Source organism: Epargyreus clarus, unplaced genomic scaffold (assembly GCF_041222505.1).
Source record: "Epargyreus clarus isolate Ecla_fem2 unplaced genomic scaffold, WU_Ecla_fem_2.2 ptg000014l, whole genome shotgun sequence".
Taxonomy (NCBI): domain Eukaryota; kingdom Metazoa; phylum Arthropoda; class Insecta; order Lepidoptera; family Hesperiidae; genus Epargyreus; species Epargyreus clarus.
Window position 1 is genome coordinate 6,887,762 of NW_027332222.1, and position 121,896 is coordinate 7,009,657.

General features: G+C 34.7%; 9 protein-coding genes across 11 annotated transcripts; 3 read left to right on the forward strand and 6 right to left on the reverse strand.

Annotated features, from left to right (window-relative positions):
* Positions 1-59,109: 59,109 nt before the first annotated feature.
* Fcp3C (Follicle cell protein 3C) lies at positions 59,110-62,851 on the reverse strand. Its single transcript, XM_073079867.1, has 3 exons — positions 62,701-62,851; positions 61,077-61,253; positions 59,110-59,428 (listed from the first exon to the last, which is right to left on the reverse strand). The coding sequence occupies exons 1-3, from the start codon at positions 62,842-62,844 to the stop codon at positions 59,255-59,257; spliced, it is 495 nt and encodes a 164-aa protein (XP_072935968.1). The 5' UTR covers positions 62,845-62,851; the 3' UTR covers positions 59,110-59,254.
* Positions 62,852-65,764: 2,913 nt separating this feature from the next.
* Positions 65,765-68,875, reverse strand: LOC140747336 (hydroxyacyl-thioester dehydratase type 2, mitochondrial-like). The gene has a single exon (XM_073079727.1). It carries the CDS (start codon positions 68,873-68,875, stop codon positions 68,399-68,401), a length of 477 nt encoding a protein of 158 aa, XP_072935828.1. The 3' UTR covers positions 65,765-68,398.
* Positions 68,876-68,917: 42 nt separating this feature from the next.
* Positions 68,918-71,481, reverse strand: LOC140747335 (armadillo repeat-containing protein 7). The gene is made up of 3 exons (XM_073079726.1): positions 71,239-71,481; positions 70,902-71,072; positions 68,918-69,168 (listed from the first exon to the last, which is right to left on the reverse strand). Exons 1-3 carry the CDS (start codon positions 71,345-71,347, stop codon positions 68,918-68,920), a joined length of 531 nt encoding a protein of 176 aa, XP_072935827.1. The 5' UTR covers positions 71,348-71,481.
* A 216-nt stretch (positions 71,482-71,697) lies between these two features.
* On the forward strand, positions 71,698-78,848 carry eIF2A (eukaryotic translation initiation factor 2A). Its single transcript, XM_073079719.1, has 12 exons — positions 71,698-71,857; positions 71,950-72,091; positions 72,315-72,450; positions 72,741-72,820; positions 73,173-73,351; positions 73,671-73,825; positions 74,147-74,231; positions 74,643-74,816; positions 75,242-75,419; positions 75,873-76,126; positions 76,714-76,886; positions 77,316-78,848. The coding sequence occupies exons 1-12, from the start codon at positions 71,833-71,835 to the stop codon at positions 77,439-77,441; spliced, it is 1,707 nt and encodes a 568-aa protein (XP_072935820.1). The 5' UTR covers positions 71,698-71,832; the 3' UTR covers positions 77,442-78,848.
* A 5,229-nt stretch (positions 78,849-84,077) lies between these two features.
* LOC140747337 (MFS-type transporter SLC18B1) lies at positions 84,078-95,060 on the forward strand. Its single transcript, XM_073079728.1, has 12 exons — positions 84,078-84,582; positions 86,283-86,523; positions 88,281-88,354; positions 88,768-88,984; positions 89,439-89,529; positions 90,405-90,639; positions 90,912-91,010; positions 91,374-91,469; positions 92,524-92,695; positions 93,400-93,598; positions 93,772-94,334; positions 94,928-95,060. The coding sequence occupies exons 1-12, from the start codon at positions 84,299-84,301 to the stop codon at positions 95,006-95,008; spliced, it is 2,352 nt and encodes a 783-aa protein (XP_072935829.1). The 5' UTR covers positions 84,078-84,298; the 3' UTR covers positions 95,009-95,060.
* Positions 95,061-96,691: 1,631 nt separating this feature from the next.
* LOC140747338 (ommochrome-binding protein-like) lies at positions 96,692-97,851 on the forward strand. Its single transcript, XM_073079729.1, has one exon. It carries the CDS (start codon positions 96,799-96,801, stop codon positions 97,639-97,641), a length of 843 nt encoding a protein of 280 aa, XP_072935830.1. The 5' UTR covers positions 96,692-96,798; the 3' UTR covers positions 97,642-97,851.
* A 1,520-nt stretch (positions 97,852-99,371) lies between these two features.
* Positions 99,372-112,191, reverse strand: LOC140747341 (uncharacterized). 2 transcript variants are annotated; one of them, XM_073079733.1, is made up of 3 exons: positions 111,572-112,191; positions 102,330-102,498; positions 99,372-101,151 (listed from the first exon to the last, which is right to left on the reverse strand). In XM_073079733.1, the coding sequence occupies exons 1-3, from the start codon at positions 112,133-112,135 to the stop codon at positions 100,832-100,834; spliced, it is 1,053 nt and encodes a 350-aa protein (XP_072935834.1). In that variant the 5' UTR covers positions 112,136-112,191; the 3' UTR covers positions 99,372-100,831. The 2 variants fall into 2 exon arrangements, with proteins under 2 accessions (XP_072935834.1, XP_072935835.1); XM_073079734.1 differs by lacking the exon at positions 111,572-112,191 and adding an exon at positions 107,051-107,520.
* A 1,671-nt stretch (positions 112,192-113,862) lies between these two features.
* On the reverse strand, positions 113,863-115,688 carry LOC140747124 (uncharacterized). The gene is made up of 3 exons (XM_073079377.1): positions 115,292-115,688; positions 114,952-115,219; positions 113,863-114,331 (listed from the first exon to the last, which is right to left on the reverse strand). The coding sequence occupies exons 1-3, from the start codon at positions 115,538-115,540 to the stop codon at positions 114,024-114,026; spliced, it is 825 nt and encodes a 274-aa protein (XP_072935478.1). The 5' UTR covers positions 115,541-115,688; the 3' UTR covers positions 113,863-114,023.
* Positions 115,689-116,808: 1,120 nt separating this feature from the next.
* Positions 116,809-120,522, reverse strand: LOC140747091 (uncharacterized). Of its 2 annotated transcripts, none has more exons than XM_073079339.1 (3): positions 120,105-120,522; positions 118,110-118,299; positions 116,809-117,188 (listed from the first exon to the last, which is right to left on the reverse strand). In XM_073079339.1, exons 1-3 carry the CDS (start codon positions 120,345-120,347, stop codon positions 116,893-116,895), a joined length of 729 nt encoding a protein of 242 aa, XP_072935440.1. In that variant the 5' UTR covers positions 120,348-120,522; the 3' UTR covers positions 116,809-116,892. The 2 variants fall into 2 exon arrangements, with proteins under 2 accessions (XP_072935440.1, XP_072935439.1); XM_073079338.1 differs by lacking the exon at positions 120,105-120,522 and adding an exon at positions 118,772-119,223.
* Between the last annotated feature and the right edge of the window lie 1,374 nt (positions 120,523-121,896).

A 121,896-nucleotide genomic window follows, 5' to 3' on the forward strand; every position in this document is an offset into this window, starting at 1 on the left:
TTTAAAATACTTTATTAACTATTTTTGAAGCTACACGACTCTACTGTTATCAAAATGTCCTCAAAATTATTGTTAACGCAACGTAGAGTTACTCAGTATAAACTTTATCTTAACAAAATGTTGCTATTTTGTGACGAACACGTGTTTGATAAGGTAGAGTTAAAATGTATGGAATGAATAATCCTTAACGATGTGAAGTAAATAATCCTTAACGCTATGTCATTAAAATCTATTTGAATGTAGTTCTAGACATATGAATTTCCTTGTTGGATAATATATTAATATAATAATAAATGTGTAACTGTAATAATATAGGCAGTATAAACATATACATTAATAGCCGAGTTGAAACCCAGCCTCTTAATCGAGGGGTCCGAGGTTCGAATCTTAGGCACACAACTCTAATGTTTTAAAGTTATGAGCACATAAGATATTCATCATTACGACTTGCTTGAACAGTGAAGGAAATCGTGAGACAATCTGCGTACCTGACGTATCTTTAAAAAACATTCTCAAAAGGTGTGTGAAGTCTACCAACATGCACATAGCCAGCCCCTGGACCATGGCCTAGTTCTTCTCATTCTAAGAAGAGAACCGTGCCCAATAGTGGGACTGTGATCACAAATCAATATCAACCCAAAAAATTAGAGCATGTGTAAAGTTTCTTAAGCCTTATTATTTGTTTTGCAGTTACAAAAGAACATGAAAAATGAAAATGTATATTACATTGAATAAAATATACCCATTCATTCATAGTCTAAACAGTAAAATATATGCGATATATCGCCGTTTTTGTTAAAAAAATAAATGAATGCTACTGGAGTATGCATTAAGAAAGGAAATACCCGGCGTAATGTCGTCTTGCCGAGTTTCCATTTACTCTCTTTACATACTTAGACATAAAACCGTTAGCTTATATTGATTATAAAATAAATCATAAGAGACATCCCGTAGGTATAAGAAATCTCCGGGGTTTGACAATATCTGCCTACGACGGTGAGGTGAGGTACCGCTATTTTAAGCGTATGGTTAAAGGCTCTTCAACTTAAGACCCAGACCCGTAACAAAATCTCCGTAATCTATATTTGAGTATTGGTCATAAACTGCAGTTATTGATTACTAAGTAAAGCTATATTTATTATTTAAGAAGAAGTAAGCTATTGGGCAAGGAAACTAAGGGAACTCTGTCCCTGCACGACTATTTATTGAAGACTCGGAGGAAACTTCTACGCGGTCCAAGGTAGATACCGATCAATCATTCAAAAACGGTCCGCTCTACTCAATGTTAAAAGTCGATTTCGATGGTGTCACTGATATTATTATTGTAATTTTTATATAAGTATCAAACGGTCAAGAAATCCAAATGATGGCCTCTGCGGCTCATGAATATCAAACCCCAAATAAAAATAGAGTTCCAGTTAAACTCAATAAATGCATTGTTATCCTTGACTGCAATCAATCATATTTTTGAAAATCCTACATTTGGTATCTATTTGTTATGAGGGCATTGAAAGGGTTATCTCGCACTCTCGAAGCGACTAAAACAGCATGGTATTCGTCTGAACATCTTTCGCTGGGGCCAAGGGTATGCTTTCAGGCTTTCACATTCTAGCGTTAGAACTACCTTGATGAAGACATGATGTGTCTTGATGATAATATGATGATTGATATGATGATGATACTTTTGATGTGTGATTTTAAAGTCTTCAATCCAGAACACATTTGTGCTATACTGCTGCTATAACGTATACCGTAACCAATATTAAATAATTATGACAATTGACATTTCGTTAACATTCCATTGTTCAGCGTACATCTCGTTACTCGTTTCTTGTCAGCGATTAAACAAGTCCTTAATCAAAATCGGTAAGTTCATTAGGGTATCGCAGGGACCTAGCGAGACACGCGATGCCAAATATTTAACTTTTAAATCATTATCAATTAATTATGTATATTATTTAGCGATTCGTGTGATACTGAACTTCAAGACAAAGTGTCATAGTCTAGTCCTGCGATAACAGCTAAGGTTTTAATCAACTGCTTTATGTTTAGAATTAGATATATCAATCTAATTCTAAACATAAAGCAACAGAAGAATCAACAATATAGGGATTTGTAGTGCAATAAGGTCACCTTCTTTCATTTAATTGAAGAAAAAAACTTTTTGAATCTGAAAATTAGTAGGTTATAGATTTACGAACACTGTCAGCCTACAATGATCAATTTTTGAAACAATTTTTGAATCTATCTCTCCTAGACTAAATTTAGCCTAAATTTCCCTAATTAAATTTAGCTTCATTGTTATTTTTAAAAGCTAAATAATGTTTTAGTTTTAGTTTAGAATTATAATTAAGTCGATCTGTTACGACACTTAATTCACAAAAAAATGACAAATATTTATGTTTTGTAACAGTTCTACCAACTTTTAGTATTATCTTTATTAGGTACATCATACATATTTCATGACTCCTATAGATTGTTCAAATTATCAGAACAATACTACGTTCCTTCATAGGATTGTATAGTACAGTTCATAGGGTATCGGGGGGCAACATGGCGGCGGAGGTGCAGTGGCTGTTGCGTAAGCACGGCCGATTTCTAGCTCCCACGCACAAGGTCAGCTTGGGAGGACTGTTGACGGTTAACTTTGTTTTTTCTGTAGCTAGCTATATGCAGTAGTATAGTAGATATCTGTATATGCATATGCATGCCGCGCGGTTTCCCCGCTTGACAACGACCCTACGTCGATTTAAACGCTTGAAAAATGTTATGCCACCACATAATGTACTTTGGTAAGTTTATAGATAAATAACAAAACATATGATTGTAAAGTATATAAAAAATTTATATGGTTGTAAAGTATAATTCAATTTCGTTGTTATCTTTAAAATTTATGTGTTTATTGGTCCTTGCTAATCTTAGAAACTTCGAATTGGATTTTTATGATACTTTTTTGCAAAAGGGGCTTACGGGGAGTGACATAAGCTACTTACCCTTATTAATTAAAAATACTTGAATGAAATAGGTATACAAATTAATTAATTATTGTTGTGCAGTTAGGACTGGGAAAAATATCTGCTATCTATGGGATAGACACGTCCCAATCCTATAATTATGCTATAGAAACAAAAAGTAAAAGTTCCTAGGTAGAGTTAATTTAATATAATGTAAGAAAAATAATTAATTATATATTTATTGTACAATACCTTTTTAATATAACAATATTTTTTACCAATTTCTAACAGAATAAAAATAATTTCTAATATAAAAAAGATTACAGAAAATTCTTACACACAAAATATTGAACTTCCTTTTTGAACACGATGGAACAGTTTCCTTTATTTTCGTGTTGCCCCGAGGGCTTTGACCTTTACCTTTACGTGGTTGGTAACAATCATTGTTTTCTAACGTAAATTCGAATTATGGCGTTAATATGTATAATTCATTCGAGATACGTACGTACAGGGCTGAATAACCTTCAACACACTATAATCCTAGTTATTCTCGTTTAATTATGTGCCTTACGACCTTGATACACACGGAAACCTACGGCTATAGATAATATAGTCACAAAGGAATTCTTCAGAGGATAAACTGATAATAATAAGTCATATCCTTTAACGTTATCAATCCTTATCGATGATAAGTATAATATCCTTTTTGTTTGCCAAATACATTCACTAAACATTTAATTATGCTAATATCCATAAATGTTAATACGATTCATTACATCACTAATACCTACATCTCACTACATACGCGGAGCTTTTACTCCAAAGTAGGTACTTAGGTGTACCTCATTACATTCCCTGCACTCAAATCTCGCTACAACCATCATTGTCATACTCATGTACAAAGTTGTAAGCTGTAAAATAATATGACAAGAGTTTGCCTTCATCAAAATTTTATACGACTTTCTCATTGGAACTTTCTTAGCGTCATTTCAGTAACTAACCCGTAGACATGCGGTACCTATGTTTTACTGTCGTTTTATAGCTGTTTTATGATTCGGCGAGTCGATCAAAGGGATAAATCATATCGTACGCGGAGCGATGCACAAATGATGTGTTGCGTACATAGCTTAGTACTTGTATGTACGAGTACATAAATAGAGATAATCCACCACCATCACGACGAGACCTTGAGAGGTGCCGCCTACCTACCGCGTGTCCGTAGCCACCTTCGCACGCCATCGGCACTATTTGAACAACCGTAGAAAAATATTGAAACTCTACATACAATGTTAGGTGTAAAATATGTGTAGTAGTCGATTTAAACGTGGTTTACTGATTATTAACACTTGTAGCACGTGTTCTGTGTAACAACGCGCCTACGCCATAGCGCTCGAGCATCTAGACCGTATTGTTAAAATTACATGTTTTCCTTACTATTTATATTTAGTGAAAATCGCAATCGCAATCGCAAACGCAAAATATTTTTTATTGAATTATTGTATTATACTATTTGTTACCTTTTATATGGCTTAATCTAGATCTGCGTCATTCTTCACAACTTGGTTTTAGAATACCCTACCTAATAGAGCCTATCAGCTTGCTCTATCGCGAATTAAAACAAATGTTATTATTATTGCAAACCTGCAAAACCAAATTTGATGCAGAAATTTTACGTACTTTATAAAAGCCCCATTTACACCCTATCATTACCTGAAAATCAATTTAGTAATCCCAAGAGAGAAGTTTAGTAATCCACAAAATCACAAAAAAAAATAGACGAACAAGTTCGGCATCGTGTAAAGCATAAGTACTTATATGTCTTGAACTTTATTCATTTGCAGATAAACTGTGATTCTAATAATCTCGCATCAGATTGAATGCATTTGTCGCTACGAGGCGGAGTGAACAGGAAATTAAAAGTAAGCTTCGGAGTAGCGGTAACACTGTTCTCAGAGCCTCGAGCGTGCAAACAAATGGAAGAGGTGACGCAGGTGTGCAAAAAATAGAAAAAGTGTTCCTTTTCTACTGCTTTTCCACGAGTGAAAGAAGCCTTCGTGAATACGTAAACGGTCGTGGATATCATTAGATGTGTGATGTACTCTGCTAGTACTTATGATATGCAAGGTGGCATGAGTAAGTGATACTTGGTGCATTTTTTCCCAGTCATATACATAGTTAATTCTAAAAATCTTTGAGAGACATAACATCCTAAATCCTAAGGGCGGGCGTATAGAAGGATGTCATACACTCAATAAAATAAACTTAACCACTAAAGCTACAAAATTTCATAATTTAATAAATTCTACATTAGATGGACTGAATATTTTTTTTAATAAAAATATATACTGTACATAACAGGAGTGGACGAGTTTGCATAAATCTGACCCTGTTTTTACCACTATATAATCGGACCTTCAGTACTATCAGTTTATCTATAAACACACCATTCTGTAATAACGGCTGTGGATTAGAAAATACATGGTAGATTACAAGGTCGTAAAAGTCATGGTAAGCAAAATTGAAATCACGGATGCATATCAAAGGGAATCTTTGTAGCTCGAGAATTGAGGGTACAGGGCTCATTTTGCTTTATGTTGTTTCGTTGATTAATTTTACATACCCATACGTTTTATAAGTAACATGATTTCTACGAAACTATACTTCTCTCTTTCATCAATATTTACCATTATGACTTATAAAAAGAGGAATCATTTTTACGAATTATTAATTCACGCAGTTTTTCATGATTAACCCATTATTTTCCCACTGGTGGGTATGGGTCTCTCCCCAAAACCAAGGGGAACGTACAACAACAGTGCTTTAATAAATACGCACAAAACTTCAAAAAATCTTTATTAGGATCCCAATAATAGAAATCATGCTAGCCTATCATTGCTTCATTATTCTTTCAGGAATTAAGTACCTTATGTAAGAGTAAGTAGTACCTATTATATTGTGTGTATATCGTAGATCATTATCTTTAGGGTTTAAAACCGCATGTTAGTGTATTTTAAGCGAAATGTCAAGTTTAGCAACAACGCGGTAGGTATCCGAGGTCCTTGTCCTTTGGAGGGCACGCTAAGCTGGCAGTCCTAGTTAAACTAGGCTATATAGGCTATGAACTCTTGTGAAACGGACTTTCCGAGGTTTTCCGACTTCTGACAAAATTCAATATCGTTAATTATCTATCTATATCTTTTTTCTATATTGCATTGGAGCATGGAGTTTTCCCAAGGATTCCCCCTATTTCTGGTAGAGCCATGGTGAGTAGAGATACGTAGAGACATAAACCCTTGTTTTTTCTCTTCCATGCAAAAACCCAATTAAACACTTTTGAATTAAATTTAAAATAAACTTAATATAAAATATTCATTGCACATAAAAGAGGACAGATTCCTTTATTATATTGACTACTTAGGAAGATTTCTCCTATATTTATGATTGAAAAGAAAAATAAATATTTTATTAGAATTTTAACCCTCAATTTACTAAAAAAATTATTTACTAAGTAAAATTACAAAAACATACACACTTATAATCAATTAATAAAAAAATCACGTTAATCATAAAGTCTTCAAGTGTATACATGAATGAAAATAAACCTCGCATTTTATTCGAATAAATTAACAAAACGTGGGTACTTATTCGGTAACTTTATTAATAGTGAATAATCATAGAAACGATTTGGTAGGCGCCTATCGTAGTGCGCGGGCGCACGTGAGAACGCGATGTGTGAGCAGTGTGACGAATGATTTAGTACGACGCTAGACAGAGAGGTCGAATGTGAAATTAGGGTGGTTCCGTGAGGTCAACGACTCTCCGCGACGTTCGTGTCAGTGATTTTTATAATTTAGATTTTTGGATAAAATGCCCATTTCACGTAACGCTTCAAAACCTTCCGCCAACGCCGAATACCGTAACATTATTTTTTATATGACCTTGATCGCTTAATTTATTTGGCGCCTAGTAACAAGTGTATCCGCTTATTGTAATGTACGAGTACATTATATCTATTAACTATTTGTTATTACAATGAAGAGCAATTATAATAAATGTTGTTCACTATAAACAATAATACACGTCCCATCAACAACCCATTACTGTCCCACTGCTGGGCACGGGACTCCTCTTAGAATGTTAAGTGCAGCTGTGTTCTGGTTTTAAGGGCGTGATGGGTAAGGGAGAGATTTTTTTCTGAGGCATTCCAGCTTGGTCCTACACCGCCGCTACACGTGAGTGTAGCGGCGCATCTTCGGCCAACCTCAGGTAAGAATCTATCTATTCCTACCTATGGTTGATTATAGATGTCATTGGGCGGTAGAAGCCACTAGCCATCAGGTTGACTGCATGATCGTCTGCTAATCTTATATTATAAAACGAAGTCTGCTCTATGACTCTATGTCTTTTATTTATTTGGTCATAGGCCTTATTTTCCTGGAATACACGTCACTTTCAACAGAAAACTATTAAATCAGCTTAGATTAATGGATGGACGATTAGGTACAAAACATTAAATTTAATTAATCAATAATACTATCAATGCCAGATATGAATGCAGTTATAAACGTGGAAAGCTAAAATCTGTTAATAAATGGTTAATTACTCTATACGTAAAATATAATATCTTAGGCGTAATTTCTTACATTTGCAAACACAGATATATAAATAAATAATACAATCAAATGCAAACCAAATGCAACATATCCATTCCCTTAGTACAACCACGCTATCAATGTCATCTGTTTACCTAATATGCTGCATTAATATATCAGCTTATTTGTCATGGCACATTGCCGTAGCATTAAAGAAATCACAGAGAAATACATTTTTCTTAGATACTAATAATTTTTTGTGACACTTGTGTAAATAAACTTGGAAACTAAAATTCCTATAAAAAATCGTATAAATTGTCATAACTACTTCTTTTAGAAAATGTATTCTTACATGAATAGGTCGTTCAAAGTTATGTTACATAACATTTTATACGTAAAGTGTCGAGTGTCGACATATAACTTCAATATTGCACAATAGCCGTAACCTTGAAAAGTATAATTATCACCCCTAAAGTGCTCCTTGACCACCGTCACAGATAATATATCAATATTATTATTATAGATAAACAATGTTATTCATGCTACACAGAATATTAATAATAAAACCAATTTTTTTCCTTGAAATTTATATTTTACGAATCTATTATTTTTTAAAGTGGAGAGAACCAAAGAAATGATGAAAAAAATCTGTAATTTTACGAGTGTGTAATAAATATGAGTGTATACGAGTACGTAATAAAATTTTGTTGATTAATATTTTAAATATGACTAAAGGTCAAACATAATAATTTATGAAATTATTTTTGAACTTAACTAAGTTCTAATCTTTTTTACACGATACCTAACTAAATCAAAAATTATATGAAATATATATGTTGGTATACGAATATATGAGTGTGCATATTTGCATACCTACACTTATGTATTAACATATAAATGTATATTTAGTCCAGGAGGAATTGGCGCATGAGTACCGAAAACTATTCCACCTCATTTTTTTTATGCGATCCTCTTTAAATTGTCCTACTGGTGATATAAATGCATGTTGCCATGGGGCAACCCCGTGCCATATTGTTTAAACTGAAATTGTTTAAACAATTGCAAGGAATTGTTATTTTTCAACCGGACAAATTTTTTTTATATTCTTTATTGAAATACGAATAAAAAAAGTCCTATGACTTTTCACGATAAAGTTAATATTTTTAGAGATATGAATTTTTAAAGGTTCGAAAAATCTCAAATTTGGGTACTTTTGACCCATGAAAAATATATTAAAAAAAAAATATATATAAATAATTTTTTTTTTTTTAATTCTTTATACAATAGTTAATAATATTCTTAATAGAGACTTTTAAAAATTTTATTGTTTATACCTGTTTTATAATTGTTAATTTCACGCGCTCACAAGTATGCGCCGCTTACCTTTAAGTATCGCCGTCTCTCTCTGACTCATGCGCTGCATCGGCCTCTCTATGTCCTGAATCATTATTTATCATTTATCTTAAAAACTATTAACTTTATCAAGATTGTTAAAGAGAGCATTGTTATTAATAATTAAATTGTCTACAATTTGTTTCTCGTAATTTTTTTTCTGAAATCAATTTTACGAAAGTTATTTAAGCATGAATCGGAACATGTAAATAAAATTACTTTTTTATCAGTTTATATTATTTTTTTGTTATTATCATAGTTATTATCATAGAGAGAGACGGCGATACTTAAAGGTAAGCGGCGCATACTTGTGAGCGCGTGAAATTAACAATTATAAAACAGGTATAAACAATAAATTTTTTAAAAGTCTCTATTAAGAATATTATTAACTATTGTATAAAGAATTAAAAAAAAAATATTATTTATATTTTTTTTTTTTTTAATATATTTTTCATGGGTCAAAAGTACCCAAATTTGAGATTTTTCGAACCTTTAAAAATTCATATCTCTAAAAATATTAACTTTATCGTGAAAAGTCATAGGACTTTTTTTATTCGTATTTCAATAAAGAATATAAAAAAAAATTGTCCGGTTGAAAAATAACAATTCCTTGCAATTGTTTAAACAATTTCAGTTTAAACAATATGGCACGGGGTTGCCCCATGGCAACATGCATTTATTTCACCAGTAGGACAATTTAAAGAGGATCGCATAAAAAAATTGAGGTGGAATAGTTTTCGGTACTCATGCGCCAATTCCTCCTGGACTAATTAGCATGGGCACAATACACGATAGCACAAACGACATCTACATAAATTATATAATAAGTAATTAGATAAATAAAATCAGTGGGTCTGTTTTTAATTTCAAAACAATTGCAGCTACTCTTTGAGTTGCTCATGTACACCGCATAATTTTTTTTAAACAAATTTTCAAATATTTGTCTGATTCTTTGTTCCAAACTTATCCATTATAAAGAAGACTTTTAGTAAAGATTTTATACGACGAACTTCGTAACGTAATTATGTTTTACCCCAAAAATAATTAGAATCCCTGCGTAAAAATCCCAACTCTGTGCGCGACGGTGCATGCGAGCGGATCCGTGAGGGGAAGCTCGTTGTTATAAAATAGTTTTACAACCTTTAGTATTGACACACCCTGCTGAATCCGGGTTTGATTCATAAGAAAACAATGTTATGTTTGTCTCTCTCGTAGGGCGTACCAAGGAGGTATATCCTGGCCAAACCTTTTCCGACTTAATATGACTGTGAGCGGACGATAATGCAATCCATCTGATGGTACGTGGTCACTGCCGCCCGTGAACATTTACAACGAACTGTATATAGAACAGGATTTCCATATATACGTAATGAAGCCTCTCGAGAACTAAGAATGGTCACCTTAGTGTGTTTTTGGCAGTCTCGTCTAGTTTTAAATCCCAACATCGTTCCTCATCCATATAATTTGAAATCTAGCTCCAGCTTTTTACAAAATAATTTAAAATACCTGACGACCTCTCGCAAAATTTCGACCGACACCTTCTAATAAACATTCGAAAATGTTGACAAACCCTGTAGTGATTGTAGTCTCTATAATACTGATATTTGTCATAATCAAGGGAACAAATAAGACTCATCGTGCCAAAAAAGTATTACTCTAAAATAGGTATATTTTAACGTCATTTTGTGATAATGAAGATCTTTAGAATTAATAAAACACCTGTTGGATTTTTGGTATTCGCGGTCTAGTATTGTTTAATATATAAACAAGCAGGTATAACGTTACGTAATTGTATATTATTTAAATAATAAGTATATAAATTAGGTAAGAAAAGTGCTAAGTATTTACATTCATAAAGTACCTTTTACCATTGATGAGGACTTTTTTATTTTGTTGGTATTAAAGTGCTACGAAACCTTTCTACAGCGATTCGTAGTACCATTGAGGAAAATGATGATCACGATTATTCTATTAACCATATTTTATTAAGATTATACCAAGAACAGGGCTGGCAGTAGGTACCTATTAAGAGTAAATATAAACATGCAATTGTGTTCGTTATATAAGACGAGGACGATTTATTAGGACGTATTTACGTTCATTCGCAAGCCGCATAAAACGGAAATGATCAAAATTTTGGGTTCATACAGCGAGCCGCCTTTCTCCACCACTCGACGGTCCAGTGCCACGGGACGGAGCAGCCTTGCGCAAACGCTTCCCACACGTGCATCAGAGGCGCACTCATCATTCTTTGTACCGTTACCTTTCCTACTTCACAACAAGTTACAGCGTCATTCATATCGTAAAAGTAGGAATGTTTAATTAGAGAAAGGGCCGCGCTCAAAAACGCAGCATCGTCGTGATGCTAATAGATTGCAATCGAAGTCCTCGAGTGAGCTAGCCCTCTATGTGACGGGGTACAGTGCGCGGGCGGAGCACGAGAGGCCCGGCGGGTGACCAGCGCGCCGCCGCCGCGCCCTCTGCCTCGCCCCCCGCTACCCTCCTCGCCCTCACGTTGCCCCACGCGCGGGAAAATTTACACCGCGATAGATGACACTCGCTCTCAGTTATGTCATGTAGGATCAAGAAAATTACAACGCCGTTCGTGCCAGTGCGCATGATTAACACGGTACATTTCTCATGCACATTGTTTTAGTTTTTGCTTGCAATTTCTACATGTCATAGATACGGTATAAAAATGAGTGGGTAAACTATTACTTTTAGAAGTGTAGATAAAAATATTCTTGCTAACGAATAAAATATTTTTGAATATATCTCGTCTTAAAAATGGTATGGCAAACAGCAAAATTTAGGATTGTCAATTAGGTACGTAGGTAGGTGCTAACAATACGGACCGGTTAGCCTTGACTCCCGACATTGTATTAAACTATTTTGGTCGGGTGCAGGCAAATCTAAAATGTCATTCTCGCTCTTATTTTGATTAAAGGTGAATCGACTGGGTCCCTCCGTATCTTTTGAAATAGATAAAAAACAGAAGGATTTTTCCTCAAGAGAATTGAGATGGTATACTTACAATTTATTAAAAAGCAAGTTTTTAATTTTCGTTGTATATTTGGAGAAATTTTGTAATACAATTGTCTAAACTCTAAAGTATTGTTTTATGCAAATTCAATGAATGTATGCTGATTAATGATAACCTAAGTAGATATTATTTTTACAGAACAGCCTTATCTTAATGATAAATCATTACGTGACGAGCAGTGACGTGCCTAATTGCGAATAGTAACGTAGGCGGCAGAAAGATAATTAGTTTAATAATTAATTAATAAGCAGGACCTAATTATTAATAGACATAGATAAAGACCTCCATTAATAAATTGCATAAAATTGAAGGCACTGTAATTATAGTATAGTATAGGTAATTTGAAAAAATGTAGAGCCAAAAAGAAGTGACAAATCATTTTTTTGTTGTTGTGTGAACATTACTATTTTACTTTTATATTACTTATGTAGAATTTGAGCCAAGCTTAATAAAATGTATGGATTTACAATTACTATAAAATAAATAAATTATATTACCTATCTTAATCGCGTAGATCCAATTCATTTAAAGTGTATCTTTTACGACTATTAGTTTCCTTCTTGTAAGTAATCTAAGTACTACCTTAGACCTAATTTCTTAACTTTATTGCATTCACTCATCATTCACTATTCTGTATCATAGATAAAGAAGCATAATCATTTGTGATTTACATTTAAAAAAGGTATGACTGCCATTTATTCTTATATCTTTTAAAATAATAACATAAAAAATTAATAATTTTCAGATATCATTTTGTAGTATTATTAACACGAATTGTTTCAAATAAATTCGATTAAAAAAATAAAAAATGACAATCAGTTTTAAGGCCAATGACTCAAGCCATAGAGCCGAAATATTAATAATGAAAAGTGTGATTAATAAAGTAATAAAAATATTTTTTTAATTTTATTAGCGACCTTAAGACAATGTTTATATTTAATTTTATCGTTGTTTAGAGTTATTTTTATAAGCAAGATACAAAATGTTTGTGCATGAATCAGTGTGTACTGTCGCAGGACGTGAGGTGCGCGTAATCAGAAGGTCGTAGGGTCTCCCACACGACGCCCTCCACTGACCTTAGGGTGGGTCCACATTCTCTCTTATATTATTATTGTTTGCCGGAATATTTCAACGGTGGTTTGTATCAGTTTCGTAATATTATCACGTCGAAAATAATGTAATAATTCGGTTCATAATAAACTAACTCCTAATATTATTTTTCAACCCCCTTAGATCAAAATGTAATCTCGGAAAGGTTATTTTATAATAAGTGGGATATAAATCGCAGTTAAGAGACATTAATGTGTACTTTTACCATTTTTTTTTATTTCTTTTAAGTTAATTAAATTAAAATCCTCAAGACTCTAACGTGCCACGTAAAAATGTGCCAAAATATTATGAAATTACACTTATAAGATATACGATATCTAATTGCCTATTAGAAGTATTAGAACGAATGGAAGTTCTTTATATATTTAGCAGAAATGAAACATGATTTAAATAGATATAATAATAGCTAAATATTTTTATTTATAATACAAAAATAAACATATTTTTATTTATAATACGCATAGTTGTTTATTATTTAGGTAAGTAAATAAGTTCTAAGTCAATATTATTACGATTGTCTAGCCTCAGTTAATTCTAGCGTCGAGTGACTAGGACAGCACAAAGCCGTTCTACTATTATAGGATCACAACCACAGAAGCGCATCATAGACGTCTTATTCTAAGAAAAAAGTCAGCGAAGACTACGGTCGTCAAGTGGAACGCGAAGAATGTAATCTGTTACTTACTGCTATGTAAACTTTTTGTAAACTCATTTCACTGCTCATGATTTGCAAGGCTTTCTTCGTAGAGACTTAAAATCATATTTATTATATTTCTAGACAATCGTAATGTTTTGTTGACCAAAATTATTCGATTTATCACAGAAGATTATATAATCTGTCAAAGTAAAAAAGTGGTCATAAACATAAATACAGATTAAAATCAGTTAAATAAGTACTCGTATATCAAAACTTGAATAAAGAAGACCTTAAAATATATCCATATAAGAAAATAACTTGTGAGAAGAATATCTGTAATGACATGGGTAGGATGATAGGAATATTTTTTATATTTTAAGGACATAATGAAAACAGTAGGAATTTTATTTTGACGTTTCGATACATAGTGAAAAGTTTAAGATTAGACTAAAGTCTGGTCTACTTTCTATATTTTAGTTTAAAATAAGTATAATTGTAGAATTAGAGGTAGTTTTGTAATACCTATGATTACAACGGTAACATTGTATGTGCGTGTGTTAGGTGTAGGCGTGTATATCGTGTCTTCTTCGTCGTTTTACGCACAATTTTAATTCAACTTTATTATTAAGTATAGTCCGCGCCAAACTGCTAGTCAGCTCTGAAGTTGTTGCGAGCAGGTGTAGTCATACAATTTGCTATGGCGATGCGATTCATTTCTATATTCAGAATGGACTAGCAATTTTACGCGGACTATAACTGCACACGTCAGTTACACCATTATCCAATAAGGATTTATTTGCACATCAATCAGACCACTTTGTATGAGGTAGGATGCATCTACAATGCGGTCAGGTTGTCCTACTAAGATCTGCTCTATTTTCTAGATTGAACAGAATATGTACCTATTACATTTATATTTATTTTGTAATAGTAGTTAGTTTCGTTACTTACTAACGAAGAATTGTGCAATCTACTTAATACGAGTACGAAATTCCAATTTAAATGTAAGTGATCTTAAGTAAGATAGAAATCATAACTCAGATTGATCGTAGATGTTGCTATGTGTAAGGTCTAAGTTAGGTTGCTTTATGTATGTATTCAATGTAATTATAGTATGTAATATTTATGCGTAGCTAAACCCTACAACCCTACTGATACTAGAAACTGACGCGCAGAAATTGGTACTTTACGTAATCCAACTCTACATAGAGTCTTATTGGCTTGTATCTACACTTTTAAACCAACTAGTAATATAATAAAAAATGATAAATAGTTCATACATAAGTCACATACATACAAACGCGCAATACCATCAAATATATTACCCTCCCTAGTCGTGTAAAAATGTATATTATTATCAATAAATAAAATGGGATTTCCATCGGTAAAATCCACATAGCCAAAAAAGTGTGAATCATGTATCAATATTGGTTATTTCGATTATATCAAACCAAAAACCCCATTTTAAAATTTGAGTGCATGGAAACAGCTGAATCAGCTATGACGTGATTTTAATGTATGTATTATATATGAGGACTAAGTTAGAACGTCTCGTGTCTGTCCCTTGCAACACTCATCAAACCAAAACATAGAACTTTGTTGGTACCAAGATGATGTGGCAGAGGTGCCTCTAAAATCGAACGATAAAAGGTTCTACCACATTTAATAGACCAAATTGCTACGAAAATTCATCTAGAATATTCCGTAAAAAAATGTAATTATGCGTGGTTGCGATCAAACTATAGATCGTTTTAAAGACATTTGTAATCCGCGCCAAAATGCTAGTCCGCTCTGAAGTTGTTGCGAGCAGGTGTAGTCATACAATTTACTATGGCGCCGCGATTCATTTCTATATTCAGAGCGGACTAGCAGTTTTACGCGGAATATACCTTTTATTATTATTATAACTTGCCAAGGCTGCATTCGTTAAACATAACCCATCAAATGAATACGTGGCTAAGATGAGAGATCTGGATTTAAGGTTAACCAACTATGTAAGGAAGTGGATTTGGGTCAGGTCAACTTCGCTCGAGTAATAGCTTGCAATTGAAATAGTAAGCGATAAGTGGAGTTAAAAGTTTAGTTTCAGTTCTATGTACTGAAAAAATACTAAATGTTTTTTTATACCCTTAAATTCTAACTGGGTTTAAATTTTAACTTAATATTTTAAAAATTGTAGAGAGAATGAAGTGTTGCGTTTAAATAATTGTGTTCTGGTTTGGTAAGGGAGGTAAGGTGTGTCCCGGAGATCTCCACCAAGCGTTGAGGACGGCCACCAGGGGGGTTTTAGTGCGGTAAAAATCCCACATAACCCGGCGTCGCCGTCGTCGGGTACCTTTTCAAGGTTTCCCTCTCGTAAACAAAAAAAAAGGTGTGGTAAGGGAAACATACTTTACCGAGGCGTTCCAGCTCGGTCCTCAGTGGTACCGGAGCATCTATGAACGACCTCAGGTAGGAATATCTTATCTTATCAGGGGTTCTTACCATCAGGTGGACTTCCTGGTCATCTGCTACTCCTATAGTATGAAAAAATCCAAAGATCAGTATGGTTCCAGGAGGTTTCCACCACAACCATTTCTAACGTGACAATTCTTGCATTTCAGTGGAAGAGTATGGAAGCTGGCTGACTAACGTATGAGATGATCGTCTTAGGGAATTAAATGTGTAAGAGGACTCCAAGCGAGAAAGGAAACCTGAATTTAAAAAAATCAAATAAATCCAAAGTTCTTGATCAAAAGTAGGTTTATAGAAATTAGGATACGTAGCGCAAAAATCGATTCAATTGTTTCATTTAGAATCTTAAAATTATTTTTGAATTTTATTGACCTACCCGAGTTCCATAAGGTTTTTCGGTCACGGAGAAAAACCGGCGAGAGAAACTCCATATCATTCATAATATGTCTGATGGGAAATCGAATCCGGAACCTTTGCATATCAGACCAGTATGGCAACCACAGTGCCGCGTGAGTCGTTACTAGGTTCAAAGGTTGTAGAACTCCTCGTGTTATGTACGGCTGGAACCTCACTAGCAGCGCTTTGTATATCTGAAAAGTAGCGACATGACGTGAACTGATTTAAAAGTTGCGATAAAGGTTTCAATTATTTTAAGTCATATAGCAATAGCAAGGCCTCTGTGGTAGAGTTCTTCTATTTGGAGTTGGTTATAGATATCAGCCTGAAACAGGCTGCGGAAACTGAAACAGGGTTGCGGATTTTAGGTAGGCTTTTATAAGATAATTTCACATTTATGTGATATATATGGTGATAATGAAAAAGTGATAATATATATGTATTTAAAGATGGTATAACCATTATGGTTCGGCGGCGACACAACTGCAATATCTATTTCTGCCTAATAGTATGTTAAGCGCTGCTATGTTCTAGATTGAAGGGTGTGGTAAGGGAGACATATTTTCCGAGATATTCCAGCTCAGCTCTCAGCAGCGCGACTGTGGCTGACCTCAGGTGGGAATCCGGTCTTGTCTTGAGTTGATTGCAGATGTTTAAAGGTAGCAGTAGCTACCTAACATAAAGTGGACTATATGCTCGTCGGCTAAAAAAATTAGTGTTAAGGAAGCATTAGTTCAAGGGTTTGGCGACAGTCGTCAGTGACCATTCAAGTTCAAGTATAAACTATATCACAGAGCAACTGTGTCCATGGGTCTGTTAATTTTCTCCATGGGTATAGTGTGTATAAGGAGGTGTAAACAAATAGTGGTTTACTTGGCATAAGTTAGTTAAGTAATACCAAGGATGGTCTGTCTTTAGACGGGTGTCCCGTTTGGCAAATTGTCAAAAGCATTTACGTAAATAAGCAACTTATTGTAACATTTGGAACGACACTTTTGCATTTAAACATTCTAGTACTACAAGACTAGGTTTCCAACATTTAGTTTTCTATCTGCCTGAGAATTAAACTTTAGACCGTGCACGTGAGACAATTATGCTTACCTACCATTGAGCTACATGCTCAACTAAGCTAATGAAACCTCAATAGGGTTTTATCTACAATTGTCATCTATATTTCTCTGACCAGGACTCGAACCTAGAACCATTACTTGTTCACACAATGGTTTCGTTGTATTGATTATTCATTATATAATTGAAATTCATTAATGTCTTTATTGCTACTTGGCCATCGTTCATCCGCTGGACAAATACGGATTCGTAAAATTTACAAACCCTTGAGATTTTTTTAAAAGCTCTAAATACAGGTTTCAGTAAATGATAATTAATTCTTAATACGCGCATAACTGAAAAATCGGAAGAGCATGTCTGGGATTCGACCCTCAAACAACAGATTGAAAAGTTGAAGTTCTAACCATTAAGCTATCACTGCTATTCATTACCATTCATGCCATTCAACGTCACGGAACCCCTCTAGGGGTTTATCAATCAAAATTTTCCAAACATGAAAACACGGATGTTCGCATTTACACGATCACAATCTGGCTCCGAGGGGCTCTGCTCACCGGAAACGACTAGCGAGGGTTCTATTTGATTGTGATGCAAATTCCCCGCTTCCGGCCCGCTCAGGTGGGGGTCGTGGACAATCAACGTGGTTAACTCGTTTAGTATCCACGGTGTCGATGGCTTTATAGTTTTGTTACTGCGACCATCTTCAATTGCTGAAGACCTAGTACATTGTTTAGTATCCACGATGTCGATTGTTTTACTTTTGTTAGTGCGACCGTCTTCAATTGCTGAAGTCCTAGTCATTGTCTGCACTCAATAGGAGATTTATATTAAAATTATCGATTCAATCAATTTGTAGTGAATATGTTTTTAATACGTATCTCTCGTATGAAAACTTTTCACATAATAAATTCAAACATATTGAACAGAAGGGAACGGTTGTATAGTTCTGAATAGTACCATTGCAGCAGCTTTGTCGCCGCATCTGTTTCTATCTTAGAACAGCAAATTCCCCGCTTCCGACCCGCTCCATCCACGGTGTCGATGGCTTTATATTTTTGTTATTGCGACCATCTTCAATTGCAGTAGGCCTGGTACTTCATCAATTGAAGATGGTCGCTATACTGGTCTCGGAAAAATCTTGATACATTTAATTTGTAGCGAATGTATTTTTCTTGTTTTAGTGTATTCCGTGTCGGAACTTTTAACATTATATAAGCATATTTTAGTAGGGTACAGTTTTTAATTAAAAGTTCTATAGTCCTTAATCATTCAATGTGACATTTTCGACACACTGATTTCTATCTAAGAACAGTAGCGTCGCTGTGTTCTGGATGGATGAGGTGAGGAGTAACACAAAGTGAAGTAACGTACTTACAGATATTTATAAGAGGCATTTTAACTTAATTTACAGCAAAGCAATGCTTCTATGACTAGCCTTAGAAGTATAATCCTATTCAAGGTAAGTACAAAACATATGTTGTGTTTTAGTCATCATCATCAACCCATTACTGTCCCACTGCTGGGCACGGGTCTCCTCTCAGAATGAGGATTAGGCCATAGTCCACTAGGCCATAAATTTGAAAATCAGAGATCTTGGATTTGAACCTCGGACCCCTCGATTGAGAGGCCGCGTTTCTTAACCACTAGGCTATCACTGCTATGCTGTGTTTTAGTACAACACAGTATAATTTAGAGAATTTAATAAGACATATAAGACCCCGATACAATATCCTGTGGAAACTTTCACGGGATATTTTATCAGGGTCTTAAAGCGTAGCAATTAAATTGTAACTGCCGATTACTTCAGTAGCAGCACATTTAAAGTTATAATTTAACATCTAACAATAATGTAGATAATTCTGTATACACTTACACAGCTATCCTTTAAAGAGTCGTAGCTGGATATAGGCATCCTCTAAATGACTTCACGTGCGCTGATTAAATTATTAATCTAAAGGTTTCTTCAGTCTTTTCCAAGTCGTCGGTACAGATGTAGCGACCAAAAAGCGAAAAGTTTAAGTACGTAGGGTTTCACGTACACCACCTCAAGTAAGTTGACGCTTAACATTTATTATATTTCAGCACTTATCTATTACCAATCGGTAATAAGTAGAAGATGACACTTTTTCTCCCCATGTCAGGTCTATTACTTACTGCTATATATTTTTACCCCTTTAGGTGGAGGTTGTATTCTGTACAAAATATAAAATTACCCTATCGTGTGTCATTACCGTCATTTTACTTTTCCAAATAGTTAAGTTGGTGGTTTAAGTTTAACCGTGAGTTTAACAGCGCACACGTGCTATCACAAATGCAAACCGCAATAATGGTGTAATGACGCACACGTTTTCCGATTTTTACGCTTGCCTGACCAAAAAGCCATTAAACGTACATATTTGTTTATGGTGTTAACGATTTTATAAGGATTCAAGTTATGGATAAGAATAATTCTTATGCAAGAAATTGTAGAGGAAAAATTTTAGTATAGACTTTAAAAACAGCATTCGCAAGTTAAATAAAGTAAGTAAAATTATTCTTTTAAAATGATGCTTAGGGAAAGAAAGAAAAAGGAAAAAAAATAGAATGTACTTAATGGTTTAGAAAAAATAGTAGAAAGTGGGTTCCTACGGAGTTTCCCTGGTTTAGATACCTATAAGAAGGAATACAAGTAATGAAAAATGATTATCATTAAAACAACAAAAATCATTTTTATTTATCAGCCCCTTTTATTATTGATATCGAATTAAACCTTAAGGATCTTAGGAAAAAATCTTAACATGAACTTGATTACAATGTTATTGACCGAATCCAGATGGTAACTCAAGATACTGTTTCCTCCACAGTAAATGGGACACGGAGTCATAATCGTAAAGGAGTTTGTGGTACTATTAACAACCCAAATAGAACTTGTCACGTACTAACGCAGTTTTAAAAGGGTTTATTGGTATGATTTATTTTTACATAGACACGAAAGTTTCTTTAATAATCAAAATGCATTTTTGAGAATAATAAGCATCATAATTCGCGTATTATTAGCATACTTCCGTAGGTGTCTCCTCTCGACATGAGTTTAATTAGACAGAAAAGAAAGAAAGAAAAGTTGGTATGTTTATTGCCGTAAATTGCAATACGCAATACAAAACTAAAGTATCAAGATAAAAATAAAATAAATACATTTTTTGCAAAAAAATACACCACGTTTGTTCAGTGCGGGTGGATACGCATAATGTTTATCAATGGAGAATACATGTCATATGCATGCATTTCCACGTGATGTTTTCATCCAGCACTAAAATAAATGACAACAAATATATGGAACAATGATAAACAAAACAAATCAGAGTTTTAGCATTGGAAACGACGTCACCTGCATTGGGAGCCAAAATCCTTACCGTGCTTCAGTAACGATTACGTATATGAAATCAATTTGGGACATGTAACTAAACTGACGTTTTATTAATCTTGCACAGGTGTATAGCGCGGGTATGTGTGCACCTTCAATTATATTTCGGCATAATGTACACAACGTTTAGAGAGCGAAATTCCTATTCAAATTAATGTCCTATCAACACCAAATTACCGGATTACGCAAGTACATAAATCTTCTGCGCGTTATTAAGCACGTGTTCTGAAACCTAGCACGCAAGTGTCCGTTTTCGGTACCCCATTGCATACAAAGTGGACGAGTTTTTGTGTTTTATTGTGTCTTTTCACGGACGTCGCGTCTCGCCGGGGCGAAATTTTAGATCTTTACAATAATATACTAGGGACGTCACAGACCGTCGCCCAAGCGTGCGCAGACGCAGGGGGCGGCCACCCCGGCCGCGGGTCATTCACCCTGCCCTCCCGACCCCCTCCCCCTCACGTCCCTTGCAATCACAGCCCTTTGTGCGCTCGCGCCGAGGGCTACTCGGAGGGCAAGGACTTCGTTATTTCTTTGTTTTGAAATGCCTTCTAACTGAGGACTTTGGAACCGGAGGGGCCACTTTATTTTTACCTTTTACAGCCAATATTTGCTGCAAATCTGCGACTAAGTGGATCTAATGCGATGTAGCAATAAACTGCATTTTATTGTGCAATTTTTGTCAGAAAAGTTAATAAAATAAGATATCTTAAAGATGACTTCGATTTTGCCATAATATCTGGCTATACTGTAATGCAAGATACAAACGATACAATACTATCTCGCCGAACGTTCAGGTTGAAATTAAAGTAGATTTTCCACGCATACATGTACGTGGTCCTTCTGTATGTATGCGTGGACATTACGTTCGACATAATTGAAGATCCACGCACATGTCAATTACAAATTACCATAAAATTTCCTGCCAATAATAAAAGGATTTCTTCCCACGAGTTTCCTCACTTCCTTGGGTCGGTAGTACGTTACGTTTCTGCTACAGTAAGTGGCCTGTGTACCGGAGCGAAGACACCACTCGCGCGTACACCCCCTACATAGCCGCTCTACTTAGCCAACGAACCCATATTGGAGCACTTGACTTGCGCTCGCGCAGACAAGTGCAAAGTACACTTCACTGGCAAAGTCGATTTATGATACGATGTGAAGTGTTCTTACACCCTTTGTTTTCAACTTTTTTATAAAAACTTTAAGTAGTAAACGAGCATACAGTTTACTACCACCACCACTGCCACCCATAGACATCATATCCTTGTTTTTTTTTCAAGAAAAGAGTTTTAGGGGTAGGTACGGTAATCAGGGATTCGAAATCTTTGTCAAATCTCTTGCGAAATCTTATCAAAGCGTGATAATTATAGACCTAGAGATTGTGTTTTGTGTGTTTATACCTCCTCTGAATTCACTTTATATTTATCTGATTGATGAAAAAAATCAATTGTGAATATGGCGAATATATGTAGTCTTGATCATTGAAAAACGGTCCGGAAAACTAAATTTCGTCAAGATTTTCCAACTAAATCCTGAGAAAGAAGCCATTCATGAGGAAGACCACAATATGTGACTATACTAACTTACTAAATAATAAAACACTTCATTTAAGGCTTACTGTGTCCATCAAACCAGAAAATAACAGTGAAGTAACTCTCTTATAGCAGAAATAAGTGTTCTGATGACACTATAGTCAAACCACGAATGCATTAATACTCTTGTTTGATACTTACACCCATCAAGAATATTTTCTCTAAACAAAAAGCTTTTCAAGGTACTTTCTTTCGTCTTCATATTGATGACCAGACAGAGATAGGAGCAAACTATTCAATGGCATCATAAGTTCGTGATCCATGGTTATGGTTTCCAATGCATCACAGGTAAACATAATCAACAACCACTGAGTCATAAAAACGAATTTGTCCTCCGATTCTTACAGCCATAACTTAAAATCAACAAGTTTACTACTATGAAATCGAATTTTAGTACTTTTAATTAGTATTTCAACACCAATTACCATAACATAACTTCATTGCGACTGTACTTCGCCCACGTCCTATAAATACGAGGGCAATGGAGCATCCTTAAAAAAATAAAAATTCACCCTTCGTTTAAATGATCGGGTAGCAGCACACGAACAAAAAAATAAGCACCCTACCCGCATACCGGCGGACGGACTCGGTCGTGTCAAATTGAACTGAATTTAGTACATTACTGTACAATCACAATAAATGTACGCGGTGGGAGAAACTCTGCTCGATTACCAACCATATACACGTGAAAGAGAGTTTACATTCGATGCTTATTTGTAAACTACAATAATTTAAATGTTGATGCGTTCGAGGGTGGATTTCATAGGGGTGGCTTGTTTCTATTAATGGCATTATAGCAATTTGTGCAATTGCCCGCTTTTTATAGTTTTAAACGTCCTGTTCATTACGTGTGTCGGGGGAGCCGTTGAACGGTTACTGATATTTGTTTAATTTTACAACTTAGTTTACAGTGCGTGCGGATATAGTCATTAAGTTTACTTTTAATAGAATCTCGGGTAAAGTTCGTTATAAAATTTACACACGCTGGAAACTTCTGTTTTTATATTTATGGATTGTAAGTTTTGCATCTATAATGATTTGGCAATTTTAAGAAAATTATTGTGACTTAAAATTATAAAAAGATGATAGCGCGCGTCCATTGAAATTCTTTTTTAAATGATTGGCCTCGCTGTTTCGAATAATATATAGTTAACCAATTTTCACGCAACGATAGAGATTACAGATGATTTTATTGGTTACTATTAATTCTAGAATTAGGGAACCTCTAATGTTCGCAAAGATTTTTATCGGTTACTAATTTAATAAATTAATCCTAAAATGCCTATCAAGGTTTCCATGTAAAACTTAAGACTCTTTCACATAGAGTCATTAACGACCTACGTAACATAAATGTTCTACATACCTATGTAAGCTAAGTAGAGTTGACAAAATAAAGAAAAGTAAACAAAAACATGTACCCAATTATTATTCAAACACTACATTTGCACGACAACGGCAAAATCAAATTCACGGCTGTTTATAAAAATAAGCAGACTTATTGGATTGTAATGGGTGAAAGTAAACTCATTTACAAGAAGTAATGATTTTCAATTGAAATTGCGCGTTCATCGATCCAAGTGTGGAGCTACATTTTGCTTTGAGTCTATGAGAAAATCTCCTAATTTTACTTTCGAATTTGGAGGAAAAAATAGTAGAAGTTTTATTAAAACTTATTAAACTTTATTAAACTTTTATTAAGTTTTATTAAACTTATTAGATTCGTCATAAAAGTTTTGTTTTAAACGAACTTTGTTTTCGTGAATTTCAGAAAATAACAATACCTTTTGGTAGACTTTATTCATTTTAATGAAATAAAGACAAAATTTTACCCAAAAATTAGATTATGAATATGTTTTCAAATAAAGACCAAATTATACTAAAATATGGATTATGATTTTCGGCTCCCTGTATTCTATCCAGTAGTTTTTGATGTGATCCGATTACAAACATAAAAAATTTGTAAAAATATAATAATTATTTTTTTCCGGTCCCCAAAATGCTTTTTGTAAAAACATTCGATGTATTGACATGTACGTCGCACACCTTTCATTTGTATTATATGTGTAGATTAAATATAGAAACTTATTCTAGACCGACAAGACTAGATGAGGTGACTACGCAAAACATTTCAGGTTTACTCCGTACCTCTCTGTGTCTCGAAATATCAAAGTCATTTAAGATCTAAACTAATCTATGGAAAATATTTGTGATATTTATTGAAACAACAATCTAAATGTATTATTCGGAGTCTCAAAACTATACAGGGGGCATGGACCATAGGCGGCAGTGATCACTTATGGTGGACTGTGGCTCATTTTCAACTTTAATCCTATAAAAACCTTACATAAGGCTGTAAAATAACTTATAATATTTGTTTATCAACCCTACCCAAAAACAGAACAAGTAATGGTCAAACACGATAAATTCGTATTGTGCATAAATCCGCTACATAAATAAACAGATGTGCGCTCTCATACACTAAATGTTCCACCTGAAATATGGACGAGGTTTTAAACAAACACTAAATAATAAATGGGTCCCTCCCCCGCATGTGGGCAGAGTAATAACCTGCAAACTGTATCCCCTCGCTTATCGGACGCGGCGTGCGACAAGTGTGAGTGGGCTCTGTAGAGATGTAGAGCCACTGGAAGGGCCCTATGTTCGCATTTCCATGACGTAATTGAGCGTAGCCATTCGTAATATTACGAACAAATGTTTTGTGTTTGTTCACGTGTAATTATTTTTGTGTATCACTATTTCTTGTAAGTTGTTCAATAAAAAGCAGAATAGCAATGTGGTTTGACACAAGACCGTCTGAAATCGACGGTTCAAGGTCTCAGGCACACACCGGTTTACTACGAAAGAAAACACCCTGAAGAAACCATAGATTCTTAAAAAGGTTCCTTGAGATTTCTTTAAAAAAAAGTTTGGGAAAAAATATATATCATTTCTACCAGTGCGTAGTTGGTAAGCCCATCGCAATCATAAGAAGAGACCCGTGCCCAGAGAAACATAAATAGAATCCATTCAATGGCGTTAAAATTCACAATGGCATAAAAATATGAAATAATTGCAATTTGTTGATTGTACTGTTTAAGGCTATAACGCTGAGGAGACAGTTTTATTTCTGAGAATTTACCTGTTTGTGTAAGAGGAGAATGGTTCTGTCATGTTACGATTCCCGATATAGACCGTTGTTAAATAATTTAATAAAATACTTACTTTGAATATTTGCTTGGAGATAATGTTATATGAGTAATTTAATAATAATAATGTATAATTTTTGTAATTATCCGCCTTTGATAATTCATATTGGTTTAAGGTCGCTTCTGGAAAGTTTTGTGTAAGGAAAATTAGTTTAAAGGTTTATGTTGTTATGCATAATGCTTATTTAGTAAATCAAACATAAAAATGTAAACAAATAAAAGTATGTACAAAAATATACTAAGTACTTATTCTGTGTATTCTTTTATAACTGTCATTTTGTAGAGACATACAATTTTACCAAAAAACATATTTTTTATTGATCATACCAAATTACCGTAGAATGATATGTAATAACATATCTACGGTTCTTTATATTTAAAGCACGAACAAACAAAATCTGACCTTCTATTCTAGTTGCTCTATAGGTCTTACAATACAAAAGATCATACTGTGTAGGAGTTTTAAATGTTCGCGTGCTCTGTATTATCAAAAGCCACATCTAGTTCCCGGTAATAGTGGCAAATATCCTGACATGTCACGTGACGGCACCGACATGGGGAGTGCGTTCATTCATACCCGCTCCGGTCTAATGCGCGCCGAGAATTACTTTACTCCCGGAAGACTTCTACTTTTGTATTATTAGAATTGTGTGAATGAGGCTTTATAGGTTTGAACTATTTTTCATTTGTTGCGAAATATGTGTTATTTAGAAAAATAAAGCATTGATAATCAAGTTGTTTTAAGTTCGGTCTCCGAGATCGGGATCGTTGGTACCAATCATTCGATTTGGCGAGTTATAACTAATTATCACATACTTTAACGGCAAAGGAAAATAATATTCATAAATGTTCTCAAAGCTGTGTGATTTCCACTTAGGCTACTTATACATGGCCAGTGGATTAAACCCTCTTAATTCTAAGAGGAGAGCCTAAGAGTGGATTCGATTCTTTAAAAAACAAAGATCTTGTTATTTTAATTCACAGTATAACCTAAATTTTGATAAACGATTACTACAAACGTTATATAGAAAAGGGAGAACACAATATCACACTTTTAAATTACTTTAACTAGTTACTCGAAAATTGACCAACATAATGAAATCTTAACCTACTCACGTACTTTTCGGACACAATAATAATTCTACGATACGCCGGACGAGTGATTCTACGGTATTGAAAAGAGGTCGCTATGCCAGGTATACTAAAAAGCACCCTAATTACAAGTTCACAAAAAAATCAAATTCGTGAGGGACTCTCCCACGAGACGTCCTCAGAGGGGACGAAATCTGGCCTGGGAACGGCGGGAGGCATATTTTTGTACTTTTTACCACACGACCAGAGGGGGATGACCGGGCGCGCTTTTTCCTTTTTTTCGCAGCTCCTTTCTCGTTCATTTTATTTCGAATTTTCGATTTTTCGGACGCCGGTTCGCTAGCCCGTGTCGAATTTATGTAGGTAGGCTGCGGGGCGCGTTTTAATTAACGTTAATAAAATTCTTAAGTTACTCGCCCATTCAACATGTAGACGTAAGGTAAGAAATCGATTAAAAATCTGGATTGCAGGAGCTAAGTTATATTCCGAGCTTCAGCTCGGAATATAACTTAGCTTAACTTATAAAAAATACCTTCTTTAATTTGTAACCTTCAGGTTACAAATTAAAGAAGGTATTTTTTATGCTTTCGTTAAAAAGCGATGTAGGTAAATTTTAAGAATCGAAATTATTGATCCATTGTTTTAAATATGAAATGTTAAAACTTTAACAAAATATAAATGAGCTAAATTGTAACAAATTCATTATAAAGTTACTTTAAACTGAGTGACATAATTATTTTTAATTGACTGCAGAGGTATCACGGCTAAGCTTTTTTCTACTAAGGTCACCAACACCATCATCAACATCATCATCATCAACAACAACATCATCATCACCAACATCGAGTGACATACATACTTATAATTGGGTTTTATTTAGTTCTAATCTGGAGGCACGGCAGTGCCTCCGCCAAGTCGAGCCAAAATTTATTTGTCAAAACATAACTAGTTCGTCAGATGAACGCTTACTACTTCTACGAGTATTAAGCAAAGCAAGAAACAAAATAACGTATTGTTTCGTCAACGAAAATCGAAAATATCAGTATAAATATAAGTAATACCAAAGGAACATATCAGATAATGAGGTTATTATAATTGGAGTTATTTAACGTCTGTGGTTGCCTTGTTTAAAATATTTTCGTTATAGAGTAATTATGTTATTCTCACAGGCGTAACAACGTGAAATTGAATGTCACAAGGCTTCAACGCGTCGACGCGTTCGTGGTTTCGCGCCCTATTATTAACTTCAGAATTTTTATTTATAAGAAGAGGTTTGCTTATGGCTTTATCCGTCGAGAAGATCGGTTTCCGTTTTAATCAGGAATGACCTTAAGTGTTTCGGAATTCGACCGCGGAATATGGGTGATATAGGCCTGAAATATACTTCAAGCATTCGTAAAAGCTTAACTTTCACCATGTAATTTACCCCAAGGAAGATTGAAGTCCACCTGAGGATGGCCATAGATGCGTAGCTAGTTCTACCCCTGCACTAAGTAAAAATACTCCCTGTAGATATTTGCCTTCGCTTTTCTACCAGAACAAATTTTATAACATTGAAATAGCGACCGAGCTTGTAGCCCACCAAGATGGTAAGAAGTCACAGCCTCCATTTCCACTCGAAACCTAAAATAAACCATAGGTGCATTGCCAATCTTGAATACTAAGTTCAAAACCTCATGAGCCATCCACACACGCTCAGAACGCAATATGTTTCACGTTAGATATAGATGTGGCAGCATTACCCCGTCGATCTTTACTAATTCTACTACCCTTCAACAAGTAACAGTTTACAAGAAATAGATATGCCATTATTGCTTTAGCAGTTGAACCTGCACACAAGTCCCACGTATAAGCTCCCGAGTTCCATACCCGATTCCTACTTGACTGTGGAAACTAAAGTGAAACTATAGTAAGTATGTAGAAAGCGTTATTATAAGCGTTGCCTTATATTACATAAATTAACGTAATAAAAATGTTTATTTTATTTAAGTAATAAATAATTAGGTATCTATTAAACCTAGACTTTCATAATTGTAAAGCACTACAATATCCAAGTAAACGTACACGTAATTACATGCAGATATTAAAAGGAAAAGAGTGGCTGTAAATTTTCAATGTGTTTGCTAGTGAGGCATGGAAAATAAAATATGTAGAGGACACCACAATACTTGTCTATGGCGTCACCAATTTAGAAAGCCGGTTCATTTTCCTTTTCTAAACATCATTGATACTTCGAAGAAATATTGTAAACTTTTAACCTTTTTCAGAATAATATTCTATGTTACTCGTGATTCGTCATATTTGAGAATAATTCAGCTTTTCTTGTAAGCTTTTAAAACTTATTTATAAAAGATCATCAACTCGTCATCCTTCTTACTTATAAATAATTCGTAGATACTTAATAGGTATGTACATAACAATAGTTAAAAACAAAACACCATTTAAATTTACGAGTCTATCAATAATATTATGAGATATATAAACTCTTGCAATAATGTTCAATACAAACTTAATGGCATAGACTTCCTTCGTAGGTTTCTTCTACACATTTTCTATATTCCACAGCAATAGTTATTACAAACGTAATGCTTGACTTTCTCGGGAACAGTTTCGAATAACTCTTTTCGAGTAATAAGACTTTATTACTAAGGAAACAATCATTTCCTTTAAGCGTACTTTTACGCAATACCGAGTGATGGAAACTTTACATAGATAGTGTTACTTATTCATTGTAATATTTTATTAACAATAGACCATTTCAAAACATTTTCTATCTTATATATAAAATTCTCGTGTCACAGTGTTAGTTACTGTACTCCTCTGAAACGGCTTCATCGACTTTCACCAAATTTTATATGCATATTCAGTAGGTCTGAGAATCGGCTACTATCTATTTTTCATACCCCTAAGTGATAAGGGTTGTTCACTCTTAACATTTTTTTATTTATATGGCAACACAACGTTTGCCGGGACCAGTTATTTTGTAATAGTTTAAGACAGGATTCGAAAATTGTCGAAACGCGATCCAAAATTTGACCTTCCTGTCATTATTTTTATTTAATTAACTGACTTCAAAAAAGGAGCTTCTGTATTCGACCGCTGTGTACCTATGAATTTAAGTATGTAAGTTTGTATGTCCTAGATTGTCTCATAAACTACTGATCCAATTTGGATTTGACTTTGGTTAGCTACCTTTTGATTAAAGAATTTGTAGGTTTAAAATATGTAAAACGTACAACAAACCACCGTTTTACATACCTTTAATAACAATATTAATCATCATTTTTGGGTTTAAAGAAGGCTTCGGGATCTATATCGAAGCATAACCGGAGTCCTACCTCTAAACGGTTTAAAAAGAGAAGGGTAGCAACGTGACCCCGGAAACCCTTTAAAAGGGTTATTGAGAGTTTCGAACTGACTAAAAATCACAATCAAACTATCGCCGATATATAGTATACAGTTATCACAGCTTTCCCAGTATTTATTGTATTACAAATCATAATAATTTCAAATTAATATTTATATATCAAATTGAATTTCACATTGCGGACCTGATAGTCATCATATTTGAAGCCAAAGCTATGATAGTAAGCAAATCAGAACACATCGACAAACCCCCATAACAATTTTCCGCTCCAACGAGCATCGCTTAATGCGCATATTGGAAATTCTGTATCTAATCTGTACCTATAGTACCACCCCCACAAATTGATCCGACTGCACTATGCGGGCGATATCAATACATCGGGGGGGTTGCCACCCCGGCAGGACACGGTACAACACACCACACAACACACTACCAGTTAGACGAATATAACCATTATTACTAGAGAATAAGGCGAAAGTGGTATCTGTTAGAGGGTAGTTTTGTTGCCTACCCTACAACTAGTTATCTCCACGGATCGATAACCGCCGTGGAAATCTACCGTGGAAAGCCAATTTAGCTTCCTCTCGTAATTGTATCGCATCCGTGTATTAATACAGTCTATGTTATATGACGCGACATGAGAATAAGGCCAAAAATTGAAGGCACCAAATGGAAATCAAGATATGATTGTTAAGATCTAAAAAATAATGGAAGAATGTTAACTTAAATAAAGGTTCCAATCAAAACCTGGTGTTACGAAATCATTCATCAATAAAAGAAATTGAGTGACGTCTGCTTTAACCATGGAGGAAACAGAGATTAAATACCTAAGAATCTCCATCTCCGAATTATATCAACTCACATGTGATTGAACGCAACTTTACTCAGAAACTACTTTAATTTTTTTTAAGGAAACAGTTGTCCTTAGCATTTATACTCTTGGAACGTGATAATTAAAATCTTCGAACTCTGAGAATAATTTTGTCATTAAGTCAGTCCTGAATTGTTGACATACCTATTTATGGTCAACCTTAAAGCGAAAAAGAGATATTCGAGCGACATGTCATCCCGACTTGTCCCTGTAGTCCCGGGACTAGAATAGCCGTAGGGCTACGGTACCCCCTGCCTGTGGTAAGAGGCGGGCGTGTGATAAAAGGGGGCTTCCGGGTTTGCGGACGGCAAGAGTGGGAGCTCAAACCATACATCAAGCGATCCTGGAAATCCCGGATTTCCCGGAGTTCTCCACCAAGTGCTGAGGACGTCCACCGGGGGAGTTTTAGTGCCGTACAAATCCCACATAACCTGGCTTCGCTCCCACGTCGTCGAGTACCTTTTCAAGGTGTCCCCCTCGTAAACAAAAAAAAGGTCATCCCGACTACTAACTTCTACGGCTGTCGACCGGTCATGGCCGCCAACGTAACACAACAACGGTCGCCGACACGAACAGTTGCTCATGTGTAACCTCCAAAGTATGTCATTAATAAGTATGCTTTATTCCTGCCCTCCAAATCAGACTAAAAAACCGCAAACGTTGTATGAAGAATAACGTGGTGCCAAGCCACTCGAACCATGACATGTTCTACCACATTAATCAATAATTGACCAAGTGCTATTCGAACTCGCACATGGAGGGTTCCGTACCTTTTAGTATGTGTATTATAGCTATTGAAGTTAATGCATTGTGTAAATTTTTACTGTCTACCTATTACAGTTCAATAATTAAAGCGAAAATGGGCGAAAAATAGTGGTTTTGTTGTATGGCGACCCCCATTTATTTTCAATTACTTTATTATGTTTAGTATTTATTGTTATAGCTGTCATGTGTCACCTTTATACATACTCAGTAAAATTTCAAGTATCTGTCTATTACGATTGAGGAGATAGAGCCCTGTGACAGACAAACAAACGGACAAACAGTGGAGGCTTAATAAGAGGGTTCCGTTGACACCCTTTGAGTACGGAACCCTAAAACTAAGAGTCGTAGATACAGTAATTGACAGTTAAATTCTCATGGTTCACTTTTAACTGCATCATTTTATCATTACATTACTTTCTCCTCTGTATCGGGACTTTATATTCTAAACTTTCAGAAAAGAGTCAGTTATCATACGATTTGTCTATAACACACTGTTTTATATGTACAGCTATAGTTTTGTTTTTTGTAATTTATATTTGCAGTAGTTTAATATTAAAAGTATAGATACGGTAAATGTGGGTACCTCTTTGGCAAAGGGAGATCTCCCGCCAGGCTACATGATCATGCCTTTTTTTTTTAACGAGAGGGAAACCTTTAAAAGGTACCCGACGACGTGGGAGCGACGTCGAGTTATGTGGGATTTTCACCGCACTAAAACCCCCCCGGTGGCCGTCCTCATCGCTTGTTGGAGAACTCCGGGATCTCCGACGGAACACAACCGGAGTCCTCCAAGCGCAATGCCCCGATGGGGCTCTCAAACCATCTGGTGTTCATGAAGGTATGCGACCACACATACCGCCGTCCTTCCCGGGGTCGCTTACTGGACGGTTCGAGCTCCCACTCTTGCCGCTCGCAACCCGGGAAGCCCCCTTTTAGTCGCCTCTTACGACAGGCAGGGGATACCGTAGCCCTATTCTAGTCCCGGAACTACAGGGACAATAGAGAGCGACCGTGCTTCGACAGTCTAAGTTCGTACCTTGTTGTGTATATAGATATGTGATATGTGAAGATATGTATGCATATAGGTAGGTATGTTTCAGGAACATGTGGCGCTATCTTTTGACAAGTCGCTAATACTCGCCACATTCTTATTTTCAATATATTTTTCTAAGTAACAAAGTTTCGCTTGCATCTTCCTAGTTTACACAATAGCTCTAATATCAATAGGAAATGAAGATGAACTACTAAATTTATTAATGCTATATAACACAAGCCCGAAACATTATTTATTTTTAAAAGTATGTTTTTTTAATCTATATTGCAAGTTATACCTTAATTTGTGTTGAAGTCTCAAAAATGTATGGACACCATATAAAAAATAAAAACTACGTAAAAATTTTGTAGGCATACACCAACAAACACAATGTTTCTAACTAACTTAACATTCGCACAATCTAACGCAAGTAAATTTTAACTACAACAGCGTAACTAACTACAGTATTTACTAATAAAAGTTCAGAGACCGGATTTCCTACAGATCGAGTTAGCAAGCTTGAAAGATTTACATTTACTTAAATGAGATAATTTTATGTAAATTATGAAATAATCTTAATTATGTAATTACCGTCATTGCCCGGTATGAATAGATAACCAAAACTGATTATTACCAGGATGATTTAATATTTCTTTAAAAAAAACATAATTACATAAGTCAAGATAAAATTATATACATAAGTCAAGATAAAATTTCATAATCAAACAAAATATACATAAATAATATGTGGCCCATATACTTTGATTAAAAACGCTTTCTACACTCACAGCCCCACACTAGGATCCCAGTAAAGTGGGTGCCATGCACACACACAAAGACGAATACACAAACACCCAGACCCAGAGCAGATATCTAAATTCATCATTCAGATATCTGTCTGACCGGGGATCGAATCCGGAACCCTTTGCGGGTTAGACCGGTATGGTGACCGCTCCGCCACGCGGTGGTCGATTGGAGTAATTAATTGTTACCATTGATAGTTTTATTATATCATTGTATACATATACATATAATTATATGCTTGTTACTAATACACCCTAGAACTTGTATAACATGTAACTTCAAGTATTATTTGTTAGTCGCCGTGTAACCTGAGTTTGGTGCTAAATTTAATATTGTTTTTGCGGGATCTAACTTAAGCACCGGTATGTTTTCAAAACAGCTTCTTATAAATGATTTACTAAAATATAGAACTCTTATTAAACATCAACAAGCAACTTTAGCACCTATTCGGTTTAAAATAGAAATATTTTATACAAAGTAGGCTCTTTACAGCATTATTTTTGAACGTCAATAACCTAGTAGGTATCACTTCGGAAGGTGCTTCGATAAGAGAAGTTACTTGCACGACTAACAAGTGAATCAAAAGAATAATATTTGTATATGTATTAGTGGTCAAAAATTTAATATAAGTAATCGTATATTTTCAATTTTTTTGAAAATTTAAATTTGAAATTACCAATTTACCAATCGGGTAAATTACCAACCCAAAGAGCGAAGATACTCTTTGAACTCTTTTCTCTTTGCCTAATTCTATATTTAATTGAAATTTAAAATGTACAAATAGACGATTCCGATCCTAGAGCATTTCAACGGCATTACTCCCTTGAATCTTCACTCGATTACAAATCGTGCATAGGTAGCGTAACACGAACCGTTTACCAAATCTCGTCGATTGGAGCAAGCGGTGGTCATTCGAAAGGTTGGCACCTCAACACACCTGCATCGGACATTCACGCGGCAATAGCCGAACTTATCGCGCTGACGCAACCCAAACAGGATCCACCTCCCAACAAAAACTTCCACGGTCACTATTTCGAAACTCGTGCGCACCTAAATAGAGAAAGGCATCTATGTGCTGGTACATCATTTGTAGCTCCGCTAGTCAACCCACGGGGTACGGGGTGAATGCCCTTAATGTCCTCCGTCCTCCTCGAGTATCGCTCCCTCCCGTTCTCGCGCGCGAGAATCCCTCTTCTTTTGACTTTGAAAAGAGGGCACGTATTTGTGCTCAGCGAGTCGTTTCACACCCAGTTTTGAGTAGAGTAAAGTCGGATTTCGCTTAGAGTTTCTGTATCTGTGTTGAGTTAAGGGTGTGTGCGCACGCGCATTGCGTTTGTATTCAAATGAGGACAGTGCGTTCCGCGCCGAAGAGCACTATGATTGTACTTTTTTAGTCGGTAAGCCGTAATCAGCGACAAGGAAATGAGCATCCTTAAGGGTGGTAGACGTCATCGACCACACTGGACCGTCTATTGGAACGACTCGTTAATACGACAATTAGGCGTACGAACGGATAGCGTGCTCGACATTAGCTTCATCAATTTGATTGTGATATTGATAAACTGAATTGAGTCTAGTATGGTAGAGCTGGAATATGTTTTCATTAAAAGTAGAAGTAAATGCATTTGATGATCATAAAAATTGTTTAATTATTAATGCTTGTGACATAATTTAGGTAATAACTTAGAAAGTTTGTAACTTGTTTAATTCATTTCTAGGCTCAAAATTAAACTGTGTAAATAAAGGGCGAATATAACAACAAAATCTTACTTACAGATTTTTTTATTAAGACATATTATGTATGTAGGTACGAACGAAATATTTATGCGGTTATTCTCTAGACAACCACGTGTCATATGCATTAGTGGGAGATCACCGCACATGAACTCAGAATACGTTAACTAAGGTTCTAAATTATAAACTTTAACAACATAAATGAAAATTATTACATAAACAGCATCAAAAGCAACAATACAAATAAATTAATGTTTACATTAAAATCCATAAATAGGTACTTTATTTTTTGCGTACCTACAAGAAGGATGTTAAATGTATTATAACAATAAATAAAATAATTTATTAAAAATGGAAATATATCCTGGCCGAAAATCATTTAGAAATACAGCAATCATATGACAATTAAAATACAATTTTGTTTAGGAATAGACAAAAAAAATGTTTTTTTTAAGTACACAATTATAAAATACGGCGTTTAAACTGCCTTTTCTCGCTCGTAGCCAAGTGGCGCTAGCGCATCACAGACGATCTATGATGAAGCAATCCATTGTGGGTAGATACTTAGATGATGGGTGACGAAAAGTAGCATGTGTACATAACGTTTCTGTATGTCGTAGGATAGGGCAAAAAATGGTACATTACTTACGTTACTTACAACTTCAAACTTAACTTTAAAGCTTCAAATTAGAGTTTTAACATTTTTAAGGGTTCAAAACTTTTTCGTGATTAATACAAACATTATAATGTTAGAAAATACATCCAGAATATACGTATCATATTTAAACATTAATTATATTTAATGACTCATTAAATAATAATGTTATGGTTATCTTCGCAAAATTAACAAAGTTAACATAAAATATATATTTTTTTCTAAATAATAAATAATAAATTCTGTGATTTTTATTAATTATTTACGCGTAAATGTCCATTAAATGTTAAATAGGAGCAAGTTATTAAGACACTTACCTATTAAACATCCTATTATCGCAACATTAACAATTAATTTGGCTATCACTCTATTATAAAAAGGTAATTCACGCATACGCAACTCAACACTACAATGCATCTTTGCAAAGTAAGTATACATATCTATAATAACATGCTAAATTCAACCTTTCACATTATCAATCGGCTACAGTATTGCATACATAAGCTGCCGTCATAAGGGTGGTTACACGTGTGGCATGTTCAAGGTCAACGCTCTACCACCTACGTATCAGTGATCGCTACCGTTTCAAACGTAACCTGAGTGCATTGTGCACTTTGTCAAAACGTCAGGCTACATTTGAATATGTTTCAAAATAATGATTTGATTGAAAATTTATTGAGGAAATATAATACACTGGTTGTAACAATGTTGTGGCTTTTAGGTATGTCAACCCATTGTGACGCTGGGCACGGGGTTCTCAAAGTGAGAAGAGCTTAGGCCTTAGGCCATAGTCTAGCACGCTGGCTAATTACTGATTGATATTTTTATAGAACGCTCGGTATGTTGAAAATCTTACGTGAAAGAAAGTTATAAAACTAATTTCTAATAATAATAATTTGACAAATTAGAAAATTATTAGATACGTGACGGGAATATGAAACCGGGACTCACAGAATGAGCCAAATTTTAAACCAGTAAGCAATATCTGCTTGTGGTACTTAACATAACGTAGTTTCTCTTATATACTGTTCGTTCTATGACAATGCGCGTTATAAATTCATTTTTGAGATCCAATTAAAGGTCTATATGATATTAATGGCTTTTTCGCTTAAAGGTGGTAACAGTCTGATACCATGTGTAAAATGATACTACCAAAATACACTTAGTATCTAGGTAGTAGTAACTTGTATATGTTAGTTAACGGGCAAATTTAATAAACGTATATTAATTTACATAGAAGAGAAAAGCAAGTTTATTTAGCTTTTCTTGCATTACACTATCAACTTAAACGACAAATCTATATAAAAACTATACCTATAAATGGGGGGTTAAAATCTATTTACATCAACATAAGCTTTGCAATCATAGATTAGTAAAGATTCCTCACTCCTAACAAGAATATGTACCCAGTTTTGAGAATTGAAATAGTTGCGTAAAAAAGTTTTGCCACGTCTCCGTACTAAAATGGCCCCAAATATTTGAAATAATAATTTATTTATTATGTAAATTACGCAGTATTAGTTATTTATTCGTAAATTTTCTCTAAAAATGTTTTTATTTGTCAAGAATTAAAAAAAAAGAACTTACTAATAAGCCGTTTTTGGCTTCATTCAATTTCAAGGCGGCGAAGTATCTTTACTTATCTATGTTTGCAATATACAAAACACCTCATTTATTTTACAATTTACAAATGCATCCACCTCTCATAGATATATTAAAAATAATAATACGAATACTGGCGCATTGCCGATGACCTATTTACCGTCCGCGCTCGAAATGCAAAAATAGGAAATGCTGAAAAACGCTGTAACCCAGGTCAGGTATTCGGCATGCAGTTAAAATGTAAGCCTATACAAACTCTCGTACTTTTGTATTAACGTTAAGCCTACAACTTTTATATAGTTGTATACTATGACACAGATCTCTACGTAGGATGAAAAATATATCAAATCAATCAAATCAAATCAAATTTCTTTATTTGTGAATATAGGTCTTACAGGTGTTCATATGGTTATCATAATCTTCAACTCATTACTATCCCACTGCTGGACACGGGTCTCCTCTCAGAATAAGAAGGATTAGGCCATAGTCCACTGCACTAGTTAAGTGCAAATTAGTAGACTTTACATACCTTGAAAAACTTTATTTTAAAGATTTCTCAGGTATTTAGGTTTCCTCGCGATGTTTTCCTTCACCGTTTAAGCAAGTGATAATTAATTTTTAATATGTACGCACATAACTTTAAAAAAATGCACGCTTGACGAATTCAAGTACCTTACAGCTTCACGCATCTTTGAGTACCTACATTTTGGAGATCGCTAAAGGATTTCCTATTATCTACTAGTAATTTCCACCTCATAACAGCAGTGTTAAGCGCTGCTGTGTTCTGGTTTGAAGGCTGTAGTACAGCAGATAGACTTACAAGTATTTATTTTAGGTAAGACTTCAATCTAAAGTTCCGGATTCGCACCCCTCTCAGACAAATATGTAAATGATGACTTCGATATCTAAATGATAAATTTAGATATCAATTCTGGATCTGGGTGTGTCTTTGTATGTGTCCATGGGGCTGTGAGTGCAGTAAGCGTCTTTCAAATCCTATTTATGCTTGTTTGCAGATGTTATCAAGTATCCATCGCATAGTATTATCATCATCATCTTCACCCCTCGTTAGTTCACCGTAATAGGCCTATCCCAAGGCACGCCTTTGGCTTCGGTACCGTCTTCGGCTCTCCGCTTCCAGCTAATGCAATATTATATTAAAAAATAATATTATATAACCTATATCTACATGTTAGATGCAGCCCTATGTTTGAACACCAATACACATCATATGTATCCATGTATGCAATATTGATGCCTACTGCGATTTACCGTTCGCTAACTCATGCATCATGTATACGTATTAATTTGTAGTGACAGTCTATAACTTCAATATGACTGTCATATTCTAAGTAACGTACTAATTTCCTTTAGTTTTGTCCGGCTAGTTATTTGAGTGCAGTAAAGCCAATCACGCTTAACTCTACCATGTAGTAGTGTGTTTCCATGTGCTTTAGCACTCACATCTACGAGTAGAAATGTATGGCCTACCCAAAAACGACGTTTGTCTATTTCTTAATACTAGATTATGTCAAATTTCGATCGTTGGTAGGCAAAAGTTGGATAGACTGATTATTAATAACGTAGAGTGCATAACAGTACTTACTAAAATAAAAGTGGGGGAGAAGAGTTCTACTCTAAAAACTTAAAAATATTTTTTTTGATGCCCTATGACAAAGTTTATACCAAAATCATACCAACCAATCCGACGCAAATTAGATTATGTCAGTCTCGGGAAAGAGAATATTGTACCCCATTTCAAAAGTTTCTTTATGATCTAAGTTTATCAGAAAGTTAGTTCTACAGTTATATCATCTAATCAAACGGAAATCAGATTATTTAAGTCAATATTCGCGAATAATATACCTAAATAAAATGATATCTAAAAACACTTTGCTTAGAACGTCACTAGATTAAATAAAAGGTTGGTACGTGTAGTTTAGTAGGTAGTAGACCTTGGCGAGATGCAAGGATGGCACCGGTCTAGACAATATAATTAATTGCATTAGAAACACTACCTGACAGACTTAATCCAAGGGTGTATTTACTTATTGCATTTATATTTCTTGGGTCTTATATTAACTATAGATGTGGATACACCTATAAAATACTAGCTGACCCGGCAAACGTGGTGTTGCCATATAGGTAAATAAAAAAATGTTAAGGATGAACAACCCTTATCACTTAGGGGTATAAAAAATAGATAGTAGCCGATTCTCAGACATACTGAATATGCATATAAAATTTGGTGAAAATCGGTAAAGCCGTTTCAGAGGAGTACGGTAACAAACATTATGACACGAGAATTTTATATATAAGATGAAACCGTACCAAATCGTTGTACTTATAGAAAAAGTGAAAATTGAAATTATAAAACTATAAAGGACATTTTAAATCTAACGTAAGGTAGGAAAATCAGTATTGTATAAAATTATGCAACTAACGATGAATGATACACTGATCCAGAGTTCGAATCCAGGAAATGCTCTAATTTTTTTAGGTCATGTTCGTATTAGAAATCAATTATGACTGCCGTTAGGTAATCGATGAAGGATACCGTAAGGATATATTATGACTGGCAATAATTTATTAAAATACAGTTTAAACAAAAGCCGAATATACAAAGTTACAAACACCCAGATTCCAAACAGAAATCTAAATATTTGTGTGGCCGGGAATCGAACCCGCAACCACCTACGAGTCAGACCGCTGCGCCACATGACCTTGGTAATAATGAAAAAAAATACCACTATGCAACGCGGGTCGTCATAATAATAAAAAAAAGCTAACATAACGTCAATAACAGTCACAATCGATATATCTCTACCGGGTGGCGCCTCTACACGAGCGTTATATCATAACACGAAAAGCAATTCATCAGAAACATTGTTGGACGCTCCTTTATCGCGTCTCATCTAGTCATGAGAACGTGTAACTAGTGGCGAATGATGTGTCAGCTAGGGTGACCATGTCCGATGCGATTGAAAACAGGACATGTATTTTTATTTATTTTTTTATAGTTTTATTTTTATGCAAGTAGCGACGAGCATGCAGTTGACCTAATGGTAGCCACAGCCAGCCAGGTACACCTGTAATTATCGCCATATAGAATTGGAATCCCACCTGAGATCGGTGGAAGTTGCTACCCCTGAGGACTAAGTAAAAATGCCTCGTGAAATAAAAATGTAACGACGTATTATGATGAAAGTATAAACAAAATGCTTAAATGGTTTCCGCCACCTACAGATATCGGAATTGGCATGATTGGCGCTAAATCGGAAAAGAATTAACAGTTATTTTTAATAAGAGTAGCAAACGCCAAAAAACTAGGTCGTAACACCTCAGGTAAGTCTCCCTAAAAACAGAACACAGCAGCGCTAAACACTTCTGTTATAAGGCAGAAAGAGGTGCAGCGGTGGTGCTTCTGGCGTCGAGCTACAAAGAGACCTACCTCTGACACTATGCAAAAGAAGAATAATTCTTACTGTCCGGTATTTATCAGCATTTCTGGCCACACTATCATCATTGCTAGTACTTAGTAAACGTGGGCGTCTCTCGACCTTCGCGCTCCTGCGATCTCCACTCATTGCGCACTAACACCCACTGTATTCTATGTATTGCGCCCTTATTATATGCCTAGTAATCCTTTATTTATCATCCGGTTCTTTATCAACTAACTTCCTATCTCAGATTGTGTTGGGCTTTGTGGTTTAACGTTCGGTTGGTCCATAATAAACTTCACATATCTTTAAAATATAGTGAAGAATTCGAGTTTACTACGTCGGGTTATGTTGTTAGAAATGTAATGATTTTTTCGTCATAGTCGTAGAACAAAGTCGGATTTATCAAATGCAAAACATTACAGGGCAGCCATTTCAAGTTATTTACTAACGTCACATTATACTATGAGTGCATTTTACATCCGTCGTTATATCGACTGAATAATTTGAAAACATATGTATAAACATATGTATGTGTAGATATGTAGATTTTTTTTCTGTAATGAAGTAATAATTTAGACAGTATGTTATCCAAATATGATAAAAAGTGAATTTCGCATTTTTGTCAAATCCGTCTTTGTTCTACAACTATGACGTTCTATCTAGCTTACCGTTAATGCAACACAACTGTAGCAGTTTAAAAACATCGTAACTAACAATTTGTATTTGATTGTATAACAACCTTTGCAAAAATCCGGCCAGAAACTCGATTTGTAGTTTTACTATCATTCTCTATATGTACTTTATTAATACAGTGTTATGTGGTATGGTAGTATGTATTAAGTATATAACGCTGTACAATTTCTATTCAAAGTGTTTATAGTATACATAATTTACTATTTACACGCGCTGAAACCTTTTGTCCAGTATATTGTTCTTCAAGTATCAACTTAATTTGTTAACGCACTCCGTGCTTCTTGATAGTCAACTTTATGTAGAGTTGTTGATTTTTACAAATTTCAATTACCGACTTTGGCCTCCTATTATCACGTGTCTTTTTTATTTGTCCCCTACTACATACATTAATATGAGTAATATAGTTTGTATACACTGCGCACGTTGCAAACAGATCAAGATACAAACACTGACACGAAATGGGTGCAACACGTGTCCACAATCGATCCCCCGACGCGAGGCGCATTCGATCAATGGACGTACTTAGCTATTGTGAACATTACAGATGCAAATTGTATTAAAATAATATTGTACATTAACATGGAGTTTATTTATAGAATACACATTGATCGTATGAACTATCTTTGAAAGGGAAAAATATGTATAAGTTAGACAATTTTGAATTTTTAGTTAATCCATTAATTCTACTCTCATAGCTGGGCACAGGAATCTCAAAGAACTGATAGGCCACAATTCACAACCCCAACGAATATACTTTCTAATTGAGATTGAGTACGGAAGTGGTCATGAGGGCTAGAACTCAGAACATTATGGTAGCATCTCGAATTTAATACCACTGGGCTCTCACCGCTCATTGAGGTGTACCAGACTATTTTATTGCAAATCTACTTTTCATACCATTCTCAAAATTTCTTTTCTCCAATAAAATAGTACAATAGTATATAAGCTAAAATATTTTCCATAAACGTCCTTCATTACCCCTTTCTAGTTATTAAGAAAATGTAACCATACCTTCAAACTACCTATTAGGGATCGTGTATGTAAATTTTATGTTTGCTTTATTCTCATGAGTGAGATCTACGCGACACGGATTTAAGACGAACTACTCGCCCACACTTTATCTCCTACCTAAGCATTGAAGTTCCATGAATAGATATCCGCACAGAGAAGAATCATGCTACAATAGTTTGTTCAAATAGATACCGTATGGATGGATAAATCCCAGAATGAAATTGATAGATGTCTATTATTTATGAAATAAATACTATTATACGATTTTTTTGGGATTTGAGGGTCTACTCTGTCTATTTCTGCATAATAGCAGCAGTGTTAAGCGGAGACTCAGGTAGGAGACTTATCTTATCTGGGGTTGATTGCAGATGTCAATGCGGTAGTGGCCATTCTTCATCAGGTGAACTGCTTGCTCGTTTGCTTTTTCTCTACAATAAATCTTAATATAGTCCTCAATGATTCACAAGATTTTATTGATGTAAATGTTACGTCAAATTACATTGATGTGTATTTTTACAGAAGTGTAGCTGGAGAGTAGAGCACTTTTTCTGTCGCGCGTGCTCACGCCTGCACGCACGTCACATCTACATGTGTGCTTACTTCCTATCGTTTCAGACGCAGCCGCACACGCATAGAGGTCGCGAAGAGACTGCAGCAAATTAATTCCTGTGTGCGGGAGGTACGCGCGTGAGTGGGTTTACACGCGCGACCAGAAATACGCCCTAGTCACTACATTCGAACACATTTTATGTAATTCTTGCTATGTCGTTATTCCTATTATCGATTTCAACTTCACGTTCAGTCAAGGCAATTTATATCGCCATTAGAAAACTATTTTCATTGAATCATTATATCAAACTTAAAATGGTAGCACTAACGTGGTAGGCATTTATCCGCCGCTCTAATTCTTCGTGACTGCGCAGCCATTTACTGACTCTCATGGTGTCTTGGCTCAGCAATAAAATATTTCTTTTTATGTCTCCCTCGAACACGTTCGAACCCGGCCGAGGATTGCGCAAGGTGCATTCCGTATACACACGTATACACGAACAGTCCCCTCGCCATAGCCTCGATAGTTTGAGGAAGTCCAAAACGTGTTTTGCCTATTATCATTCGAAATGCTCAGAGTCAAGTTCAATATCGGTATTAAATTGTATCTCGGGTCTATTTTAAAAGATTTTGTAATACATTCCCGCGTATACCTACTACCTACTTGGATTTCGTCGTAGAATTTTAATGAAGCGAGTTCAGGACTTGGTGCGAAGCTCGCGTCCATATAAAGTTCGTATAGAATGTTTGTTTGCTCGTTTTCGCAGCTAGTAGTGTAAATCGCGTGATGTTGCGAACCAGACTAAATAATTACATCCGTTATTGAAGTATTTAGGGTATTTTCATTTGCGATCTATTGACATAGATGGCATCTTTCTTAGGTTCAAGATAGATTTTAAGAGAGAAATTAACAACGTCGATTATATTGAGGTTCAAAAGCACAGTTATTTTTGACATTTCAGTCATAGATTCGTTCATCGTTAATTAATCATACCGTATGATTTGAACAACAATATATTTCATCCCGTTTAAAATAACGCAATTCACAGTTCAAACAACAGTAAGTAGCGAAAACTGTGTATAGATATCATTCTCGACATATCAATTTGTCGTGACAAAAGCGTTGAAAATTTAATGTCGATATGAAGAGGTAATCGATCTCGCATTTGCCGAAGGTACATCAGAAAACGTCGGGTATCGCCGGCCTCGATTCACCCTAGTGTCTCCGTAGTTTCCATTTGCAAGCGCAAAAAGTTGTGAACGGCAGAGCAGGCGGGGCGGCGATATCCACTGTCATTTGTAACAACCATCACAACGAGACACGTCATTTGTGGCTTCGAAACCCCTGCGTCGTCTGCGGTTAGAACTGTTGCGGGGGGAAGGGGAGGTCGTTTGTACTGGTGGTGGTTTAATGACACATTGTTGGCAGCAGACGGGGGAACGGTATGAGATATTGAGGAGTTCTTGCGCAGGTAGTACCGTGCGCATGCGCACCGTTATCCTACTTCCTCCCTCCTTCATGTACGCATTGTAATTGTAATACACGATAGAAAAAATGTGATGGAGGCAATACATTCCTATTTTACGTACCTATTATAGATTCCGCTATGTTGTTAGGATACCGCTGTATGGAACCAATTAACGTGATACAAACATAACCACGTACATGAGTACAAATAATGTTTTCGATGTGTTAACAAAATCAGCACTTGTTTAGCCCTTTGAGTCATAAATGTTAGAATGGTTATTTGTCATAAATGTGAATAAACAGTATTTTAAAATTTGCAACTAAAGAACATGTGTCAGTGGCCGCTAAAAGATAGGAGTTTTTAGAGATGTTGCTTTATGTCAGAATTGATAATTGAAAATTGATAGTAAGTTACTTCCAACCATGGAAATATTTTACCGACCTCCACTACGTTAATACCACCTGATGTCATCATCAAAGTGCAGATATGATCTACGGACTAAGTTTGGATGCCTTAAATCAATGCCTCTACCTTACAACACTCTCCTAACTAGAATATAGAATTTGTCGTGTTACCATAACATTAAGAAGACCCGTGACCAGCAGTATGTTTAAATAAAACCTTACTACAGTACATACACAGTTCTCACCTACTCCTACTTTAAGTAACACTTTATGAGTCCTGGACGTAACTGTAGAAACGCTAATTCCTCACAAAAACTGGCCTTAACTGTTTGTGATAAATCAAAGGTCCACAAATAGATGGCTCATAAAGGTGGCCACAAAAGCCGTGGTTTTAGAGCCCTTCAGAAAGTGTGTCGGCTGCCCCCGCACCCCGCGCCTCCGCTCTCCATTGGAAAACGTCCATGTATGTGCAAGTTGCAGTCACAAGGTAATGTGTTTCACGAAAAGTCTAAAAACTTTCAGAACTTTCCTATTTTACTTATATTTATTAGTGTTTCTGTATAACGGACATGTAAGACTGATAAATTTACGAGATACCAGAACGTTTAGTAGAAATTACATTAGAATGTTTAGTAGTCATTTACAGATTTTTATTATAATATAGGAGTAGCAGACGAGCATGTAGACCACCTGATGATAAGTGGCTACTGCCGCCCATGGAAATCTGTAATCAACCCCAGATAGGATAAGATATTCCAACCTGAGGTTGGCCACAAATGCGCCGCTACCCCTGAGGACTAAGCTGGAGTGCCTGGAAAGTATGTTTCCCCTACCATACCCTCCAAAGCAGAACACAGCAGCACTTACCACTAGTATTATGACTCAGAAATAGGTGTGGCGGTGGTGCCGCCGGAGTCGAACCACAGAGGGTTATACCACCTTCAAATGTCAATAGGCCGCAGTAACAACTTAATATCAAGTGAATAAAACCCATTTATTACCTCAAACAAAAAATAAAATACCAAAGAAAGTAGATTGTAGCACAATAGAAAGCTAAAGAAAAGATATCGTTGATAAAAAGCCTATTATCAAAAGGTTTAAAGGGTTTCACAGTTGGTACAGTATGACAAAATAGAAATCGCTTCGGCTAAATTCGTAAAGCCGATCTCTTCCGAATCCTATGTAACCTTGAATCGCGTATGTTTATTAAATTTAGACGAAAATTATTTTTATACCACCTCAAAATACATTAAAATTAATAATATTGCATCGAAAAAATATAAAATACTTTTAAATTTATTTAAACATTCTAATTCTTTTCGTTTATACCCGTCTGTAAAACAGTAAAGAATGTATTACCGCCTAAGAACATGTTATTTAAACTTATTAATTAGTAAGTAGTATAATTAGGTCATTTAACAAAAACATAGCCACCACAAGAAACGCCAGCACGTCACCGGTCCGCGACATATGCATTTTATAGTTTCCCGTCCAAGCCTACCATCACGTTCAACAAAACTTTACTCAAAGCCATGCGCCATTTTCATTTAATACTCATCCGACTTTGCCTTGCTTATGATAAACCGTTATTTGAATCTATGGATTTCATTTCTCATTAAAAAAACGCTTTGTTAATCAGACCTCGTAGAATCGTTGTTTTTTACTCCACGAGGAGTACCGAAAATAGTGGCAACTGTTGCTTAATGTTCTACAGTTAGATTTTAACACGTGCTATGGTGTTTAGACAGACTCACTATCAACGCTGACCGTTTGTAAGAATAGTGCAAATGTAATAAATATAGATCTCATTACAGCAGTTACATAAATTACGTACTTTCATATATCTTTAATGTTATCGACATCAGCACTTTTAATTCTACTACTTACCATATACTAAATAGTAAGTTAAAAAATAAATACAATTGTTAAATTAATAATTTTAGCATGGATTAACGTAAAAAATATTTATATACCTCAGGCACTTAATAATGTAATCAAATTTACATTTAAGTATTCAATCTCAAAAAATACTTCAACAGTTAAATTACTAAACACCTCTTAAGCTAAAAAGGACAACTCGTTGCATACATGATTTAATGAACCAATTATATTTTAAGTATAATTTTGATAAATAATTTTAAAACTTTTTGCAAGTGTAATAAAATAATTTGAGCCTAAAGTCAATAAACATTCACAATGTTGCACCAACTCACATTTTAAAGTAAAGATATTACAAATTTAACTGTGTTTTTGGGTTTTGTACTACATATATGTACTTTGTTTTTTTTTTGTAAAATCAAACAAAATCCTACACCACACTTGAAGCTCTTACCGTTACTGCGTTAGTACCAATCACCCTTAAAAGTTTCATTGACCTCTCCAAGTGCCAATGCTTTCTTGCGTGTAGACTATTAGACGCTACAAGTCATTTCTTCCTATTTTGAAAGTATGACGTTATTTTCAACTATGACTAAATTGAACGGCTTGACGTGTAATTTAATAATTCTTGATACTTACGTTGAAATTTGTTATATAGTTTAATATCTTTAAAGGGCTTTATATTATCTAATTATTTTAGACTTTTCGTATATATTACACGCTTTTTATTAGCTTCACTTGTATGTTTGTTTGTATGTTTGTAACCGACTTCTTTGGGCGCGATTTTGACCCACTTTAAACGGCCAGATTTCGTTCAAACTTTGTAGGTTTATTTCACAATTATACTATTTACTGTTCCTTAATTGATTCCTAGATTCATTTAGATTTTCTACTTTTTAGTTAATTTTATCATAAAAGCGTGTTTTTTAGTTTTTTGAACTATATTTATTTTCTTCTATGTTAGTAATTTTTCGCTCTATTTAGATTTTTTTCGTTTTCCAATTTTAGTGTGTTTACTGTATAAAGCTTAATGATGCTCAGCTTAAATTTAAAAGCTAAAAGCAGCTAAAAAAGCAAGCTGTTGTTCGGGAAACAACAATTTGAATCGATTAATTAACTAATTATTAATTAATTAATTAGTTATTCTTTTTAAACTAAGTATTACTTACTAAAGAACGTATTATTATTCTATGTTGTCACCTAGATATTTATGTCCATATTTATCATAGCAAAATGCTATATAATTTACAAATTCAGTTAGGTAATTCAGTACATTGATACCTGTCATGACTACGCAAGTACTAAATTGATGCGAAAAAAAAAAATTGTATTGAACATAGATAAGTCGCATCCCCTAAAATAAAGCAGACGCCCGCCGTTTCAATACAAGTTTAAAAATTTAAACACATTCTATCATTAGCTCGCAGGTCGATCAATAGTAGACAGTAGGTTAGATCTATTTTAAGTTGCGCTAACCTTCGACTTTATCCTGTAACTATTTACGTCACTGTACCTAGTCTATATTTTCCACTGTTTTTGAAACGAAGGTCCTTAACGTGGCCTGTTGTAGGAGTAGAATGGTAGATCGTCACGTAAGGAAAAAGCATCATGGGCCGTACTATACGTACATACCTACCCTACCACTCTGTGTATATGGTTTTGTCTGTTATACCAGTGTGGGTGAGCGCAAGGGTATCCAGATTCCAGCAAAAAAGCATCATACGCGGACGGTTGCGTTAGCTTTATCCTGAACGCGTGGACATTTCGTTATGTTTTGTTTTAAATCATAACTAAGTTACTATTATTGTCTTACTTTTTTTGGAATAACCATACTCAGTCATAATCAATAATTCGCATTTTAAAATGATATTGTTCAATATAAATGTAATCTATTGTTTGAATCATGTCTTTTGATCAGTCATCAACTATTAATCCGGTTCTGTTGCATAAAAACCTTATAATAGATCTATAAGTACTAGTTTTAATTAATCAAACCTTTTACACTACATTGAGTCAAAACGCAACGATGTCTGCTGTCGTAAAGCTGTTGAGATCGTCTCTCAAACAAAAAAATCTATATCCTCGAACTGTGCAGAAATTAGTAAATTATACTTCTTGGACTGGTCCATTGACATACGCCATAAGCGATATCGCTTGAGCGTTAGTTGCTAAAAGTACCTTTTCGCTTAGACTATTGTACAGTTGCATAATTTGCTGCCGCTCGGGCGTCCAATTTATTGCTTGGGTGACCGACGAGCGGTACATAAGTCTTTGATTTTATTCGAAATATCTGTCAACAGTCAATTGTTACGCATCTATATAGACGCCGAATAGTTCTGACGATTGCGTTAAGCACTATTTAATCGCAAAAGCCCAGTCTTACACTACCATATACCTTCAAATCTCCAACCACATACTCCTTTAGTGCATCCATCCATCATGTGCAACACCTACCTATTCAGTTGAACTGCATACTCGTCTGCTACTCCTATATTACAAAAAACATACTTCTTTAACTAGTTACTAGTTACTATATACACCCTTGAAAATAAAGATGCTCGCTCAGTCCGAGGGCAGTGGTCTTAGACGGCGAGGCTACGCGGCGAGGGGCGGCGGTTGCGCAACGCATCACAATAATGCGACATTACGTGCCGGTAGATTTACCATGCCATTGCGCTTCGCCGGACAACAATTATAACAATGAACACAAAGCAAATTGATAAATAAAAATCCTACAGATGAAGGTATCCAAAATTGAGTTGAACAGAACTTAAATCATAAACAAGAATAGCTAACAATATCGGTAAAACTATTAGTGTATGTTACATAAAATTGTTTATATAATAAACATTAGTATTTATTACTATCAGTATTTACTACATTAAGATTAACTCAATATAAAGTCCTGAAGACTGAATGTTTAATTAGAATTATCTTGTATATCAAAAAATCTTGTGCAACAAATACATACAGCTCCTGACAAGGATAGTTTTAGGTTCAAAATATTTCCAATAACGACTTTTATAATCACTTCGACGAGTACAACATTTGCTCACAGCAGCTCTACTTGAATTTCTATATTACAATCAAAATAACCAAGAGTTATGACGACAAAAATCTCGACAAAACCAGTAAGGGTTAATAACACACAGGAATAAGCGTGTCAGACGCGTGCCGTAGTAGACAAAAAGTATTCTCCTTTACATCTTACTGTTTACAGCTGCGCACACACGGGCCTTGCCTCTCCAAATATTGTATAGAAATATATTTTTTTTTATCCGTTTTATGTATAATTTAGAAGTAGCAGACGAGTATGCAGTCCATACGATGTCAAATGGCTACTGCCGCTCCTGGACATCTACAATCAACCCCAGACAAGATCTACCTGAGGTTGGCCACAGATGCGCCGCTACCTCTGAGGACTAACCTAAAATGCCTCGGAAAAAAATGTCTCCCTTATCACCTTCAAATTAGAACAAACTAGTGATTAACACTGCTGTTGTTCGGTAGAAATAGGTAGGCAGTTGTGCCACCAGAGTCGAACCACAGTGCGTTCTACCACCATCCGATCTTTCATATGTCTGCTTCCTACTGATAACATATACACGATGGCTTATACATGTCTTTTTATATAATGCAGGAGTAGCAGACGAGCATACAGTCCACCTGATGGTAAGTGGCTACTGCCGCCTTTGCACATCTGTAATGAACCCCAGATACGATTAGATATTCCCACCTAAGGTCGGCCACAGATGCGCTTCTACCCCTGAGGACTAAGCTAGAACACCTCGGAAAAGTCTGTCTCCCTTACCACATCCTTCAAACCAGAATACAGCAGCGCCTAACACAGCTGTTATTAGGTAGAAATAGATGTGGCGGTGGTGCCACCGGAGTCGAACCACAAAGGGTTCTAAACCCTTCATTAAATCACTCTTACAATCGTCATTTCCATGCATATCCGTTGAATTGCTTTGTCCTAGTTCAATACTCAACATGGATATGCTACGGCCGTGCCCGGCCCGCGGGGTCATACGCCGACGATTCGGGGAACGCTGACTTTACACCTATTGTAATATTGTCGATGGCACTCATATTCGACGGGGTTTGCGAACGTGCTTCTGAATTAGTGATAAGGGGTTAAATCCTTATCCTTTTGTATGAATATTGTAACAATTGAATATTGATACGTTAACTTGAGTAGGATCTACTCTGAAATGATATTCTTGAAGTCATTTATTCGGTAGGTATTTACTTTTTACAATCGAACTTATTCAACAGGGTAATATTTTAAAGATGGGTTTTATCATAAAATTATTCAAAAAATGGCAGTTATTTTTAAAACACGACCACTCACTTATATATTACATATACATACATTTACTATGTATTAGTAGATTCCGTATCGATGAACTAGGAAATAAGAATGCGAAATGTTTATACTATAAACAATATGGCGGTTTTAAACAAGAATTGACTAGATGTGATTCATACAAGACAAGTCGTGCTTTACTCAACCTAGAGACGGACCTGAATACTATTGATCTAGAACGAGTTACGTAGCCTATTATGCCAGTCGCACTATTGTAATACGAATGATGAAATTTATCTGCAGGTCTAAGTACACTGTATTATATTATTATCGGCGATAGAAGCAAAAAAGGGGCATACCTACTTGTCATAAGTTTAACATAGAACCTTCATATGAAATGGGAGTTGTATTTGAAGCCAATTAAACATTTGCTGCTGCATTTCTGCTTCTGGGGACTAATTTAGAACGATTTGGCTTACATTTCACCAAAGTCTAAGTAAACGGTTTTGCATTACTAACGTCAGCTATTAATAATTAATCTACCCTATGTTTTGCCTACCAAAGTCAGCGATCACTATTGTAAGACATAACTACTAAGCGATTTTCCCGGTGGGATTGAACCACGAAGAGGTTTGCCTTAAGTTTAAAACTTTTAAAAATCCGACCTAAAACTGAAAAACTTTTTCAGTTCGTCTAATAAAGGTTAAGATTTCTTTCTCATAGATTTTAATTAGGCCAAACACATTTATTTAGAAGATTTATCGTAATACTTCACGTTAAAATAATTAAGTGGATATAATACTTATACAGTAACAAGTCTTCATCAAGATAATCATTCGCCACGAACATTTGTATTAACATGTAGTGCGTAAACCTAGGCTTTACTGCCTCCTCGCACTGCATACGATACCAATGACTCAAAGTAACCCGTACACGATTTAAATAGATTTTCCCACGCCTAAACTCATTTATTGCGTTTGTTTATGTAAAGTCTTACGCTTTACTGGACTCCACTTAATGTTTCGCTCGCATACCTACAGATATTTCATCACTTTTAACATTAATTTGCGCTGACATTAAAAATTATAAATCATACTCAACACTTTAATTAGGTAAGATTTTATTTCGATGAAATTATACTGTTGTCAACACATTTTTTTTACGAAATTTTTCGCTTTGCGCAACGTTTACAAGACGTTAACGCTCGTCATTAATAATCAATCTGTTATCCTTATCTATTATATATCCAATGTTTTATCTACCAGAGATCCACATTTGACACATTGTCTTTCGATCTTTTATAAGTATAGTCCTCGCCAAACTACTAGGCCGCTCTGAAGTTGTTTCGAGCAGGTGTAGTCTTACAATTTACTATGGCAACCCGATTCATTTCTATATTCAACGGACTAGCAGTTTTACGCGGACTATAACAATTGGATAGATCAATTATAAATAACGTGCGTAAATCGAACGGCAAACGCTCCGAAATTACTTCACATGTATTGCAAAGGGTATTTGTAGCAATAGAGAAGCTGTGATCCAGCTGTCCACGCAAGGATGCGCAGGCGACGCGTTTCTTTTTAGAAAGTGGCACGTGTCGGGGTTGTTCACCCTGTGCTATCCAGGTCAGCCGCGCTCCCCGCACCCCGCGCCCGCGACGTCTAGCTGTGTACTTCACCGCGTATAACTCTAGTCCTTGATAAGGCAACCATTGACACCATGGAACGCGTTTATACTAATGCCGATTTAGTCCCCTTCGACTCTTTTATTAGATAACTAACTGTGCATTGCGGTTTCACACACAAAAACAAAAATTTTTGGGTTAAGGAATCTTTATTTTCTCATAAGACATACATGATCACTTAAAATGAGAAAACTTATACTATTTACATAATAAAGCTGTGTCCGGGAGTCGTGAATATTATATAGTGTAATCGTGTGTGTGTGTGTGTGTGTGTGTTCGACATGATAGCCTATGTTAATTCGGAAATTTAAATCTAAAGAAAGGTCAACATTTTTTTTTAAATCAGTCCAGTAGTTTTTGAGTTTATAATTTACAAACATACAAAATACCTAAAAAAATTTCCACTATATAATATTAATATTAAATCTATAAAATATGGCAAAACATACCAAACATTTTTAATAACAGTACTATTTCATATTATGTCTAAAACTATTGTTATTATGTTAATATGAAAATTACTTATAGCAACAATAGCGTATAAACAAGAGAACCTTAACAAAATAATGGTATGAATTTTTGACTCGTATGCCATGTGACCGATTTTGGAATGTGTGGCCCAGGTAGAGGTTCATTATGGTCTTCTCATTCTGACAGACCACTATAATCTACTGTTGCCATAGATTAGTATGACTTTTGCATATTCATGTGAATGAATTAATTACAGAAGCAATGACAAACCTTTTTTATATTCCGTCGAATCAAACCTTTTCATAGATTTCTGGTTAATGGTGTCATCATCATGTAGTTAGAAAAACCTAAAACTTAGATTAGTGATAATATAACAAAATCTATTGTGGTTAACCCCTGCAGATTAAGCACGGTTCCCAAGGTCAACCGTTAATAAGAACCGTACGATGCTCTCGCGTCTAAGCTGCGTACTAAGTTTTAGTACCTAGATACAAGATAATATCCTTCTAACAAACTAAAATTGATTCACGTCTTATTTCGGCGATAAGGGCTCATTTCAATCTCATAGAGTGTATTTAATAGTATTCGCGTATACAAGCAGCAGTGTTAGGCGCTGCTGTGTTCCGGTTTGAAGGGTGTGGTAAGGGAGACAGACTTTACCGAGGCGTTCCAGCTTAGTCCTCAGGGGTAGCGGCGCATCTGTGGTCGACCTCAGGTAGGAATATCTAATCCTATCTGGGGTTGAGTACAGTTGTCCATGGGACGGCAGTAGCCACTTATCATCAGGTGGACTGCATGCTCGTCTGCTACTCTTATATTATAAAAAAAAAATACAATTTACCTGTATTAATATTATCTGTCCCGCGTATTATAGGTTCAAAGTCTAGCACTTCTATTGTTCCTGCAAACAGGAGCAGTGAAGCAGTTCTTGGCTTTGTGATGGAATTATGCGGATGCTAACGTAGTCGACCTCCTTAGTCCTAAGAAGTAGCAACGCATCTGTCATCAGTTTCAAGTAAAACTTGTGGTCTATATGCAGTTGGTTAAATGTGCATGGGTGGCCACTTACCATCAAATGGACTGCATGATCATTTGCCACTTCAACCTTATAAAAATACTAGCTGACCCGGCAAACGTTGTGTTGCCACATAAATAAAAAAAATGTTAAGGGTGAACAACCCTTATCACTTACGGGCTTGAAAAATAGATAGAATATTTGAAACTGCGATGGTAGCGAAGTCTCTCGAATCCAATGTGAAACATTCCAAAATCAACAACTACTTACGAAATAAAAATTAATTAAAAAAACCTTTTCCCACGGACTAAATTGTGAATCTAAACCATTCTCAAGTCCCCTTGAACACACACAACAAATTTCATCAAAATCAGTCCAGTCGTTTAGGAGGAGTTCAGTGACATACACACGCACATAAGAAATATATATATAAAGATAGGTACATGACGAAATTTAAACCGATGCCACATGAATTTCTTCCCAAAAGTTCGCTATAGGTATACCCTAGAAGAGAACTAAAATGTTCTTTAAATATACATTAAATCTTGTTACAAATAAAAACAGACGACTCCGATACTATCAGCATCGGTATAAACGCACCAATGTACAACTGGAACCAGGTCGATGGATAAGGCACTCCTTGTCGCCCACGAGCTATATAGGACGTCGTACTGGCCAGCTAATAATAGTCGCACGAAAATGGGTCTCCATTTTTGATTGACGATTAAACTAAACTGCAGATCGTAAGTTAATTTATAACGACTTGAAGTTAAGCACGTGCAACTGTTTATGCGTTAATTATTGTATTAACGCTATTTTAGTAGTATGAGTATGATAATCTCTATAAATTAATGAAATGAGCGCCATTTTCTAAGCTAATTTGAATGTATTCGTGTATTTTTACAACTGTTTGTCTAAATAATTTGTATGCTGTTCTTTTATAGAAGTACGTAGGTGTGCCGATATATTTTATATACTTATGTAACTGTTAACTCTATTATTATACAAAATCAGCGCGCCTTTTTTATTTGTTTAATATCAAAAATTTTAATCATTATTTTATTTTATCAGACAAAAAAAATGCAAAAGTTTAAGTGTTTTTAATATTGTTATTTTCTTATATAGCCTGTTATTTATTCTTGCAATATCCATGTTTTTTTTTATTAAAGTATTAAGATAAACAAAGAGTGATAAATCCATCACATCTAACAATATCTGCGAATAATACCCATATTAGTCGAAAACAATTAAAATGTCTCAAAGTCATTGTGAGCGACACAATGTCTGAAGAATCATAACACCTCGTTGTTTATTGTACCGTAACTCTATTATTTATGAATATTACAATATCTACAACTACAAAAGTGAATGCCAGCTAGCGATTGTGTCAAAAAACTTAGTCTGGTTCACTTTTTTGTGGAACAAAATGTGTCCAAGTGGAGTATAATTTTCGAGGAAAACTACACACAAACCCTAAAGATATCGATAAAAATAGGAATAGAGCTGAAGTGAGGCGTTTTATCTGGTTGATTGATTTCTATAACATATAAAAAATGAATATGTACCTAACTTAAGCGAAATTAAAGAACGATAAGGACACTTATATTTTAAGTATACCTATTGCAAAGATTCTAGATAATAAAACATAGGACACAAAATAATACTTAATTATAATACTACACCATTGTTAAATAAATTTAATAACGTATTTATTACATGGTAATATTTTATATGTGTGAAATTTTTGTGCACATTTTTTATATTAAATTTAAATCGATAGCTGCCAAATTAGCTCTATTTTCGTTATTTTTAAAGTTTTCAGACACTTTGTATAGATACATGCGCTATCTTTGGCGAGATCGACAGACTAATTTGTTACCCAATGGCTAGCTATCGTTTAACAGGAAAATGAGTTAAACTTAACACTCCACGACGACCAAGACATTAGGAAGCTGAGCGAAGTAAAAAAAGTAAAAAATGCAGTTGCATTTGTAGCAACAGACAGTCGATAGTTCTACAAAAATAACATCGATTTAAGAAAAGACAGAATGTATACGATCAGTGATATTCCAGAAATGGAAACCCATTACGCTTCTATTTTGATTTAGCAATTAAACGTCCGACATAAATATGTTACGTTTAATTTAAAAATGTGTTTTTTGTTAATAAAGTTAGGGAGATATTTAGGAGCTTTTCCATGCTTCAGATGGCAAATTAAGCAATTTGTGCCAATCCTTCCGTCCTATGACTAACGTCCTGAAACGGGTTTTGGTGGACGATCTTCAGTAATTCAAATCTTGGGACACCACTAAACCTATTTTTGCCCAATATGTAACAGGAGTATTAAGTACCATTGCATACTGATGTAATGGGATTGTGAAGGGAAATATACTAAGGTACATAAAAATTCTAGTTTGGCTAGAACTTCAATCCCATCTTGATTGATTATAGATATCAATTGGCTGTGTGTGATCATAAACTGTCTGATTCAGAACCCTCCATATATATATTTTATTTTTCATAGAAAATCATTAAGTACAAAGACATGAAACCATTTACAAACTACAATACATTACTTAACATCCTTTCCCGTTTCTCACTATTTATTTAAAGCAAAGTTCATCTGAATAGTCGTCCTACGGTATATTCATATCTGTCTAAATACAGAACGGAGGGATGAGAGATGGCTGCATTTGCACGACCTTATTGATTTCCGACTCTTTATAGGTCAGTGCGCTAAACTGATATTCCATTTGTGCTCTCTGTCTATCAACATTAAAGGTAATATCAACGAGAATAGTATAGAATATGACACGAAAATGTGTGTGTACTTATAGTAAGTATATTTTTAAAACATAGATATTTTAGGCGTGTCATTGACAGTCAAAGTGGAGATAAGATCAAAATGTGTATTTTTATATTTTTTTTGTATATAATATAGGAGTAGCAGACGAGCATGCAGTCGGCCTGATGGTAAGTGGCTACTGCCGCCCATGGACATCTGTCAACCCCAGATAGGATAAGATATTCCTACCTGAGGTCGTTCACAGATGCGCCGCTACCCCTGAGGACTAAGCTGGAACGCCTCGGAAAAGTATGTCTCCCTTACTATACCCTTCAAAACGGAACACAGCAGCGCCTAACACTGTTATTAGGCAGAAATAGGTGTGGCGGTGGTGCCGTCGGAGTCGCACCACAAAGGGTTCTACCACCATCCAATTAATTAATTGTAATCTGTACTAAAGCATCTTAAACTTTAAGTATGTAGTGCGCATTGCTATCTCTATGTACCCCTATTGAGAAAATGAGCACATTTGTATTGGAGTATACATACAGTAATTACAACAATCTTAAATATACCTACTTAGGTACTAATGCTGTTACCTAGTGTTATTCAAGTACCACTTTTTAGTTTTAATGCCTGGTTATTACTATAATAAAATTAGTACAACAATAACAACTTTAGCAGAAAAAATATGACGATTGCAGTGTTGGACTTGCGGCCTTGCAGCGATCAGTACCAAGCACAATTTTAACAATTGTGCTTAGTGTTGGAAAATTTCGAATACTTGATAGATTCGCCATTTTTATATTTTTTTAATGTTTGCAGGATAAAGGATCATTATATATAAAATTTCATATTATTATTTATCTTAAAGTAAAAGAAACATACAGTGTGATAACAATAAATAATTTATTAAAAAACTTTAAAATTGACATTAATCATTTTAAGCTATTATCTAATAAAAAAATAAAATTAAATTATGTGATGTATTACAACGCATATTTTATAGTTTACATACAATTTTATACTTAATTGTATTATTTAAATTATTACAATACTTAAATTAATTGTTTATTATCTATCTATAATCTACGTATGCCTATATTATGTATACATAATTATCTTAACATTTAAAATAACGTATCAACATTAGTAAGCATACTTGTTTATTTGTAATACCTAACTTATATTTTATCGATTTTAATTAATAAGAACTTAAACAATGGAGAGACTAGGTCGCAATACGTCTAATTATAACCTAAAATATAAAAGTAGCGAGCATTCTTACTAATTACTTATTCGTTATAAATCTAGGTTGTCATAAATAATAATGAAATCTTACTTTATACTAATTTACGCTATAATAAAATACGTTATATTTCTTTTTATATTAAAGGAAAAAAAAACTTGATTGTCCCGGAAATTGCGGAAGAAAAAATTGAAAAAGCCAACAAAATAAATAACTATGAATTGAACATATTTTATCGTTAGTAAAACACATTCGTTAGTAATACACGTAATATGTTAACGCAGAAATTTAAGAATTAAAATTAGTGTCATAGACTAACCGAAGCTAGTATTTAGTCTTGATGCACTATGCGTTCACTATTCTAAATCTAGTAGATAATTACATATCAAACAGTGCTGTGGATACATAACGGTGGTACCATTGTAATTGCCCACAACCCTTATGCTCAATTTGGTGATCAGTTACGATCTACACAATCTATTCACGTTGCTTTGCACTGACAATCAAAAACTGCAGTTCTATCAACACTTATGATGTTGTCCATCGGTGCAGCAGAACTCCTTGCCAGCGGAGAAGTTGGTAGGTGTCCAATCACCACCACAGTTCTTGATAAAGAGGAAAGCCTTCTCTCTATGAACGTCCCGTTCCACCGCACCACAGATGACTGGGCCAGCTCGAGGCAGGTACTTCAGTATCTAAATAAATATAATACCCATGAAATTCTCCTTATGGTATGAATCTAAGTACAAATATGTAGATCAAAGCCTTTATTAAATGGGAAATAAGTTGAAACACCTCTTGTAATTGCAACAAATACTTTCTGAATGTGATAGATAACTAGTCATGGAGACCTTTGTAGGCGGTAGCATCACAACCACACTTATTTCCACCATTTGCGTTCAACCGTGGATGGGTTAACTGTTATCTTTGGACTCTTTGGTACGTTGGTAGAATGTACATGGGCAGTAGTGATCATATTACACTAGACCTTCAATATCATTTGCTACTTTCGTCAAACTTATTTTTTTGTTTTAATCATAGTCTAGAATATCAGCGGGGCAAATATTAATATTAGGGAGGGAAAAAGTTTTGACCTACAAACTGATCATAGTAATGATCCACCTGAAAACACATCGATTGAAAAACCTTCTACTGACTAAAATCCATTAAAAGCATTTGACTTAAGAGGCCTTCTCAGCTCTCTAACACGAACTAACATAAATAAAAGAAGGGACGCGATAAGAACAAACCTAATCATTTTTTCACGATTTGTATTTTATAGCTTTATTTTAATTTAAGAGCCGCGTAATATTGCGCGGAACTTGCTTAGCTAAAAAGAGATTGTTTTTCAACAAAAAATGTTTACAAACGATAGACGTAAAACAAGTCTATTAAACGGATTAGTTTTCAAAGATTAACCACAAATGTTTGTTTGTTATTTATCACCTATTGCCAACGTGAATATAGGATGCCGCGACGTTTTGTAAACACTTATTAATTTTGTCAGAACGTTAAAATGACAATATGGCTACCACATATAATTTATCATAAATGGTAGTAAATCATTCTCATAGACTTATGAGTTAAATAACTAAATTATTTTAACAGATCTTTCTTTGAGTTAGTGTCTGACCTGACCTGAGGTCACAAATTGCACACGAGAGTAATTAAAAGATCCGATTTTTAATTTAGCATCCTGGAAAGGAAGTTTGAAATCGGCTTGTATTTTTAAATCACAGATAGAGGGATTGAGATGTATTTATAATTATTGGACAGATTGGGATCTAATGATTTTACAGTAACTAGGGGGATACAGCTCATGATACAAACCAGAATCGCCTATACAATAAGACATGAGGTGAACAGGCAACTAAAAATAGGCCTATTTTCTAATTTCATCGCAGTCGAGGGACAAGGAATATATATAAAGTTTTGTTAAACATGTATAATAAAATTCCATTACTTATGCGATTATTCGGGGATCAATAAATACTAATAATATATTATCGAATGAGCATACAGACCAACTGATTTTTCTAAACTGTCCAACTGTCATCATGGACATTTGTAACCAATTCCGTATAGAACAGGGACTCCACAAAATCCATCACAGATGTGTTACCTCTTGTAAGGACTAAGATAAGTCGCCTCTTACATAAGTAAACTGGCATCAAAACAAATGTAACGGTGTAAAAGGCGGCGAGCTGATTTGACTTGCAAAAATAACGATAAAATTGAATAGTTATACTAAAATTATTGAAATTATTAAATCAGTTAAAAATATCGGAAGTTTATTTGTGCCACCCTTTAATAAACTTAATTTAATTAATATTATTCACGTACCACGTCCAAGCATTTACTGATGCAGTTCTTGAATCCACTAGAACCACAAGGCAAGCTGGGTGCGTCCGTGTCATACGTGACCACGGGCAGGCCCTGCGGAGGTCCCCGCGGACGACTACGCCGATTCTTCACACCAACTTGCTGGGACATAAAAACTCCGCACTGACAAGGCTCGATCTGAAAATACACATTATGACAATATTCAGGAAATACAAAATAATAACAGATAGTATATTGACATGCACATTGATTTAATTTTCGAAAATATATTCGTGTTATCATACAATAGGTTAATACTTGCTTTCACGATAAAGGAAAACAATTCGAGAAAATCTACAGTCTACATGTCTACAAATAAAACTCTCAAAGTATAATAATCCATTTTAGAGAAAAGCCAAGCTCAACAATGAGACAGTAATGGGTTGAGATGATACAACATTATTATATCGAAGCATAAATTAATGTAAATGAATCATCATGTAGGTAGAACCTACTCATAATATAGGTATAGCACACAATTACAATATTTATAATCATTTGTTAATGTTGTAACATAATCGAAGAATTAAAAGTCCGTTGTAACATGTACATCATCTAAATCTAAAGATATTGGACATAATATGCCCTAAATATTAATAAGAAATATACGTAAATGGATCAAGCAATTGAAATGCCACGACTAAGTAATAACAACTATTTAAATTAGTTGTATAATGTCGGCTTAAGCAAATATATTCCATGCCAATATTTTATATTATTTTTCTAAAATGTAATACAAACCGCTGTACAATAAATAAACAGCTAAGCAGTTCTTTTTGGTGTTCATTTTTCACAGGAAACGATAAAGCTCGTTTTGCTTCCCACGCAACTTTTTATTGACCTTTTATTATATGGGCACATATAGTGTGAAATGGTCGAATTTACATAAAAAGTTCCTGACTTAGTTTGCATATTCATACATCTTCCCCGTTGTTTACCGTTACGTTAATGTTAGAGGTAATATTTAATATGTAATTATTAATCAAATGATATTGAAAAGAAGGGCTCAGAATAATTTGTTGCTACTGAGGATAGCAAATCAAAACAAATCATCGTAATCAATCGCAAATCAAAACAGAATGTATTAACTCTCGGCTGCTAAATTCGAGATAGGAAATATGATGGATAGGACATTTACATTGAGCATTCATCGTTTAAAGGCCTATATACATATAAAACGAAAGTCGTAATCTTTGAGCAAAGTTGGAAATTGAAGCCAATTGGTCCTTAGGTCAACAGCAGTAGCAGTGCACTGCAGTAGCAGTTGAGTAGGCATGGGGATACCTACTGTACATTTTTATGAACTTGAAGCAGCAAACAAGCTTGCAGTCAATCTAATGATAAATGGACCCCATCATTCATAGATATGTAACCATGGCTCATAGCTATGTAACTAATTGCAATGAGGATTGACCTACCTGACGTAAGGTCAGCCATAGAAATCAAAACCTCGAATGTCTCGTATAAGGTTACCTACTATTCCTACTATACCTTTTATAAAGAGTCTTTAAACCAAATAACACAAGCAAAGGGTACATACTTGATACATTAATAGTTTAAAAAACTTGAAGAAATCTGAACTTACGTCATCATAATCTCCATCCAAGTCCACCTCCTCAGATGTCTTCAGACTCTCCACTTCGTCTCGCTTCAGCTTACGGCGTCCCTCCGTCACCACAAGCAACCACAGGCACGCCGCTAGCAGAGTCCAGCGCCGAATTCCGAGCATTGTGACTGTGTATCTTTGGTGAAAACGAATTTCTGATTAGTAGGATATTCCTACTCAATGATAGATAATATTTTTATTTTAATTTCCAATTTGAAATATAGCCTACCCCTATAACGGCCTAACATGTTAACGTTTTGGCTGTTCGTATTTTATTGTTCAAAATTAAGATATTTAAACTGTTCAAGTTTCATATAGGAAAAGGAGGGGTCCACTTAATGTAATACCACAAAATAATTTGTTTTTATTTTGTGGTAATGCGGTGTAACTTTACAGGAGTACGATCATGTTCTTGCAACCATATTATCTATTTAAAAATATAGCGAATACTACATAGTTAGGTGAGTGTGTTATGATTTACACTTGAATTGTTTCCTAGTGCGATTGATGCCGGCATTAATTTGACCTTAAATTTAAACACATACCTACGTAAGTAATGTTTATACAATGACCAATCGTAGGTAGGAGGTTACTGTTTGAACTTATGAACTACGATATTCCAAACAATACATTAATGTCCGTCTATCATGTAAAAAATGACGAACCTATTCTATTAACTCTAAAAATTGTACTATGTACTAATAAATTGAGCAAATAGTGGAGTTTCAGAATATTACTGGTAAAAAACCAGACATAGATCGGAGTGTTTTTGATATGAGTAATGGTCAGAGGAGTGGGTACCCGCGCCAAGCTGCTAGTCCGCACTGAAGGTGTTGCAAGCAAGTGTCATACAATTTGCTATGGCGACGAGATTCATTTCTATATTACCTAATATCAGTAGTATTTTATCGACATCCAATTAACTTACTTAGTATAAAATCGAAGACATTCATATTATCGTAAAGAGAAACTACTATGTAAGACATAATCTTGGAAAATCCTTGTCAAAAGCAGAAGTAATTTTGACGAGACTTTCGCGAAAATACAGGACATGACACCGGCTACTTTTTACCGGCCGGTTATGTTAAATAATTAATAAGTACCTACAAAGTAAACAAAACTATGAAGTCTATTAGTAATTTTAAAAATAACCGAGCTTTTCATAGTAAGAACAGATTTTAACTATTTTGTTTTTTGCGTGTCTGTATCTGCTAATCCTTGGAACCAAGTTGGTCGGGACATTCACGAAGAAAAGAGGAGTTTTACAACTAAAAGAAAAAGGCGACGAGGGGATAGAAGCAACCAAAGCCGCGTGGGCACACTAGTATATTACAAAGAGTATACACTTATTTTAATAAGTCTAATCGTTAATATTATTCTAAGGTACTTACATGAAAATTATGATTATGCAATTCTCAAGCACTATAGATAAATGATCACTCCACTTAGGGTCTTAAGATTATGACCTACATAATACTCGTCTCAGTTTAAATGTAACTCCATGACGTGATACTGAGTATATAAACCATGTTCATCTACATATTGGTGGAAATGTGTCACGTCGAAAATTGCTTATTCAGCTACGAGGTGAATGGAACGTGCGCTCCGGCGAATATGCAATCAGTTATCACACGTAAAATCAACTATTATCTCATGAAATTCTTTAGGATGTTAAGATTTTATATTTTTCGAAATAATTCACGTTTTAAGATAAGATAATGAAGTGGTGATGGAAGCAGAAAACCAAAAATGTCAGTAATTAGTTTACCTTTTATGTTCTGTCTCTACCTAGAGTGTCGGCATACATCAAAGGATGGTCTACATGAAAGGTAGGTTGAAGCTGTGTCATAGTTAAATAGTTTGTAATTAAAGGCATATCGTGTTTAATCTAATAATCTCACTTAGAAAAAGACTTAATGTAAAGCAGATATCGGGAAATAGGGAGGAACTAAGGACTAAGCCTTAGTTTATTTTTTACAAGTCAGTATATGAAAAGTTCACATTACGTATCGGTAATATGGTACTGTACTATACTATATAAATTCTACAATATTTTATAACCCGTGGTTTTAAAATAAAAAAATATTACGAGTTAAATTGCACAATCAGTAGCCAATTAAAATATAAAGTCATATCGTCTGCTATTTTATTTAATTACTAGAGTTTCTCAATAAACTTTTGAATTTTATTACTTAAGTTGTTAAAGCACTGTTTATCTTCAGTTGAAGAAAATTACGAAAACACCAACAGCTCAGCTACAACGGCACAAAGCTTTTGAGACTTACAGCGCCATCTATTGGAATACGAGCAAGTTGTTACGGCTTCGTTCGCTACCATATAATTACTGTTTTCCATCTTTTTTGTTACGCTATTGTAATTTGGTACCACAAATTTGAACTAAAAATTAATTTTAAATAATGATTATAATATAGGTAGGTATGAGTATAATATAGGTATACAGGGTAATCCCTTATTATGGAAATATGAATTTTAATACGGTTTCACTAAGCAAGGACAGTATTTTTGTTTATAGTTATTTTTATAATATAGAAGTACCAAACAAGCTTACACTCCGCCTGATGGAAAGTGGTTACTGCCGCCCATGAACATCTATCATCAACTTTAAATTAGATTAAGACTCCCGAGTTCGGCCACAGATGCATTGTTATCTAAGGACTAAGTTAAACGCCTCTGATATGTAAGTCTCCCTTTGGTAGAAAGGTGTGGTGACTTTGCCTGTGAAATCAGCAGGCTTTGAAATCAAGTTGCAGTGAAATCAGCAGGAAGTTTTTTCTTATAGGTTTCGATATTCTAATCCATTCAAAAGAAGTGAGCATAATGCGAATAGTTTTCTATGACGGACTTATTATCTACAGACTTAGAAAAAGAAGTATGTCCGCCTGATTTTTTTTTAATTATGATTTTCTTTTTCCTTATGTCCATACTTTTTAGGACACTATAATAAAGGTATTATTAATTAAGAGTCATGTAAAACACAGTGACGAGTAATCTAAAAATATTATATTAAAATAAAACACTTGACTCATTGTATGAATGACGTGTAATTAAATGAAAACATTACTTGTTTTATACAACAGAGTTAACTATTACTAACTTACGCGTAAATACGTACATTAGATCACGAGTATGCAAATAGCGTGAAATAAACAAATACAAAACAACAAAGTTTTAAATTATTTAAATATACCAACAAAACAACTGACATGCACATAAAGATTGCAAAGGTAATACTGAAAAATCAACACTACAGCTACAGGCTAAAACATACATACGATACGCTGTCGCTACATTTATTTTATGCATGTTGTCAGGGGCGACAATACGGCAGTGCGAAAGGTGCCCAAAACACCGTCACTGTTCAGTAAAGAGGCTAGGCTGTTACTACGTAAGGCTGCAACATACATATTCTGCGGCGTAACCATAGGATGAGAGCTTAAAAAAAAGTCGCCAGGGCCTAGGAACCGCCACCATGAGATGTCGCACGTAAAATTATTGCTAGGTCCGCCACTGGATGTTGTGGATTATCATGACAATACATCGCAACATGTTATTATGCGACGTCGTATTCTATGTATGCTTTTTAGCCCTAACACATGGTACCCTAAAACTATACAAAAATGATAGCATTTGCAGCAGTGATATTATGCGAAAAATCACTTTCACAAAGTTAATGGCATAAAAATACAAAATATATTACATCATATTCATATACAAATGTATTTTTTGGTAAATGTAGAAAAAAGGACAAGCAAGCTACTAAACAATAAATAGTTTCAGTCGCCTTTGGACATTTTGAAATGTAGAGTGTACTGGCTTTGAAGGAGAGCTAATGCCCCTCTCATTTTAAGATTCTCCTGTCATAACGTGCCAGGGAACAACAGCAAATCATTTAAAATAATAATCCCAAATTGCGAACTAATTATGACATCTAATCGCCACTGTACTTAGTTCACGAACTGCACGCCCGTTCAGCTTTATTTAATTTTTCACAGAAATAAAACGTAAATTGAAGTTGAACGCCATGCATGCTATGCTATAAACCAGAAATTGAAGGACACATATTTTACTACTCCGCTTATAATTTTTCAAATGACTGCATTATTATTTATTTCATCTGCGTGGATAATAATCTCAAAAAGGTTTCCATTTAATTTACAAACCATGCTTTAAACATCATAATATTAATAATATATCTATAATTCATTTAACATTATTTAATTTCATATAAAGTCCCAATAAAAATTCTCGAGTGCTAGTAAACCAGTGGCATATAAATACATATTGTTATGTTTAGATATTATTACCTTTCCATAAATCTTATTTTACAATAAAGATCGCCCAGTGGGCAAAATTCAGCCATAATCATATGTTTTCAAATTATTATATTAAAAAATTGATGCCCAAGTAATGATGACTGATACTACCACTAAATGTACTACTCGTTTTTTATTTCAAATTATCTGATATTGTATGTAATTTTCTCATAACAAATTTATTTATATAATAGTAATAATTTGTGGTTATGTCATCCTTTATTAATTTACACAATTTGGCTCATAAAGTGCAAATGCCACATAAGAGAACATCACTCTTTTTATTGAAGAATAACATATTATGTGAATGAAAAAAATGCCAAACAATGTTATGTATGTAAATGCGTATATAATATTATAATATAAACAGCAAGAGGAGTAGCAAAAACTATAGTGAGCAATTTGGCAAGATACTTAATTTATATCACACAAATATTAATTGTTTTCTGTTTCTTTACAAGTCTTTTAAGACTCTTCGGTCGGAATAAATAATAAAACTATCAGTCTTAATTAATTATTGACTTAATTTTATATAATCGACAAGTGGACAGATTTATAAGAGGATTAATCAGAAGAAATCTTAATTCTTATATTTAATTGTTTATTCTTCATTTGATATAGACGAAAGATAAATCTAAATTGTACTTCATGAATATCTGAATATTTCTTAATCATAGTTACACCCTTGGTGCAAAAAGGTACAAAGCAAAAAAAAAACAAAATACAAATTAACGTAATATTAACAATATATTATAAACAAATGCAAAATGTAATATATTTTATTGCATACCTTAAAAGTTAACTTTCCCTGACAAGTGCTACTTCACACATGTTTTCAGAAAATTGTTAAATAAATTTACTTGTGGTCCAAGAGATTTGAATTTAGTAATCCATGATGGACCTAATATGAATAAACAGATATAATAAATCAGAAAAAAATAAAAAGGTAAAATTTTCATTTATAATAAGGTTATTATTGCTCATTTATTCACTTCTTGGTAACACATAATTCTTTAAAAAAATGTGTCCTTTTTTCCAATATATAATTTGTAACTTCATGGTTGCAGTTGCAATTACTAAATTACAAAAATAAAATGGTCCTGAGAATAATATGCCTGCATAATTTAAAAAATATTCTATGTTGATTAACATACCGCTCATCTCAAGTAAAATGTACCCATTTACACCAAAATCTTTTTGATTGGCACAACATGGTGCTAATCACATTGAGACCCAACTCCATATAGAATCTCACTAGCATATCTTATTCTACTATTAAATAGCTTATATGAAAATGTAAACTTTATTCAGAAATCTCATTAACATTGTTCAAAACTATCACTTCAACAGTCTTTGGCCAACATGAGTTTAGCCTCACCTTCGAACACCACTTTCTTCTCTTCTTCCACGATACAGAAGAATTTAACTTTTAGAATCTTTCTCACGTCCACCAGTTCCACACTGATAGTAAGTTTCTCTCCAACAAAGCACTTATTAGGAAATTTCATTGTTTGTGAAACAAGTATAGTACCTGGTCCAGGTAAGTGCGTTCCTATTAATCCCGCAACCAAGCCATTTAAGAGTGCTCCATGCACTATAGGCCTCATATTCCCATTATTTTTGTGCAAATAGTTATGATCGCTTGTAAGATTCGAGAATGTGTCCAGATCTTTTTGTGTCAAGGTTTTCTGTATCCGTATTTTATCACCCGCCTTAAAAGAAGCACTACTAAACGAAGTAGTGTGAATTTTACATATCTTCTGATAGTTCTTATTATTTACTGCTATGTACGGGAACCTATTTGAGAGCATTTTGTTCATTTTTCCTTACTTACTGCTCCTTTTATCAATAAACTCCTATTTTTAGTTTGCTAGGCTTACATCATTGAGAAAAATGGATGCCAAATTACCAATCACTTTATTTTCAGACTGTTTTAATACATTCATCTGTTGTGTTATCTCTGGTGTGTGTAAATTAATGTCTTTACCACTGCTCTTGAGGTATATAAATATAGTGATGACATCAGCTACAATATCATTGTGGTCACATCTCAGTTGTGTCATTAATGGAGGGAAAGCTGCATTATCCAAAAGGTACTGCACATTTAATGGATCTGAAATGAGATTAAGAACTAAAATTAATCAACTTAGTATTTTATGTTTCTGAGTACCCTAAATATCTAATATCTAGTGACCTTAAGACCCCTGATTCAGTTCTATATGCCGATAACAATAGGAGACTGTATTTGATAATATTTTCAATCAAAACTCGTTTTCTTTTAAATATTTAATGAACGCAATACTAATTATGTTATCAATTAATTACTGGTAACTCGTCTAATAGGCAGAATACCAGTTTTGATTCAATTGGAAGGCCGTGGCCTATTATGCAATTTATTTTTATTATAAGGTTCCTAAGCCTCGGCCTAGGTCATATGTTTAAAATAGAACATTAAGGTCATTTACACAAATTTGTCAATGTTTCTTGTCTGTATTTAATCATAATTATAAACCAAAAATGTATATTATATCGAGGGGTGAAAGGCTATTTGCTTTAAGCGACATTTTGGCCGATATTGAGTTATATACATATTCGGAATCAGCAAATTTTTCTGCGTCGAATGAGCCCGGTTTTGTTAAAATCGAAGCATTTTTTTGGCGCTTAAAAGGGCCCTATTTTAGGGAAGTTTAGCAATATAGTAGTGTTTAACCGACGTTAAATACGTATTTTTTTTTAAGTAGGGCATTTGAACTGAACAATAATATAAAGATCCGAGATATAAACCAATTTTCCATTCGCAAATAAATAACTCAATAACGCTTAAAGCATTTTTCATATTCCTATTTTTTATTGAGATGTAACATAAAGCGTTTTGACTTCCACCGTTTACACGGTGTGATGTCGCTTATATTATTTTTCCTTTACCTAAATATGACATGGAATGTCGGTTAAGTTCTTTCGGCTGCATCTATTTTTTACTCAGTGTGGTACTTTAACCAAATAGTCATTTTGATTTAGATATTTTTCAATGTCGTTTAAACAGTGTTATCCTATTTTTTTAAAGCGCCGGGTTTATCAGAAACTGTATATTGCCGTGATTCATTTGAACAAAATGTTTCAATCAAAAACATAACTATTATTATACAAAATTGGTGACTATTATTATACAAAAAATAATTCTATTACTGATGTTCTGTTGTTTATGTTTCTTAGATTATTCATTATAAGCTCCTAATATTTTCAGTGATTACTACAGATCTAGTTTGCACTTTCAACAGCCACTGATCATATTATCAGTAAAACATGTGACATCATACATTACTTTTTCACTATTACATGTCATATAAGTATTTTAGCCTGCACGTCATTTTAATCTCAATTGGCTGTTGTGATAAATAGCTTCCTCCTATTTATGTTGGACTTCATGACATAAGGCGTTTTGGCTTGCTCTATAAATGTATTACAGAGTCGCTTAAATGGTTTCACCAGTCACTGATTGTGGTCTAAGAAGTCACTTAAGGCATTTTTCCTTACTCTGGAAAATAGGTATTTCAGGACAATTTACATTAAGCGACAATTATCTTTGTAATTTAAAGGCCAATTAATTACGTACTAACATCAATAACTTGATAATTTTATTTTAATTTCAATGTAGTTTATTTCATTCAAATAGCTTTAGTAGTTTTTTTGTTATGATTTTTTTTCGAAAATTTTCAACTTTAAATGGCTCTCCTGTAAAGTTGCCAAAATGTCGCTTAAAGCAAATAGCCTTTCACCCGTCGATATTATATGCACTTGAAAAAATATTATATGACAGAAAATAAATAAAAAGAAAGATAATCTTACCAACACAAAGATTGCAGATTCCAGCACATGCAAATTGTAGCAACTTGGGGTTGGTCTCCCTTTTCACCACATGTATAAATATGTCTAAAACACCAACGTCCCTTATGTACACGTAGTTAATTGGGTCGTAAGCAAAATTGGCCAAATTCGCCAAAACCTGGCTCTTGGCATCTGTAAATAGGACAAAACAATATTTTTAAACAATCAATACGTAATTACTTGTCTACTTTTTAACAGAAAAAAATATTGCTTGTATTATTCACGAAAAAAGTTGTGAATATACATAAATATTTACCAATTTGTATAATGAAATAACGGAAATTAATTAAACTCTTACCGAAAGACGAAGAATTTATAAATTCGTCCACTAACAGTGACAAGTAGTTTTCACGATCAGTTCCATTTTGTGGAGTACGTTTCTGAAGCTGTGCTTTGGTACTAAACATCGAAAGACAAACTATTTACAGCACTGACTCATTTAAATTATTGTTGTTTGCAAATCGCGCAAGAAATTCTTTGAGAAAATACCATCACACATTTAATTTACAAGAATGCAACGCCATTTTGAATTTTTGACTAGTTTTCAGGGCTGCCAGTAGGAAAACAAATTAATTACGACTGTTCATTGTAATTAAACAAATTCAAACTCGTACCTAAAAAGTTTACAACTCGAATTAGTTTTATTTATACATTATAGTTTGAAAAAAACTCATTTGAAATAAATAACTTCTTAGTTTATTTATTTTCTTCTGACTGAATGATCATTTTTCCTTGCAGGTTCACTGACTGCTGAAGGCGCTGAACTTTAAAAATAAAAAAATGCAAATGTCAACAACAAATATCCACACGTGTAATAATTTTTAGTTGCTTTTCTAATAAAAAATGAATAATTAGTAGTTAACTGATATTTAAATAAATATTTGCTTTAAAAATGAGTGCGACACCGCATATCGCAGGTATCCATATTCTTTCATAAATAATTATAAGCCGGTTGTCATTTTCTGCGATTGAGGTTACAAAATAGTTAAAAATTATATTATCCTTGCAGGTTTAACCAATAAAGGTTTATTTTTGATTGAATTGCAAGAACCATATGACGAGAAAGTTCTCAGAGATGAAACGACGGTCAATATACGCAGTTTGGTATTTAGCCCCAAGGGCACCTACTTAGCTTATAGGACAGATAAAAAGTAAGTACCTACAATTTATTTATAATATGTAGCAGCGAGTCTTCTTTATATCCCACTAGTGGAACTACATTTCTCTACAGGACTGTAGAAGGCCTGGGGTATCATATCACGTTGCTCCAATGTAGAATTATGTAAATAAATCTCAAGTTTGATTTTCACTGCACCTAATTGCAAATGTGTCACTGCTGTGGAACCTTGGAATAAATATTGTATTATGTTGTAGGGCAGAGATAGTATCATGTGCAGACTGGTCGGTTGCAGCAACTATAGAAGGAAATGCCAAAGACATGTTCTTTTCTCCTCTCGACACCTACATCACCCTTCGGGAGATGTTTGTAATGACAAAAGATAATCCTCAGGTAATCTTGCCCGAAAACATTTTTTTAGATAAACTACAAAATATGCACAAAATCTTTTGTTTCTTCATACATTCCGTTATCTGAATGCCTAACAACAAATAACACACAACAATAAGTTCAGTTAATAGACTTTCCACTGTGATATATGATTTATGTATATGAACATTACATTTATTGCCAAATACAATGCTTAATATTGATGTTTTTATTTTTCTTCACACTTCATTATACATTTCTTTTATTACATAACTTGAAAGGATATACCTACAATGTACATACTTTCTTTTCAGGGTAAACCCAATATTCTTGTATATAAGTCATCAAATGGCGAACTAGTTGGATCTTTTGTACAAAAAAGTCAGTCTGATGGGTATGTATTATATTGAAATTTACAGATTATACAGGGTGAATTTTTCAAATGGGCCTTCATGGCCAAATCCAAAACTATAAGGATTAGCAGAAAATGCTGATAATATAGAGGGTGTATTTTTTTCCTAAATGAACTGGTTCAATTCCCGGCTAGGGAAAAAGGTATTTTAAAAAACTAATAATGTGCAGTTTTAGTTTCTATCAAAATCGGCCTCGTAACTCCTTTCAGCATTTTTCGCTAATCCTTATGGTTTCGAATTTGGCCTATTTGAAAAATTCACCCTGTATATTTTTTTCTACAATACTCAATCTTCTTTACTCAATTGTTGAATTACCATTATTATCTACCTCAGGGAGCCAAAATGGTCTTCAGATGAGAAGTTGTTTGCCATACAGATCAACAATAGGATTCTGGTGTATGAAGATGGGAAACTTGATCGCTATGTGCAGCAAATATCGGCTGAAAAGTTAAAATGTTTCACAATTTCTCCGAGCCCAGCTCCAAATTACTACTTGTCTATATTTACTTTAGGTATGTTTTTGAGTTGTATTGTATTAATAACATAAATGACAAAAATTAGGCCAGTATTTCTCAAGACAAATCCACCAACATCAGTACAAAAAAGCAAAATTGTTAACATTCTTCTCTTTAGTTTTAGTGTTATTAAGTAGTAGTTGTTGTTGTATAAAAAAAGATAAAAAGGAATTCAAGTTTTCCATTCATTTTGCTCTTTGAAGATTGTTCTAAGGTAGTAATTTTTACGCATGACATGTTTGCTACTAAAAAAAATAGAACTGGTAACTATCAAGTAGTAAGATAATTAAATCATAATTATTTCCATTCATTTCAGGTAAAGCCGGCCAGCCGTCATTCTGGCGCATATTTAAATACCCCCAATTCGATATAACTCAAACTGTCGTGAGCCGGTCATCCTTCCAAGCTGATAAAGCAGCATTCTACTGGAATAGACGAGGAACAAATGTATTTGTTATGACACAGAGTGATGTTAGTATTATATTTTGTTAATTCTTAATTGTCAGATCGGTATTACATATTACCACAACAGCTACACCTATTTCTGTTTAACACATCTAATGTTGAGCTATAGCTGTTATTCTACTTATGTTCTGTGACAGACACTTATATGAGGTATTCCAAATTTGCCCTTAAGCATAGATCTGCATCTATGTTTGATCTCAAGTAGTACTTTGATTCGATCTACAGTGGATCACAGACAATGGCATCTGCCACTTACCATCATATCAGTCATCAGCATGTTAGATTTCTACATTTAGGTATAATAATTATTTTAATTATTGACAACAGGTGGACAAAACTGGCGGCTCATATTATGGGAAACAAACGCTGGCACATGGAGATATAAAAGGGAATGCAGGAAATGTAATGTTCAGTAAGTTTTTAATACACGGTCTTGTTGTTGTTGCTTCAAAACCCTTTTTTTTATGGATGATTATGATGGAAAGCAGTTACCCTCGCCTATGGACATTTGCAACACCACAGAACTCGCCAATGCATCGCCGGCTTTGAAGCAAAGCTCTTTTTACACCTTTTTTGAAGATCCTCACGTCATAGAGCTCTGGGAATACCTCAGAAGGAAGTTTATTCCACGTCTTGCACGTCCATGGCAAGAACGTCCATGCAAACCGAATCGTGATACCTGAACTGATATGCAATATAACTGTTACAATGAAACGTTGAATAGAAAGTGAAGCATTATGATTATTAACACAATTCAAAGTAAATATATAAATGACTTACATTTAATGATAGACGAATATATGTAAGTAACCAATCTCCGCAGGCAAGGAGGGTCCAATCCACGCGATCGCCTGGAACCCAGGCAGCTGGAATGAGTGGGTGGCGGTGTACGGCCATGCTCCAGCCAAGGCGACCATCTTCAACGCTAAGTGCGAACCGCTGTTCGAGTTCGGCTCTGGCGCCTGGAACGCTATCTACTTCCCGCCAGAGGGGAATAATATCCTTTTCAAATGATTTATTCATTATTATTATTGCTGAATAATTGGACTATGTTCAGCAATTAAAAATATTATTAGACGTGTGTTTTAGAAACTGAAATTGGACCTTATGGTCGAAAGAACCTAATAGTCCAGTTACAAAACTTACCCGTTTGGTATTGTACTACTCACATTGTTTCTATGTAGAATCCCATTTTAAATATTAGTTGTCCTATTGTTCTCAAAGTTTAAGGTCATTGTTACTTACACATTTCGGGGCTAAAAAATATTTGAAATACATAGTTATTATATATTAGTCCGTCAAATCAACGCGCAATCCTTTACTACTGTTACAAGCCCTGAGACTTATCTGTAAGAAAATAATCAAATTGTTGACTTGTCTGTGCCAATCTGCATATATTATTATTCCTTAATCCCACCGCACTAGTCCTCCTGGGCGGTTTCGGCAACATAGCGACGGGTCACATCGAGGTGTGGGACCTCCGCGGGTACAAGAAGCTGGGCTCGTGCTCCGCGCCCGACACCACCTGCCTGCAGTGGGACCCGCGCGGCGAGACCTTCCTCACCGCCACCACGTATCCCCGGCTCACTGTTAGCAATGGGTTAGTACTTTTGACATATTTGACGTACAACGGTTGATATATTTTTGTTCAATAACTCCAAAGGACGATTAGCCGTGCAGCCTGTGTGAATCTTAATTGATGTACAAAGTTAAGTGACGTCGGGCGCGGTCGAAAATTGGATGGGTGACCAGTGGTGGTAAATTTCGTGCGCGCTCTTCGGAATGCATAATAGGCCGTCAGTATTGGTTGATGTCATAGGAAAGCAGTCGATTAAACTTCGTAGAAAGCCTTATGGGTGGCTATGGGTTACTGAAAGGAAATGCAAATTATACAATATGAAATAACTTTAAAATCAGAATTTGGCGTGATGTGTTACGAGTATTTTCAAAAATCGTACGTGATTTGATGAGTGGTATTTATGTACTTGTATTTGTGTATCACTCATAACATAATAAAATGGTTCAAGTTGTAACGAAATTTCATTTTTTCTAGATACAAAATCTGGCACCACACCGGCGTGCTCATGCACAAGCGGCCTTACCTCGAGAAGGAGTACCTTTTAGCGATCAACTGGCAGCCGGGCTCGTACGCGAAGAGCGAACTATCCAAGAGTGCACCAAAGGGCATCCAGGACGCCACCGTGAAGCCAGCCGCCGCGTACCGCCCGCCCGGCGCAAGGAACAAACCGTCCACCTTTACGCTGCACGAATATGAGAAGCCGCATAAGCCTGGTGAAAATGTTAATGGTATGACAAAAAAATGTTTCTGTAATTTATAAATTTATAGCTCATTCTATATCAAGATTAGCAAAAGCCGCCATTTTGAATTAAAAAATATGTGATATAATTGATTTCGATCAACGAAGATTTTCCAATTTGTTCGGGTATTATTGTGATAGATAGATGCTAGATACTAGCACACATGCACATCCAAGGGAAATATAAGCAACAGTGAGCTAATATTTGGGCGACAACTTGCGAGAGGGCGTGACAGTGACAGCTGCGACGCCGGCACTATATTCGCCTATTAATTTAAAAATACCCTTACGAGACCGTTAAAATTATATGTTATTAACACAGTAAAATAAATTAATTTAAATAAAAAATAAATAAATTAATTAATTAATTTTAATAAATAAATTAAAGAAAAGTGATTCTTAATTTATCGATTAATAAAAACGTTCTAATTTGTAACATAATATTAAAAAAAAGAAAAAAAAAGAGATGTTATTCAATTATGCACCAAATAATAATCACACAATTAAAATGAGTAATAACGAATTAATTGACTATTTAATTCTAGTTGAAATTTCAAAAATATATTCTTTTTGCAGCGGCGCCGTCTAAACAAGCAATAAAACAGAAAGAGAAGCGCGAAGCCCGTAAGGCGAAGCGCGCGGGCGAGCGCGAGACCTCGCCGCCGCCCACTACGCCACAAGCCTCGCGCCCGCCCTTCATCTCCACAGGGGACCCTGATAAGGACAAGAAGATTAAGAACATCAATAAGGTACGACTTACATTGACTTAGGAAGATACGAATGTGATGTTAAATTCACAAAAAAAATTGCCTACACATACTTTGACTTTTATTGCTCTTGATAATTTCTATCACACAAAATAGCATTGTTGACGTACGACACTAATCAACCCATACAAATTAAAAATTATGTTGGTTAGCAGTACTATTAGTTCAGATGGTTTTCTGCGCATACTCTACCCTGTTTCTGTGATCGGAAGATCAACGATATGCTATAATTAATATCATTTTATAGTAAGTACTTGTGGTAAATTATATCTGTAACGTGCTATCACGTCAGCACTACCACTACATCACTTTTACAATAAAACAATAATCGTGTTGTGTACTTGTTACTCTTTGGAAGGGTGGTTTCGTCACTCATCCCGCATATTTTTACATTACCTGTTTCCTTTTCAGAAACTAAGCGATATAGATAAATTGAAGGCGCAAAAGGCGGCCGGTAAGCAGCTCGAGCTGAACCAGCTAGCCAAGATCGAGAACGAAGCTGCCTTGCTGCAAGAACTCTCTCAGTTGAGGTTATGATTGCCCAATGAAGACTGCTGATTGACACACGATAACTCACATGACATTTTAGTGGCTCGAGTGGCTGGCTTAGTTTATTGGTACTAAAGGTGGGTACTGATTGCAGGTATTCGAATGTAATGTAACAAAACACACTTTTTACATTGAACATTTCACTATATTAAGATTACGAACGCCATACCCACGAGACAGTAAAACAGCAAACGAAACGCGTATTGTTTTCCCTTTCGCACTTACCGATCTTATGGGAAGGTTAGTTTTGTACAACCGTATAACTCACTTTTGTCGACATCATCTAAATACATAAAAGCATAGCGGCAGCAAGCATCACTGCATAATAAATAATAAAAACAAAATATATAAAAATTGAATCCAAAAAAATCCAAAAGCGGTTATCGATAAGAGTATATTACGTACTGCAGGGCGTCGCGCACTTATGACTTTTGTTGCTTCATGGATAAGGTCTGCACAAGCTTACTAAATCGTACTAAAAGTGTTATTCTATCGAGCAATTACAGAAGCGTACAGAAGCGTTTGTTCGTCCTTCCATAACTTTGGTATAGCGTATCAATGCTCTACTGATTTTTACATAAAAATTAGTACCCACCTCGATTCAATAGATGGCAGTTTTTTACAGACATACTTAATTACTTATACTATGAAATCTATGCAATAACTCAAAAATGGTAGCTTACATAGCATCCAGTTAGTTGTACGGTATATGTCGGATATATGCATTTCCATAATCATATGACGAATTTTTTAAAAGTAGCCTCTAATAAATATATTACTCCTAATAATAATGAATGTCAGCCACTTAAATAATTTACCTATTAACAGAGATGTGATTTTTTTTTTATGTGTAATTAACCTTTCTGAAAACTTCGCCAAATAAGGTGACGAGCCAGGATACCTACTCCGTAAAATCGTCCGAAGTTTCGGGAAATTCCTACTTCCACATAATGCAGAGAAAATGCACGAATTTCGGAACTCTCCGTAAATCTGTAAGTCTGTATACGGACGAGTTTCTTGAATAATAACAATATTAGACATTTTATATCTAAGTCTCTGTAAGGCTTCAAACACTTCGTTGAAACTTCGTTGGCGGGTGTACGGAGTAGATGTCCCGTATAGGACTCATCCGAGTCATAAATGCATAATCAATTATTCTTAGAGTTTGGCCCTAGGTTGAGGCCTATTTTTTTAAAGAAAATATCAAATATGTTTAGTAGTTTAAGAATAAAAACTTGGAAACAAAGCTGAATAATTATTTTTGTACGCTTACAGTAATTTTTTTCTATAATATATCAAATACATCCATGCAGTGACTGTTGAATAGATTGTAAGTGAAAATATACCTATGTGTATGTAATATATTTGGTTTAAATAAAGAAAGAAATTTATGAAGTTGTTGTATTATTGAAAAAACTTCCTTCTGGCTGGTACTATTAATGTTCCTCAAATTCCACTAAACTACGTTTCTACATGCCTGTCGCCTATAGGCGCATTATATAAGAACTATATTCTGCGACTTGAGAAAGCAACATAATATACATGCTTGGGCTATCACTATTAGATTATATAAACTTACTTGCTTTGAAACAATTGCATAATGATAAAATTTACCAGCACCTTGCTCATCTAAGTAGGTATCTATTTGTAATGATAGGTAGGTAAATATTTCAACAGAACATTGACACTGATATACGTAAAGTACCTTTACGTTTTATTGTTTCTTACATTAAACATCGACATAGATATACAGGGTGAATTTTTAAAACGGGCCTTCAGGGCCAAATCCGAAACTATAAGGATTAGCTAAAAATGCTGAAAGGAGTTACGAGGCCGATTTTGATAAAAACTAAAACTGCATCATTACTTTTTTAAAATAACTTTTTCCCTAGCCGGGAATCGAACGAGTTCATTTTGAAAAAAATGGACCCTCTATATTATTCCACTATTTGATAGTGTCGCTTATAAGGATCAAAATCTGGAAAGTAATGATAAATGACAAACTAAAGGAAAAGCCTCAATTTTAAGAAAATACATATTTTTTCATATTAATTTGGCAGTTAAGTTCCCGCCATTCATCAATTTAAACATTTCGTGTATTAACATTTTGTTTGGCTCAATGTTTCTAATCATTCGGAATGGACGTTTTGTTTCCCAATAATTTATATTTTTATGTCCGACTTAGCTAAGGTTATTTTTAGGACCATTAAAATAGATTTACTTGCTATGGGCGGAGTTTCGTTTAATACAGATGTAAAGTTGACAATTTGCGACAATTACTTTTTAGAGTCAAATCCGAGTGATTACTAAAAAAAAGAGATATAGAAAATCATATTTAACGTTGAAACGAACTTGTAAACAACAAACAATAAGAATTTACTATTTAATCAGTTATCTATTTTCATTAAAAAATAAATCCCAAAAACAGCGGTAACTTATTTGCCAAACTATTACTTTCTCATACTAAGCCGTATGTCATAGTCATAACATCGAATAATTAGTTGATTAACCAACAAATTCTTCAATGGTATGACTTATGTCTGTTTCTAAAGAATTATACATAAATAATTTGTTATGTATAATCCTTAAGGATTAGTATGCCAATGTATGGAAAAATACGTATTTTCTTTAAAATTTTCCTTTTCCTTTAATTTGTCACATAACATTACTTCCCAGAATTTGATCCTTATAAGCGACACTATCAGATAGTGGAATAATATAGAGGTGTCATTTTTTTTCAAAATGAACTCGTTCGATTCCCGGCTAAGGAAAAAAATATTTTAAAAAACTAATGATGCAGTTTTAGTTTTTATCAAAATCGGCCTCGTAACTCCTTTCAGCAATTTTCGCTAATCCTTATAGTTTCGGATTTGGCCCTGAAGGCCCGTTTTAAAAATTCACCCTGTATTATACCTACATCACAATATCTAAGTTTAGGTAACTTTATGTAACGAAAGGCGAAGCCGATACTTTTCAGCTGTTATTAATATTTTATTGTAAAATCTACAAGAAGCTACTTATAATATTTCGGTTATAATAAAATTCGTATTTCAACTTCATAAATTATTATTAATACCTACCTATTTACAAACATACCTACTAAAAGTGCGGATGTACCTAACAATCGCAAGTATCTTGAGTATAAAAATACGGGTTATTCGTCATCTCGCACGACAAATCTCGCCCGATCGGGCGACTTGGCACCTTTCGAATTTACCTAATATTTCTGTCGTCAACTCGCACGACCATAAAAATGTGAGGTAACTTAGTACAGTCAACTACAAAAATCCTTTTTAAAAACGTTTAATATTTTATGGTTGGACTTTAAAATTAAACAAAATGTTATTATATCATAATTTAGATATATTTCACAAATCAACATCTCAAAAATATAAAAACATGTTACACCAAATAATAATCAAAGTAAAACAATATATATTCTCAAAAGCACTTGGCTTGTTCATTAGCTAAGTATAAAAATATGATCAACATTAAAAAATAGAATCAACAATATCACAAAAGCATTTTGACTTGTTATTATCTAAGTATAAAAATGTAATCAAAAATATAAAATATAATCAACAATATCACAAAACCATTTGGCTTGTTATTATCTAAGTTTAAAAATGTAATCAAAAATATAAAATATAATCAACAATATCACAAAAGCATTTGGCTTGTTATTATCTAAGTTTAAAAATGTAATCAAAAATATAAAATATAATCAACAATATCACAAAAGCATTTGGCTTGTTATTATCTAAGTTTAAAAATGTAATCAAAAATATAAAATATAATCAACAATATCACAAAAGCATTTGGCTTGTTATTATCTAAGTATAAAAATGTAATCAAAAATATAAAATATAATCAACAATATCACAAAAGCATTTGGCTTGTTATTATCTAAGTTTAAAAATGTAATCAAAAATATAAAATATAATCAACAATATCACAAAAGCATTTGGCTTGTTATTATCTAAGTATAAAAATGTAATCAAAAATATAAAATATAATCAACAATATCACAAAAGCATTTGGCTTGTTATTATCTAAGTTTAAAAATGTAATCAAAAATATAAAATATAATCAACAATATCACAAAAGCATTTGGCTTGTTATTATCTAAGTTTAAAAATGTAATAAAAAATATCAAATATAATCAACAATATCACTAAAGCATTCTAAGTATAAAAATCAATAATATCACAAGAGCATTTGGCTTGTTATAACTACTTCTTACTACATACAATAATTGTCAGTACACATCACAGATCACGATTTTTGTTCTTATTAATTGTCAAATCAAAATATTCGAAAAATTATAATATAAGAATTTCGATACATAATTCAATATTTATGTTTCCGAGTCTGAGTTCGGTAATTGTGGTAGCAATATGTTTATCAATAGCACAAGTTTCTTTCTGTTTTGTCGTAATATTTGATCCTTTTAAGTTTAAAGTTTGATAATAATTATCTTCTCGTTGTAAGATAGTCAAAAAATGAGCAATGCTTTTCGGTTTACTGTTTACTTTTTTGTTTATAGTAGCATGCCAGCTCTCAACCATATTTGTAGTACGGTGATGATTGTTACTGCACGACCATTTGTCAGCAAAAAATGAAGATTCACTTAACCATGTTTCTACAAAATAATTATTAAATTGGACAATTGTTTCATCGTTGGGGCATTGAGACATAATGTACAACCAACCGCTGTCAATAAATTCTTTAGGTAAATGTGCCAAAACAGTACATCTTTTTACATGTTTTCGAGCCAGTGCAGATTTAGTAATGCCTACTTCATCAGCCTTTCGCCACAAACTTCTACAAAAATGAAAGAAACACCCACAAATGCAAGTATCTGGGAATAAATCTTTGATCGCTGACATTGCTGCCTGCTCGAAGTCGAGTATAATATTTTTTGGATAGAATTGAGGAATTTGGCTCTTGATCAGGGAAAACAACACTTTGTAAGTTATTTTACTTTTGTTTGGCAATAATGCATAAATCACAGGTATGATGTTAGAATGTGTTTCACTGCTTCCTAAATCAACATGTAAGGTGTACAATTGCTGGAAGGGTTTCAGACAAAATTTAAACGTTCCGTCACATAAAACTGTCAAATTACAATTTGCTAATATTGTTTTACAATTATTACTAGCGAAAACCAAAATTCTATTCTTCGAGCTGTAGTAGTCAGCTAATAAAAAACTTTCGAATTTTTCGGGCACGACAACTTGCTTTAAAGTGTTAGAACATAGTTTTTTTACACCCAGTGACTTATTTCTATTTCGGTAAAACTTATTTTTAACATTTTTAAATTGAGGAATTTTTTGGATAAGGTTGGTTCCTTTGTCTTTTAGCTCAGCAACACTCTGTCGAAAAACACTTGGTATGGGTACAGTATAATCCGTCTTCACTTTTTCCATGCACTCGTTGAATTCTACTTCCAACTCATTTGACGCAAAATCCGGCTCACAGTTGTGTCTATCCTCCCGCTTGATAGAGTTATCTATATTATTTATAATAAGGTTTGCTTTGCATATACTTCGTTTGGAGCATCTCCAAACACAGGATCCGTTATTTTTCCTATGTAAATTATATTTATGGCCCGCGCGAAGAAGTACTGGCTTTCCTCTTTGTGAAATAATTGTTTTCACATCAGTTTCAGAATTAGATGGACCAGATTGTGATTCAACTCCTAAAAAAATTGTTATTATTGAAACCGGTTTTTTGAAACAAATCGTGAATAAATGTAGGCAAAGCAAAGCATTTTTTTTTATAAATTTCGCATATAACTTATTGTTATATATAACATATATTATTTAATTTATGTCTCATAGTTTATTTCAATGCCAGTCAATATATGACAAAACAAGATGGTGGCCACAAAAGCCATATTTTTAAAAATATTATCCATGCTCTGTTAGGACAGTATTAAGATAAAACTAGTAGTAATAAAATGTAAAGGTACTTCATAAAATGATAATTATTTACTTTACTTTGACTAATCAATATGAAAAATGGGCAGATGAGAAAAATTAGGCACTCATTTTTGATTTCATTAAGACATAATAACACTCTGTAAATAAATTAAATACACTTACCTCCAACATACATAAAAAACACTAAAAACACCCACATTTTAATAAAAAAAATAATTCTTATCGCAGCTTAACATGCGCGGGCGCAGTAAAGTACGCTTAAGGGAAGACTGACTGACGTCACGATGCGCCGCGATTTCGATGGAGATAAAGGTTTAGATAAAAAGAAAGAGATAGCGCTATTCTTTTGTGAGCATAAAATTGTTTAGCTCTGCAGTGTAGAAGAGCGCTGTTCTTTTGACGGCCGAAATATTTTTATTTTATTTTTATGTGTACATATATATATATATATATATCTATGAAACAACAATAGTTAGTCAGTAGCTTTATTTTAAGCTTTAATATAATGTCGTTTTATTTGAAGTCATTTTTTATTTAAATTTAGTTTAAATTTTTTTACCTGGCTGTACTTTGTTCGAGCGTGCGAGTTGACGACAGAAATATTAGGTAAATTCGAAAGGTGCCAAGTCGCCCGATCGGGCGAGATTTTTTCGTGCGAGATGACGAATAACTCAAAAATACATTCGTAAATATTCGAAATATATCAATTTGTTTACCGAACTATTCCTTGGAAATTAACAAGTGCCCTTATTCCTTCGGAAGTTTTTATTTGCACCCGATAAGATACGGATATTGATATGTAAGGTAGAAGCACAAATGTCCAGTACGAGCCCGACCCTCTCCGTTGACACGCGATATCAGATTTATTTACTGTCTACGACTATTTAGTATCGAATTAACATGAGTAAGGAAGGTGCCGATTCAGATGAGAATACCCCGTTACGAGGTGCGAACCAAAATGAAAGGACTAGTGATACAAGTGCAGTGGATGGTATGGTGTCGTCAACAGAAACTATAGTGTTTGATAGTAAGCTGATGAAGACTTCGACGCATGCGGAGGAATTGGCGGCCACGTGGGGAGGCCGCTGCTCCCTTCCGGACTCCGGGAGGCTACGCCGAGTGCACTCCTGGTCAGGAGGACCGCCTGATGATGTTACTTCGGAGATCAGAATCTTAAGAGAACGGTAACTAAAACTTGGATAGTACCAAACAATCCTTTACTACAATATGTATTTTAACGTTACCTACTGCAATATAGGTAAATATAATTAGGTATTTATTTGATAACCCATATTAACAAGACTTATTAAGGACAGCCAAAAATAGTTTAAGATCAGAAACAATTTATATTGCGAAGGATTAAGTTATACAATTGTATGAGGTACCTACGTTTACAAACGACTGCACCTTTCGTCTGGATGGTACGGATTTCCGGTTTACGCCTAGGTTTTAGGCTTTTCAGTTGTGATGACTTATGATTTAAAAGAAAAAATATACATTACACAATATTCACATTAAACTACGTCAGTATGTCCGTTAAGTAAAATATCTTAAATCAGTCATTTCATTCAAACGTACGCGTCAATTTAGTGCTTCATTTTACGATCTTTGCTAGCTTTTTATAGTGTTCAATTTTTGTCGAAATCTCCTCGGAATATAAATACGGGAACCACCGTGTTCCCATAAATTAAGGAGTAGGTTATCATCATCCTTTCACCCTCGTAGACGCAAATAACATGAACTAAAATACGTTTGCTGATTAAATTGTTAGATAATTCAGTGAACTTGTGAATGAAATAACAACAATAACGGGTAGAATTTCCAAGGTTTGCGTACAATGGTATAGGTGTTAGGTTGTAAATAAATTATATCAATTTTATCATCATAGATAAGAAACTACTTACCTATAATAATTGCCAGTAGCATCAATACAAAGTTGCGTAATGTTGTCTTACGAAAACGTTAGATTTTAGAGTAGCATTTAGAATGCCATTCTAAATTAAAATGGTAGAACCCTTTGACCATTTTACTCTGGAGGTACCACTACCACACGTATTTTTGTATTATAACAGTGGGCTTACCCTTGATATATAAAATTGTTTAAATTAAAGCATTGAGTAATGTAATAATTTTATTAAAAATTCACACAAAATTTCTAGAATATTAAACTAAAAACCTATATATAGAATTATAGATAGGTTTAGATTTAACCTATAGTGTTACGAACACCTTAAAATGCTTGTATGGATTAAAGATTATTGGATTTGAACTTAAGAAGGTGATGGCAATGCACTTGCAACTCCATATGAAATTTCAACTCTAAGTGATGACGAAATATCGCAACTGCAACGGTTCAACTATTTCATGTACACTTACACAGTACATAATACACAAATACCTAAGGGCGCCAGCAGAAATGCGACTTTTAACATCGGCGATTGACTATTTAGCTGTTACTGTAACAAACGCGGCGCAGCATTAATTAGTGATTTAGAAGCGCCTTTTCAATAAATCTCATTTTCAATCATCATCATCAATTTTCCAACAAATCGCCGAAACGCGATGCTGAATTACCTATTCTAAAAGTAGTACCTATGTCTGGGGTCGTAGGTAAATAAAATATATGTAGATGTTAATAATAAACCTTTGATCCTTTTATATTAAATTAAAATAGCAAACTAAGCCTTCTGATGGTAAGTGGTCATTGTCCAAATGGACATCTGTAATTAATTCTAGATAGGAACCCGAATTGAGTTTGGCCATAAATGCGTTGCTAGCCTGAGGACTAAGTAAAGTAGGAACGTCTTGTACCTACATGAACGTATGAAAGAATATTACAGTATTGTAATAATATCTTACTGAATAATTATTTTTTACGCTCTAGATTAGTAAGAACACAAACAAGATTACGACCGGGCGCGGTCAGGCACCTCTCGCGGCACCAGCGACTAACTTTAGCGTCGCTGGCGCTCGTGGACTTCATGAGCTTCTGTTCCATGAGCATCATGGCCCCCTTCTTCCCCCGAGAAGCTTCTATCAAGGGCCTGTCGGACACCATGTGTGGGATCGTGTTCAGCTTCTACGCAGTCATAATGTTCCTGACTTCACCGCTGTTTGGAAAATTTGTAAGTCCCCTTTTTTTAGTGTGGCAATTTATAATTACTTCAAGAGGTTGGTCACTCACTTCCTACTATCGCTTGAGCGATATGTAATAGTTGCTTAAGTTACTGCTGCTCGGGCGTCAAATATATTGCTTAGCGATTGACGAGTGGTATGTACACTGACATAGTAGGTAGGACATGTTGAATTTTATTCGAAAAGTCTGTCAACAATCTATAGTTTACGCGTCTGTACAGATGCATAAACTACTAAATAGTTGCTGAGCAGTTCGTCAGTAGTTTGATAGTCGTTAAAAGCTAAAGCTACTAGTAGCTCGAGCCAATACGTAGTAGCCAATGGGAGGTCACCCTAATAATTCCACGCCATATCACCCTCAGGGACGTCAATATTAGTAAACTTGTCGCGTCCTAAGAATCCCTAACAAAAGTTAATATTCTTCACACATTTAGACATAAATAATATCTTTATCGGGCACTGCGATCATTGAGACCCTTTAGGCGTTATTGCTATGGAATATTCCAAAAATAGTCATATCTTTGACGTTCAGATTTATAGGTCTACTGTAACAATAAATCAAATATGTGTAAGTAATGGACTGCATTATTTAGTTTAAATGACTCATCATAAGTAACTTATCAGATATATTATACCTAACTCACACAATAATAGAATATTAATGGGTTCTTTATCCTTTAGGGATCGACAGCAATCCATTTATTGCTATTGCTTATTTACATTGCACAGTTATTATAACTTGCAATTTTTATTTTATTTATTGAAGGAACACTTACAGCTAGGAGTACCTACATATACAAGGGTGTAAGTAAATGACAGCCATTTAAAAGTTTCCGCAAATAGAGAATACAAGCATAGTAAATAGGTAAAGGGTCGGTAGATACATAGATGGTCAAGTTAAGTTAGAGCATGAGATATAGATTTTAACAAAGCAAAAACGAAGATATAAATAAATATAAATTGACGAACATTTTGCAGTTAGGAAATGAATAAATCAACAACAATAAATATACAACATATAATAATACAACAACAATAGTAATATTACAACTATACACATAACATAGGGAGCCTGGTAAATCTTCGGTGCATAGGTACATTACAACATACCTGTCTGCACCCTAATGTAACTAGTCTATTCTTAAACCACTTTTGAGAACAGTGCATAAAGATTACAGTATACCAATCCGCACTTAAGCAGAACAGTGGACTAAATGTTTAACCCACTAATCTGTCGCATTTTGAGAGGAGATAGGTACTACCCAGCAGTGGTATAGTGATGGGTTCATGACGCTGTAACAGTCAGGAAAACTCCTGGAATACTGAAGTAGGAACTGTACGGATTAGTAGTTATACGAGTATTAATCTTTTACGTAAAACTTCATGAACAGTAGGTGCCTTTGTAAGCAATGATTATAGACATATTAAATAGATACGTAGACTTATCTATTATCTATTTGTTTTTGTTCATTATCATTACATTTTCGATACACGATAAATATTGTCTAACGTAAATTGTAAGTAGTTACGTTACGTGTAACGACAAATAAATAACGGTTCGCTTAATTACAGCTGCTTATGCCAGCTTATAAGCTTATAAACATCTAAATCACGTCTTTAAATACTTAGTTCCAAAAATTGTGAACATTGAACCGAAATACAATGGTTCTGTAAACATCGATATATTATATCAATGAAATAAGATAACAAAGAATAGGTAACAATTAACCATAATGTTTATTTGCAGTTACCAACGATTGGGGCTAAGTTTATGTTTATTGCGGGGATGTTTATCGCTGGCGCCTGCAACGTTTTATTTGGGTAAGTTAGATAACCAATAAGCCAGTCCTTAGATCGCAGAAAACGACTCCAATAATAGTTTTTATTTTATACTACTCACGCCGTATGTAAACGAACGATTAAATAATAGTTGAAATTTAAATGCCGTAATTGATAGAATATATTTATTGCACACTTCAATAAATCTTAATAATAGCTTATTTTTTAACGACTTCAAAAATACCCGTTTTTTATTTGAATCAAAATTTAATCAAATTTAAAATACTTACTTATGTAAATTCTTTACAAAACTGTGAACTGCAATAGACTTTAATTTGAATGCGAAAAAGGTATCATAAATTAGCTTAAAATGTATGGTAACTTTAGCGCAAAATTAATCATAATTAACCAATTATAATCATTACGTGATTTGTCAATTTTTTTCTTATTTTCAGAACACTAGTGCTAATAGAGAACACCACAACATTTACAATACTATGCTTCGTGGTGAGAGGGATGGAGGCTCTGGGCGCCAGTGCCTACTCCACGGCGAGCTACGTGTTCGTCGTGAACGCTTTCCCAGACTCAATTGGGTCAGTCCTAGGCATCCTAGAGACATTTGTTGGCCTCGGAATGTCAGTTGGACCTGCGATCGGCGGGCTGTTATATTCGGTATGTATGAGAAGTGAAGATAAATTTAATATTTTTTTTTACGTAGACATGACTTATTTTTCAGACATGTAGCTTCATCATGTTAGAATATAGTTAACCCTCTACTCCGGAGATTCTCTATAAATCAAAATGCTACAAACAGAAGCGTGCCGAGCTATGTCCTTAAGTCCTTAGTCCTTTCCAATCTAAAATGTTGACAGTAGTTACATAATGGGATGATAATTATGATGACACTGGTATAAAGTCCATCTGGTCAATCATTACACACCTTAAAAATAATTATACATTAACAACCCCAACTGTAGAGCGACTATAAGAATAACTCGTCCTTTTAACGTTTTGTGCTATCCAAATCAAACGATGAAAACGCGTATTTTATGTTTAAAGATTTGACATCAACGTAATAGATTAAAAGCGGTTCAAAAATATTTAAATATGTGTATGTTCCAGCTAGATCGGGGGATTTGGCCTTCCGTTTTACAGTCTTGGCGTGGTGATGGTGTTGACTGTGCCAATAAACTTCTTCTTGCTCACGGATTGCGGAGGTAAGCGAAATTTATGTTTTGCGAGCTTCCGTTTCTAACTTGCATCTACCCTTTTTTACCCCATCCAAACTATAGTCAAAATACTTCAGTGAAAGGTTACTTCTTACATGGTAAATCTGATTTGTTTAGTTAACCCGTTTAATAACGATATTATTGGTTATTAACCATAATTATTTTCAAGATACATATTGTTAGACCTGTAAATAATCGAAATCAGTTCAATGGTTTCTAAGAATAGCCTAGACAAAGACTGTTAAATAATTAATGTGACTTTGTTCTTAGATTTATGTTATTTATAAGCCTATTACGAACAGTAATAGCTAGATTAGGTACTCATTACAAGCTTTTTATTTCAATTGTCTAAGTAGTTCATTAGTAGGCAAGTCAGAGTCATTTATAAATGAATTTTAAACCAATTAATACCAACCGCTTATGTCGAGCTTTATTTTTAACACGCTTTTATTAGCTTGGGTTGTATGTATGTATGTAACGGAATCTTTGAACTCGATTTTTACCCACTTTGAAAAGTCCGATTAACTTAAAAATTTAAACAATTATCAAGAACCGATGACAATACACGATTTTAATAATTCTATACCATTTTCCTCGTCAGGATCATTAGGAATCAGGATTATCGATTTTCCTTGTGCGATTTTAGCGTGGTTTTTAGTTTTTGAACTATGTTTTTTTGGATATATGTTTAAGTTCAATAACAATGCATGATTAGCTTAGTGACGTCATTCTCAATCCAATATGACGGATGCATTATGTGGATTAATTATATTTATTGCCACATAGTACATATGGTAATTAAAGGGTCTTTTATCCTATTTTGATTTTATCACTAAAAACAAAATTAATTGATGATTTCACAGAATACGTCTCCGGTTCCAAAACAGCATCCATTCTCAGGCTGTTCAAGATCCCATCCATCGTGATCACCGGGCTGGTGATAGTCATAGTTTCCAACACCTGGGCATTCCTGGACCCCACGCTGGAACCCCATTTGAGGCAGTTTGGACTGTCCACGAAACAGATTGGACTAATATTTCTTCTGTTTTCAAGCCTTTACGGAATCTTCAGCCCTATTTGGGGATGGGTTGCTGATCGGTAAGTTTCTCGTAACCCCAATTGATAAGCTGAAGTAGATGTTTTAGTTACTTAGCTAATGTGAGGGATTACGTGAGTTGTACTTTATATTTTGTCAATTTACAAGAAAGATAGTAGATATCTATTGCTTATTAGTTGCAAGAAAAGTCCGCGAAAAAGTATAGGTACCTTGTTAATTATGTTTTACGTCTTTATTTATCCTTTCATTAAATAAAAAACTAAGCATATGTAATTAAATCAAAGTTGTATTAAAATAATTTCAAAATTTTCAGAGTACACAATCATTGGTGTATGATGGTGTGGGGCCTTTTTCTGTCCACTGTTGGCCTTTTGTTACTGGGGCCCTGTCCTTTTATTCCCGGTCTTACAAAGTAAGTAATATTCAACAATTCACCGTTTAACCATCAGTCTTGCAGTCCACTGCTGGAGAGGGTTTGAATGTGGTAGAACCCTTTTTGGTTCGACTCCGGCGGCACCACAGCCACACCTATTTTTACCTCATAACAGCAAATTTAAGCGCTGCTATATTCTGGTTTGAAGGATATGGTAAGACATACTTTTCCGAGGCGTTCCAGTTGGTCTTCAGGGGTAGCGGCGCATCTATGGCCGACCTTAGGTAGGAATATCTAATCCTATCTGGCTAAACGTCCATGGGCTGCAGCTGCTACTCCTATATTTTAATAAAAAATCGATTTGATAAGGTTGGATTTAATATTCTCTGTATTATTTTCCAGGGACCTCTGGCTAGATCTCGTTGCGCTCTCGATTCTAGGAATGTCAGTGGCGTTGACGCTTCTGCCAACATTTCAAGGAGTGCTTACTAGTTCAATGTAAGTGATTAATTTGGTTTTTAATTGTGTCATGATACTATTTTCAGATACATGGGTATTACTATTGTGACGACCCGCTTGGTGGAGCTGACTGACACGCACTGGGTCCCGGGTTTGAATCCTGGCTTCATAATTTAGATATCTGTTACCTAAATTATGAATTTAAATTTCTGTTCTGGATGTGGGTTTTCTGGGTGTGGGTCGGGCTTGAGTGATTGAGTGTGTCCATGGTACATATATACGATACAAGAAAAATCCTCGTATTTAATTATGAGTGTAGAAAGTGGTTTTTGTATTATTACTTTTCTAGCTTTATAATAACCTTAACCTTCCCAAATGCGAAAATCGTACCCACCGTACACATGGGACAATAACGACACAAAATAACTGTAACATGATAAACAGACATATTGCAAAATACTAAAGTTATCAGCGACCAAGGATTTTACCGGACAGTATTCGCATATCGAACGACCAAAACATTTGTACCAGGCGCGCATGACCGACAGATAGTAATTATATCCGATACTGCGGGCAAACAAAGCTGTCCCAAAAACCAAAACAATGTTACCAGGCGCACATACTTCATAGAGGCGTAGTTTCGAATGGAATTCGGTCATATAAAACAGCACAGGGTGCACAGCATCTGTGGTTAACTTCTTGTAAAACTGATATTATCGGGGGTTGATTAAAGATTTACATAGGCAGCACAACAGGACATAGGTGGTAGAACCCTTGTGGTTCGACTCCGGCGGCACCACCGCCACACCTATTTATACCTAATAACAGCAGTGTTAAGCGCTGCTGTGTTCCGGTTTGAAGGGTGTGGTAAGGGAGACAGACTTTTCCGAGAAGTTCCAGCTTAGTCCTCAGGCGTAGTGGCGCATCTGTGGCCGACCTCAGGTAGGAACTGCTTGCTCGTCTGCTACTCCTATATTATAAAAAAAAGAAAAAAACTCGCCAATTACTAGTAGGTGGACTGGATGCTCGTTTGCTACTTCTGTCTTATAAAAATAATCTTTCTTTGTTCCTAATCTTATTATAAAACTTCCAGTTACGAAGGTGGTTGCCCTGAAGCCTTAGCGACGTACAGTGCAGTGGCCGGCGTCTGGTCATGTTGCTACTCCCTGGGCGAAGTGCTGGGCCCGGCGCTGGGCGGCGCCCTAGCTCAGAGATACGGCTTCCCACTCTGTGCTACACTTTGTGCGGCGGCTTGCTTCACAATGGTTAGTTTGTAAGCAGTTATCAATTTACTTAACCTGGAAATCGGTAATTTACAGGCAGGGATCGCTGCTTAGTGATAAGGCTATTGCCTGTATTGGCTGTATTTTAACCTGTAATCAATAGTACTAACAGTTAAATTCTACTGCAAGTGTACAATGAAGTATATTCTATTCTATTTTAACCTACTGAAGTGCGTTTGATAGAAAAGGATTTTTTTTTATAAAATATGTAAGTTGCAAATGCAATTGTAGATAGGTTCGCTTGAATGATATTCGTACCATGTCACTTTCATATCATGGCGCGTTTCAGACCGGTCATGACATGAAATGTTATAGCGGATAAGCATTTTCATATGCTTAAGGATTAAAATCTTTATTTTAATGCTTAAATATTATATTATTTACATCCCTTTATTATGAGTACAATCTAAATATATTTAACTCAAAGGTGACTGACTGACATTGTGATCTATCAACGCACAGCCCAAACCACTGGATGGATCGGGCTGAAATTTGGCATGCAGGTAGATGTTATGACGTAGGCATCCGCAAGAAAGTATTTTGATTAATTCTACCCCCAAGGGGATAAAATAGGGGATGAAAATATTACTTCGTAACGCGAGCGAAGCCGCGGGCAAAAGCTCGTGTCTAATAATTACCGTTACTTTTTCTTACAGTAAGTACTAATTAGTTAATTAATTCGACAGGCTGTGGTTACACTAACGTTCTTCTCGCTACGTGAGTCATCAAAATGGATGCAAGTAGCTCAATCCGAATCCGATTCCATTCCGTACACGGACTCCACCTGGACCAGCAACTACTTCTGCAGGCCCCACAGCGCACCAGAGAGCAAACTCAATGAAAATACACCTTTAGTCACTCCATGCTCCTGTCCTTCTAGAAATGGTAAGTATTAAAAAAAAACCTACTTTTCAATAACTCTCTCTTAAAATGTTCCATATAATCTCATTAAATTTGAAATATTTAGTGTAACTGGACTTTGCTTGGAATTTCTATCTTTGTGTTAAAATATATAATATAGATTTCCTCTTATACTTATCGGAACTTACATTTTCCAGGATATTACTCTTATGGTGGACCGCAAAAACCTGTTTGCCTTAATCATATCAAAGGCAAAAAGAGCGGGTCAGCCAGCGTGTCAGAAGTAGTTGCGTATTTTTTAAAATTCCAATATCTCACAAACATGTACATAATAATAAGAAGGAATCTCAAAAAATCGAACCAGATTAGAACAGTTGGTAATAATGATGAGTTATACCAAGATTACCTCCGAAGTGAGGACCTTGTAGTCGCCGAAAGTTCAAAAACAGATCAAGTTCAAGCTGAAGACAATGATATTAACATAAACAACAATGCAATTACAAAAAATAGCTCCGATCTCACCGAAGAAGAAGAGGATTACTGTACATACTTAGAAAAGGTTATTTTTGGGAGCCCCATCGGAATGGAAAATGTGAACAGAGAAAATCTAATCGTGAAACGAAATAACGCAGGTTTAATATCAAAGGTAGTTTCCGATGAAAATAAAAAGCGATCCACCGATGAAATCATTAAGCATAATTTGCAGAAAGTTCATTTTTACGAACAAAATCCTGGTTGTGCATCTCTAGAAGACATTTTTGTGAGTAATATTTTTCTTTCATTTACTATGTACCTACTTGTTTCATTATTTTCCTCTAAAGAATCCATCAAGGTAGTGTGGCTGCCATATTATGTGGACATTAATCCTAAAAGCTCTAATCTATCTTTCATTAAGACGATAAAGAAAATTAAGTAAATTATGCAATATTATTTATCCAAAGTGGAAAATGGAATAAATATGGTGTCATATTTTGTGAACTGAGTGTGAGGTAAAACTTTATAAACACTAAAACTATGTCATTATATTGTTAATTATGTCATCATAATAATAAAAAAATGAGAAAGGCATGATGATCTTAAAAGTAATGAGCTTGCAGTTTACCTGCTGAGTAGTGGTCAATGGGCGGTCAGGGATATCTTTAACCAACTCGATATAGAACAGATTTTACCTGAAGTCGATATTGGGCGTTTCATATAAGTTAGTTGCGGTCTACTCTCTTTCACTAATATGGAGAACTGTTTTACGCTAGAAATGGTTACAGTTGTGGTTTCTCTCCGGTCGAATCGTACTGGCTCTACCACATTTCCGAACCGTTTATTGCTATTCATATGTAATTATGTGGTATTTTACAGGATGGTTGCGATTGCAGAGACGGTGTTACATACGTCAGAGGAACAGTCACGGTCTCTTCTGCAGGTGCTTGTGAAGTATAAGAATATTTTGAGAATATTTTACCTCCTCATAACTTTAATTAGTATTAATGTGTAGATTATATGATTTTAGACTAAAATTATCGCGGAATTGAGACATTTTATTATGTAACGTAAAAAACGCATATCGTGAGTACCCGTTACATAATAAAATGTGTAGATTTAATTTATTATTAGGTACTTTTTAATATTAAACCTTTAATGCCAGATCGTATCTTTTATTTTACAAACCCTGTTCCAAATAGCAAAATTATTATTCCCGACTCTGAACTTACAAGGGATGCAGAAAAACGAAAAGAGGAAATAACATCCCTCTGTAGTCGAGTGAGTGAGAGGACCCTCCGCAAATACCCCTGTTTGAGAGAGGGCTACATTGTTTTCGCTCTATCTCAAATTTGGGCGGTCCGTGGCCAGGGATGTAATCCTTGATATCGACCTCTGCATTTCCTGTGTTCCTAGTTAAAACGACCTCTGTTGACGCTTTAGTGACGCTGTCGTAGTGACGTCGTTTGACCAATGTCCACTTTCGACGCCTATTCATATTCACCCTTCGAACGTTAGTCGCATTTGCCATCTCTGGTTTCGTAGAATCAGCGCCAGCTACGATTTTCCGTAGCAAATGGCCAGCGACGAAAAATCTTACTAGGACAACATACACTTATAGCTGATATACTTTTCGTTAACCGGGTTCTTCGATAACCGGTTCGTTTTATAATTTTCTGAAAATTAAAATATAACTTTTCAAATGTAATCTTAATCAATTGTATATTAATATATAAAAAATATCGTAATTTATCGTTCTTTTCATGAAATGTTAAATAAAAAATCCTATGATTTCTCTACATCTAATATGAACGATCGCAAGGAAACGGCTTTTTCATTGACAATGAAAAGAAAATCCTGAATGAACACGAGGCCTCGTGAATACAAGGCTCGCAACAATTAGAAGGAGCTAGTTTCTGTGTTATACTTAAGTTTTGTAAAGTACAAAGTGCCCATTGCCACGGGTCAATTTTTTCATATATTTGAAGAAGTCTTCAATATACCGTTATTTTTTCTTCATACATTTTATAAAATATGTGTATCTGTGATTTATCACAGTCTCAGTTCGTAGTACTTGTAGATGTGAGTACGTGTTACTTTAAAAATATATTAGCAATCGAATATTTCCCTCTCTATCACACTTATAAAACATTCCCTCTAACATTTGTGTTAACCTTACCCTACGCCTACGCGTAGCAGAGGGCATTTGAGGGAGGGAACCAACCCTCTTCGTGAAATGAAACATCGACGCGTGCCTTCTTTGTCTAACAATTTAATCAATATCTCGACACTCATGGTCTCCTAGTATATTGTTCGTTGATAGAGACACATTTCGCGGGTCCAAGATTTGGCTCGAGTAACGTTTTGGGAATATAGGCGATTTAATAAAAAGAATAAAAGCTTTATTTTACATACTAATAATACTGTAAAATTTTTACTCGTTTGGTTAACGTGTAGAAATGTATATTAATGTTACTTTAAACGAAAATCACGTAAACGAGATTAAATGTTTAATACAATTTATACCTTCAGCATGCAGTGCATCATTGACATACATGTTGTAAATTTAATTAGGTACCTGCGCATAATACACTGTAACTCCATCCGCCCAATGAATCGATAGCGATTAATTAAATTGCTCTAATTTATGTTTGTGAATCACGTTGTGTAACGTAAAACGACAGCGATCGTTGTCGAGTTCGCATCGAAGTATAGCTTGCACGTAAAGGGCGTATTCGGTACTTCGAACAATGAAACAGTTGTTAATTTTGTGCGTTATTGCTATAATTTCTGCTGAAGAATCAAAGAAAAATGAATCGAAATGCGAAGGCATACACGTTCGGAATAAATTTCACCGAAAACAAGTTTTGGGGATTGGATTAAATCGTCCGTATCAGCTGTCGTACGATCAAAGTGAACACCGAGTTTATTTTAGCTACAACGTCGGAAAGGATGATGAAGATTCTTTTGAAATAGGATATTTGATAAAAGGACATCATGACCACAAGGTACTGAAGACGGTGGAGAACGGGTTCGCAACTGCAATCGATAACAAAAATGGAATTCTTTACATTGGAAGCAATGAAGGCATTTTTAAAAAACACCTTAAGGTCAACGGTTCGAAAGTCGAAAGAGTGATCAGTAATCACAACGTCTGGGACATATTTTTCAAAGACCACCTCTACTTTATTACATATCCAGCGCAGCATTTGTACAAGATAGTAACTGAAAAGGAGAAAAAAATTGCCGAGCGTCAGAAGCATATTCATGAGAAAATATATCAGTTCGCTATAGATGGCGACAGTGATATGTATATAACTAACGACACAGGATTATTCAGAATAAAAAACGGCACTAATAAAAGAATCTGGTATGAAGGACCTACTATTTATCGGGCGATAGAAATAAATAAGAAGGGAATAGCACACTTTAGCGCTTCAAATGCGATTTACGTACCAAACAAGGGCAATCATTCATTGGAAAAAATTGCTCACATTAAAAATCTCTTCGGAATAACCTTCGACAGTGACGATAATATAATTTACTCAGATCCCCATGAAATTGTGAAGTTACTGCCTGAAGATTGCAAGTAAAGTATCTATCTAAATCTTTTTTATTGCCCGAAAGTTCCAAATACGGCCGTTATTTACAAGTAGCTTTTTCATTAGGACTTACATTGCATTAGTTTCTCTGTACTGGTAACTTTTGTGTTCACTTAAGGCACCGAATTATACGTGACAAGATAATTACAATGTATGATTTATGTTAATAACATTGTTTATGATATTAAAGTGTACTCTACTTTTGTCTTTTTTATTGTTCTAAGAAATTTATTACTCCGTCCTTAACGCTAAACCCCTTCCATAAAGAGATGCCTGTGACGTCAGAATACGGCATATTATTCTCTACTCAAAATTCAACTTTATGACTATGGAATCAGTATCCAAAGTTATAAAATGTTTTTTTACAGCTGTAGGTTTTACTCGGATAACAAACATTTTCTAAATATGTACGAAAGTTATTGACCTTTGGTTTGGTCTGGGTCGATACCTCCTTGGGTTCTAGTATCACTCGTCACAAACTACAAATACTTGCATAATTTAGATGTTTTCCTAAAAAGCTCAAGCTACTTAAAAAAAACTTAGAGCAAAGTAAATAAATAAAAAGACGTAGGTATTCTTTTTTATGTAAATCTGCTGTTATCATAGTCGGAAATTTAAGTATATAAGTACATTCCATTAGTCCAACATTTACATTACATATCAACATTATTGTACATTCCATTCGATAAGTTATATTAAAATTTATATACTTAACTGAGGAAACATATTTTAAAAATTATTACTAAAACGCGTAGGAAGGTGTGGTGAAGGACATACACAAAGTAACGCATATTTGAGATCAACTTCGCATATTTAGAGATTGATTTCTATGGTCACAGTGAATGTAATAAAGAGAATAGAACTGATTAAATAAGTACACAAACGAATATCTTCCAATAGCATATTAATTACTATCATATGAACAGCCATATGTTTAAAAGTGAATCAACTTACATTTCCGTCACAACTATAGCCAGACAAAACGATAATTACATAATGTCCTGATAATTCATATTGTATGATATCGCGCAGTTTTATATAATATATACGAGATATAAATACGATACAACAATACTTAATGGATTTTTTGTTTGACAAAACCTTTATATATTGAATGTACTTCAATTTAATTATGGTAAGGGAGACATACTTTCCCGGGGTATTCCAACTTAGTCCTCAAGGATAGCGGCGCATCTCTGACCGACCTCAAGTAGGAATCAAGTCCTATCTGGGGTTGATTAAAGATGTCTACGGCGGCAGTAGCCACTTACCATCAGGAGGACTGCATACTCGTCTGCTACTTCTATATTATAAAAAAATGAGTGATGATATTAATTCAGTGAAAATAAGAAAGTAAAGCAATGAAAGGAAATGTTTTATGTAAGTAGTTATATTTTTTGACTTCGTAAAATCCAAAAGTATGTATAGCCCGTGAATGAAAACGCCCTGCTCTTATATTTCATAAGGCGTTCTAGCTTAATATTTCAGTGAAGCAACGCATCATAGGAGTTTGTCTAAATAGATCTGGTATCCCTGAGATTCTGAGGCCAAATAACATAAGGTAAAACCCTCATTTGCTATTTCCATTAAAAATATTTGCAACTAAACCATGTTGCTACTACTTGTATGAATGTATCGCAAAGTGACGACCTAATGCAATTTGTATGAAGCCATACATTCTAAGGGTCACCCATATTTATTTAAAAAATAGAATACATGAAAACTGTGCCATATTCTTTATTAATATTAAATATAACATTTAATAAATAGGTAAATAAATATTTAACATTACATTCTTATATCTGTGTGTTTATAAAGTTATCATACAAAAAATATTTAATAAAATACAGTTATGTATTAAAACTCGAACTATAATACTTGTTTTTGTAACTTACGACTATGTTTTTGTAAAACGCCTTATGATATTTCTTTGGTTATCTTAATTTTACTAAGTATTTTTTCAGTTTACATAAGTTATTTTCAAAGTTTAATTGTAGTACAATCTATATAAATATAATATTAAAAAAGTGTGTTTCAATGACTACTATTTCAAAATATAAGTTCTGTTGTAATATTTCATCTTGTTTGCAATAAAAATCAAGAACAATTTTTAAAATAAAGAGGACGGAACTTAATTACATCATGATGCTATAAGTTGTATAAAATAAAGAAAACTTGAAGATAAAATATCAAGAAAGAGTTAATTCTTGATAGTCGCTAATGTTTTTGACAAAGAGAGATGTCCTGCTAGGCCTGTTGGTAATATGTTGGTAGCCGGCTAGCCCGATAGTCTCAGTATTCTTCTGTGAAATGTTACACAAGCGTGTGTTCTTTACTGTTGTACCGGCACATGCCGGTCGAGCACCAATACCAAAGTTTTGCTTATCAGATGTCCTGTGATATGAAATATGAAAGATCTGCAGTGAGTTACTTAAACTTGTCGGTGAGATTTGAGTCGTATTCATTGCGGCCTTATTACGAGCCCTAGGATATTTTTCATCAAATGTTAAGATAAGAAGTCTCGTCTCTCTAGAAAACTTCAAACTATGTGTCGCGATCTTCTGTCAAATGGCAAAAGTTTCTACAGATTCAATAATGTTTTCCCGTATAGAACAAGTTTGAACATCATAACGTGATTATAACAATAGATAAACATATGAGCCCGTCTACTGATGAAATAGAACATTAGAAGAGAGTAAATCCTATCTTTAGGCTGCTCTACATACTCTACATGACTGCCTCTACACATAGGTTTAGTCATTTGCTGATATAATAATGAAACAGCGTTCGGCAGTTCTGAGATCATCAGTCTCTACAATAACATATTATAAATGCGTATATTATGAATATTAATATTATAGATCTCTATAACACTTACATTTAACGAATATGGACATTCTCGATTTATTCGTAAATTAATATAAAATTATAAAGACACCAAAACTTGTTTTTACTTACATCCTTTTAATAATTTATTGGATTATCATTATTTTCACAAAAAATAAAACAATCTCAATGTAAGTAGTTTTGATATGGTTTCTTTGGATGTAGCTTAAACTATTATCATTATAATAATTCCTTGACTGTAAGGATTACAATTAAAATTCTTCAAATACAAATAACTCGATTCTTGTGTTTCGGACTTAATTAACCAGGAATTATTACACTTAGTTTTACGTATCTACGAGCTTATCGCGTATGCCAGCGCACATGTGAAAATGGAGAATATGATACTGTATATCGGCTTATCAGCGCTGTTTCCGCAGACCATTCTTCTTGATGCGATAGAGAGTTTCTTGTTCTGGAGCATTGCGTGGACGGCATCGATCTCCCACCTCACCAGTACCCCCGGTTCGCGAGAGAAGAGAATAGAGTAGAGCTGAGCGGGAGCTGAATTAGAAGCTTCTTGACAGAAGCTGAGTACGAGGTGGTCGTCAACCGCTTTCAGGACTTGTACCGTACCGCTGAACTGCTGATAGGAAGGCCGGCTTGTTAGCGAACCTGTAAAAAGTTATTTATAGTTACTATATGTTGATCTATAATAAAACGATTCGCCTACGGAGGCACCACCGCCACACCTTTCTGCTATTATAGCAGTGTCAAGGGCTGGTGTGAATCTGAATCGGGCAAAGATTTATCAGACCTCAAGGGATCTGCATCTGAATGTGTTCTGGTTTGAAAGGTTAGTATGGTAGAAACATGCATATAGAGTGTCCAAATTTAGTCCAAGGCAGCCACGATCTATGGCCAACCTTAAGCAGGTCTCTAATCCACTATGAAGTATTTGGGCCCAATAACAGATATCTTGGGTGTAACTAGTAAGGTCCATTTCTATCAACAAATCAATTTCCCCGCCATTGTTGCCAGTGATTTATGGCCGTCTTCATATATCATCAATTTAGAGGGGTTACCCTGTGTTACTCTGGCGTGATCACCATTCAACGACTCTTTCCTATCAGTTGCATTTTCAGACTGCTTATTACAAGAGCATTGTCAGCAACACTTCTATTCCGTAATTATCATCAAGCATAGCTCTCTTCCTAACATATTGCGACTTTAAACTTCCCGAAAAACTAAATCAATATCATAGATTAGTAAAGTTTACTCACTCCTAACAAGAAAATGTAACCAGTTTGCCACGTCTCCGTGCTAAAATGTCTAAAATATTTGAAATACTTATTTTTTTATTATGTAAATTACGCAGCATTCGTTATTTATTCGTAAATTTTCTAATGTTTTTTATTTGTCAAGAATTCGAAAAAATAACTGACAAATAAGCCTTTTGTGACTTTCAATTTCAAGGCGGCGAAGTATCTTTACTTATCAAAGATCAAATCAAATCAGAATCAAATCAAATCAATTTTTTTTATTCAAAATAGGTTCTTTACAGAGCACTTTTTGAATGTCAAACTACCACCACTTCACAAGGTGTTTCGTTATGGAGAAGAAGCGGCGAAAGAAACTAAATAACACACATCTTTTAAAAAACATGGATTTTACAATGTTAAACTTAACCTAATGGTACATGTGGAGCTGGAACTACTTCAGACCACACCGTTTTGTCAGTCAAATAATCACTTAGTTTATAGTACGCTTTTTTACATAGCGTTTGTTTAACGACATGTTTGAACTTTTTTTCTGTGAGATTCTGTGATTTCTGTGATCAATAAACAACTTACCAGTTTGGGTCTCAAAGGTCTGCCAGTAGCCAGCAGAGGCGTTGCTAAAATACAACGAGTACTCGATCGTCTCGCCTGCCTCGTCCCAAAGCAGTCGTAAGTAGCGGTACGACTGCCTCAACTTCGCGTTTATATGCTGGACGTGGTAGGCCTGATGTTCGGTGGATGGCTGGGAATAAAGATAATATTAAGATAAATAAAAGAACGTGCAATCAAACGTGCAATAAAAAAAACCAACTTAAAAAAAAAAAAAGAACGTGCAACTTATATGCATGTGTTCAATAGTTTAGATTTGAATGCTAACATTGTTTGCTACTTGTTTATCATAAAAAGAATTAATTGCATATTGCTGAACATGGTAGAACCCTTAGTGGTTCGACTTTGGAGGTACCACCACCACACCTAATTCGGCAGTGTTAAACGCTGTCCTACTCTGCTTTTAAGATTTAAGAAGACAGACTTATTCACGGCGTTCCATCTTAGTCTTCAGACGCAATGCAACATATCTTATCTATGAGTGATTACAGATGTTCATGGGCGACATCATCCACTTACCAATAAGTGGAAAGTATGCTCGTTTACTACATCTATACAACCAAATGAATGAATAAAAACTTTGTTATCACACCGGTAAATTTCTATTCATTTTGTATCTCATTTTGTAAAGCAAAATAGACTTCATTAAATCATTTCAGTCTGTTCAGGAGTTATTAGAATCTTCGCGAGCATTCGATGCATGCATTCCTTGACATCATTTTCTTATTAAAATGATAACGTAGTGTACAAGTTACCTAGCCATTTAAACGTTTATTGGTTCAATTATATCTCAATTGTGAACCGCTTCAGATGCTTTAGGGTCGGTAGTAAATGTACGCGAAAATAGAACACTGCCGCATTGAGATTGTTTTTATATGTAAACTATTTACATTGTATTAGTAAATGATATTATTTAGGTACCTACATCTATGAAAACATTCTGAAAACTATAGTTTATAAGAAAATATGTGTATGCGTTCGGTGTCCCCATCAAAAATGAAAGTCTTATTCTTCGTTGTAGTTTGAAATATATTTATTTTTGTATAGGCCAACGACGGCACTTACAAATTGTCAGGTACAATATTTTTCTTAAACTACTACCGGTTTAAAAAAAATATTGTATATAGTTTATTAAAGATGGAAAGTTGCAAGGCATAACGCTTTTTCTTTACCCACAAAATGCGTTAACGAATTTAGTTTAAAAATATTTTGTAGCCACAAATCTCCAAACAGAAATATTCTGAGTCAAAAAATAAAACTAAAATCGTAATTATTTATTTTTATATACAGTAATTAATAGGCTTACATTTATACATTTAAGTATAAATCAAGTAAAACTATCACAAAAACATGGACAATAGTTTGTTGTATGTATGCCCCTGGCCCTGGCCAGAGTCTCTATTAATAACAAACACAGAATCCATAGCGTAACTATTGATAGACCAATATATACAACGCGCGTAAAACAAAAATATCCAAACTATGGAGCAACATAAAACCTGCGATAGCCTAGCGATAGTTTGACATTTGCAAGAATCCCAGGCATGGGATTTTTCGCAGAAGTAAAATAATTATAGTTTAAAAACTAAAAACCACACCAAAATGGCACAAAAAATTCGTTAATCCTGATTCCCGATGATCCTGATGTGGAGAATGGGATAAAATTATTAAAATCGTGTATTGTCATCGTTTCTTGATAATTGTTTAAAATTTTAAATTAATCGGACCATTCAAAGTGGGTAACAATCGAGTTCAAAGATTCCGTTACATACATACATACAGTTCAAGTTAATAAATGCGTGGTAATTAAGGAAATATCGCGAGGAAACATACACGCCTGAAAGCTTTTAAGTATAAAAAAGCTCAAAGTTAGGCGAACGCTGCTAATTCGCACTTGGCCAGCGAAATCGACTAAGGTCCTAAACCCCATCTCTTTCTAAGACGAGATCCGTCCCTACATCAATAGGACATAGGTTGACAACATCCAAACTGAATTCATCTTCATCACACATTATGATAATTACATCCCTGATTATTGCTTGATGGTCTCCAGTCACTTACCGATGTGGAAATTATTTAATTAATGCATTAAATGCTTCACAGGATCATTGCAGACAAGTGGGTCATGCGCATTGACCTCCTGCCAGTGTGACTCAACCTGTAGGTGGATACTTGGAGCTGGGTCACAGGTCAGTCCGCTTAAAGACAGATATAGGATAAGCATGGTCATAAAATGATACTGTTTGTCATGTAAGTGGTAGAAGTAATTATGTAGTATTGTATAATTGACCTATTGTCTGTTGACTCAATTGTTTAGGAGTTGCTTTTCGGAGAAGTGAAACGGCAAAATGGCGGTCTTTGTTATTACTCAAAATATGAACAGCAGTTGTATCGTTTATCTCATGTTTATCTTAACTATTCATTTGGAAACTATTCATGAGCGTTATAATGCTTAAAGCTGGAGTTTCTTGCGCCGCTTCTTCTCCATAGCGAAATACCTTCCGAAGCGGTGGTAGTTTGTTGACTTTTAAAAAGTATTCTTTATGAACCAATTTTGAATAAATGAGATTTGAATTTGAATTTGGAAGAATGGCAAAGATGATGGAAGAATCAGCATAGTTGGCGGTGGCCACACCTACCTAGCAAAAACCCATTTCGTTTTGGAAGGATTTAATTGCTCGCTGACTTATAAGGCTTATAATCTTCATCTTCAGAACCCCTGTTCCACGTGAAGTTGGTTACAGATACTTTAACTTTATAGAAAAAAACTTATTATACCTAAGCATGTGGCGTACATTCATTCCTTATAAGAAACAACTTATCTATGATCGGTTCAGCTATGACTCCTGCTCTTTGGAGTTGATTACAAAGGTCCATTAGCAGTATTAACCATTTAACATAGTTAGTGTTACACTCATAAAAAATATTGTCAATAAAAATATTTCTCGCGAGAGCAAACTACTTGATGACTGATAAGGGGGAAGCCCCTGCAAATTAAATTTAAATGGTTATTATCAGCCACGAGAAGGAAATATGGAACGGCGGAAGGGAGATATTTCCACCGGATAAAGCAATGATCAGTCTACCAACCTGGTACTCTTCGTTCATTGCCTTCACTCTGTATGTTTGGGTCAAATACTGATAAACAGTAGGTTTTTATCGTCAACCCTTTACTGTCTCACTCCTGAGTACAGGTGTTCAGAGTGAAAGTTATTTAGGCACTTTGCTGACCAAGTACAGATTGGTGATGTGAAATCTTCATACACCTGATAATTAATTTCTGAACCGTACTTACTTAGTAGGTACCTATTTTTTCAGCTTGCAATACTCAACGAGCATATCTGAGTTATTACACTTCCATGTGTGAAAAATGAATAATAAATATTTATATTAGCGGTAAAGCATAATATCGTAGAAAGTTAACTAGTGCATAATAATATGTATATTCCTAAAATATAATCAAATCTTAATATCATGTACACCTTATTATAATTATTTAGGCAATATGTATAAAAAACATAATATACTTCATATACCCATGGGTGGAGCCGCGCCATACACTAATATAGCAATAGAGAAGTTTTAAACAATAGAATTGCGAATTCGCGAACAAATGTGCACATTTAAAATACCTATATCATAATGTCTATTTGCTTCATCGTCATAGTTCAATACGTTGACCTCTACACAGTAAAACGCAGTAAGCGACAGTCAATTATTGAAAATAAAACAACAAAGTCCAATTCATTCATGTACCTACATGACAAGCCCACTATATTATTTTCTGCATATTTTACTAATTAACCATTATTCATGCCGTTTCTTAAGGTTTAAGAACCCTTTCCACCCTTTGTGGTTCGACTCCGGCGGCACCACCGGCCGCACCTATTTTTGCCCCATAACAATTGTGTTAAGCGCTGCTGTGTTCTGGTTTAGAGGGTGTTTGCTATATTATAAAAATACTTTCTTATAATAAATCTTAAGTGCAAGCACCATATATCCATATTACAAAAAAGTCTTCATGAACATCCACTAATATCTAACCACTGTTGGACATAGACCTCTCCTTAATAAAGCATGCCATTCATCCCGATATCCCAGATATCGACGATTGTAATAATAGATATACTATACATAGATAATATAAAAATCTAAGAAATACTTCTAACACCGATTTTTGTCAGTTACTACTTTTCAACTAGGTGATGATATTTATCTAACCATTTAGATACCTTACGCTAAGTGTCACGTGGTGTCACCCCACAAGGCTAGAAGATGTTACGACTTACGAGTGTGATATAAACGCGGAAAGCTGATATTACGTGGCGTGCACGTAATAGTATATAACATAATGAAGAGGCTACACTACACCGTTGAATCTCCTTCAGCATTTTTTCCGATGTCGATTTAAAAATAGATTTTATAATGCGTGAAAAAATATATGTGTACTCATCAACACACATAAAAACCTTCTATTTTGTTTTAAATGTATCTAATGTTAATTTTATAAACAGGTTAATTATTTTTATAAACAGGTTAGTAATTTTTTAAATTTTAGAAAGCCAGTAGAAATAACTGTTCGAAATTTATCTGATTATTTAATAAAGTTATTGAAATAAATTCCTTTTAAGAAACACGTTTAATATTTGTTAAAATTTTAGTGTAAAACATAGAGAAAAACCTACCCCAAAAGTAGAAGTTGGAGCTTCGTTTAATTCCGTAATGATAAGCTTTGGACAGCTTTCGAAGGTATTTACTCCTTCATTCCTCAAGTGCATGTAAAGTTCCACCGCATCCCACTTGCCTGCCACCTCTTCTATCTCCAAATCATCATAAGCATGTTCTCTTTCACAAACAACTGTAGGGGTAACTTCTGTAGAATTTGAGCTTTCTTCCCCGGAAGCTACCAAAAACAGAAGCAGAATCCAAGGCAATCGCAACATCCAACCTTGAAATTCCATTTTTAAGTCCATTAGCGTTGTTTTTTCGTGTTAAACGTACATAGTGTGTTTATCGCGCTATTGTTGAAAGGAAACACGATAAATTCCTAACAATTGATGGGTTTTCCGTAAAAAATCGCGTACGCGTAAATATAGCGCGTTTAACCGATCGACGCGGACTGACAGTCGAAGCGGCGAAGAGTGAACTTCTGAGTCACTCGGCCTGATGTTATCACACTTGATCCCGCGGCAACAATCTCATAGAGATGCCTGAAGCATCATAAAAATTAAACCTTATCCATTTGACCTCAGACAAACCCTGTTTCAAATAGGTAAGTCTCGTTTTATGTGATGAGTCTGTTCATTAATATAAAACTTGTTATAATTCAAATTGAGGCATGTATCAAATGGATTGATGGATGGATACTATAGGATTATAATTCAAATAATGGATTTCATCATATTTAAATGTAATACTACTATACTACAGACTTCTTTGACTAACTAATCAATTTTTAACAGTTTGTCACTCCCTTTCTTTACTCTGGCTAATCATTTTGGGTGTACTTCCGTTTAGAACATACCTCCAATCGATCTGAATTTTGGTACACATATGGATTTTGGCTCCCTAATTAAGAATATCATACTTAAAATACCCGCAAATTATATTTTCAAGGTCAAATTGCTGAAAAATGATTTTTTTAATGGTTTTCCGCGTATATTGCAGCAAACATTGTATTAAATTTCAATTATATTTGTATTAAATTTCAATTATATTTTAGTAATCAGTGGTTAACGGTGCTGGTTTACAGCTACCTACTTTGTTAATTATTTCTTTATGTATTATATCTCGCTGTGTAACTGTTTGTTAACCTAAATAAATTAAAAAAAAAACATGAACGTTAGAGAAAAATGTTTCAAACAAAAGTTGTAGACGCTAAAAAGATCAACATTTTTTGTTCTGTATGTTTTCCGCATAAACCCAGTTGTTTGGGAGAAAAATGTGGTGCACTTCCGAAAACCCCCACGTCCGATCGATTTGAAACTTGGCTCGGACTTTCCTTTGGATGTTCGAAGACAATCCCTAAAGGGATTTTTGGCGCATACCCATAGTTACCGAGAAATTAAATTGTGAAAATTGCATTTTAGCACGCGCGTTATATTTATATAGTGCGGAGTTTTCTTTAGTCGGTAATGTAATTTTCCCTGTCCCAACCTAACCTAGCCAATAATATAGTATTGCGTATAGCCTAGCCTATAGTGTTTCGTATTGAATTGGTTAGGTTAGGTTGGAACATATAAGACAATATAAAACTAAGCGAGCAGGGCGCGGTAGCGCCCTGCGAGCGGGTGGGTCCAATCCAGACCTTACCTTTATTCATGAGCACATTTATATCGTACTCAAAATACCCGCAAATAATATTTTTAAGGTCAAATTGCTCAAAAACGATTTTTTTTGATGTTTTTTGCGCTTTTTGCGATAAATATGAACGTTAGAGAAAAACGTTCCAAACAAAAGTTGTAGACCGTAAAGAAATACATATTTTTTGTTCTATATGTTTTTTGCGTGGACCCAGTTGTTTCAGAGAAATATAGCAGCAAAAAAAAATCGTTTTTGAGTAATTTGACCTTGAAAATACTATTTGCGGGTATTTTGAGTACGATATTCTTCATCTGCGGGTCGAAATCCATAGGTGTACCAAAATTCAGATCGATCGGAGGTATGTTCTAAACGGAAGTTTATCCATCATTTTATCTGGGTCGCCCTACATATACCTACGCATAAAAGATTTTTTATTTTTTGCGTAGGTATATGTAGGGCGACCCAGATAAAATGATTAGCCAGAGTGCATACCTACGCAAAAAATAAAAAATGTTTTTTGCGTAGGTAAATCTGGGGCACCCAAATAACAAAGAACGAGAATATGTTAAAATAAATTAAAGGGATACATTTAAGCTTTGTGAACCATTTAGTCTGTAGGAATCGAAGGTAGGAATACATTTTAGACAATAGATAAATATTTTTCTATCTATGTCATTTGTAAACATTCTCAAATCTATGGTAAGAGTAACCCGAGCCGGTATTTGTCGCAATGATCAAGATGTGAATGAAGATCACTAATTGTCATTGCTGCTCAATAGCTTCACGAATAGGACGGATGCTTTTAATTAACAACCATTCTCAAAATGTAGGTGGAAAATTTTAAAAACAGTAATTATTTAAATATTTTTGGGAATGTCTTAGCATACTAAAATCTGGATTAAAATATAGTGATATTAATATCCAAAATAGGCCAATATTATAATAGAGACATTCCAGGCAATAAGTTTCGACGTCACCGCATAGGCAATAATCGAACAATGAATTGATTATTTAAAAGATTTGAACTCTTAACGTTGACACATTTAATATGATGAAAATGAAATAATCTGGTATCTTTGAGGCGATCATTTTTGCTGCTTGGGAGCTGGTTTTGGTCATAAATTGGATGGACGTAAAAGATTCCCGTAGCGATAAAACCTCTTGCGTAAACACGTTAGATTTGACTTAAAAACTAATTTAAGAAATTACGAAAGTATTTTCTTTTAAAGGTATGATAACGAAAATTCATAGCTATAATCAGTCTGTTGACCGTTAAAATAAATAAGTAAGATTTCCTACGTAATCACTGATCAACAGTAGAAAACCATAATCTCGAAGCAAACTACTCTTTGTCATTAGGCCAAATATTAGATAACTTTATGAAATAACCGTGTTTAACGCTTAACGCTTTAACGCTTTCTACACTCACAGCCCCACACTAGGATTCCCTGTGTGGTGTGCTGTGTGTGGTGCCATGGACACACACATAGACAAATACACAACCACCCAGAACCAGAAACAGAAATCTAAATTCGTCATTTAGAAATCTGTCTGGCCGGGGATCGAACACGGGACCCTTTGCGCGTCAGACCGGTATGGTGGCCGCTCCGCCACGCGGGTCGTCAACGACGTCAGCGGTCGTCACGGGGTGTTTCTTAGGAGATAACTGTCCCTCCTTTTAACAGTTAAGAGAAAAAAATCGTGAGGTTAACATATGGTTAAGAATTACTGCCTGACTTATATAATAACTATGTGGGGATTGGGGCGACCATCTTAGTTCTCAGAATGGACAACGTATTTGTGATCGACTCAGAACGAACCCTCTTTCTATATAGAGTAGCAAATGTTCATGGGCGTCAGTGACGTACCATCAGATGAACCCAAAAAGACAATCTCTTTAATATTCTGAAAGTATTAAGTTTATTAATCTTAGCCAATATTGACCAATTTTCATTAAAAATGAAGAATATTCGAATGTGGTATAAAGTTCTATCTTTATGATGATAATAATGACGCTATTATTATACGATAGACTATTATTTAACTCGTAATTCGTATTACTAATTTGCCACTGCACTGCTAAGAGTTCACATAATGAAAATCACCTTGAATCGCATACGAGCTAACAATATTATTATACACTTATCCTATCAAAGTCGAATGTTGTTCAACAATAAAACCGTGCACACAATAAATTGCAGTTACGTCACATTCAAAAATTTTGAAAGGACCAATGAGGTAATGAACGTTAAAGTAGTCAACGACCATGCAGGTTGACAAACCTGTTGGTAAGTGGTCGCTACCGCCCATTGAAAGTGCTTCTACCCGAAGCTGACGACAGATTTTTCTTATGATATTACAGCAGCAGACGAGCATCCAGTCCACCTAATGCTAAATCCCTACTGCCGCCCATGGACACCTTTAATCAACCTCAGATAAAATCAGAGTCATACCCAAGGAGGACTACAGATGCGCCACTACCGCTGAAGACTGAACTGGAATGCCTCGAAAAAGCATCTCTCCCTCTCTCCGTTCAAACCACAACACAACAATGTTAAACACTGCTGTTATTAAGCAGAAATAGGTATGGCGGTGATGCCACCGGTGTCAAACTACAGAGAGTTCTACCACCTTTATTCATACCCTTACATGCATACCTCACATAGCAACGCAGAATTACTTACTTCACGCTAAAAAAGCTGTGGTGGTAGAACCACCTTATGAAATTTTATTATCTATTTTCGTGAAATATGTTTAACTGCCTTCTATCAAAGTAATGAAACCAAAATTTAAAATTAAGAAAAAATCGACAACGCTTCCTGTCCTTTAAGGAAAATTATTAAATGAAATAGTTATTTAAGGAACTAAACTTATGTGCATCGAAATAAATGAAACTAACTTACCCTGTCCATCGGTTCCGAGATATGGATCACGATGCAAGTCCTCGCATAGTCCACCCTTGAGTCCCCTGCTAGATGCTGGATAAACTCCACTCCATACCACATCCCCTTCAAACTGTCCACATAAATACCAATTTGCGGAGACCTGTTCACACAATATCCTCTATTCGTCATAAACGGCATCTCGTAGGAGGTGTGACCTGCTCCTGTGCCATAGACTTCCCCGTACCGAGGAGTAGGCATCCCCGGTTGGTAACCTGACTGGTAACTATTGGCCTGGTAACTATTCGACGGGTAATTACTTGACTGGTAATTGTTTCCCAACTTGTTTGTATTATACGTGTATGGCCTGAGGGTGGAGTATCCAGGGTTGTAATTCGGGTATCGACTTCCTTCCGGGAAATTCGCTAAGTCGCTGCCATAGTTCGTTTTGTATTGGTTATAAAGATTCGAAATTGTAGTGTACTGGTACGAACTATAGTTAGAATTAAGGGGGCTTCCGCCATACTGGTAGCTGGCGCACATAACACCATAAGTATAAGTAAACAAAATATATAAGCGATACATTACGTCGTGTATTTCCTTACGTTATCTGTGCGTGTCTGGTATCGCGTGATGGAAGGGTGGCGGTGACTGAGACTATGGGAGTGGGATGTAAACTAATTAAATGCAATTGTCCTCAACGAGACCCCGTGTGTACATGTTAGACCCGAATCAAATTGAGTGAAATGACTAACGGCCTTAACAGGCTAATTGCGTTTTGGCAAACGAAAGTAGTAGTAGTATAACATCATGTGCGTTTAATTTTAAGATATACCCGCGGAACATTATTACGTTTTATATATTTTAGTGCCATAATTATTCATTACATTTTTGAAATAGTTTTGTCAGACATACAAGTTGATAGATTGATGGTAGTAACAGAATATAACGGAAGGGTGTTAATTTCTAAAAACAGATGCAATAAGTTATATCCAATATATATATATATATATATTGTAAATATTGAAATAAAATTTTAATTAGGTATTGTACCCGACAATAACCCTCTCACATCAATATAACTGTACAAGTATATATAAAAATGTTTTTTAACTTCTGTATGAAAAAAATACCAGTCACTCACTAAATAAACTGGAACGAGTGATTCATGTATCTATGAGATAATTAACATATAATTACCTATTCATAAGTCCTTCAGGCACTAATTTCCTAATGAGTTCCTGTCCATCTTGAACTAGCTGCGACCTCGGCTGCAGGTCAAGGGTCAGAAGCCACTACATCCTCATAAAGAGTATGGTTAAGCGCTCCGACCTAATTTCCCCCTTAACTAACATGATATCGCACCCTTAGAATTAGTTACTATGACGTACCCAAGTGCAAAAATCCCTTGGCGTCCCCAGTCAAATTGACAAACAGAAATACAAAATACATGACAGAAATACAGACATACCTAAACAAATGCCAAACTATCCAATACAACTTAACTCCTCGTAATTACCGTAATTTCACTAGATTGAATTTTAATTTCGGATGAATAAGACACGATGGCAATATAGATTCGAATGCATTTTTATCGCGTGCAAATTGGCACTTACGTCTTACGAGTTTTTTAATTCTGCGGAGATGATATAATTAGTGATCACTTGCGTACACTAAATACATTAATATGCACAGCTAAAACCCTATGGATTGAAATTCGTAAGCAATAGCAATGGACAAAACTGGACTGGAATCCTAAGGATGGACATCAAGGCCACTGGCTCAAAAACCACTGACGATAAATCTAGTTAGATTGCTTACAATTTCCCAATACCGTTAATTTAAAGCGCTACATATTTAGGTAAATTATGTGTAACAAGAACATGCGAATTAGAGATGGGTTGTACTAGGTAAATTTGGGTCTAGGTATGCCTGTTCCTAATATTTAAAAATACGTGATCCAGAAACCTGTTCCACCTAGTCCCATAAAAGACTAGGTACTTATTCTTGGACTAGGTACATATTAAAACTTGGACTAGGTCCGACCTAATCCGGTAAAATACCTAGTCCCGGTACCTGTTCCAGTATATACGCCTCACCTCTAATGCGAATGCGGTGATACGCTTTGTAGAACCACGACATAAATTATAACTGAGAAAATTCAAATGAAATATCACATATACTTAAAAATATATTTGAACTATTAAGTTAATTTACAAAGTATACAGGTACTTAAAAATTAAAAGTGATTTACAAAAGTAATAGTTAGAGAACTAGTCGTAGTAATTTAGTTAATGGAATCTTTATTAGATTCCATTAACAATCTAATAAAGATTCCATTAACTACATTACTACGACTAATTAGTAACTATACGAAATAAAAGAATTTTTATTCCTAGATATTTGTCAAAAGTGTTACATTGTAAATCGACTGTACTACACTACTATATTACACAATACAATTATTGAAACATTAAAAGACATTTACAATAACAATACTAAAAATAAAGACGAATAAATATTTCATCACAATATGGTTAGAGCAAGTTCCACATACTGCCGCATGTCGAGTTATAGTTGGTAAATCGAATTTATAAAACTCTTGTTGATATTTATACCATTCCCAACGCTGGACCCTTGAAGGCGATCTGCGAAGTATCAATGAAAATATTCCGCCATTGCCAACTTCTGAACAGTGGTTTAGAATCAGCATGTGTGGTGATGCTTTTAGGATCCGAATCACGTCTGGATGTCTCGGAGGATCATCTGGGTACCAAACCTCTGTAAAAAACAATATTGAGTGAATATCTATAAATATAGAGGTAGCGATAAGTCGACTAACGTCCGTTATTAATTATCAACCTAAAGCAATTTTTGCTTACCAAGATTACACATTTGACACATATTGCCAAGAAAACTTATCGAACTTCTTCTAAATTTGGTTGGCAAAAATTGGCTAACATTGATTATTACTGACAGGTGAGTGAAATATGATGGCGTTATGTAAATCGTTAAAAATAGTATCAACGTAGATATAGTCCGCGGAAAACTGCTAGTCCGCTGAATATAGAAATGAATCGCGTCACCATAGCAAATTGTGTGACTACCCCTGCTCGCAACAACTTCAGACCAGACTAGCAGTTTGGCGTGGGCTATACCAAAGATACATCGATCTAGAATATCCACTAGAAAGAATAAGAATGGCACTAGAAGGAAGGAAAATAAAAGGGTGAAAGAGAGTTTACCTTATCTAGAGTAGAAAAAATACTAATTAACCCTATGAACTCGAAAACATACAATCTAAAAGATGAATGGCTAAATGTCACGCGACGAAACGAACAGCTATTAATTTGAACAGCTATTAAATAAAAACAATGTATGTTTTAAAGTAACAAACAGACCTATGCCCCTAGAAGCCATAGCTCTTTCCCATGCAGTGGTCTTTTCCGCGGTCCACAGTCCTGGATCTTCAGTGTAGAAGGTATATACTTGTTCCATTGTTTGGCCATCTTCATCCCACAATACTCGCACACGTCTGACTTGGTAAGCATCTCTTTTCACTTTCCTCTTTAGTCTTATATCAAGCCAGGAACCAGCAAGCGCATCTCCGGACCATGGATTGCTTTTGTAGGACCGCCAGTTCTGATCCGTATAATTATTGCGAAACATCTGGAAGAAAAGATGATAAGTAAATAAATTTTCTTAAGTATCTGGACTAAATCAAGATAAGAATTTACGTACAGTCCATTCCAGCCAATCTTGATTGAATTCTCTAGTGACATCAGTGATATAAAGACTGACGCAGCCGACTGTATCCGGTTTGTTAGTCCAATCAGGGGTGTGTTGAGCGTAGCCGACGCCATACCACAACCCGTAAACATCGTCCAAATTGAAATGGTGAGACCACCGGATACTGTCGCCGCAGAGCCCTTGAACTTCAGGCGCGAACGTGGAAGTGAAGAATAAGAGATAAGGCAACGTAGTAAACATGATGTCACTTGGAATAACGCAGGGAATATGGGACAAGGCGTCGGCCGCGGCCGTATCGCGGCCAATTAGCGAATTGATTCAGGTGATGTTGTCCTCTGTGCAAGGAATGGCGCAACATCTGCAGCGTGATTCATCGGATGTGTTTATTATGGCTAATTAACAAGGATTTTTAAAGCTATACTTCATTTTTCTTCTTTAGACGACCAGCGTAGCATGATGGTCACCATACCGGTCTGATGCGCAGTGGGTTCAGAGTTGGATCCGCGACTAGATAGATATTCGAACGATGAATTTAAATTTCTGTTCTGTTCTGGGTGTTTGTGTGCTCATCTTTGTGTGTATCCATGGCACCCACGACACAGGGAATCCTACTGTGGGGCTATGGGTGTAGAAAGCGTCTTTATTTTTCAAATTTTTAGTCTATTTATTACAAGACAATTTTATAAGTAGGTACAACCCTAGTACTTTTTACATAACTTTTTATATTAAGTTTAGGCGAATGTAAATAATAAGTTAACTAAAACCTAAATATTATGTAGGATGAGCACTGGCACCACCCCTTTCTATAATTTTAATTTTTGTTCATGTTTTCCGAATAGTTATTAAGTAAGTAAAGTAAAGTGGTTCTGTGGTGCTGGAGTAGGAATTCAAAATGTACTTGAGTTGTGTAAGTTAAGTTTATATGTAATCAATTCCAAAAACTTTATATATTATCGTCATTATTTAAGTTCTTTCATGCCAGAAATCCTTCTTATTCTTGTTTTATATAGCGAATGCAGCCAATGTAATATATAGCCAGAATGATCTCTCCATTGAATGGTTTTAAATCAAGCTTTTTATAATTCTTTACAATGTTTCTTGTAAAACGTACAATACAATAACATGAGTTGAACCGTACGATTAAATAATCGTTCATTTAACGATCTATATTGTTAATTTATCTATATTAATACTTTATCCCAACTTTTTTTTCAACGAGTTTGAAAAGAAACCATAGCGTATTCAGTAGCAATAAGTATATTTTAAATATGAAGCACTCAAACCTTGTCCTCAAAAGTACCAAACCAACGTTTTGGATCATACGTATGTGTATGTACTTACTTCTTATGGATTTTTATGTTCATTCTGGTTTTATAACTTGCAGTGACCACTTAGGATTGCACTTAAATATAGGGCATATACTGTAGATACAAATAACATTTTACGAATTTAATATTTTTGGCTGTCATTAGAGTATTATTCATAAAATGTATAGTAAAACAAAAATACGTCGTCTAAAATGTTTAATATCAGAAGTATTAGATTTATTGCTTATATACAATATAAGTAATTAATTCACTGTAAAGTGATTGTTAAGATCTCCAAATAAATACCCATAAGATTAATAATAAGACACTTGGCAGTCTGAGCGACGTAGCAGAGTTTTCACAGACGCGCTTCAAAGCAGAAGTGGAGAGGTTTTTGATGGAGAAGATGTTGTGAATGCCCGCCAGGTCTTGCGGAGTGAGCTGGTTTTCGTTCCTGGCCAGCACCACGCTGTACATCTGGGAGCTGGGCAGCCGCATGCAGAAGTTCAGGACCAAGTAGTTGTTCGCTGCCTTCAACACCTGGATCACGCCTCCGAAGAACCGGTACATTTTGTCTACGGCTGAAACCATTAAGAAAAAAATGAGTAACATGAACAAACGGCATCCAAGTTAGAAATGCGTCCTCCGTTAAATACTGGATGATTTGTGAAGAGTCAAAAAAGTCCTTAGTGTTTTCCTGAGGATATGACTTATTACATTAACCGTAAAAATAATCTTAAAGATTTTCATGAGAGTGAAAGCTGAACTGAAGTGAATGTTGAACTGAAATGAATTTGTGATCATATCCATTTAGAAGGTGGTAGAACCCTCTGTGATTCGACTCCGGTAGCACCACCGCCACACCTATTTCTGCCTTATAACGGCAGCGTTAACCGCTGTTGTGTTCTGACTTGAAGGGTGTGATAAAGGAGACATACTTTTCCGAAGCGTTCCATCTTAGTCCTCAGGGGTAGCGGCGCATATTAGACCGACCTCAGGTGGGACTATCTAATCCTATCTGGGGTTTATTTCAGATGTCAGGTTATAAAAAAATACCATAAATTAATGAAAGATGCATTGCCAACCTTATAGATTAAACGTAAAATGAATAATTCTATAGATATATCTTAACGCACTGAAATCTTGATTTGTTGTCCCTTGATTTGTTGTCTCTTGATTTGTTGCCTGTTGCTTGAGGCCACCTTCTTCTAATTTTTTAAAGAATACATGTTAATTACTACGATCAGTCTAGGCCATAAACAGTGTCCAGTGGTTAAGAAATGCGGCTTTTCATTCGGGAGATCCGACGTTTAAATCCCAGGCAAGCACCTCTGGTTATTAAAACTTAAGGGTAAATCTGTGCAGAACCCCCTCTGAGAGGAAGCCCGTTCCCAGCAGTGGGACAGTAATGATTGGCCACGACACTAAGACCAATCAATTGTTCAGTCGACTTTATGGTTAATCACATTCAACAATTGTGGTTTATCATTTTTTGTACTTACATCCAGTAGGAACATCCGTTGACCAAAATCCTTTGTGCGAAGTATTGACTTTGACATGGTAGTCATCCTGCCATATACCTTCATGCCATTCGATGACGAAGTGTCTGATGCGATACTGTTCAGGTTGATTGTACACTCTGTTCACGTACGGTGAGTTCGTCAATGGGGGGTACGGTGCTGGTGGGGTAGGCTGGAATAAGATAAAAGAAAAAAGTTATACATTCATATATACAATTAAAGTCTCCTTGGAACTTTGTTTCCTTGGAATTTCAGTTTTTCACCATGAAGATTCAGATCGTTCAAATTGAAAATAATTGTTATACCATGAACCTATTAGAAATAATTTGTCATTAGTAAACCTACATTCCTGCTGCTGCAGCTATTCCTATATTTAAAATGTTCATTTTAGTTTTAGTTTAGCAAATAAAACGGACACATAGGACAACACAGTTGTAGAGATAGATAATCATTTAATATTATATAATGCATATTTTTATGAAGGTTACTCAATAAAAAAGCAGTGAAGTAAATAACACGTACAAACTATTCCAGAATATTATATTTCCAGATTACAAAACGCTAGGATATAGGTACTTAGGACCAAAGAATTTGTTGCTCAATCATAGCCAGACTTTTATGCCTTATATAATACTACAACTTACTAAGTTCCCGTTTATTAGTCCACCGCTTACATAATCTTCTAACTTCCTTATGTGAACTATTGGGCAATAAGGATTAAATTCCGTTTTCGTTTCCTTATCCTTGTGAAATATGTATTCTCGAACATACCACATGCCTAGCACTGTTTCTTCGTCAAAATCATTAGTTGGATGCAAGTGTGGACAGTAGTCTACATTGACTGCTTGCGCGTTTGTATAGAGAAATAGAACAATAATTATAATAGAGGTCATATCCAAAATTATTTAATTAATCGTACTGAATGAAACACTTATATAATTGACACAGTACACGTGAAAGCACATCACTGAATGCTAAAATTAGAGGTATCTCAAGACAATCGCTAGCGTAATTTTTGTGACCTGTTAATTGACTTATAACCGACCCCACATCCTTTATTATAGGTTAAGGTAATACATGAATTGGTTACGCGGGGAACGTTACTGTCCCACTTCTGGGCACCTGTATCTTTTTTAACGAGTTAGAGTCAAAATAGATGTTATTCGCGCGGCAGCAGAATATCCGTTGGCAAATAAAGAAAGGACCGCTAAAGCAGCTGTCAAATTTCACGTTTATCCATGTTGTTTCTGTAATTTTTCAGTACCAGATACGAGTATTTTTTCTGTGATTTTTTAAAATCTTTTATTACATTGGAAACATTTTGTAAAACATTCAATTAGAAGTAAAAGATCTAGGAAATTCTTCCAGCTATTCTGAAGTTATAAATAACTACCCCGACTTTGTTTTACTTTCGTTGCGAAATAATTATTTTAAATAAGGTAAATTATTTATTTTATTATTACTTAAAACCTATGATCAAATTGTAAGTTAGAACTGCCCTCGGTAAAACAAGATTTCACAGTGCAATGCAGTTTGTCATTTACAATAAAAAATCTATTTTTTTTTTGGGAAACAAAATACTTAATACTTACATACAATAATTTTCACATTAGACACATAGATTAGTAAAGATTACTCACTCCTAACAAGAAAATGTACCCAGTTTTGAGAATTGAAATAGTTGCGTAAAAAAGTTTTGCCACGTCTCCGTGCTAAAATGTCCCTAAAATATTTGAAATTATTATTATAAATTATTTATTTATTATGTAAATTACGCAGTATTAGTTATTTATTTGTAAATTTTCTCTAAAAATGTTTTTATTTGTCAATAATTCAAAAAAATAACTTACTATAATAAGCCGTTTGTGGCTTTATTCAATTTCAAGGCGGCGAAGTATCTTTATTAATCTATATATATTATCTATATAGATTAGACATAACAAAAATCGGCAAAGTCTCCACTAATATTTTACTAACCTGAATGTAGAGCTCCCTGATATCGATGAAGAAGCACTCATTTGTATGTTCTATTTTGTATTCTCCCTTAGCATGGGGAATTTTTTCTACTCCATACCAAACTCCACTAATCTGATCCAAATTGATATCCCCAAAATACGGAGATAAATCATCACAATACTTATGGTTTTCAAAATAATTACCGTTGCTGTAACATTGAACAAAGCCAAATAACAGCGAAATCAAAATGATATTGTAATCCATTGGGATTAAGCCGAAAACCCGGATAAAGACGGATGAAGGTCTCGGATAAACAGATCCGGGAGTACCAGGCGACTATACACTACAGAAGGTGGTGTTCGGATAAACCGATTTAGTAGGGACGTGCTAGCAAGGGATACGTGGGCGGGCTCCCGAATTAACTACACTCACTCAATTGACGCTATACCACACTGCTCTACAGTAATTTGCCAGTTTAGTTATGCGACAATACTTCCTTTGCAAACATTATGAAGATTTAGACAGACCCTTCATATATTTTTTATTTATTAGACGGTTATACACCTCCCTGTAATAAATAAAACTATGTACACTGAAACTTCTTATAAATAAGTTTCCTTCTTGAAGTTTACAGCAAGCATCGTAAGATCAAGCATTTTCTGAAGATTTTCCCAAATGTCGCTCAAGTTTTTCCATACTAGAAGCTTTTCTCAGCATACTTAGATAACAAGGCAGCAGAAACGCGAGAGTATGGGGTGAATGAAATCAATATTATCCAATGACGTCATGCAGGGTAGTATTGATCGTGGAGCGGTTAGACGTACATTGTTGTAGCTACTCGTATATTGATTTTACATTATTTCTGGCTGGCGTCTGTGTGAAACGACCGGGAGAGCGAGCAAGTTTCAACTCTATTTACTGAATTTCCCGAAATGAACCTTATGACATCTACATTTACTTAAAAAACAAGAATACCAATTATCAATTGAAATTATTTATAAGATGTTAGATTGTATCAAAATGAAAAACAAATATGAAATTAAATAGATCTACCAAGCAAAAAATTGTATGTTTATAAAGCAAGCACCTATATAATGCAATGACGTAGGTTCTGACAATTGAACGTTCATGAATGACATGGTGGGAAACTTTGGTTATAATACTACAGAAACATGACGCCATTAAGACATTATCCGGCTTCATCCGGATGTAAACTGGAATAATGAAATATTGTCACGCATTTAATTGCGATCATTATTTTATATAAGAAAAAAATGGGAATCTTATAGATGAAAAGCAACATTTGTACTTGAACATTGAACATCATTATAAATTTAAAGAAACTACACAGTTTAAACAATAATACATCAATTATTGATTGTTTTATATCGAAATATATTCGTATATTCGTAATTCGTATATTGAAATATAACAAGTGTTTGCCGTCAGGGTTAAATTCGGCAACAATCTTAAATTTATTTATATCGTCAATACATAAAAACAATAGAAAAAAAGAAATCGATTAACAAACATAGGACAAAACTGTGTTACTTTCAACAATTTGCAAAAATACTTTTAATACGATGTGTCATTAGGCGTAAAAGTTATTTTTTTAATCGTATAAAAACAGTCACGTAGTCGTCAGTCGTAGAGGTCATTTAAAATTTTGTTTCACAAAAACTCTGGTTCCTGTTGCGAAGAAATTTAAAAACAAACTTGTTACTATTTGCGTCATAATCATATTTTTCTATATAATATCTTGTCTGCTAAGGCACACGTCGCTCTACGTCTGTAAAATGTAAATGAACCCATA

Excerpts from the sequence above, each read along its gene's own strand:
- LOC140747336 (XM_073079727.1), bottom strand. The coding sequence starts at position 68,875 with ATGAACAAAATGCTCTCAAATAGGTTCCCGTACATAGCAGTAAATAAT.
- LOC140747338 (XM_073079729.1), top strand. The coding sequence starts at position 96,799 with ATGAAACAGTTGTTAATTTTGTGCGTTATTGCTATAATTTCTGCTGAA.
- Fcp3C (XM_073079867.1), bottom strand. The coding sequence starts at position 62,844 with ATGCTCGGAATTCGGCGCTGGACTCTGCTAGCGGCGTGCCTGTGGTTG. Across the intron at positions 61,254-62,700 it reads TGGATGGAGATTATGATGAC|ATCGAGCCTTGTCAGTGCGG; the intron begins GTAAGTTCAGAT and ends GTGTATTTTCAG. Across the intron at positions 59,429-61,076 it reads TCAGTAAATGCTTGGACGTG|ATACTGAAGTACCTGCCTCG; the intron begins GTACGTGAATAA and ends ATATTTATTTAG.
- eIF2A (XM_073079719.1), top strand. The coding sequence starts at position 71,833 with ATGAGTGCGACACCGCATATCGCAG. Across the intron at positions 75,420-75,872 it reads CGGCTCACTGTTAGCAATGG|ATACAAAATCTGGCACCACA; the intron begins GTTAGTACTTTT and ends CATTTTTTCTAG. Across the intron at positions 76,127-76,713 it reads GCCTGGTGAAAATGTTAATG|CGGCGCCGTCTAAACAAGCA; the intron begins GTATGACAAAAA and ends TTCTTTTTGCAG.
- LOC140747124 (XM_073079377.1), bottom strand. The coding sequence starts at position 115,540 with ATGTTTACTACGTTGCCTTATCTCTTATTCTTCACTTCCACGTTCGCG. Across the intron at positions 115,220-115,291 it reads AAGATTGGCTGGAATGGACT|ATGTTTCGCAATAATTATAC; the intron begins GTACGTAAATTC and ends CTTTTCTTCCAG. Across the intron at positions 114,332-114,951 it reads TATGGCTTCTAGGGGCATAG|AGGTTTGGTACCCAGATGAT; the intron begins GTCTGTTTGTTA and ends TGTTTTTTACAG.
- LOC140747337 (XM_073079728.1), top strand. The coding sequence starts at position 84,299 with ATGAGTAAGGAAGGTGCCGATTCAGATGAGAATACCCCGTTACGAGGT. Across the intron at positions 93,599-93,771 it reads CTCCTGTCCTTCTAGAAATG|GATATTACTCTTATGGTGGA; the intron begins GTAAGTATTAAA and ends TACATTTTCCAG. Across the intron at positions 94,335-94,927 it reads CATCTCTAGAAGACATTTTT|GATGGTTGCGATTGCAGAGA; the intron begins GTGAGTAATATT and ends GGTATTTTACAG.
- LOC140747335 (XM_073079726.1), bottom strand. The coding sequence starts at position 71,347 with ATGTTTAGTACCAAAGCACAGCTTCAGAAACGTACTCCACAAAATGGA. Across the intron at positions 71,073-71,238 it reads TATAAATTCTTCGTCTTTCG|ATGCCAAGAGCCAGGTTTTG; the intron begins GTAAGAGTTTAA and ends TCCTATTTACAG. Across the intron at positions 69,169-70,901 it reads AATCTGCAATCTTTGTGTTG|ATCCATTAAATGTGCAGTAC; the intron begins GTAAGATTATCT and ends ATCTCATTTCAG.
- LOC140747091 (XM_073079338.1), bottom strand. The coding sequence starts at position 119,020 with ATGACCTCTATTATAATTATTGTTCTATTTCTCTATACAAACGCGCAA. Across the intron at positions 118,300-118,771 it reads GACTAATAAACGGGAACTTA|CCTACCCCACCAGCACCGTA; the intron begins GTAAGTTGTAGT and ends ATCTTATTCCAG. Across the intron at positions 117,189-118,109 it reads AACGGATGTTCCTACTGGAT|CCGTAGACAAAATGTACCGG; the intron begins GTAAGTACAAAA and ends TAATGGTTTCAG.
- LOC140747341 (XM_073079733.1), bottom strand. The coding sequence starts at position 112,135 with ATGTATCGCTTATATATTTTGTTTACTTATACTTATGGTGTTATGTGC. Across the intron at positions 102,499-111,571 it reads TCTCGGAACCGATGGACAGG|CCATCCACCGAACATCAGGC; the intron begins GTAAGTTAGTTT and ends CTTTATTCCCAG. Across the intron at positions 101,152-102,329 it reads GACCTTTGAGACCCAAACTG|GTTCGCTAACAAGCCGGCCT; the intron begins GTAAGTTGTTTA and ends AACTTTTTACAG.